The following is a 117317-nucleotide window of genomic DNA, read 5'->3' as shown; positions in this document are numbered from 1 at the left end:
TGGGGTTAAATGGTTGTTTTGTAGTTAGATTCACCTTGTTTGTGATTGGTTAAATGTAAAAGGGGTGGAGTTGGGGTGTGATGAGGCTAGAGGGCAGATTTAATTAGCTGTGGGGCTTTCATGCGCTGCTGCAGCTCCAGCTATTCAATTACTGCCACTACCCTGTGAGGTAAGTTCCAGAGGGTGCACTTACAGTAATGTGTATTTTTTCTTTCTACTCCCGAGGATTGGTCTGGGGTTCATCATTGGTGGGTAATACAATAGCTCCGGGCACTTAACCTGAAAACTTTGAGTTTACACGCATTAGCTGCGGGCTTAAACGTCCTAGCGGCAAATGACATATGAACACAACCTTATACATATAACAATAAACCTTATCTAAATAAAAACACAGACACAGATGTGGCGTTAAAAACTGGTCAGCCTTTTTATTTAAATATCAATTATAATAACTGTACTATGGTGGTGACCGATAAAAACAGCAGCAATGTCTACTAAATCAGATGGCTACAAAAACTTGTTGGGCCAAATGCCCCTTCAGAGCAAGTATATAGGTCAGACACATTCCTCCCATACCATCAAAGCCCAGTTAGCTAACCAAAGCCACTGATCCCAATAGGGACAATCAGCCAAAAGGGATATCAAAGGAAGTGACCTATTGAGCAACTCATTGACCCCCTCAGATACAGTTTTTTACGCCAAAAAAGAAAATGACAACATAAACAATGGAAACATTGGGAGGCAAAACGCTGAAAGAGGCAGCTCCCTGTGTGAAAACAACCTATGTAAGCTAAACTCCTCCCCTAAACCCACCTATACTCCTACCATTGGCTATCAACGCATACACATTAACCCCTCAACTACAGGCAGCTCTATGTTCATCAGTCCTCTAGCCTAGGGGATTAAGGTCCATCCTGCACACATAAGTGCCCTCCATTTTCATAATGCCCATGGAAATTGGCAAGTAACTGAATAGCTCTAAGCATTAAACCAAGGAGCTGCAGCCATGTGGTCAGGGCAGGGTGGTGCGACCAGCGCCATGGCACAGGGCACCGCCGGATGGGGGGCGCTGTTTGGGCCTGTAAGTTTTCCTTTTTATTATCATTCTCACTTGTAGCTTCCTCTTCTTTTATCCCCAGCATCTCCTGGCCTCCCCTATCTCTTCCCTGGCCCTTCCCCATGAGGCCATGGCTCTTTTTCAGGTACACTATCTTATGTCCCTATTTAAAAAAATGGGGGGGGGGGGCAGCTTGTGTTTTGGCTGCATTGACCATCTTGCTATAGTTCTTAAAGGGCTCTTCCCGGGCAATACACAGATTAGGCTAATTTCTACCTTATTGGAGTCAGAGGCACTATCTGCTTTGTGTCATTGGGAGAGGAGTTGGATACCTTGAGCTGGGATGTAACATCTATAGTCAGGGTTAGGCAATAGGAGGATGGTTAGGGTTATTTTACTTACCAACAGGTGTCGGTATCCTAACTAGCTCGGATGCCGGCGTCGGGATTCTGACCACTAAGATCTCGAGCACCGGCATCCTGTACCCAACCACTTCAGCTTAATATGATGGATTGGCAGAAGGCCTCGCATCTAGGCCTGGGGTTGTTGATTTGGCAGATGGTGATACTGTGGGTACGTCTGTTCTTTCTTCTTTAATTAAAATTAACATAAGATGTAAATAAATCTGACCCTTTTTCCCCAATTATTTTTGCCTCTGTGTCGTTATTTTAGATAAGTTTATCTGTTGGGTTTACGGTCTGGTAAGAGTGGGCCGACTTCAGCCGATATGAAGTATATAGATGTAACCAGCTGCATATATAATATCTCCTGCTTAGATGTATTCATCTTGCTTGTATTGCCGTTGCTGTATAATATTTCAAGATTTTATTTTCATAACACTTTTTTGTTTTTACATATTTGATTTATTTTATGATATTTTTGTTATTTTTTATGTACCCATTTGCACACCTTCTATTGACCCCTCATCACAAATTTACATACCTAATAACCCAAATTGTGTACCAACCTTCTATCACATCTGTTCCTTTCCATACCCAAAGGTATTTCTGTAGGCCCTGGTATCCATATCTGTTTGAAGGCAGCCAGTGAGAGCTGTGAGAGCATTTATCAATAACCCCCTCCTGACCAAGAAACAGACATTTAGCTTTATATAATAGATTTGGTAATCTGAAAACTAGTGACATGAAATAACCTTCCGTATCTAACACTTTGCCACACTGGAGAATCCAGAAAACTCTTTGGTGAAACAAAGCACCATAAACACTATAATACATAACAGAGCAGAGGAGACCAAGTTGTGCCGAAGTTTGTTAATTTTTATTTTTGTTAACATTATTATTATTTTTTTTTGTATGCTGAAGAGTATATGTCATTATTGTCCTACTGAGTAGCTTAAATAAAAAACAAAATGTGTTTTTGTTGCGGAAGAGTCAGTCAGCAGGGAGAAGGCCACAGTAACCGCATCCATCATTCTGCGTGATGACGACGTCGGCGTCTGTAGTCTGCTACAATGTAAAATCAGAGCGAATTAGAGTCTTACTTGTATTATCCTATCTAACATTTGAAGAACTTAATCATTTCTAAAGCCCTTAGCACTTATACAGGTTGGACAAGGGGGAGGGGCGGAGGAATTTATCAAGCAGCCATTTTGCCTAATCGCAGGTTTTCTGCACTTTAGTAAATTTGTTAAAGGCGAAACCACCAGAGAATAGCTGCAAAGCTCCATTTTCTTTTATTAACTGAGTAAATTTTTATTACAGAAAGCAGCAGTACAAGTTACATACAACTGCAATCCACATTGCAAAGCTCCATTTTCTTTTATTAACTGAGTAAATGTTTATTACAGAAAGCGGCAGTACAAGTTACATACAACTACAATCCACATTGCAAAGCTCCATTTTCTTTTATTAACTGAGTAAATGTTTATTACAGAAAGCGGCAGTACAAGTTACATACAACTACAATCCACATTGCAAAGCTCCATGTTCTTTTTTTAACCGAGTAAATGTTTATTACAGAAAGCGGCAGTACATGTTATATAACTACAATCCACATTGCAAAGCTCCATTTTCTTTTTTTACTGAGTAAATGTTTATTACAGAAAGCGGCAGTACATGTTATATAACTACAATCCACATTGCAAAGCTCCATTTTCTTTTTTTACTGAGTAAATGTTTATTACAGAAAGCGGCAGTACATGTTATATAACTACAATCCACATTGCAAAGCTCCATGTTCTTTTTTTACTGAGTAAATGTTTATTACAGAAAGAGGCAGTACATGTTATATAACTACAATCCAAATTGGAAAGCTCCATTTTCCATCCCGACATGCTCCAAGGAGTATATTTACTAAGGAGCATTTTTCTCTGAGTGACCGATTGTCAGCAGTTATGGCCGCAGGATTTATAACAGCAGTAATATTAAATGCAAGACACGTCTGGTTTAGTATTTATTATTATTGCCATTTTACATCTGCTTAATAATATACTTCCAAATGTTCATCCCAAATTTTTACATGTTAAATATAAAAATGTTGGTTATTATAAGTGTTGGTTTATCAAACCCTAGGAAAACTCGCCAGAAAAAAATACTAGAACAATAAAAGGTGGTTGTGACAGAGGGGCCCCGCCCCGCACACCCTGCACCCATATTATTTAAAACTCACCTGCCCATGTTCCCGCGTTGGGTGTCGGCTCTGCACAGAACACCGGAAAATGTCCGCCGTGGCCATTTTTCCGGCGTTCTGTGCATGCGCAGTAGACTCTGGGCACACTCTAGTGCCCAGAGTTTACTGCTTCTGCGGTGGCCGGCCAGACGCATCAGTCGGCTGCTGGCGTCCGGGGAGAGAAGAGGGGGCCTTGCACGGGGAATGCACACAGGCCCCCTCCACTCTTAAAACGCCCCTGGATAGATAGATAGATGTACAGTATATAAATGAAATATACATGTACACATGGGTGTAATTATCATAGGTGCAAGGGGTGCAGCTACTATGGGGCCAAGAGCTGAGGGAGGCCCATCTACCATGTCAAAGTTACAGGTGTTATATAGTGTGGCGTATTTTACCTAGGGTCTGTGATGCTGCAGCCCCCCCTAGTAAAATCCTCCTCTTCAGTGTAGTCAGTGCAGTCCGTGACTGCACTGGCTACACTGTGACTGGAGGTGGCTTCCCGTTGGAAGCCTCACCTGCCAGTTATGCACAGGACAGGCAGCCCCAGGAGGAGGTGTCTCCTCCCCCTGGGACTGCCATTCCGGGCTGCGGTTAGCAGAGAGCGGTTTCCATTACCTACAGGGCTTCTCGGGGCTGCAAACAATGCAGTCCCCAGAAGCCGGTGCTAAGCGCATGCGCCACCGCTGCCCATGTGCTGGTCCCGGCACCTGCCAGATTCATTCCGCAGGCGTCGGGACCCGACCGGCCACGGCCAGAGTAGCAGCACTGCAGCAGCGGCAGCCCCCTGAGGTAAGAGGGCAGGAGCCACTGCTGGTTATATACATATTGCACCATTGGGTGATCATAGGGGCCCGTACAAACTTTTGCTATGGGGCCTTCAAATACATAACGGATTACAAACAACAAGGGTACACGGGTACATTTGGCCCACAGAGACAGAGGTAACTTAACATTTAACTAGCGATCTACCGGGTAGTAGAAACAACATTTATACTGGGACGCCAGTATTATACAGACTATTAATAGCGGCATACTAATTGACCGGATTGTCAGACCTGCTCGATGAATCAAAAAGCAACATTTCTGCTACTTGCTTTTAAATATGACACACTAACAATCACAGCGCAGACTTGCTACTAATTATAAAGACCTTTATGTGATATGTGACTTAGTGAGCCTAAGAACTGGTTATTGCAACAGTCTCTAAATCTTTTTATACCTTACATATGTTTTCCTGCAATTGAATTCAAATTATCTCATGAGATTATTGCTGTCATTTATGTGAATTTTAAATTGCGATCTATGTATGTGTATTTATTTATTTTTGTATTTGTATAAAACCCATGTGGTGTAATTGAAACCAGCCTCCTGTTTGCATAATAGAGAGCAGACGTCTTTATATTATTACTGAATCATTGTAATATAGAACAATTGATACCAGCGCAGTGATTATTGTTTTTATTGTACTTTCTAGAGATATTAGATCTCCTGGGTCCTAACTAGACCCTAAATTACTTGCATTGCAGCAGGTATTAATTAAGATATTTTATATGTATTATCAGGGCCTGATTCAGAGCCGCTCATAAGCGGCCGCTCATTCGCTATGAGTGATGTTCGCACAACTGCGCATGCGTATGGGTCGTAATGCGTATGCACAAACCAATCATTACGGTCGGAAATCGTGCGCTCGCAAAACAGCGAAACAGCGAGGGGTTGCTAATTTGATTGACAGAATGTACTGTTTGTGGGTGGTAACAGGGGAAGGTGCTTGAAAACGGGGGAGTGGAGATCCGAACGCAGGCGTGCCTAACGGTCAAAAGGGCGTTTAATGGGAGTGCATAATTAGTAAAGGAGCGTCATCGACCACGTCACTTGGTTGTCTTTTAGCCTGAACTGCTCGCAGTGATAGCGGCAGGAAAATCCTACCACAAGCACTGCGAGCAGTTCAGATGCCTTTCGATGTACCCAATTGATCAAATAAATACCGGAGATGACGTGTGATGCGAATGGCAAAGGGGCGTCTTTACAAAATAGCAAGCGCATTTTTCGTTCGCTCGCTCAGACATAGAGGCGTCAACAAACCGCAATGAGCGAGCGCTCAATTTAAATAGCCGGTTTTTGGAACGACCGTCCGCAAATAGCGTCCGGCTCTGAATCATGCCCCCAGTCCCTTGAAACTGGGTGCCCACCACAATAAGGAAATGGCAGCAGTGTGTAAGGCGGCACTCTCAGGACTCCATCAATAGCAGTCAGTGATGCAATTACTTACTGGACGCACTGTACAGTCACCGTTTCAGTTTAATAAAACCTTTGTCAGGATACAATTACATAAAAAGCAGCTTTCCTATATAGTGACATACACCCAGTGTGAAGCCTCCACATCTCTCGCCGTGTAGTATCTAGATGCCCTTCTCAGAGTGGACCCTGACGTCATCAGTTACTGTCCAACATCATTCTCTACCATCCATGTGGGCAAAGAGGGGGACTATAAACCTGTGGCGAGGTAAACGAGCCAACCATGACCAAAGTGTGGCGAGCCCACGAGGGGACAAATTTCTTCGTTTGGTGGCCTTTATGGGCATGCAACCACACTTCTGCCTTCATCACAAGTCACATCCAGGTCTTTACAATGAAGGGGAAATAAGCTCAACCATGCCAGCCGTCGGGTCCCGGTGACATCACAGAGTGTGTGAGGAGTGCCTCTGGCTCTATCCAGGACACCCAGCGTTGGCCTGTATATAGTGTAATAGAAAAACAATCACCCAGTGCTATAACTGTAAATAGCCACAAGGTGGCAGTATATGCACAAATAATACTAACCAGTGCTTACAATGCCATGGTACTAGGAAGTGCAAAACCGGACGACAAATCCAATGAAGAGACAGATGTAGCAAATCAATAATAATGAATTATATTATAATAATCATGAAAAAAATACATGTTAAAACACATAAAAGGAGGAAAATAGAGCAATATACACAGTATTGAGCGCAGAAAACAATCCTATATGTATTCTGCATTAGCCAAAAAAGAACAATAAGCTAAATGGTCACAACCCAGACATGACCCATTAGTAACCAAACTGCTAAATAAGATAAATATATGGATAGATGTTAAAGGAAAAAAGGGGAATAAGTTCACATAGTTCCGAGGAAACGGCCCAAATTGTTCATCTCGTTGTGGGGCCCATTCACTTTTGCAATGCGATCAGAGCACGCCAGTAACGCCCCTGATCGCATTGCAAAGAGCGATCCTATCGGCTGGATGTATCATCTGGGACATGCAGGAATATGGGCTCCGAAGGGATCCCGTCTCCGCGATGTCTCCGGAGAACTGGCTGCCAGTGCAGGGGGAGGTGCGCATGCGCAGTCCCAGGGACTGCACATGCACATCCGCCATAGCCGGGGAGGGTTCGTTGGATCCCTCCGCCGGCTAATAGTGCGTGGTGTAGCCCATAGGCTACAGCGGCTAACGTCATCTTCAGATAGCATTAGCATGTTGGGGCCAATATCTGGAATGCATCGCATTCCGGATATTGGTAAATTTGGCAGCATCGCATCCCCCATAGATGCTGTAGAAGATTGAATATTTGGATATGATCGCTTACAATTATTATCTGACGATTTAGTCGTCTATGGTCTGATGACGAATTACTTGGACGCTATTCTCTGTGTCAGCGCAATTCCGATACGCACAAATATATGTTTATATTGCTTCAAGGTTTAGTGTGGAAAACAGGTTTGGTGTGTATGTCTGTGGATGTTTGCATATGTTTTGGGAGACTCCGCATGCTGATACAGTATGCCTGTAACAAACAATTAAAAATGTGACACAGTCTAAATGCAAGGTTGGGGATCATTGTCAGAGGCCTGCAAATCGTTAACAATTGTATGCCTTTTTGTTCGGTACTGTTTTGGTTCAAAGGAACTGGCATTTAGACTTTGAATAGGCAGAGGAAAACCTTTGAATTAGCTATCAGACGAGAATTTGGTTCAGGCAATGTCTAAATATTAAAATGTCAGAAATGGATAATATATATATATATATATATTAATCCATCACAAATACACTGAATGACATAACACACACACATAGACTTACATGCATACACATATGCACACACCTTTGAAGTGCGCACGAACCCACACATATGCACAACCCAAACTAGCAAAACTAAACAATATTCTCACACAACTACACATGCAATAACTTATATAGAGGTTCCTTCACATTAAACGTGATAGTAGAGGTTTTATTAGCGAATAATTAAGTTGTGAAATTTATGTATATGATATTTAAGGTATAGAACTAGTAGACATGTCATGTTTGGTACCATTCTAAAACCCCTGTTTATTTGCAGATCTTCGGTTCTGTTGGCAAGGAGATCGCAGCAGGCGTTCGCAAGATATGAATTATAGGTTAGAATGTATCTCTGTATGTAGTGTTTTTTATTAGTTCTTCGGAGGGAAACCTACACAAAGAAGCAGTTGGAAGCTGATCCATAGCTCTGATGACACCATATGAACTAACCAATGAACAGAATGACAAGGGGCAAGAACCACTGGAATCATGCCAGCTCGTCTCTATTGTTGTATATGTGATCTGTTGGTACATAGGCTGGGGCTCTGTGAACTGTAAGGGAGTAATTTTCCCTTACTAGATTACTGCAGGCTTCAGGATTGATGGTTGAGTACTGGATTCCAGAGCACTAGCGTATATATCGGTTTGTACCTTTGTATTTACTTGCTTTTTGCGCTAATTGTGTTAGATCTAAGCGTGTGACTCTCTTTTTATTGCAATATAACTTTTTGTGTGTTGAAACCACAATTGGATTGCAAAGCAATTATTTCTTACTTGTAGCGCTAAATAGCGACATTTTGGGTATATAAATTAAGAGGTATTCATAATACCTATGGGGGAGGCGGCTGCCAGTGGTAATGGAGGCATCTCAGCAGGCATCGGACATACCTGCTGCGGTCTCTCCTTCATACATATGGGGAATACTTAATATTTGAGATAAACCCCCAAAAACGGGAGTTTTTGGGGATTTTACCTTAAATACACTGGGCCCCTAAGACCGTAAGGTGCAATGCAGTTCAGCCTGTAGATGCAGCAGGACTCTAGCTTCAACAATTGATTCGCTCTCTTGCCCCCTCCCCCCCCTCTTAATGTTTTTGGGGACATGATCAAATACCTTATATCGAATAGTTTCTACAGGATGCTTGAACAATCTAATGTGCCGGGCTACAGGCTGTTCCTGGTCCTTGCCTACAAGTCCCAATCTAATGGCTGATCGGAGGAGGGCCATTCTCTCTTTGAATTGCCTTGTAGTTTTTCCTATATATAGGAGGCCACAAGGACAGCGGATACAATAAACGACAAATGTGCTGCTGCAGGTGAGAATATGTTGTATAGATATTTGTTTGCCTGAATACGAGTGCACCAATTAGCTGCCAGACTCCATGTAGCTACAAGTGGTGCAACCCGTACATGTGTAACAGCCAGGATCTCTAGTGAGGAATGTTCCCATACTGGGTGGCTGTAAAGAAGAAATATCATTACGGACCAACATGTCCTTCACATTTCTCTCTCTGGAGACACTGGGCATAATCTCCAAATTCTGCATTGATGATAAATCCGGATCTGTCGTGATAGTCGGCCACAGTCCCTCGCTTTGCAGACATGGTGTGAGCTGGTTGGATGGGACTGTTGGACAAAGGCAATCCTATTGGACTAGAGTTCTTGGTTTTACAAGAAACAACCAGTAACTGTTCCCTCGGTAGAGATAAAACCCTTTTGTTTGGCACTCGCCAAATCCTTACAGTTATAGCCCCGACTTTCAAATTGAATAATAGTTTAATTGATTATAGGAACTGTATTGTTGATGTTATCAGAGATTGTATGAGCTCTTAGGAATTGGGAGTATAGTAACGCCTTGATGATTGATCTGGGATACTGCCTCCTAGCATTAAGAACCGTATTACGCTCCGTTGGTTTCTTATAAATGTTGGTGTGTAATTAATCTGTGTCACTTGGACATCCAGGCGGGATGTAGTCTGGAAGCCGACGGTCTAAATGCCGACCGCCGGCTTCCAGACTACTTAATCCCGACGAGGGCTGAATGACAGGCGTCTAAATCTAGACGCCTGTCATTTACTGACGCTGGGAGACCGGCATCCCGATCAATGTATCTCCTGTGTAGGGCTGGAGAACACTCGTACAGCGCAGTCTCCCTCCGGCAAAAGCACATGCAGCGGGGATACCGATTACAACAGACTGGTCTGCCGCTCACCGTGGATGCAACCCACAGGGGGTCTAGAAATTCTAGCAAGGAGTCTGGACACTCCGGTTAACCCTTGGTTGTTGCACTGCCACCAGGGTGTAGGACAGTGAATGGATGAATCCCGGCTGGAAAAGATCTCCACTTAATCTGTTGAAAGTTTTCACAGGAACAAATGCAGTTCTCAGAGCTCTCCTTAGCACAGGTGTCAGAGCTCTCCCTTAACGCGTTTCTCCCCTCTCACAGGGGTTTTATCAAAAGACTGAGATGACAGTGTAGTGTTCATAGGCAAGATGTTACAGGCTGGTACACAGAACCTTCCAAACAGTAACACAGTTCTTTAGAGGACTCACAGGTCCAGGATCCCTAACACTAGTCACTCCCGGGCCTATAACCTGGGTGACTAATTCACCATCAGGATCATCATCCCTGTACACAAACACCATATTTAAAGCTAGCTAACAGGTGCTACTAATCAGCCTAGCTGCAGTTCATCTCTGACCTTAAAGAAAACCTGGACTGGATCGATGTTCAACTGCTGTTCCACATGTAAACTAGTGAAATCCTGTTGTCCCTGCCACACTCCTTCCCCCTTAGCTTCAACCACCTTGGTGAAGCTAAGAATTTCCAAGTGAGCCACTTGCCTCGCCTACATCTATTGGTACCATCCACCTGGAAAGACAACCCTCCACCACACTCCAGAGCTCCCCTTTTTCGCCCTCTTCCTCCTCCTCTAGCTTCACCACAGGGTTGTGAGGAAGATCGGGACCCACAAACCTTTGGATATAGCATAGGCATTTAGGTGTTGTTTCCTAGGGTGATGCCGCACATCAAATTTAAATGGTTGTAAAGCCAAAAATCAATGGGTCACACGAGAATTCACTTCCTTGTTCGTGTGCATCCATTGTAAAGGTGCATGGTCTGTGACTAGCCGAAATTCTCGCCCCAACATATAGTATTTCAGCAGATGCACAGCCCACTTAATCGCCAAGCACTCCTGTTCCACAGTTGAGTACTTGCGTTCTCTGGGCAGTAACTTCCGGATAAAATACTGTATGGGTTTCTCCGGAATGGGTTCGATTTGCGTCAGCGGCAGCCCGACAGGAGCAGAGTGCGACACAACGGAAGCCCGACAGCGCTGGAAATCCCGATCGTGGATAGGTAAGTATCCACTAACCTAACCTAACACCCCTAACCCTCCTTAGGGGTGCCTAACCCTAATTTCCCCCCCAAGTGCCTAACCCTAATCCCCCCTCTAAGTGCCTAACCCTAACCACCCCCTTCCCCGCTACCTAAACCTAAGTCCCCCGGGGGGGGTGCCTAACCCTAAGTCCCCCCGGGGGTGCCTAACCCTAACCCTCCCTCCCCCTAGCCTAACCCTAACCCTCCCTGGGGGGTGCCTAACCCTAAGTCCCCCCCGGGAGCCCTAAAACTACCCCCCCCCCGGCTGTCCGCTCGCGGCGCCCGGCATCACTACGAGCGTGATGCCGGGTGCCGGTCTCCCGGTGTCGGGGAAATGCGGGCGTCTACATCTAGACGCCCAGCATTTCACCCTTGCCGGGATAAGACAGTCGGGAAGCCGGTTGCCGGTATATAGGCAGTCGGCTTCCCGATTACTTCCCGTTTCTCCTCCCCATCTACCTCCTGGGAATGGATGACTCCTAAGCCTGTCCCAGTGGCATCAGTCTGCAACACAAACTGCTTCTTAAAGTCAGGATCTTGCAAAACAGGCTCTACACACAAAGCTCTTCTTAAATCTTGCCAGGCAGCCTCTGCTGGTCTAGACCACATTATCTGATCTGGAGATTGTTTCTTAAGGCACTCAGTCAGTGTAACTGCCCTAGTGGCAAAATCACGTATGAATCTGTGGTAATAACCCACCAGACCAAGGAATGTTCTGAGTTGTGATTTAGGTTTAGGCCATGTGAGGACTGCTTCCACCTTACTGGGCTGAGGTTTAACCAGCCCTCTGCCTATGATATATCCCAAGTATTTTGCCTACACCATTCCAATGGCACACTTCTCAGGGTTTGCGGTAAATGCATGTGCCCGTAAAGACTGTAACACTGCCTCTACCCTTGGAAGGCGTGACTCCCAGTCAGAGCTAAAGATGGCAATGTTGTCTAAATATGCAGCTGCATACACCCTGTGGGGCCGAAGTAACTTATTCATAGCCCTCTGGAAAGTTGCTGGGGCTCCACGCAAACCAAAAGGCAGCATTTGGTACTGGAACAAGCCATCTGGGGTAGAAAAGGCTGTTTTTGCTTTAGCAGCTTCAGTCAAAGGAATCTGCCAATACCGTTTTGTCAAATCGAGAGTGGTGAGATACTGGCTTTTTGCTAGATACTCCACCAGCTTGTCAACCCGGGGAATAGGGTAGGAGTCAAAGTGAGAAACTTTTTTAACTTGCGAAAGTCATTATAGAATCCCCCGAAGGCTTAGGCACTAAGACAATGGGGTTATTCCATTCACTGTTTGACTCCTCTATGACCCCCAAGTGCAGCATCTCCCCCACCTCTCGTTTTACCGCTGCCCGTTTGCCTCAGGTATGCAATAGGGTCTCTGCTTTATCATCACCCCGAGAGGATTAACAATTTCATGCTGTATGATTTGGGTCTTTTCCGGAATAGCAGAGAAAACATCTTGGTTTCGTGATACTAAGCTCACCACTTCCTGTTTTTGGCTAAGACTGAGGGTGACCTCAATGGGTACCTGACAGTCTGGGGGTCCTTCTTGCCACTAAAGAGGGCTGACTGGCACTTTCTTTTCAAAGTTTTAATAGATTGATATGGTAAATTTGTGCCTCCTGTCATACCCTGTAGTTTACAGTTCTCACCGCCACTATGATTTCATAATAACCTCACCATTGAGCATACAATTTGCTCTCAGTAGTAGGCACAAGAACCAGTACCTTGTCTCCCAGTTTGAAAGACTGGTCAACTGTGGTAATGTCATAATTTATTTTCTGACGCTGTTGAGCTCTGTCCATATGTTCGTTCCGCAGTGGTGGCGCAATCTGCCTTAACCGGCCATATAATTGGGACACAAACTGAACGATATCAGGATCCTGGCATGGCTGTTACTCACACCCTTCTTTTAGCACATCTAAAATCCCTCTAGGTTGCCTCCCATAGAGGAGTTCGAAGGGACTGAACCCTGTGGAGGATTGGGGCACCTCACGAACTGCAAACATCATATAAGGCAGGAGTAGATCCCAATCTCGCTTTTCTTGTGACACCATCCTCTTTATCATCTGTTTAAGGGTCTGGATAAAGCGTTCCACTAGGCCATCCATTTGCGGGTGATAAACTGAGGTGGTAATCCTATCTACCCTTAACAGTCGGCACAAATCTTTCATCAATTTAGATTATAAAGGTGCACCTTGATCTGTCAGAACTTCTTTTGGTATTCCCAGATGGGTATATAGCATCAATAACTCCCGAGCAATAGTTCTAGATTTCCTGTTACGTAGCGGGACGGCCTCCGGGTACCTTGTGGCATAATCTACCACCACTAATATGTATTGATGCCCACAAGCAGATTTTTCCACCGGCTTTATCAGATCCATAACAATTCTCTCAAATGGTACAAAAATGACAGGGAGGGGAACCAAGGGTTAGAAACACTATTTTTATTGTAAAACATTGGAATAATAAATCTGTTTACGTGTTGAAATATCACACCATGTTTTGTATAATATTTTTGTTTTACATATAAACTGGATCATCATCGGTTGAGACCAATTGGCATACAATGAAATTACAAAGCATTTCAGCTGGGAAGTATTTATTCTTTCTCTGTCTTTTTATACAACTGTATGACACCAGCGCACTTGAATTGTCAAATATTACATATTACCATAGGGCCCACTGTTGCACCACACGATCTAGTACATGCACAGCATGGTCCAAAGCCACCATCTCTACTAAACGCTGAGCAGAGTTTTTATCCGTCTGCAACCATGCCTTAGTCAGCCTGGCTAATTTGGCCAGCTGGACCCTTGGAGGTTCAGACGAGTTCAGCTGCCATTCCTATGCTTTGCTGGGGCCAGTCACTCCAAAAACTATGGCCTTTTTCAAGTGAGGATAGGAGTTTGCCTCAGTCACGTTTAAATCAACATATGCCCTCTGAGGTTCCCCTGTGAGACAGGGAGCAAGTCTGGCAGCCCACTCCTCCTCAGGCCATGTTAAACATGCAGCAGTATGCTCAAAGGTGCATAGAAATGCTTCAAAGTCATCAGATGGGGCAAGCTTCTATAACACCTCTCACTCATACCCACCTTTCCTCATTTCAGTTAACCCTGCAACCAGTTCAGCAAACACTTTCATAATTTCCTCCATATTACTCTGTTTTTCCCTGTGGACAAATATAGCAGGCTTAATTAACTCTTGCAAGCCAGATTCCCAGCAATCTATATCAGCTGGCTTCCCTTAAAACGTCACTACATTCCCTGGGCTCCCAGCCCCATGCACAGGAATTAAGCCGTTTTATATTTTGCACAATTTGCATATATACATGGACAGATTATCACTGTGACCAACTGTCATTTTATGGCTGGCCTGCCACACTCACCCACCCAGCTGCTAGTAATGTGATTCAGACTCACTAAGCCACTGCGCAGCAGGTAGCGTCCTGCAATGCGTCTCACTGCCGCTGTTGATTCGGTCACCGTATCCTGGCTCTTGCTGCATAGTAGTATACAGCATGGACCCTGTTCGGGCACCAAATTAAATCACATAGACTGGGTAAAATCCAAAAGACGTTTATTTTCTCAACACAGGCAGGTATTCAGGACAGTCCAGTGTTCATAGGCAAGATGTTACAGGCTGGTACACAGAGCCTTCAAAACAGCAATACAGTACTTTAGTGGGCTCACAGGTCCAGGATCCTAACATTAGTCACCCCGGGGCCTATAACCTGGGCGACTCCCTCCACCTGGGCGACTCCCTCCATCTCCTCTGCTTTTTTCCTCTTGTGAGCAGTGATGCTATCATCAGCTGGTCAAAATTGTGTGAACAGGCCCGGCGACAGGGGGTCTAAGGAGACACCTGTACTGGGCCCCGAGGTCCAGAGGGACCCCTAAGTCCACAAGGGCACATAACGGGGCTGTGGGCTCGCTAATCCAGTCAGGGAAGATACAAGTGAGATTGAGCATAAACAGAAAATTGGCAGGTGCCGCCAAACAGTGACCCCTGCCCTCCGGTGCCCTGTGCCGTGGCACATGTCACACCACCCTAGTTACAGCCCTGTGCTATTGTGACAGATTGACCCGATTGCGGAGGGCAGTTCACCTAAAACAGTCATATTGCTGCACGATAACGCCAGGCCAGACTCAGCCAACTGCATGCGTGAGTTGTTACGACACTACCATTGGGAGGTACTAGACCATCCTCCCTATAGTCCTGACCTGGCACCGAGTGATTTCTATCTCTTTGGTCCATTGAAGCAGCACCTGGGTGGAAGGCGATACACAACCGGTAGTGAAGTTCACCAAGCCATCATGTCCTGGCTTCAGGTGCTTGACACTGATTTCTTCTATGCTGGGCTAAATGCCTTGATGTCTAAGCATTTGGCCCAAAGGTACAAGTATGGGGACTATGTGGAAAAATAATCTGTACCAAGGTCATACTATTGATTATACATATATGTACGAGTTGAATAAATGTACGCAATGAGAGGTCGTTACCTTATTTATTGAATCAGCCTCATTATCAGGGGAAAATAGATTGGAGATAACAGGGGTAAGAAACTGTCATTCATGAGTGTTTTATTGATACTGCAGCTAGTGTTGTTTTGTGTGTGTATATAAGTGCAGTATTTGGGGTGTCTCTCTGTAGAGGGGGAGCAGTAACTTATTAGACCTGATGTTACTCCTTTGCCAATCAAGTGCTGCCTGGCTTAGTAGTGTAATTATTATATGATCAGAGTGGTTAATGCAGTTATAGGCAACGTGATACTCTTCATTCATATCAGTAGTAACGTATCAGCAGGCATTTAAGTGTAACAAGCTATAACAAATTTGACAATCCAGGAAGGAGCTTGGGCTGCAGGTGAAGGTTTAGAAAGCCATCAGTTGCCTGTCACTGATTTAATGGAATGTAATTGCCAAAAATTCGGAGACATCCTGAGAATTTCTAAGCAACACGGGGCAGGTCACCATCGGCTTGTCTTGTATTACCTAAGCACCACAGAACTACACTGGAACTCTAATTAGTCAGGGGAAGTATGTATGAAAAGTCCTTTGTAGGTTAATGCAGTGGTTCCCAAACTGTGGATCCTGGTGTGCTGCAAGGCACTTGCAAGGGTACCACAGTTATACCTCTTTTCCACCAAAAACCCAGGTCCGACTGGGGTTTTTGGACATGGTTCCAACCCTGGTCAGACCCAGATCAGACGCATTTACACTGCACCTTCGATCTGGGTTACTCCCAGGTCAGCCCTGTTCACACTGAACTCAGGTCTGCCCTGCTAAACCTGTGAGGTCATAAAAAGTGGGAGGTGAATGCCCCACAACCACCAATCAGCTCATTTTAGGCATGACCCAGGTCAGATAACCCGGGTTGCACCGTTTACACTGCACCATTACCCGGGTCCATCCTGGGTCCAACCCTGGTAGCTAACTGGGTTGGATTGCTGGGTCACTTGACCTGGGTTATTTTTCAGGGACCCTTTTACACTGAGCTGCGACCTGGGTAGACTCAGCAAAAACCCAGGTTCTTGCTCTGGTGTAAAAGGGGTATAAGTTGTCCAGTCCCAAATCAAATCATTATGGTCAATGTCATAGGCAATACCAGAGCTAATGGCTGCCAATCATAAAATACATGGACAAACAGAAGTGTAACCGTGTCCAACACCACAACACTGACCCTAAGGATGCCAGGTACAGTAAGCACAACTTCATTAACTTAGTACTTTTCCTGAGTTTCTCAATAAGAAACTTTTGGCCTAGGAGTGCTATGAAAAAACCCAACAAATGCTGATACCCTATGGCGCCGTGATTCAAGGAAGTTTGGGAACCACTGGGTTAGTGTATATATTGTTATACAAAATATAAAATAAAACTAAACTGCAAATCAACAAAATGATGGTAAATGGGCTATTATTTGGTTGCTTATAAAAATGCTAGTTTTATGTGTCCTTTGATAACACGGCAGTTATCTATGCTGCCATATGGAGCTGGTGTCTAATGTTTGAACTTGACCAGGGTGATATCTGTGTGGATTTTGTATGTTCTTCCCATATCCATCTGGGTTATTCTCTCATGGTCCTAAAACATAATGGTCAGTTACTAGGCTTCTAAATAATTTGGCACATGTGTGTTTGTGTCTAATAGGGAAATTAGATTATAAACTCCACTGGGGCAGGCTGATGTGAACAGACATTTTCAATGTCCAATGCTACTAATATGATTATAAATAATAAATATATATTTAATTATTTTTTAAAATAAAATGTAATTTGCTATAAAGCAGATTTTCAAAGCAGGAGAAAGTCCCGATCTCCGTTCTCATTAGGCCTGCTTCCCTTTATTCTTGTGACAGATATAAGATTTGTGCCCTATGCTAGACATCTCATTTTGAGCAAAGGACAATTTATGTTCCATTTAGTCTGTGGGTGTAGAGAGACCCACAACCGCTCCATCTGCTCGCCTAAAGGTCCCGTAAAGCCTGTAGCCCGCAGGGTACCCGTCAGACAAAAGCTCACTCTCCACTGCACACCCATCAATTATAAGAGGGGTCTTTACACAGCCATTAGCTGGAGAACACCACAGATGTGGCCTTCATGCATATTTAGAGCGCAATCCATGGAGAGATTGAGATCATGTTATGTCGAGCCTCTCACACATATCACACACGTGTGCGTGCTACATTAAGATGTAAGTGAGGAGGCCAGCGTCTTGACAAGGGAATTTGAAATTCAGAGGGGTCAAGTCAGTTTGACAAAAGCAGACACAAGGCTGATGTGGAGAACAATGTGATGGGTAATGATTAATGGCGGGGTCCGATAATTATTGCACATTTTATTTCTGTGTACCGTATAGGGGGCGGCAGGTAGACAGCCGGGCATCATTACACAAGTAGACATACAATGTCTATAGATGGTGCACTGAGGTAAATAAGGTACAATTTAACTTTCATTAGTAAATTTAAATATATGATTGTTATATCAAACTATTTAAGAACATAAAATCTATGGAATTGTGCACATAAATCAATGAATCTTCTGTTCCTTAACTGTTATGCGGTTTGATATTATGATCATAGATATTTTTTAATTTACTAATGAACGTTATATTTTACCTTATATTCCTCAGTGCAACTATAGATATTAAGGGGTCTATGTACTAAGCCTTGGAAAGAGATAAAGTACCAATCAGTTCCTAACTGTCTCTTTACAGGCTGTGTTTGAAACATGAGTTAGGAGCTGATTGGTTTGTACTTTATTGCTCTCCAAAACTTAGTACAGTAGACCCCAATTTGTCCTCTTGTAGAGTTCTACTGTTATGTTGTCTATGGTAGCACCCCCCTTATATACAGTAGGTCTGAGTACGTAGATTCACATCCATACTCATTCTACCTATTACTGAAACCAATCATATAGCCGATGCGATAGATGTCTCCTCTATCAATAAGAAATATCCATGACACATAATGCAGTGTTTCAAATTAGCAAATGTGATGGCGGAATACAGCGTTGTAGAAAAGCTTATACTATAAATAGTAGAACAGATAGGACTATAATTTTCCATCCATATTATATATTTATTTGTAAAGCATTAAACATTTTCCATTCTGCTGTACAATTGGGAAGATTCAAAGTAGTGGCACTTAGCACACAAACTTACATGACAAATACGTATAAAAAGGCAAAGTGCACCTTACCCATGGGAGCTTACAGTCTAACAATGAATGAAGTCGTGTGAGATAGGGGAGGTTGGTGCAGGGGTAATGAAGTAATGTTGATGTGAAATAATCAGTGAGAGAGAATAGACAGGTCTTTAGGGAACATTTGAAGGATACAAATGAGGAGAGAGTCTTATAGATCAGGAGTCAGGACAAAGAGGTTAGTGCGTGGCTGGGGGGGGGGGGGAGTCTTGGGGGTGCTAGTGGGGGGCAGTAATGAGAGGAGAGAGCAGGGGAGGAATTGTTGGAACGCAGTCCTTTATAGAAGTGTACAGATTAGTGATGTAAGGAGAAGTGACCTGATAGAGGGCTAAGGGCCTGATTCAGAGCCGGACGCTATTTGCGGACGCTCGTTCTTAAAAAGGGGCCGGATAGTTAAATTGAGCGCTCGCTCTTTGCGGTGTGTTGACGCCTCTATGTCTGAGCGAACGTCCGAAAAATGCGCTCGCTATTTTGTAAAGACGCCCCTTTGCCGTTCGCATCACACGTCATCTCCGGTATTTATTAGATTAATCGGGAACATCGAAAGGCATCTGAACTGATCGCAGTGCTTGTGGTAGGTTTTTCTTACCGCTATCACTGCGAGCAGTTCAGGCTAAAAGACAACCAAGTGACGTGGTCGATGACGCTCCTTTACTAATTATGCCCTCCCATTAAACGCCGTTTTGACCGTTAGGCACGCCTGCGTTCAGATCTCCACTCCCCCGTTTTCAAGCACCTTCCCGTTACCACCCACAAACGGTACATTCTGTCAATCAAATTAGCAGCCCCTCGCTGTTTTACAGGTGCACAATTTCAGACCGCAATGACTAGTTTGCGCATTGCGAACCATACGCATGCGCAGTTGTGCGAACATCGCCCAGAGCGAACGAGTGGCTCTGAATCAGATCCTATGTCCCAATGTCCCAGATCAAAACAGATTTAGGAATTTTTGCCACCCCCCTCCACTCCCTTCAATTTAACACAAAGCTATATTACAAAGTTTAAGGTCAACAAAAGAAGAATAAAAGTAAACACACACATACTTCTGACCGATCATCGCTGATTGGTTGTGGCAATACACTATGCATCCAGATTCTCCGATAATTGCAGAATGTATGCTCTGCTGTCAGATACAACCATCGACTTGGCTTTTTGTTGGTAAACTTTATAGACAAAATTTACATGAGTTTTCCACCTTACCATAAATCACATATTTGTGAATGACTGGTCTATTGCTACCTCATGGAAATTGTCTCCTACCTCTGCTTTTATTTTTTCCTCCCAGTTGTGCCATATTTTCTTTTATGATTGACTTGAAAGTACTATGGGGCATTCTAAAAGTCTCTCTGAATTCTTGTTATATCCTGGTGCATTTCTTTGATCTTCACGATGAAGCTCTTGTTTAGAAATGCACTAGCCATCCGTAGATCCTCCTATGGACAGTAGTATTTAGTTTCCAATAAATTGAAAATATTAATTATAAAGAAGTGGTATCCAATCAAAAAAGCACATTATATACATGACGGCTTATTTTTTTTAAAGTTATAATGAATAGTTTCCCCTTTTTTTGTTTTTCTAATCTGCTTGTATGTTTGAGATGTTATAGTGGGTGTATAATAAACTGGCGACAGAGTGCATAGTATCTTATGTTCAGTAGACACTAGCAGTTGATGAATACTAATACAACTAGCACCACTAAAATCTAATATCTGAATATGTCATTTTCACAGTAATAAAAGCATGACAGTCTAAATAAGAAGAAAGTCAGACGCCAATCTGGTGTCCAGAAAAACACTAATGCTGAGTACAGAGTACACACTGGGCGCGTCAGAGGGTTTGTACCCCCAATATGTCTCCGAATCTGCAGCTACATCAGTGCATCTGCTGGTGAGTACGGGGCGGGCGGCCGACCGCCCGTACACTTGCTGCCAGTGGCTGACAGCCCAACTGGGAGGGCAAATGCTGCAAGAACATGTGGAATGCTACAAGAAATAGGAACACTACAATAAATAAAGGAAGAATGTTATTTTCTAGTTGAAGAATTTATTGATATAGTGCACACATATTCTGCAGCGACTATTTATCCAGTCACATCAGTCTGTGCCCACAGTGGAGCTTACTCTAAATTTTCTGACACATACACACACTCATATACAGTTGGGTTATTTATTCTTCCTCCACTAGGGGGCACAGGGATGACACTAGGTATAGCGTGGAGAGGAGAGTCTGAGCACCAAATATTTAATTGAAAATACCCACAAGCCCAGGCACCCTCCCTTCTAGAGCCTGCCCCCAGCCCCTGGGCCTCAGTTAGTATTTGGTGCCAGGCAGGAACTGGGCACCATTTTCAGGGGGGCTGTTAGATGGTCTCCCCATATTTTATTTACTTTATATTAGGGTTTTTACATAGACGCCCCAGCGGCGGTAGACTTAGCACTGGCAACTGGGTCAGTGACTTCAGCCGCATATCTGGAGCCGCAAGCCACAGCGCAGCGGGGAAAGCAGGCAAGACGACTCCCTGCATGGGAGGTGCAGGTTTGCGGCTGTCATGCCCGGAGCAGGAGACTTCCGGCTGTGGTGGGGGCTCCTGGTCTGCCCACGCTCACCAGGTTCCCTGACGGTGATACCAGACAAGGGAGGCTGGCGTTTCCCCACTCCTCCCCCACCCCTGCTGTTTAAGCTGGTTTGTTGAGCTTATTTAGTCCACATTTTTCTGCATCAAGTGGTCTGTGTGTAGTTGTATTTTGCTTGTGCGTCTGTACCCACTGTTACTGGTCACTGAGAAAGATCCCTTGCAGGGGCGAGTACAGCTTATATATACATATATATGTATTTCTGACACTGCCTATGTGCACATGTAAGAAGTGTCAATGTCATTTCTCAACAGGATTCGGAGCATGACGGCCTGTGTGTCTGTTGGATTCTAATCAAGAACCGGCTTGGGCGTCACGACTGACCAAAATAATGTCATTGTTTGTAGACCGCTTGACAGTCCCAGTACCACCTGTCGCTGTGCCAGGGACAGGTGGTACTGGGGACTGTCAGAATCCAATTAACTCACCAGTTAGTTTTTTGGACTGTGGGAAGAAACTGGAGCAGCCGAAGGAAACCCCCGTAAACACGGCAAGAACATACGAACTCCACTGTTAGGACCTAGGTTTTTATAGAACTCAATACCTCAGTGCTGTGAGGTGGTCATAACAACCAGTATACCATCCGTACCCTGTGTGAATCACTAATGTCAGAGACTCCCAAGCCAAACCATACTCCCACAGGACACCTACACAGTAATGAGCTTGTGACATGACTGCCATGTGCAGCCAACTGGCCCTTTGCAGGCCAGGAAGTAAGACACTGCAGGTATTGAGGTCTCCAATTTTACAGTAGGTCTATGCGAGGATTACAGTTCTGATTCTAAAGTATTACCGTAAAGAATCATTTCCATTGACAGTCTTGGTTATCCCCTTAATCCTGTCATAACACTTTAGATCAGCAAATGAAACAAGGGGACATTCTGACCTTACCTCCACTATGGTGCTCAGTAAATAGGTTACATTGAAAGGCGGTTTTTATTTTTATCTGCATAAGGAAAGTAGCCAGGCTGCACGCTGGTTCCCAATATGGTACACTGCGCAGACTGCAGGTAAAAGGTGCATTGTGTGTGATGTACGGGAAAACTGCAGCGTATGGAGGCACATACAAGTACAAGTCTGTTACGTTATACATACACTTTAAGGATATAACAAACACATGGGGACAAGTTGGAATAGCAGGTAATGTAGTCGCAATTCCGGACATCTACAACGATCACAAGCCCTATGTGACTGCCTGTATTCTAAGTCGTACACGTCTATGAGATAGCCAGAGAGCTGGGGGGAGGTGCTAAGAGAGCAGCCGTTGTTACTAGTAACAGCACTTACACCTAACCCCTGCTAGGTGCAGAAGATACAACTAAAGATGCACACTGCATACATATGACTGAAAATAGGGGGTCACACCATGCCCCATTGCTACACCTTCAGATACCTGTGAGAACTGCGATGTATAAGACTCAGAAGTGCTTGTAGCGGCTAAGATGAGTGTCAGCTGTGAGGCATGTGCAGTTAGCTAAATGTTAGGAGATATGGACTATTATACAGTATTAGGGCCTGATTCAGAGCCGGTCGCTATTTGCGCTCGCCCGTCCAGAAAATAGGGGTGGCTATTCAAATGAACCGTTCGCTGTTTGCGGTCTGTTCACGCCTCTAGGTCTGAACGTGCGAACAAAACTTGCGGTCGTTTTTTGGGAAACTACGCCCCCTGGCCACTCGCATCCTACGTCATGTCCGCTATTTATTAGATTAATCGAGTACATCGACCAGGGTATGAACTGCTCGCTATTCTTGTGGTTGGTTTTTGCTACCACAATTTTGCGAGCAGTTCTGGCTAAAAAAATAACCCAGTGACGTGGTCAATGACGCTGCTGTATTAATTATGCACACCCATAAAACGCCCGTTTTGACCTTTAAGAACGCCTGCGTTCTGAATTCCACTCCCCGTTTTCAAGCACCTTCCCCTGTTACCACCCACATACGCCTCCTCATGTCACTCAAATTATCAGGCATTCGCTATTTTGCGATCACATGAATTTCGGCCGCACTGACTGGTTCGCGCATGCGTAAAACGATCCGTACGCATGCGCAGATGAGCGAACATCGGTCAGAACGAACAAGCGGCCGCTTACGAGTGGCTCTGAATCAGGCACTTAGTTTGTAGTCGAACACAACAAAAGGCTGGTCAACGGTGTAGAAGATTTTCAACAATAGATTTAATGTGTGGGTCACTACGAGAACAAAAGGGAGGGCCAACATATAGTGTCATTACTGGGACAACAGTACACGGTCAGAACAGCTTTATTATGGCGTCACATAGATTATACCAGCGCACAGTACTTTAGAAATACGCAAACTGTTCTTCCATGAGAAATCCATTTATGGTTGCGAAAATTGCTAAATAAGGAGACACCGCAGAATCTTTCACCCATCATTGCTCCTAGCTAATGATTTATTACCCTCTGACTTCCACACCGACACTGCCTTACTGTCGCCCTCATCAAAGTGATCTACTCCTCTTTAGTCAGGCAATTTTATACATAGCCCTAAGGACGGTGGGCTGTTCGCTTCCTAACACATTCAGGAATCACCTCTACAGGTGTCCACGCTCATCTTTGCCGCCAATGCAACAAACGTGCGCACACATTGCGGCATGTGATTTGCCACTCATGCCACAGTACGCTAGTTCACGCCAGCATTCGCACCATGCCAGCCGATGGATTGTGGGAGCAAACAAAACAAACGCGTGGGTCGAGGCATAGTGCCATGGCGGCAGAGATAAGCGTGGACAAATCTGTATGTGTACGATTCTAATTTCCATATACTTTGTATTCCTCATGTATTCACAGGTTACCTTTATCTCAGTAGTTTCCTGTATATTAGCATCAGATTCATGAGGAACCTTCATACAGTATTATCCAGTCCAAGTATCTACAACTCACCCTTTACCTTGTAAACTGGTCATAATCTTGTACACATACTAGTCTAACGCAACAATGACATTGGTATTCACATAGTTTTGCAATAAATTAATGTCCATTTGAAATAAATTTTACAGACATACAAAAAAAACAAAACACAAAAAACAACTTAATTCTACTAAAGGGATTTTAATTTATTTAGAAAAAAAATATATTTCAGGATTTCACAGTTGGCGAGTTCAGCCCATGGTAAAACGTACAGACAGGAATGCTTGAAACTTGGATCTCTAGAAGAACAGGGATAACCGTACTGTCCAAAATGGTGGACACAAAAAAAAAAAATTTAAAAAATTCTTCATAAAAATCAGGAGTGCCATGAAGTTAGGAAACCGCCAGTAACGGCATCATTCGGGTACATGTAACCCACTTGATGAAATGCCTTAGGGAAAATGTTGACGTTTGCAGACAACCCCCGCTATCTAATGTGGTCCCCCCTATACCTTTAAGTACAAGGGTGGAATAGACAAATTAGAAGTGGACAATAGCAGTCTAAACAAACAGATGCACAAAAGAGGGGTAACCTGCTCATTTACTGAAGGATCATGTACGCATCTATTAGTGTTTTCAACCATATAGTCAGGCAAGTTGTCAGTATACATGACCAGACAGAATACAAAGTAATTAAAAATACAATTGTGAATCTTCTTTTTCCTCGCAACAAAACTTTAACAAATTCAGAAAGCTTCTAGATCTCAAAGTGGAACGGTTACCACACGATAAAAATCCCGTGCATTTCAAACACTGGGAGTGGAAAAAACAAAAAGTGAAAGGGAATAGTAAGAGGACAGTTATAGGTAGGTTTATAGTATTGAATGAGAGCGTGTCAACGATTGGAACAACGATTAACATGTAGGTTTGTGATGCTATAAGAAGCTTTTTTCGTAAAGGACACTAAACGCAAGACCCCAGATAATGTTAAAGATGATGGGGTGAAATTCTGTAACAGATGACAGGTTATGTCACATGGGGAAAAAAGTGCAGACAGCCATTTTGTAAAATTGAAGCAATATCTGCAGAGACTTCTGATGAACAATTATCTATACACCAGTAACGTCCATCCAGAACCCAGGCTGCCCTATTACTTAACTAGTAAATCAGACACATCCCTGCTTCCAAGTTAATGAATTTGTCTTACAAAATGGCAACGTCCACTATGTACACTTTCATTGCGTATGCTTCATTTATTCATAATTGAACAGTCTGCACTTTCATTCAGGTCCTGAGTCAAAGAACAGGGCTTGGATACCCATTATTCATTAGAGACTATAACACTAAACATTGGATTTTGGTATATGAAAACTATTTTACACAAGTTTTGGTGGCTACTCCAAGCAATATAGTTAGCAATTTATTATTTATAAAACATAAAAAACACCTATTTATATTCTGAAATAACTAGTAACCAAATTTGTAGCTTTTCAGTGAATGTAAGGGCGATGGGTGAGAACTATGGCTGACTGGTGGGTAAGGTGACGGTGGAGGGGCAAGAAGCCAGATTTCTCCGCTGTTGCTGTACTGGTACTCTGAAGAAAGCTATTTTGTCAGCAACATGCTTCATAGACGGGCCTCATGATAATTACTAATAAAATGGGAGCCATAGTTTCATAGAGAAACAGATAAGCATCTCCATGTTATCGGCTTGGTTACCCTGTAAACTGATTTATAACTCAATTTCTCGACTTGCACACCAGTATACCGATCAAGCGAGAACAATCTGTGTTCCCATGTTCAGTGCTACAGGATCAGATTACAAAAAAACGGAATAAAAATTATTGCTGAGGTGCCAAGAGTCATACGGATTTCCTGTCAGGTGTCTATCAGTGTGCTTTGCTGTGGAGAAAGGTAGTCACAAAGTCAACAGGGTGTGTGAAATATTAATGAAGATGGTAGTCCCACTTCAGAAATTTATATTTTTCTTTTTTTTGTTGTAAAAGACAAAATTTCAAGAGGTCATTGTCCAAAAATACTGAGGTAGAATTTTTCTTTGCATGGTCCCAAAAGCATCTTTTGAGCAATGTGGCCAAAGTGCCATTTTGTGCTCTGCTGGGGGGCCATTTTGTGCCCAAAGAGGAAGAGTGGGTTCATCATAGAACCTTAGATCACTGGTGTGACTTATTACTTCATAAACACACAAGTGATGATAAACACCTGTAAATACAAACAGTGAGTTCTGATAGCACTTAATTGGTCCTTATAATACACAATATTTCCCAAGGAACACTGCTCTCCTTACAGTAAAGTATATGGGTAATAGAAGCCATCTTGGATTTCTGTTACCTATATGACGCTGTGCCTACAACATGCGGTTTACATGATCTCCTCCGTGACTTCTAATATCCATATCCTTTACAGTAGGGAGTGTATTAATATACATATATATTTTACACACACCTGTTAACATTGAGCCTACAATCAAGTCATAATATGATAGGACAATGTAGCATATTCCAGAACAGTTAGTAAAATGCTCATAGCAAATGCCCAATGTTTGGTTCCCATCATAAGGGCATGTAAGAACATTCATTATTTACAGCAAAATTCAGAAGTGTTGTATTATCAGAAATTTTATACAAAAAAAAAAATTTTTTTATGTCCATTAATATATACTTCTTTATAAATAAAGGAGGAGGAAAGGGAGTTCCTTTAGCACAGTGCATGCTCACTTCTGCCCTTGGGGGGAAGTAGTAGCGAGGAAGGTCCATTATGCACTGTTGAATCCTTGGAAAAATGAGCATTTGTTGGGTGTAGGCAAAGTCATATTGAGTGAGGTACGAATGGATGCCCTCACCCATGGTCATCTACTCCAGTTCTTCAAGAGGTTGCAAACAAGACATATTGGGGGACAAAATAAAAGTAGGGCATTTGGTCCATGCAGAAGCCATTTTGTGTGGCTCTCACAGCAGCTTATCCAAATGGACACCTCACTTGGTTGTTTATTTAGATAGCTGGGGTTTAATGCCACATGCAGCTCCAAGGCTTCCTTACCCCCATGCTAGGAGATCTTACAGTTACTTCTTGAGCAGTTCTGAGGGGGGCTCTGAGGTGGGCGAATGGATTTTGATCGTTTTAGGCTATTTCCTTTGCTTCCCCCACCCCCTCCTGTAGCCCCACCACTACCGCCAGCCACAGAGTAGGAACGTCCATGCATCATCACAGCATTCATTCCATTGGCCATGGAGAAGGATTTGAGGTGGCTTTTGATAGCCACTGGTAGGGGAAGCTTGTCGATGAGGTGCACAGGTGTGCAGGACACAATAGCGCGGCAACACAAATCTTGCAAGCTGAATACTGTGGGGCGGAAAAAAAAAAAGTCAAACATTTCAGTACACCTCATCATCCCACACAAATCCTTCCAGAAATACTCTGGTATTTTATATCCTACTGTGTTAAACAATGTAAACGTTCCCCTATTCAATCAGACTTATTTCGTTCCCACCAGATCACCACCACTTTCACTGAAGGCACTTACCTCTGTTTGGCCTCCAGATCTTCTCCATCCCATGCCTCATAAGGACAATGCGAGACAGTTCGGTGAAGGACTCAGTCACATTAAAGTTACAGAGTGGGCTGACCTCAAAAAAAGTCATTCCGTTCTTCTCTGCGTAGGCCCGGGCTTGCTCTGTGGGCACTTGCCTTTTGAAAGCCAGATGCAACCTATTCCCCACCAGTATACGTGGAACCCCGGGGGCATGCTGAGAAGATAAGAAATGGCTGTAACATGCACTAATATGAAATTGAAAAACACCTTACAGCTTAAAATACAGCTCACTTCTTCAGAAGGGCTGCAAATAAATACACACCAACTTTCTCTGACCTTGTAGGAATTTAAGATATTTGATCATATAAATTCCATTCAAGTATTATATAAATACACAGCATCATTATTGGTATTACAGTTGAGGAAAAAATCTTTACTATTGTTCTAGCCATGCATTATGCCTATATGCTTCACTGCTATTGCGACTGATCAGTCCCCCAAGGGCTGTCTGAGAAAGATCTATAAATACTGGAACAACAGGTTAAACTTCTTCCTGTTGATATTTAGGCACATCGTAACCCAGACCTATCAGTCGTGGAGTATACCTCATCTATCTCTTTGATCCATCGGTCTATTCCATCAAAGGACCATCGGTTGGTGATGTCGTAAACTAAGAGGATTCCCTGCAATAGAAAACGGCATTTGTCACGTTAGGCCAGGGGAATACATTCATCTTACTGTGTAGTCTCAGCGGCCACTCCTGGATACATCTTGCTGCACCTGCCACAGGAGAATTGTGCCATCTGTGCCTCAGCGTAGGAGGGCACCTGCCACAGAATGCACTGCGTTGTAAAGATTCAGGGCGGCAGACAGCTTATTGGTATAGCTACCTTGCTCGGCCTCCTACCATAACTGCTCCTTATCACAAACCATCACTACTCCTTATCACAAACCATCACTGCTCCTTATCACAAACACGATATCTCAGCTCCAGCCATGCTCAGACGTATTCATTTCGTAAAAATTCTCACATGCACAACGCATTCTCCATTGGTGACAGGCTATACTGCTATAAATTCCTTGCTAGCTATATTGGACATAGAACTGAAAAACTAAACATCGCTTATACTTGTACAATGCAGACAAGATGGGTGTACGGCAAACAAGAAAAAAAATTATATATTATATATAATTTTTTATTTTATTTTATTTTTTTTTTTAAATATAAATGTGAGTCCTTATTGTAATTACTGGTAAGTCTACCAATGCAACACTAAAAAAAATAAAATGATCGCACAATGCCCACCTACGTATATAACAAAACTGTCTTTTTAGCCATGTACTAAACCAGCAACAGTGGAGGAGGAGGTGTTTCTAGCTAGCACGTGACTGCAGTGCGCTTGTTAGTGTGTGAGCATCCCTAAAGGCTTCACCACTAAATATCAGCATTTCCATGTGAACTATTATTCGTTATAAGTCACAGGCTGCCCAATGGAAACCAACAGCTAGAGGGTTAAGCTCCTTACCTGTGCTCCTCTGGAGTAAGAGCGGAAGATGGTGCAGAACCTGCCTTGGCCGGACGTGTCCCTGCCAACAAAACCATAAACAGATTAGGGTCAAGTACTTTGGCCATTCCCTGGTATGTTGGCGCTTCAGGTTTCCAGACTTACCACAGCTCGAGCTTGACGCGCCGGCCGTCCAGGAGGATGGTAGTGGTTTTGTAGTCAATACCTGGATGTGAAAGAATAGATTAGATTTGTGGCACAAGACAGCGTGATATAACCTAGGCAGACTGTGCATACAGTATACAATAAATTCATATTTATAAAAATAAGATGCCCACCGCACTTATAACGTAATTTGTGTTGATTGGATATATATTCATAACAGCTCTAATGACAATAACCGGACTTAAGCTGGGTATACACTAAGAAATGTGTACCCAACCTGATGTAGCAGGACCCAGCGGGGGTGCCAGCATCAACAAGTCCATACACACTTAGCGATGCCCATGCTGCATTCAGCATCATGGCCCCTGCTGGCGAGGTTGCCCGTCGGACCTGCATGCAGCTCTGACGGACGATGTCACTGACTAGTAGCAAAACTCTGGCAGTGCATACTGGGACGTGTAGTTCCACTGCAGCTGAAGGGCCCAAGTTTGACACTACCGGTCTAGTGTGTACCCAACTTTAGACACTTTTCTGACAATTAAACCTTTGTTAAATCAGATGCGATGGGGGAAAATAAAAATTGTTTAGTAAACCTAAGTAAAAACTCAAAATACTACTCCCAGTGACTGCATTCAAGCAGGGTGTATGATTAGAACAACATGTCCTAGCACAACCCATGGCATCAGAGCAAGTGTCACATTGGTGCAAATGTCCATTTAGAGAAAATGATGTCTTTTTATCACCGTGTTTCCAAACAGTTCTAACAGTGTGAGGCAGAGTATGGATCCGATCCAATAAACACAGAACATAATGTTCATCTCCCACAGCTGTCCTGTCCGTATCACCCACAGGATATTCATTATATTTAAATTATTGATAGATGGAATCTTGATGTAGGCAAACACTTTTCTGCTATTAATAAATGCCAAGCTACCCTGCCGCGCAACCGGCTTCCTCACATTATTGCTGCCATCAATTATTTAGAGTACAAAGAGTTCAGAGTGCTCTTTGGCGAGGGTACAAGATAACCTAAAGAGACACACACACACACACACACACAGCTAGATGAGGCTTTTCTCACTATCTATGTACCACGGCTTCATTATTTGACGAACAAATTAAATATATTCACAGATATCTGTAACGTGCGGAAACTGAAGGGTGGAAGCCCAGAGTAAGGGCAGATGTAAGACAATTCACTTTCAGATAGACAAGCGTACCACTCAAGGCAACATGAGATTATTCAGGGGCCTGCCATTGGTTTTTTTCTTCATGACATCAGTGTGAGGTCACGCATGAAATACAACACACTATTGGGCATATTCCATTGCTAGTGATGTGCCACCAGGAATCACCACGTACCCGACTGGGCACAATACGGTAGTTGCTCCTTTTCCTGTGCACCTTTAGGGAGTGTGCCTGTTTCGAAGGCACTCCGCGCCCATTATTAGTAATTAATTCAACCCCTAGACAAGTCCATAGAAATAGGTGATGGATTTAAAGGTTTTGTTTAAGATTAAAGAACAGTCATTATACTGAGTCTGTATTGTAATATAGCTAATCACAGAAAGCCCTGGGCATACTATATAACTATCAGCCTTGCGACAGGACATTAAGATACATGCAGTATCTTTCAAACTGCAGTGTATTATGGGTGACATTAGATCAGTCTTTCTCCATCCTCAGGGTTACCCGATTCTGCTGTACTCCAGATAACAAGGGTTCTTGACCTTTTGCACCTTTAAGAACAGGAAAATGACTGACTCTACTTTGCAATATATAGGTTCCTATGGAATAAATATATGGTCTCTTAATTACTCCTATCTGCATATTCAAAATAGTATGATTAGGAAGAACATAATTAACATAGAACTTAGCTGCCCATTAAAATAGCAAAAAGTTGTATTAGGACATATCTGTATTAAATTTGTTTTTCAAATGCTAGACACTAAAATATCCTCAACTCTGCATAACCCCAAGTCCCCCCTGGGAGCCCCTGACCTATCCCTCCCCGCAGCTGTCTGCGCCCGGGCAACATCCCCACTTCCAAGAACCCGCACTTTAGTAAATACACCCCCCCAGTCTCTCACACAATTATCCACCTTTGCAATATCACGAGGAGAAGACCCTTTCTCAACATGAGGACACCAAAACTCTAATTCATGTACCAGTCATTTTCAACCTGGACTTCTGCAACCTCCTCCTTTCTGGCTTTCCTTTCAACCTATTCTTAACGTCACCGCCTGTCTTATTTACTCTCCCACTGCCAACTACTTCACAGAAGAACCCATCCACCTCAGAAGGTGGTCTCCTCCGCACTGTAGCAGGGTTCTGTGCCACAAACATATAAACTCCTCAGTCACCTCGCTCAGGTCAGTAGTTATTTCTGTTGACACTGCCTCCTGCACTCTCCGCTCATACACGGACCACCTTACTCACCTCCTCTCACTCCCACATCCACGATGTCTCCCCTGTATTGTCCCACTACTCTGGTACCAACTCCCCCGCCCAATCAGTCTCTGCGACAGCTTCCACAACTTCAAAACAGGGCCATTAAGACTCATATCTACATGAAAGCCCATCAGCCCTTCGCATAACATAATAGCCCACGACTGTGACCTCCTACCTACTCTTTCCCAGTTCACACTACTGGTTTCGCCCCTTACCTTTAGGCTGTAAGCCCGCAGGGACAGGGCCCTCTTTACTCCTAACACTATGCCATGTCTGATCACAGAACCAGTGAATGCCAATTTACTTTCTACCCCTCCACTCAAGTTATTATGTGCTGTTAATAGCCATAATGAGTCGCTCCAACCTTCCCCCATTCTCTCCACTCTGCATTTGGTTGTATGGTTTTGTTAATGGTTATCCTACATATTGATGTACAATTGTATTGCTAATCCCTGTACGGAGCTGCAGAGACCTTTTGGCACCATAGAATAAAAAACAATAATGTTAGTAGGAAGAGACCCCCAAATTATTCACTTGATGAGAAAAAATAAATATTTAGTTCCCTTTCAACAAGTGGTGCTAGATATTTTAATTATCAGTTATTTATATAGCGCACACATATCCTGCAGCGCTTTACAGAGAATATTTGTCCATTCACATCAGTCCCTGCCCCCGTGGAGATTACACAGTCTATATTTCCTATTGCATGTACACAAACATACACACCAGGGTTAATTTTTGTTTGGGAGTGTGGGAGGAAACCAGAGCACCGGAGGAAACCCACGCAAGCACAGGGAGAATATACAAACTCCACACAGTTCGGGGCGTAGTGAGAACTGAACCCACGACCTCAGTGCCGTTATGCACTAATGCTAAACATGATATCGTCTGTGCTGCCCAATAGATTTGCAGAAAGAAAAACAAAAACAATGGATTTTGGTGCCTGATCAAACAAGATAAGAACTGCTATTATCAACCTACCGCTGTGCATGCTGGGTAATGCGCTACTTCCCAAGGGATAGGATTCTATATAAATCCTGCCTTCGAGACCATTGCTGCTTGGATAATCAGTACTATTTATTGGTCATAAACCTCTCTTTGTAATACAAATTACAAGCTATTTCTGGCGGCTGTGCACAGCTACAGTGTAATCTGAAAATATTTTTCTGGAGCAATTTGTGTGGTTATTACATGAAAAACACAAAGTAGGAAAATATTACAAAACATGGTAAACCTTAATCTACAATAAAAAGCAACAAAATGAAAACCACTTCCCAAAATCAAAAGATGATCAGGTACTTGTGCACCCCCTTTATACGGTCAGCCTAAAACACTGGCTAAACCTGGCATATAAACTTTAATGTGCAGAATACACCAGGCAGTGAGTGTATGTTGCATTACAAAAGCATGATGAATGAAACGCCTATAGATGGTAGTACCACCATCTAGAACAAATCCAAAACATCTACGAACACCGGTTATTTTTCTTCTACTGAGCTCCGAAATATAAATAAGAACATTTATTTATTTTTTTTAAATCACATAAGATAGAGAGACTACATTTTTGTACAGTATGTATGTAGACTGTCCAGGTCTTGAACAGATTGCAAAGATCAATCTGCATTAATCAAACAGCTGTGAATGTGTGTTCCCTGCACACACAACCACCAGGATAGGACTGAATAATGCATCTACACCACTCTGCAGTTTGAAGAGTTTCCCAGAAGCCATTAGGGGGAAGAGCTGGCATTTGCAATGAAGCAAATGGCTTTCCCTGCAGGACAGTGTGCGCTGTAACACAATCTTACAGAAATAGCACACAGATTAAAGTATATTACCACAGCACCAGTGTAGACAAATCATATTCATATAAATTTTTATGTCATGCCCAGTTCTTAAAGTCAGATACAGTTTCAGAGTGCACAAACCATGATTAATAGTAATGCTCTGGTTTAATCCAACTTTTAATTTTTTTTTTTTTATAACTAGCAATTAATGTATATTTACACGTGTGCACGGCCGGCTGCTGTTGGCACCTACATGCCATAGGGTGTGATCTGGGCTAACATATAAATGCTACAATGCTTCATGACTGCATTGGAAAAACCTGGTCTGACTTGTGTCTCCTGGGGAATCTCATGTGATTCTGGGAAAACACAGAGGGTGGAGAGGAATGTCATTATTAGGGAGGACAATGGACCTCAGGAAAGTATGTACACAGAAAGTTATCAGAGACTTTAAAAACAGAATAATATTCTAAAAAAGGAGAACAGCTGCCACCATGACATGTAGGTAAGAGTAAGCTTCTAAAGGGTACGCACCGATCACATACAGCACAGGCAGATATTGCTTGGCCTGATCCAACGGACACAAGAGCACAGCCTGTTTACTAGGAACTAGAGATATCAGAGGCATGAAACAATATGTGCCTCATACCTCAGTCATGCGCTAATTGAAAGATTGAACATTGTTCGATTCAAAATGGCTTCCCCACGGTACGTAGCTTCCAAGTACCCTCTAACCAAATGATAACTACAGCAGGGCTCGACAAATCCCGGGGGCCAGGTCGCCATGGCTACCAGATTTTGCTGCCTGGCTACTAGATTTTGCAGTGAGGGAGGAAGCAGATCCTCAACAGCTCCGGCGGGGATTCGTGCCTATAGTATTGTGGTGGTCATATCATGCACAGGAGTGCATGTGCTGAGTGTGGCCTGCGGTGACTGCTGTGCCTGCGTCCGTCCCGGCCTGCACTGACGACTCCTCTCCATCCTGGCCTGCAGTGATCCCTGCTGTCTGTCCCAGTCTCCGCTGATCCTTCCGTACATTCTGGCTGTCTACTGTCTCCTATCTCTGGCTGCATAGAGCTCTCCGGTAGTAGGGTCTATGGTGTGACCACGAGGGGAGGGGGGGGGGGGGTTGTTGTACTTTCTGGCACCATTATCAAATGTGGTCCGTTATTACTGGAGGGTGGGGGGTGGAGCAGGGGAGCTGTGCAGAGCAGTGAGGGGGTCTCCATTTTACTGTATCCATTCAACTGTGCCCATTTTGTGGACATGGGGGGGGGGGGGGGGGGGGTCACGAGGCGAGTGGTCTGGCTCCTGCACCTTCATCCTGTCTCCTAGATTTTAGAAACATTTGTCAAGCCCTGAACTACAGTGTACATGTTTGTGACACACACACACACATACAGGCTGTGCTGCTTTATTCTATTCTCCTCATTTATTTCCTTTCAAAGTTTATTTGTGCAGTTTTACTTCTCCACTACCAGTCCCACTCTTGTAATATATACACTGCCAAATGACTGGAAACAAATAAAACCTGTGAGTCACCATCTTTTACTACACACACAAAAAGTTTCCATTACTAAACAGATATTGTTGCGTCAATTGATCTGTTGATTATTACACCGCAAGAAAACAAACTGTGACCACATCCAATGGGAACAATGGACCAACTTATTGTCACAACCATAACGGAACAAGTAATTAGGTTGTTATCCAAAATAATCAATGTGGGACTTTAGGAAACCACAGCTTCTTTACATAAACACTGCCCATGCTATTCATGGGATTATATATTCACACACACACACACGGCATGCACTGGATATAGAATATTATATATAAATTTTTTTATAATAAGTGTTCAAGTCCAAAGACAATCAGAGACCTTGTGAAAACACAGTTACAGGGAAGCTACAGAGGACTGCACCAAGCCTATAGGCGACAAAAGATTAATCCTATTAGGGTCCCCAGATAGACGGGTCTGCACATTCAATCATCAGTAAATCACATTACACTTGACTGCGTTACATATTCCCTAGAAAACGAATGTGACCATTGTGACGGGTACACAACAAGATGAGTTAAAACATTAAACTACTATAAGAAATTGCAGCATATTATGTTAGCCGGACATGAGCAGAGATCTGTGACCAAAGACTCCTAAAAGTAAGACTGATGACTAAATAAGACACAAACCATAGCAGCCCAAGGAGAAGTGGTTCTGCGCACTACAAATACAAGCATAACAAATCATAGATAGAATTCCAGCACAGAAGTAACAATTACTTGCAGGCAGGGAATGTATGGGAGCAGCTGAGGTGGAGGCCGGGTGGATAAACTGGTTTGATCTGAGTTAAAATGGGTCCCTTACACTGCTTGTATAAAAGGTCTAAAAAATAACCTAACCATTCTATGACATGTTTGAGTACTATTAGTCCATATTTACATAGCACCATTACATAACACAGCACTTCAAGCTCTGCCACTGTATGGCAATTGTGACTACTACCTGCAGCTGCAGAGAGAGAACACAGGACCTCATACCGAGAGACAAGGAGAGCGCCACTCCTGTGCCCAGAGTAACACCCTTGCCCTGCTGCTCCCACTCCCTGGCCTGCCCAGTGCTGTGATCAGGAAGGACATCTCCAGGTCGGAATCAGTACCCCGACGCCAGCAGGCCGATGGGTGAAAAACCCGACAGCGCAGGTAAGTATACTATCCCCACCCCTCACACCCCCCCACCACCACCAACCCTCCCTTAGGGGTGCCTAACCTCCCCCCAAGTGCCTAACCTTTCCTGGGGTGGGGGGGGGGCCTAACCCCAAGTCCCCCCAGGGGGCCTAAAACCTCACCCCCGGCAGAGAACGGTCGGTTCGGCGTCGGGAATAACATAGGTGTCAGTATTTCGACGCCTATGTTAGATCCCTTCCCGTGGTAACGTTGTCGGTATTAAGACCGGCGGCTCCCATAACTACATCCCCTCCAGGTTTTACCAGGAGGAATTACACTGTAAGAAAGTCTGGTAAATGAAAATCTAAAGATATGCTGAGAAATGTTCAAAGTTCTTATTTAAGTAAGGGTATTTAATTCATAGCCCCTGGGAGGTGGTGTGGACATTTTCCCTTGAGTTAAGAAATATCTCCAACTTCTAAACAGAAAAATCAACTATTTTTTGTCTCTACACTAGGGTGTGTATATATTATCCATAGGGTAATCACTATTGTGGTTTTAGATTAATTTACAGAACCTACGACATGGTTTAAGCGTTGAAAAAGTAAATATTAATTTATTTTACGGTATTCAGGTTTATTGGGGGTAATCAGTGCTACATATTTGCTTTTTTAGCTGCAGTGGAGGTGCGCAGATATAAATTTGTCAGTTAAGATGCATATATTATCTGCAGCTCTTATATATGCTTAAGGATAATTGTATAGTCTAAATTGTGGCCTTAATAAAACATTAATGGACAAAGCCCAGTCATGCAGACACAGCTCCTAAAAAAGAATGACTGCTACAAGCTAACGAGAAGAGAACCTCAAGCGCTAATGCCAGGCCATTGATGTGGGCAACTAGTTAAAGATTTTAAACCACAGACTTAAAAACTGACAAGAGGCAACATATTAACCATCAGTATAAAAGCGGTAGTGAATAAACGTGAACAGGATTAATACCTGCTCCAGTAATCAGATAACGTACAACTGTGTACTGCAGGACCTGTTAGCAAACTAACATGGAGATGGGCTGTTTCTGCATGCCAGTATACAGATAAGGGGTATAGGGATGCATAAACATGCTTTGCTCAGTAGATTCATGGCTTTTGGTTTCTCAGCATCGGCAATAAATTACAGGTTTGTATGACACCAAGACTGCAAGCCCCAATCCAACATGCCTGCACAGTGGATGCTCACCGTTACTATAGGAATAAGGAGATTCTGATGCACCGTCCTGCAAACTCTCCAGGATTTCCCCCTTTCCAACATCACTGTCTCCCACCAGCAGGAATTTCAGGAGGTAGTCGTAGCTCTTCACAGGGCTGCCTTGTGTGCCCATCCTCCCTCAGGCGGCCACCGGCATGTCAAGACCCTCCGAGTGCCCCTTTGCCAGGCGCTGCCAACGAGAGGTGTCCAACCAATCTTTCTAGAGTCCGCAGATGGCTTTGGTGCACTCCTCTATTGCCTCATTTAGATAACCTTCTGAAACTGGGTATGGAGAGAATTCTGCAAAATAAAACAATATACACTTTTAACCAAACAGAACAAGTGCAAGTCTTAAATCCTGGATAATATAGAACCGCCCCAACATACTGCAATATACCCTGCATATTTACAATCCATCCGTACAATCATTAACAGCACCTTGATACATACATCACGTTCTTGCAACTCCTGTCATCTGCATTTATGTTAATGTAACAGCTACGTGTATATATTTATCGAAGGGGATGTAAGCTATTGGAACCTGGTATAATTATTCCCTTGTTCTTCCATACCATCCTCTGTCCTAGAGCATAAAGGGCTATTCTTCCCACTGGTTAACATAGTGCTGAAGGGAGAGGTAATAGTATGGTCCCTCCAATGGTGGGATAGGAGGACAGCAGCCTGCTAGTCAGCCACTCCTTGGCAGGGGGGCGGATTACAGAGCTATTTGCATGAAGAGCAAAACACAGGCAGATGGCTCTGCTTCTTAACTCTTGCACTGCTGGAAAGCCTGTTCTGCCCTGCACAAAGCCGTTTGCAGCAAGCCTCCCAGGTGATGATTGAGTTAAACACTTTGTAGTGAAAGGGGGAGAAGAATAAAAAAAAATAAGCACATTATGCTTTCACTATATAATAACCCAGAGCACATTCAAAACCCACAAGATTAGAGTCAATCAATATACGCTCTGATGTAATTTTGTCCTCATTCATTTTGTATTGCCTTTTCCAATTGTGTCACATCTATCCACATTAATCATTTGTTTATAAACTAATTCCTGCACCCACTACTCACATACCTCTCCTTTATATATCACTTTTGGAGCTGCGCTCATACATTAGCAGCACTGTTCTTTACATGTATTTTTGAACATTTAACAACTTTAATCCACACTGACTCTATATCTCACTGTCTCTACATCACACAGCCTCCACATTACACTGTCTCTATATCACACTGACTCTATATCTCACAGCCTCCACTCCAGTTTACATCTCAATTATTACCTTGTCCACAGCATGAACACCCTTACTTCACACAACCCCCATATTCTATGTCCACATAATCCTCTACTTTATCCGTCCCTCTCTTCCCCCTCCTGTTTCCTCCACTTGCTGTTCTTCCTTTTTTTCTCTCATCAGTCTGCTTCCAACCCTCTGCTTCTTTCCCCCACTTCTCCTATACCTCCACTCTCAACCACCTCCCTCCATGGTCTTGTTACCCCACTACTAAGCCCCATTCCCTCCTCGTTCTGTCTGTCACCTCCAGGGCTGCCAAGAGAAATTCTGGGCCCGGGTACTGCAACATCCTGTGGGACCACATCATGTATGGCTGCACCCTTTTGTGAGTGGGTCTAGCATGTGAGATGCACCCACTCACAGGAGCATGGCATAGCACCCAGCAGCTGGAACTAAAGTAGTCACTACTGTATTAGGATGGCGGGACAGTCCCATAATAGCTGCATTTCTTGTCAGGCTGTATATAGATGCTAAAATGTAACACACAAATTAAAGTGCTTCTACTTTACTTTGTACATCTCTCATGTAAATAACACAAACAATCTATTTTCTATCATAGAGATAGATGTATGAAGGACTTAATTTTTACATAACATCAGGTCGACTTATACACACACATTCCGCAGCACATATCCTAACCCACTGCTCCATGCTCCTTCTTCACTATCTACCCCTCTGTGTCGCCCCTGTCTGTCTGCCCTTCCCCTTTAGAATGTAAGCTCTCACGAGCAGGGCCCTCATCCTCACGTGCTTCTCCTCCCCCTACTTATAGTATAATTTACTCCTAACTCCCTACAATGGCACCTACCACCTGGTTGCTCATGTCCTGCTGCTTGTGTTTTGCAGCTGAGTTTATAACCTTGTCCTTGTCCTGCATTGTTTTGTATTACTATTAACTGTTTTTCTTGTGTGCTCATTTATGTACTGTGTAAGGCGCTGCGGAACCTTTGTGGCGCCATATAAATAAAGGATAATAATAATAATAATAATGTTTTGTAATGAGGTCTTCCCATGCCTCCTGCTGGTAAGACGGGAGGGGGCACATTACCCACCTGCCTTACAGGGCCAAGACAAAGCAGGAATATAAATAAGGGGGAACCACACTCACAAAGCAGCAAATCAAACCAAGCAACACTTCTTATATTATCCATCATCATCATCATCGAGCTACAGATATATTTATCATCGCACATTGACACATTTCAGAAGAGCTGCTTTTAATTAATCCATAGCCCTGGCTGTCCTATTGCTTTTAAAGAGATTTTTTTTTTTTTTTGACAGACAGCAAAAATCAGTATAGATCAAGCCATGTACACGCCTTTACACACACACACACACACCCATATAATTGTTATCCGTACAACATATGGAGCGTGCTGGAAAGCAGGGAGGTACACTATACAATCCAGCACAAAGCACTCAGAACCGGTCCCTGAGACATTACCACACTCACGTTTCTTGTGCACGAGAGGCCGATCACTTCGGCATTATAGACTCATTAGGCTACAAAACACCCCGACAACTATATCAGACCACCCCCAGCACATCTCTTCAATGCATGGTCAATTAGACACAAGCAGGCGAGCGGTTACCTTACTGGCTTAGGACACCATACATTCTATACTACTTATAAAAATGTTTCCGTAAGACTGTGGGTTTTTCCCCGTCCCACTTAAACTCACATAAATTATTCAGTAAAGCATATGGGTAGACCTAGAACAGATTTTAATTTTTTCTGCATCGGTGAACAGCTCTGCGATTTAGCATATGGCCCTGTTGTGAAGTAGCCAATGGGGCTGAAAATAGGCTTCAAACAATAGTTTTTGGATCCAGCCTGAGCTTGTTCTATTCGACGGGCAGCCCCACACACCATCAGTGTCTGATCAAGGAGGTTATTTCAGTATCTTGTCCCTATCGTTTCCGTACAAGAGATTGTACAAACAGCATGCAAATCTACAATACGGTTTATTGTATCTACTACCTGCAGACAGTAGAGAGAATATATATATATATATATATATATATATATATATATATATATATATATATATATATATATATATATATATATATATATATAATTTTCAAAGTGCATCCACCGCATATAGGCATCAGGTGATGAGTGTGAATAACAGTGAGCGCATTGTACATCCGATGCAGACTATAATTGGTAATTTTACTAAAGCTTTTAGATGCAGAGATGTTGCCCATAGCAACCAGATTTTAGCTATTATCTTATATTCTAGAGATAAAAGTTAAGTAGAATCTGATTGGAGATGTTGCCCATAGCAACCACTTTTAAAAACTCTCACTTTAGTAAATATACTCCCTAAAAGTCTATTTTATCACTTTCACCAAATTGGCCACATTGAACACAGCATGCAGCGAAAAAAAAACATTGTTCTTCACATTAAAAAAAAGTCCATCCTGATTTGACCAGAACATGAATTCTGCTTGGCCAATGGACCCTACAGCACAAGCTTGAGATTATCAGACAGCATGGGAGTGTGGATGAAGCAGGAAAGTTATCTGTCCCACAATGGCCATATCTATGTAAACAGACTAAACTAGTGTTTATTCAGCATCAGTCATTACTGCAGTATCTGCAAAAGCCTGTTGTTAACATACCCCCTTCCTAGCCAGATTCCTGCATCTCATCTAATAAGTCAGTTAGGGGGTTACGAAGGGTGAGGGCTGACTTCTGACTATCAAATTGGGAATGGGTTAAGCAGATCGGTAATCAAGGTGACCAGCTCAAAAGGTGCCAGTTGTAACTGAGGAAATGGCGCAACCCTGAAAAACACACACAAATGCACATCCATGCAATAGTTTTATTGGAACCGACTTATTTAAAGGGACTTGGCCTCTGTCATTATATGTGGATGTTTTGTTCAGCCTCTTATTTATCATGTGTACTGTGGATGGTCCAACGTGTAATCACTAAGTACATTCATGCGAGGTTTGAGCCGCAGAGCAGAAGTCTATTAGAGCGCGCTGTATAAACGTCCTGAAGAACCGCGATCAGATCAGGGAAAATACCCCCCCATAGCAGACAGGAAAAGAGCCCGTGTATAGGAATCATCCTCAGAACTGCACCCACCTAGACTTACCCAACACTGCGAATGGGAGAATCAACTGCAGAGATCAATTTTATATTGTATACAAAATACTACAAGGTGCACAGGGATGGGATGGTAACCAGAAAGACGTGGGTTTGGTACAACAAGGAAAATAAACAAATCAACTGATCAGCGGGCAGGCGTAATTCTCCACAATATATAATAATGCAGCCAGAGACAGTATAGCAACCAACAGTCTGACAGTGGAAGTAATCTAACCACTGATTGGGGGAGGGTGTATATATATATATATATATATATATATATATATATATACACACACACACACACACTAACTTCTGTCTGGCTGTGAGGACTGTACCTGATTTAAAGAGGAAAATGGCAGCTTTCATGCTGACAGGAAACAAAGTGACGAGAGTCAGAATAAACATCTATAACACCTGAGCAGGACCTGTGTAACCTGACTGCGGTAAGCAGCCCCTGTACCTGTCACAGAGGCCGATGCTCTCCTGCTGTGGAACTACTAGCCTCAGCGTGCCCAGACGCCAGGTCAGGTGGGGCTTGTAGTGCCACAGCAGCAGGTCAGGCTGCAGGGGGCAGGAAGCTTAGGAATGCCTGATGCTGTGTAAGGTACAGGGGAGAGAACTCACCTACCCAGCGCCCTCAGAGAGAGGCCGGACCCTGGGGAACAAGGACTACGCGATCTCAGGGCTGCGGCCTTATTGCTCACTCACAGACGTGAACCGACACCGACGCCCGGCTACAACCACGCGGGGAGTCTCAGCCACCGCAGCTGCTGGCGAAGCACCGGGAACACTCTCAGGCCCCGGCAAGGGATCAAACTAGCTTCAGCTCGTCCAATCTCTCCTCTCCTCCGGCCCACTGCGCATGCTCCTGCCGCTCTGTCCTGCCCACTGCGCATGCTCTCACGGACTCCACCGCCGTCAGCAGAAGGAGCGCCGGCCTATCAGCGACAATCAAACGCCAGCAAGGCGCCTTTAACGCTGGAGCCAGGCAGCGAGATGGAAACGCCCCCTCTGGCATCTCGCGCCACGCCCACATTGTCGCAGCTGCAAGTTGGTTGTCGGCCACGCCCCGTAGGCACCATTCGCTGCGTTCCCGCCTACAGTGACCGGAATGGAATCCTTCCTTCCTTGCTGCTGCTGCTGATGTGCGACGCATGCGCAGTGTGCACCACCTCACTACTCCTGTGCTCTGATGATGGTAGGAATGACGTTGGACAGTAACTGATGACGTCAGGGTACATGTAGGGAAGGGGATGTGCTGTAACCCTCTGATAATAGATGAGGTGACAGTGTCACAGCAGCCTCACGTTAGGCAGAAGGCGGCGTAGTTGGTACTGTCCCATGCTGCTGGGGTTTTCTCACTTACAAAAGTGATGCTCTAACTCAGTGGTTCCCAAACTCGGTCCTCAAGACCCCACACGGTTCACTTTTTCCAGGTCACCCAGCAGGTTTACAGGTGTAATCATTATTCACTGACACATTTTAAAAGATCCACAGGTGGAGCTAATTATTTCACCTGTGATTCTCTGAGGAGACCTGGAAAACATGCACTGTTGGGGGGTCCTGAGGACCGATTTTGAGAACCTGTGCTCTAACTAGCCTCATGCTGAGGGGCGATCATGTTTTGGCTGGTAGAGCAGGCATCTGTGTGGTTAGTCTGGGGTGGTGGGCCAGGCACCAAGGTGTTTCATTGTTTTGGGACCACAAGAGAGGTGGTTACCAATAGAGAGTATTGTATTCTCACAGTGGACTCCAAAAACAGATTATAGTGCCCCCTCGCCCTGTGTGGATATAGGGATGGAAGATCTGTAGTGTCTAGACAGACAGTCAATAGGGCGACACCAGATGGTCAACATGCAAATGACATGGACTTAGGTCGACAGGATCAAAAGTTTTGGGATGCCGGCGGTCAGAATCTCGACACCGGCATCCCGTCAGGGCTAGGATACCGACACCTGTCGGTAGGTATCCTAAGGTGGTGCCTGAACCTAACCTCTCCCTCCCTGCACCATAAACCTAACCCTCTGCCTCGTGCCTAACACTAACATAACCCCGCTACTTACCTTCAGGATTCTGGTGGTTGGGATGACAGCGCCGGAATCCCCACTGCCGGGATATTGACCACATCCCAATCAAAAGGTCAACATGGTCAGTAGGTTAATACGTTGTTTTTTTTTTAATGATTTTTAGGGTTAGGCACTTGGAGAGTTAGGCACTAGGGGGAGGATTAGGGTTAAAATGAAAAATAAAACACACATTGACCTTTTCTGTGTTGACAATTTGACCCTGTTGACCTTAGTCTATGTTGGCCATTTAACAGTCAACCATTTGGTATCGATCTATTGACTGTCGATCTAAATACTGTAGATCTTTCAGTCCTTACCCAGTGGTCACAAAACAACTATTAATGTCTTGCTGACAGACTTGTGCAAAACTTCGGACTGCATCGTGTGCGTCGCAGTGAACCATAACATTTATTGCTGTAATCTGGGGGGGTCATAATAATGTGATTCTCTAAGTTACCCCTCAACACCAACTGCATCTCCCCTCTTAAGCAGGTAGACTAATACCTCTTTTATACCAAAGGTCCGAGTCTCCCCGGGGTGAAGATCTAGATGACTGAGGTAGTCCGCTTCCCAGTTGTCGACTCCCGGAATGAAGACTGCGGAGATGGCCTCGACGTGTCTTTCGGCCCACAGAAGAATGCGGCTGACATCTCTCATTGCCTGATGACAGCAAGTTCCTCCTTGTCGATTTATGTATGCCACGGCCGTGGCGTTGTCGGATTGTATCCGAACCAGACGGCCTTGTAGTAGAGGAGCAGCCTGTATCAAGGCCCTGTAGACTGCCCGCAGTTCGAGACCGTTGATCGGTAAGAGGGATTCCTGCCACGACCACAGCTCCTCATCCACGGAGGCTGGCGTCCGTGGTGACCAGGGTCCAATTCCAAATTCCGAAGTGTCAACCCGCGATCAGATGGTTCATCCAGAGCCACCAGAGTAGGGATATGCGGGTCTGGGGAGACAGACGCACTAGCCGATGCATCTGTAGATGTGAACCCGACCATTGAGACACAAGATCTAATTGAAAAGTTCTGGTGTGAAATCTGCCAAATTGAATGGCCTCGAAAGAGGCCACCATCTTCCCTAGGAGGCGAGTGCAAAAATGCACCGACACTTGTCTGGGTCTGAGCACCAAACTAACCAGCTCCTGAATGGCTATGGCCTTGTCCATAGGCAGAAAGATCCGAAGTAGGGTTGTGTCCAGAATCATACCCAGGAATTGACGTTTCTGCGACGGCAGCAACTGAGACTTCTGGAATTTGACAATCCAGCCGTGTTGTATGAGTATCTGATGTCTGAGATATACATGGCGCAGTAGGACTTCTGCCGACTGAGCCTTGTTAAGCAAGTATTCCAGGTACGGGACAATCGTTACTCCTTGAGAGCGCAGATGAGCCACCATTACGGCCATCACCTTGGTGAGTACTCTGGGAGCAGACGTGAGACTGAATGGCAGGGCTTCAAATTGGTAATGAGTCTCCCCAATGGCAAATCTGAGGAAAGCCTGGTGAGGCTCCCAAATCGGAACATGCAGATAGGCGCCCTTGATGTCTAATGACACCAAAAACTCTCCGGCTTCTAGTCCCGCAATCACAGAATGCAGCGACTCCATCTTGAACCTGTGAAAGGAGAGATACTGATTCAAGGACTTGAAATTTAGAATGGGTCTGACTGACCCATCCGGCTTCAGAACCACAAAAAGGTTTGAGTAAATCTCCTTGTTTTCTTTGTGCCAACGGCACTGGAACCAGAACTTCGGCTAGCAGAAGTTTGTCGATCGCTTGACGCAAAAGTAGTTGTTCCTGTTGTGAAAAATCGCAGGGAGTGAAGGCAAACTCGATCTTGTATCCCTGAGATACCAGATTTTGAACCCACTTGTCGGAACAAGTCTGCCTCCAAGCCGCCGAGAAGTGCTGGAGACGAGCACCCACCTTGCAATCCCTGAGGTGAGATAGCAGCCTGTCATGCCACAAGCTTATCTGCTGGCTTGGGATCCGGACGGCGAGCACTGGCCATCTGACGTCCTCTGGCACGATCTTCTCGATCTGCTGAAGATGAACCTCGAGGTCGACCTTGAATTCTCCTTGGAGCTCGAAAGGAGTGAAAAGAAGGCCCTTTAAACTAGCGACGTAGAGGAGGTGCTGATGTAGGTAGAAAAGTACTCTTACCTCCAGTGGCCAGCGAGATCCATTTGCCAATTCTGGACCAAATAAAATATCACCTGTGAAGGGAAGACCTTCAACCGCTTTTTTTAGACTCAGCGTCTGCCTGCCAAGCACGAAGCCAAAGTGCTCAACGAGCAGCGACGGCCGAGGTAGAGATTCTAGCTACTACCTGGCCGATATCTCTGCAGGCGTCTCCCAAGTATACTGCTGACTCTTGAATATGCTCCGCCAAGGTAATCAGATCTGTCCGCGGAATGTTCGACTTTAAACCTACACCAACTGTTCCGCCCACTTCTCCACTGCCTTGTTGACCCAAGAACCACAAAAAAAAAATGGCAGCTGCTCAATCAATCTGATAGTACTTTTCAGGTGCATGAAAGGGAGGGGTCATACCAAGTAGAAAAGAGAGGGGGGTTTTAACCCCCTATTGTTCCTCAGCACACTGAATCATACTAGCAACAACATATGAACACTATATGGTAATAGAAATGCATACAACCAATATCTCTGATTTCTTTTACCATATAGTGTTCATATGTTGTTGCTAGTATGATTCAGTGTGCTGAGGAACAATAGGGGGTTAAAACCCCCCTCTCTTTTCTACTTGACCCAAGAACCAACCAGAAGTGCGCCTGCAGCAATGTAAATGGATTATAACGTAGTTTCAAATTTCCGCTCTGAGCTATCCTTCAATGTAGTAGCTCCTGGGACTGAAAGTGTGGTCTTCTTCGAAAGACGAGACACTGAAGAATCCTCAGATGGCGGTGTCTCCCATCACCTTCTATTTTCTGTAGGAAAAGGATAAAGGGAGAAAAAACACCTAGGGATCTGGACCTTACGGTCTGGATTCTGCCAGGCCACTGCCATCTGTTCATCTAACTTACCGGAAACCCGAAAGGTAACCGAAGACTTCTGTTTCTCAGCAAACAAGGAATCAATTATTCTAGTGTCTCCGGGTCAGAAATATGAAGTACCTCCCTCACAGCCAGGATAAGCGCTTCGATACCCTGCGTTGCTTCCGGTTCCTGCGAAGCAGCCTCTATATAAGATTTGTCTAGCATCTCCCCTTCCTCCTGAGAAGAGTAATTTGCTTCAGAATCCTCATCCGACTGGAGAACAGTTGGAAGTGTCCTCTTTTTGGACTGCTGACTTACTGCGGCCTCAGGAGACTTAAGACGCAGAACCCATAACCAGGGTAAGTCTATTCACGGAGCGGGTTAGTTCGTGAGCCCACGCAGGTTCTGTATTAAGAAAGGAAGGGTGAGAAGTATCAGGACTATCTCTGGCAGCCTCCCGTTCCCTATGTGAAGTGGCTAATTCTGATGCAAGCTGTGCCATGACCCCAGCCAAGTTATCTATTAAGGAGGGCGTGACGGTTTGTGCTGTGTTCGTACTATCCGCCTCACAAGCCCCGCACAGGGACGACCCATCAATTTGAGCACTGGTCAATTTCTTTCTGCACCTAGTGCAGGCATACAGTTTCTGTGAAGCAGACTTGTCTGTGCCCTTGGAAGACATTCTTAAAGACAAGACACACACACACACACCAAGAAGATGGCGCCGCTCCTTGTGAGCAGAGCACGCCAATACCGCTGGGCAGTATGCAGGAGGAGGCGGCGCATGGCTCCCTGGGTATAGAGCCATGTCGTCAGTAAGCTCCGCCCCTATCCGGTATGCCGCTTAAGCGTCCGTGCAGTGAAACACCGACATGGTTAGACTGACAGCCGCGCTGAAGCGGCTAATTCTCCCTGCGCATGTAACTAACCAGCCCCGCCGCCACTACAGAGGTGGCTCATTCACCCTGCGTTGGAGCATGTAACTATCAAGCCCCGGCCCCGTTACAGACAGCCGCGCTGAAGCGGCGTCTAAGTGCCCCTGTCAATGCCGTCGCCGGAGCTTGTAATACAAGCCCCAGCGCGGTCTGTTAGATCACACAGGGGCACCTATAGTGACAATCAGGAGAGGTGTGTGTACTTACACGTGCTGTTGTGGCCAGAGTGCTGGGCAGCGAGGGGAGAGTGCGGGGACCCCGACACAAGCCGGTTTCAGCTGTGGCAGGCTCCGCTGAGTCTGTGGACTGAATTATTAAAGCCCCCTCCATAAGGGTGACCAGACACTGGCTGCTGTAGCCGTGGCAGTACCCACCCTGGCGGCTCCCACGGTGCAGACAGACTGTCACAGCAGCAGTCTGCCTGTCCTCAGTGTTAATCATATATAAATAAAAGATAACTATAGGGCTGGAGACAGCCCCATGTGCATCGGCTCTTCTCGGGCACATTCTAGAAACTGGGGCTGATGGGGCATAGAGGGAGAGGAGCCAGTCACACTTTTAGATTTTTAAAGTGCCAGGCTCTACTCTACCACCGTCTATACCCCACTGTCATGAGGCTCCAGTGTCCCCTGGTGGATGAAGGAGAAAGTGGTATTAGTGTCTGCACCTGTCATTTCCCTTCATGGAGCTGCTCGTCCAAACACACTGGCTCCTATGACAGAGTCTGTGTCGATAGCTACACGTGGTATTGCAATCCGGCATGTAGTACATTGTGATCAGAAGGGAACTGCTATAGGCCTGTTAGTATAGTGTCATCTGCTACAACTGGGTTAGAAGGCCCCAGTTGTAAATTAACCAGCCACTTGGCCCCGGCTCCTGACCACCTACATGTGTGTTCCGATTGGGTATGGACCTTGTTCAGTGGCAAGCCCAAGTGTGGCTCCCATCAATGCTCAGATGTTTGGAGTCCTTGTTCGAGGTCAGTGCTAGAAGCAGACAGTGGTTTGGGGGGATGGCTCAACACAATAAATACAAATAGGGGGAGTTTACAGAAAAAATCCTCCCGCATAATGTGCAGTAACTTGTAATGAATAGACGATAAGAATTAATTTGGCCATTGAAATGGCAAGCATGACACAGAGTAAACCATTCCCTATTAACTCATACTAGATTGTGTAGCTCTCTGTCCATTGCAATAGAGATGAAGAGTTATTTTTAAAGTGTAATGATATGCTTAGAATACACTTAAATAGGGCAAGCAACACCCAAAAAGCTGCAAGATAATCCAAATGCCTGCAGGTGCATATACATGGTTATAGAAAGGCTTTTATTCCTGCACACTTGTCTATGTTAATAACTAAAATTAGGGCATTGTGGAATCATCCCAACGTTAAAGGTCAGGACCTTTTGTGCTGCTGGCAGTATTGTTGCAGTATACGCTTTGGCAGTAACTTTAATTAGAGATCGGATTAATGTGCCCCGAGATCATTTTACTATTTATATATGGAGGAACAACCCATCATTATATTGCACAGAAATTAGTGTTTCCATAGGCCTTGTACTTAAAAACAAAAACATTATAGGTCAGGGCTCGACAAATTTTAGTAAAATCTAGGAGCCATCTTAAAAGTTTAGGTGCCAGACCATCGTCCATTACCAAAATATATGAAAGCTTGTATAGACCACCACACGTCCTTTCAGTGCCCCTCAACCTAGTAGTAAGCCCCCTATAATAGTGCCCCCTATAATAGTGCCCCCAGTAGTAAGCCCCCTGTAATAGTGCCGCGCGCACACAAAAAAAAACAATACTTACCTAAGCCCCGATCCTGCGTCCGCTGCTCTTCGGAACTATGGGAGAGACGTAATGACGTCTCTCCCATAGTGCTCGTGGGGGGAGCCAGACGCCAGAGCACAGAGGTGAGCTCTGGCTGCTGCTGCGGGGAGTCTGGCGCCCGCTGGTAAAATTTCAGCGGGCGCCCGGCAAATGGAGCTTCCCGAGTTGGAAAACTCGGTTGCCAGGAGTAAAATCTTAGTCGCCATGGCGACCGGGATTTGTCGGTGCCGTGGAGCCCTTACAGGGTGCTATTGGTTGGTAGTTCAGGACCAAATCTAGTTATTTATGGTCAATGTCATAGACAGTGCTGGCAGCTGTCAATCATAAAATGTGTACAAACCCTGTCCACCACCACATAACTAACCATAAAGCTGCATACACACGGTAGGATCTGTACCACCAACGACTTGAAAGATATCTTTCATCCTGCCACATCTCTGAACAGGCAAAGTTGACAATATCGTGCAAGTTAGCCTGCATGTACGGATGATCATAGATATAGTTATCGTTCATGCGGGAACGTGCATCGTTGGTCGTTCACTGCATAAAAATGAACGATATCGTTAACAGATATCGTACCATGTGTACGCACCTTAAGGATGACATACAAGCACAATTTACTTAATTTATAATTTTTTTCTGAATTTCTATGCAATTTTTGGCCTAGGGGTGCAGAGAATGCTGATACTCTAGGGCGCCGTGATTTAAGAAAGTTTGTGAATCACTGGGTTGCACAATAAACTGACATTATACTTGCTTTACAAAAGTTCACATACATTTTGCAATGTGTATATTGGTGAGGACACATTGTTCTCTTAGAAGTAGGCCAAGTATTGATATTAATCTATTGTCTATTTTTTTTTGGTTAAGTTTATACCGGGGTCAAACAACAGGAGAAAGCATCTACCAATGTATTGTACACATGTAACTTCTTGTCGTTACCCCTTATCTTCAGTGCTTGCCCATTCCATGCAATTTTGTCTTGTCAGTTACAAAACAAAACCAAATAAAATTTATGAATTTATAAATATGACACTTTCACAATTTTTAACACTATAAAGGGGATTTATTTTATACCAATTACAAAGCTTTTTTTTTTTTGTAACTGACACAATGGGGCATATTCAATTCTATGCAAGGTTTAGCGAGGAAAAAGCCTTGCGCCCCTGGTGCCCAATTTTGGATTACCGCGGGTACACCTGCTCCAGATACCCGCAGTATCCAATACAAAAAAAAAAGTGGTCGCGGGGTTCAGAGCTGAAAACCCTGCGCCGCATTAAATTTAAAAAAAAAATCTGCACATACCTGCCCGGGGGTCTCCGCGGCTCCCCTCTATCTTCTCACTGGAGAGGGGGCTGCTGGGAGATGTAGTTATTCCAGCGCTCATACGGGGGGGGGGGCACTGATCTTGGGGGGGGGGGGGGGTACACACACACCTGGGGTCACACACACACACACACTATAAACTCACCGCTGCTGCAGGTGACCGGGTCCAGAAACTGGATACAGAGGAATGGGTATGAAATACCGCCGGCCGCATGGAGCAGAGTGCGACGCAGCGGAAGGCCGACAGCGCTGGAAATCCCGATTGTGGATAGGCAAGTATCCACTAACCTAACCCTAACTCTCCTTAGGGGTGCCTAACCTTAACTTCCCCCCCAAGTGCCTAACCCTAATCCCCCCTCTAAGTGCCTAACCCTAACCACCCCCTTCCCCGCTACCTAAACCTAAGTCCCCCGGGGGGGTGCCTAACCCTAAGTCCCCCCCGGGGGTGCCTAACCCTCCCTCCCCCTAGCCTAACCCTCCCGGGGGGGTGCCTAACCCTAAGTCCCCCCTAGGAGCCCTAAACCTAACCCTCCCCCCCCCCCCGCGGCTGTCCGCTCGCGACGCCCGGCATCACTACGATCGTGATGCTGGGCGCCGGTCTCCCGGCGTCAGGGAAATGCGGGCGTCTAGATGTAGACGCCCGGCATTTCACCCTTGCCGGGATAAGACAGTCGGGAAGCCGGCTGCCGGTATATAGGCATTCGGCTTCCCGATTGCTTCCCGATACAGAAGACAGCACTTCGGAAGGAGAGAATTACTGACTAATTAAGCAAATTGGAAACTTCCAATTGCTTAGTCATTAGGACGGGGTGCCGCTGGGGTCCCATAGCATTTACCAACCTTTTTTCCTACAATTGGGGATTTTAGGAAAAATTGGTCGTGCTCTGGAGGTACTTAAAAGAATACCTCCCGGCGCACAAAAAGTCAAAAACCCCGCTCCTGAATGAATAGCAAAAAATCCCCACACCTGCAGGTGGGGGATTTTTGCGATCCTCGCACCCAATTGAATATGCCCCAATGTGTTCATGGACTGAGCCTGTATTTAACTGGCAAAACATTATGTAAAGATTTGACAGTGAGTTACTCTTAATAAAATGCACTTACCAATACAGGGTCCTGTTGCCCATCATTCTGATGTGTAGCCGGCCTAAAACCCAAATACCATGTCATGCATGTGGTTTCTTCCCGATTCCAGTGTCCCCTAGGAGGGCGGCAGAACTCGGAGCTTGTTTTCCTCTGATACTTAAATATATCATAAAACATGCTGTACATAGCCTTACTTTCCTCAGTGTCATGTATATTCATGCCAATTACAGATGAAACTCTTCATATTTCTCTCATACATAGGCCTATAAAGAACATGGTGCACAGTGTAAGGTGGCAGATGATGTGTGTGGTATAAAAGATACAGTTAAAAGGCCGACAATGTCTAGATAGACACCAGATTTTACACAGACAATAGGTCAACAGGGACAACCGGTTGACGGATACCAATAGTCGACATGATCGACGCAAGTTTTTCTTTTTTTCTAACCCCAATTCTCCCCTTAGTTCCTAACCCTCCCTCCTAATGCCTAACCACCGGGGTAGGTGCCTGACCCTAACCTTCTAGTGCTCAACCATAAAAATTGGGGTAAGTGCACAACCCTCCAGTAAGTGCCTGACCCTAACCGTCCCTTCTAGTGCCTAACCATAACCATTGAGGTAAGTGCCTAACCCTCCAGTAGGTGCCTAATCCTAATAAAAATGTAGAAAAATAAAAATGTGTTGACCTTTTGTGCCTGTCAAACATCTGGTGTCTCTCTAGACACTGTCGACCTTTTAACTGTCTATCTATAGTCAGGATACCGCAGAAAATGGCCAAACAACTACACCTCACGATCCCATTCAATTTGGTGATACTCATGTCTCTAAATTTGAAACAGACCCAACTACCAGCATATGGAAGTTTAACCTGCACAAAACACATGTAAGATAACATGCTTCGGGTTACCCTAAAATGAAATATTTTGATTATGTTTATCACAGAGTAGAGTATATCCCAACCGGCTCATCTAATACACATCAAAGACGCTCCCCACCTTCAGATCACTTTAAAGCTGCCCACACGCATAGCGATTTTTTACCCGATCTGGCCGATTCCGACACATCGGAACGACAGATCGTGTAAAAAATGCCCAAATTGTGAGTCCCCCGCAGGTCGCACCATCAGATCTGCCGTGCTGTACGGCAGATCTGACAATCTAGGACACAAAGCACTATAAAAAAGTCTGGCTGCAGGAGATCGGATGAAGATTGGACAGCAGATCGTGTGCTGAGCTGCCGGGGAGAGTTTCAGGGGAAATCGGACACATCGTCGGATCGTAAGTATATCGGTGTGTCTGGGCACCTTAAGTTATTGGCTTGTGCATGCCCTCGCGTAGCTTCTACTAATATGTTGTTGTTCTTCCTTCGTTCGTTCGTTCAACACAATGCTGCCTTCTGTGCACAATCGCACCCAGGGCAAAGTCTGCACTGGAGACGTTTCATGTCATGGGACAATGCAATATGGTGACACTTCTTATAGCTGCACAAGTGCTTAATCAAATTTGACTCACCTGCTCTCCCCGCCCCGATGCCCCAGGCAGCCATTTTTCCCCAGGGCTCCTGGACTTCCTGTAATATAGAGCTAGCAAGAACTTTAAATTTGTCCCTTTCAAATGGTGGAGGGGGACCAATCAGAAGCCACAATATTAGTTACAGCTGCTGCTGATTGGCCCTTATTTTCACCCCATAAAGTAGCACTGTTTGCTCCAGAAGGAGAAGACGTAGGTGGGAGAAATTTAGCAATTAGGTGGTAATACAGATTTACTAACTTCTTACAACTTATCCTGTCTTCTGTTGAGCCTGTAATACAAAATGCAATGATTGCATTGCTTCATTCTTAAAACCACACTGATATAAGGGCAAAGACAAATGGGTACAGTGCAGCCTTTCCTGCATCCATTTAATTATTTTCTATAGTAAGAACCCAAAACAAAAAAACAAAAGTAAAAAAAAAAAAAAGCAGGTTGACATCCCTCCATTACCGTCATGGCAAATTCTAAGTATAAAGAGAATTCACAAAAAGATTTGCCTCGTTGTAACATTGTTGTCACAAAAAAAAAAATCAGCTGGGGTTTGTCAGCATGTACTGAAGGGAGTCCTGCCTGCTGTGATGTGTCTGTGTCCCGAGTTGTCAGCTTGAAATCATCCAAAACTTCTCAAGGCCGTGCAGGGGAACCGATAGAGGAGGTGGTGGTGTCTACTGGTCTCCCTGGCACTTACAGGGTTAAAAAAAAAAAAACAAGGGTAGGATTTTCCGCTTTATTTACTTTGATATATATGGCTGACGCAGTGGCAGGCGTGATCCCACAACTTGCAAAAAAGTTAAAAATGTAAACTATATCGGAAAGGTCACCTCTGGCTCCTACAGAATAAGCATTCTCTGCCCCATGGGATGCTTCGCAATGGTAAAAGTTCCACCCCTGTAATTTCCCATGGAGCAGTGGGTAAAGTGGGTTGCAGGGTTGATTTATCGGTGTCCGGGATGTGGGATGAGAAAAGGCGATGGGCTGTGGGTTGATTTCCCTCACTGTCTCGTGTCCTGTGCCAGAGGTGAACGTAACTTCAAAAATACTGCCATTTCCCTAACACTGTGTCCTTAATGGCATCCACGTACTGTGCCGGCACCCAGTATACCCAGTAGTAAGATGCTTCAGTAGGACCCAGCTGAAGTGCCTGCCAACACAACAAGAGACACATCAGAGGTGAGCAAAACGGCTACCGAACAAAAATGAAAAGTATTTTTATTATAGTACTATAAACTTTGCCTTTACTGCATACAAAACATAATATAATGACAATTCCTAACGTATTGTAATTTTTCTCTCTAAAGACAACCTGTGAAGTTTGAGAACATTTGCTTTATATATTGTTGCCCCATGCACTACATAGGAGTAAATGCAAAGCTTAGGGGGTGATTCAATTAGCCACAAGGTGCAGAGGGAACTGCTCGGGCTAATACATTTCCAGAGAGGGAGATCTCGCTGGTTTTAAGTTACACCCCACAGAGGAGCAAACAAATATCGAACAAGGCTTCTGTACGGTAATGGCCGGAACTTTGCGATAAATTGATTTGGCCCATAAGCGTTGCCCAGGAGACAGCATTTGCAAAGAGCCTCTACACCAATCACCTGACGTGCTTCCCCGTAGTTCCACCCACAGCATCTACGCTACGGCAGAGCAAGGGACCCCCGCATAGCCCTGCCAGAGAATCACACAGCAGCCCTGCCTATATCTTTTGCTCCTCTACTGCACGGTCCTTGGAGCCAGTAACTAACAGTGAAATATACCTTTGATTACATTTTATTTACAAACTACAACAATATCACTGTAATAATTAAATGCATTGTTATTTTCTATTAAACATTTGGTTTTTTTCATTTTCTTTAAATGATCTTCAATGGTTCGGTTATTAGCCAGATTTTTTTTTTTCTACAATTTTCGGAGCTCTTCAGGAGGTTTCATTTTACTTAAGTAGCTCACACCCCAGTTAAGGTTGGCGATCACTGGCGTAGTGCTTCACATTGGAGGGAATTCCCGACACAAAGAACGTAACAAGACATGCTACAAAGGTAATGACGGCCCTGCCCAAACAAGAGCTTACAACCTAGAAGGTGTGGGGCACACTTCACCCATAAGGTGGCAGAATAGCAATTATTGTAGCTGTTAGTGGCTATCAGGGACTTCGAAACACTTATGTCTTAATATAAAAAAAAATTTTTTTTACAGCAAGAGGCTACACAGCCCCTGCAGGCACCGTGGTAGTTTCTGGCTCCAGGAAGGTAAATAATTGCAACAAACAATCTTATTTCCTGGCATTAGCTAGTTGGTGAATGCAGGTACTGCCCTAGCTCCTAATGCCAACCAATTGATGATCACAGGTACAGCACTATTTCCTGGCACTTGGTGATTGCAGGCACAGTTATAAAGCTATGTAGCTGTTGCCACAAATGATTGGTAATTGCAATATTCATAACATATTTAGGTTCCCCCATCCATTACAAAAGTAGCATCAGCCGAGCAGTCCCCTGCACTAATGCAGAGGGATCTGGGTACTGGATTTTTATCATGCCATCTGCAGAATATATCTGGTGCACTGAGCCACTATCCAAAGCCCCATTACTGTGCAAATAGGCTGAACAAAACCTCTCATTTGACAGGGGAACAAGCAAACCTAATCTAAAATGAAATACTCATTTCTTTGGTAATATAACCAATATGCTTAAAAGTGTCTAAAAGACAACCTGAGCACATTTAAGCTGAAAGATTTAAAAACTATTTAGATCTCTTTTATTACGTCTGACGTAGAGAATTAAGTGTAGCAGTAATCTCTCACATTGGTCATGTTTTTGGCAAAACATCTAGATCCGAGTTTGAGTTTTTTGAGTCTAAAAACATGTGAGTTTGCATGTTCTCGCATTCTATTACATTAGCTCAAGATGCTCATTTGAAAATATTGGCTAATTTGCCCCAAGCACTATGTCAGATAATAATCTGATCTTTCGTGTCCTCATCAGCAATCCCTGTAAAGGAGGTGTGAATATGACCACTACAGGCCTACGTGAGCCGTCATTTCCTTATAAGGCCCAAAGGGGTCTCTGAAGGAACCAGAGCTCATCCAATTTGGCCATCCATGTGCATGGACAATTTGGAAAGAGCAGCAGGATTTGGCCAATGTAGGCCCGGAGTGAAACGGGTTATTCCTCTATAGATCACAAAAATCAGAGGGGAAAAGCAGAGGAATATTCAGATTGGTCTGTAAAGGCTCTTTCACACCTGCCGGTTTTCACTGGCCGGCAAAAATCTGGGCGTTTTTTTGCCGAGTGTGAAATTTAGTGGTGGATGGAAGCGGGTAGGTCCTTTCACACGGCACGGTCGCCGTGTTACAGCCGGGAATATCCACTGAGAAGGACGGCTGTCCCTGCAAGCCAGTGGAGTATAGGAAACAATGATTCCTTACACACATACCGGCCGGTTTGTACAGCAGCTTCTGCGCATGCCCAGAAAATAAACAATAAAAGTAGAAACAGCTTAAAGCCGCAGCATGTGAAAGGCACTGAACGCCTGAAAAAAACGTCCAGCTTCTGCCTTGCTTGTTACCCGGCCGGGCAAAACCGGCAGGTGTGAAATAGGCCTAACACTGCATTGCAGCAAATGAGCTATTCAGAGGAGGAACAAAAATATTGCAATAAATACAGACTTTCTTTTATAAATATAGCCTACTGAAAAGGTTGCAATAGTGCACATAATTCCTTTTATTAGATTTTCCAGGCCGACGAACATTACAAAAAAAAGAAAGAAAAGATTTAAACTTGAGAAAGTAGGACACTTGGATATGCGGAGATAAGTTCTATTGCACTTACAAGTGCGTACTTAATTCATGTAACAAAATAAATAATAATTCAATATTTTGCATTACTATTGGAGAAAGTTACAAACTTCCATTTTGCATGGAAACAACTCTCATTATAGGACAGTAAAAGGTTTGCTTGACAATATATATAATCTTTACCATCATATGATAATCGTCATGTTCTTCAATTGGCTCGGAGATTACATTTTTAATAGAACCCATGGGAATTTTTTCTGTCCTTTCTGCAAGAAAAAAAGACAAATAGATTATAAATTAGGATACACTGTACTGTATAACAGATTAGCTGAGTAACATTCACCACCCTACTAGTGCTAATCAATGTTATTGGAGCAGGTCTTTATTCTCATCATTTATTCCATGCATATTGTGGAGGCAGCCATTTTGTGGACTGATCCAATATTCATGAGGAAGAAGCCTATCAATTCATTAGGAATTTGTGCTCTAGTGACGAGACAGCTCCATAGTGAGAAGATAGGTTGTAATCCCATAAACGTCGCTTCAGCCTACGAAATGGCTGCCTTCACTGCATATGTCAGTGATGCTTGGACGCAGCAGCACAGAAGCCGGCAGGAGGGCCTCTATTTACACAAGACGCCTCCTGCAGCATTAGCATGCGTTAGTACTGCTGTTACATCCAAAGACGCTGCAGCAATGCTGACAGACTACAACTCTGACTCAGGCCTATAGTCCAAAGCAGCATACACATACAATGTGGGTGGCATGAATGGCACAGTGGTTAGCATTGGTATGAGGAGTTTGTACATCGTGCTCTTGTTTCCTCCTCTGGTCCAAAAAAACAGAATTGTCTGTTACCTGGCTTTGGACTAAATATTAATCCTTGTATATGTCTGTGTGGAACCAGAGGAAGACACACATTGGCAGACAGTCTGAAAGCTGACTGGTCTAGTGATGGCCAGACTTCTTCCATTTTGAAAATAGCTTGATTTGTAAAACCCTAGAATGGGATTACGCAAAGATAAATAACCCACCCTCCCTAGGGCTGTCAAGCAAAGGATAACAGACATTACTCTGTGAGAGAACCAGGGCTATTTCAGTACCCTTAAAGAGAGGACTTTTGTCCACTAGTAAGAACCCCTCTATGGCGTTGAAACAAACAAACAACAAAAAAAAACGGCAAGGTCATCCACTGGGAAGGTGTCAAGTTGGATTAATTTAAGACCTGTGTGGGCCCAGAACATGAAGGCTGGGTGGCCGCAACAAATATAACCATAGAGATGGCTCATGACACTGGAGTACTGGGCACTACTTGTGGTGGCAGTAACTAGGTCCCCTCTCGGACTCCATCTCATGGCGGGAGAAGCCAGTAGATGGGGGGGTGCCGTGCAACATGCTCCAAGCAACTCCAGCTAAGGGATACCAATGAAAGTGAAGAAAAATTGTATTAACATTGACTATTAAAAGTAGCCATAAACAAGAGCCTAGCTCTGTACTGTAAAACTGGAAGTCACTGACGAGCAATCGGGGTATAGAAAGAGAGGAGTTTGAGATTTTGCCAGTAAACTTAAAAGTCCCCAAACTGCCTCTTCTCTCTATACCCAGTGTTACAGTGTCCCCTGTGTATGAATGTAAAAGAAAAAAAAGGAATCTACATAGATAATATAGGACACAGCCCACATGCTCAACATAGTCAGTAGGGAGTCTTTTTATTCAGAGCAGTGACAAGGCCATCGTACAAAACCCTGTGTCCACCATATACAGATCTGTGCTGAGAATCATTGCCTCATGCCCATCAAACACCACCTTATACCAAGCATAACTGCCTCAGGCCGACTGGTAACATACAGATACGGTGTCTAGCCCCTAAGGGTCATATCCCAAGCCCACCATACAATGCTTTAAGTTCAGCAAATCAGCCTAATGTCCAGCTTAGCCCCACGTCCACCACGGGAAGCAGTCAGAATGTCAACACTCACAAGGTCGACAAGCTGAAGTGGACCAGTGTGATGTTGATCCTGGAATGCCGACATGTTACAAATGCGATGTGCAGCATTGTTACGGTGGCTTACCATCATGTTTAAAGTTGTAAAGCCGACACGGTTATAATTCTTTACATTGCATCAGTAACATGTTGGCATACTGGGTTCAACGTCACATTGCCCCTACATCTTATTGTCGACCATCGTCCATGATACATACCGATCCCATCCACAACACATAGCCCTGAGCCCAGAATAATATTCTCATGATCAACAGTTCCACACCCATCACACGCAGCTCAGTGTCCACCATAAGCAACACTACAGACCCAGCACCGCACATAACTATGCCCACTAAACAACGACCAGTGGCAATTACATGCCCGACAGTACTACTGAAGTGAAATCCCTGGGCATCAGGTGGCATGGCGGGACACATGGCTGACCGGCGTGACAGTGCTGATATACGCCAGTTTTTCTAGCTTGAAAATGAAGATGAAATTTACTAATCCACGTCTAGAGGCACCAAGGACACTCAGGAAAGGATCTAATTTTAGCTTTATACAGCTCACTATGTACACGATCAGCCCTATGAAGTTGAAATGTCTGTGTTAACCTCTGGGCAAGACTTCTTTATTTAATTGCCCCTCCCTGATATTACCCATATTGTGTCCCCATTTTATCTTACCAGGATGTAGTGACTCCATACCAGTCCGATGAAGTAGATCTATATACAGACTCCAATGTATCCTGTGCGTCATTAATGTCACTGACAGGAGGGGATTCACAGAACATACTAGCTGTGTATCCCTGTGACTGTAAAGCATGATAATACAGGGGGATCCTGGTACAGTGATGGGCTGTACGGTCAGAGAGACCGGTTCAGGCAACAGTATACGATGACTTCTTTGTATGTAGGCAACATGTACTCTATAGTGTTAGTGATGCCTTTATCCCATCCGATTGCCAGTCGCTCCCATAGTACAGTAACAGTCGGGCCTCTCATTACTCACCTTTTGTACCAATCCATAGTTGGTCTTGCTCCAGTTTGAATGTCAATCGGACTTTGCCCCCAGACTTATTGTACATGCCGGATATAGGGGTAGTTGGGAGTCTCTCCTGTAACACATCGATTGTAGCACTGAGTAAGAACAATATGTCAGGAGAACGCTATCCCCACTATTGACAGCCATGAACTAATGGTTCATTTACCCACAGTAACAACCCTGGCAGCTTGTACTTATTATACTAATGCAAATTCACCCACATGCAATTGTTTTATTTCCACATTCTATTCCATATTACTTAATGGAAAGGTCTAATGTGGTACATGATATATATCTATTTTACATATTTGAGCTGTTGCCTGAGCTGTATGAACCCCACTGACTAGGTGGTTGGCTTCCATAATATATTTACTTATTGGATCGCTGGTATTTCTATCATTTATTTCAGGGATGGGGAACCTCAGGTCCGGGGGGCCTTATAAGACCCCCAGAATCATTTGGTCTGGCCCTCGGAGCTTTTTTCTGCTAGCCCTATCTGGATAGCAGGGTATCTATAATGTCACCCTGCAGCCAGAATCTATGCAGCAGTGCCGCCTGGAGCATCCTTAGGACACTTCAGACAGTCACACCGCTGCCTTTACAGCTCCCCGGAGCATCCTCAGCATGCTCCAGGCATTGCTGTAATCACTGGGGATTGTGGCCCCGCCCCATGTGACATCACACAGAGGGGGCGTGGCCTGCACCGGGTCTGCGAATAATTATATATTTATCAAAATGGCCCTCAGCAGAAGAAAGGTTCCCCACCCTTGATTTATTTAGCAGACGACTATTAGAAATTAAGTGAAAGTGGCATTAACTCTCTTATCCTATTCTAACTAAGGGGGAGATGTACTAAGCCTTGGAAAGAGATAAAGTACCAGCCAATCAGCTTCTAACTACCACTTTACAGGCTGTTCTTGAAAAATAGAAAATGTAAAAGGATATTGCGCACTGGATTCAGAAATGATCGTTAGAGGTGAGCTGCACTTTTTGGGACGGGTGTCTGCCCTCCTATGTTAAATACAAATACCTGATCTATGGTCATAGATCAACAAATTGCACTCAGAACCTATAACCAGAAAGTGTGTGTTAGTTGTAGGTATGTGGAATATTGATAATTTCGGAACTAGATTTATTGTTATAAGACTTTATTGGGGTAGAGGTAGAAGCTAATAAACTAAAAGGATAATAGTTCATTTGACTGAATGTTGACAGTCAATTTACGAGATATATGCCGTATAAATGGCAGTGTTCAGTCTCTGAAGAAAAAAGGGGGGTTGATTAAAACAAGAAAAAAACAAAATCAATCCATAATTGATGTGGTGAAGCAATGGTGCTTCAGTGGTGATGCAGACCATAAAGTTCACATTCGGTTGTGTGATTAAATTGAATGTTGGTGCGGCGTCCCGGGTTAGGCTCTGCGGCCATACATAGGTTTGGATACACACCTCCACACACTCGGACTAGGGTCCGTACTACTTACCCCGGGAAGACCCAATTAATAACAGCCAGCCGTGGATTATCCATCAGCAGCCCTATTTATTTATTTATTTACAAGTGCGGGACCTCTACCCCAATAAAGTCTTATAACAATAAATCTAGTTCCGAAATTATCAATATTCCACATACCTACAACTAACACACACTATCCGGTTATAGGTTCTGAGCGCAATTTGTTGATCTATGACCATAGATCAGGTATTTGTGTTCTTGAAAAATGACAGCTAGGAGCAAATTGGTTGGTACTTTCTCTCTCTCCAAGGCTTAGTACATCTACCCCCCATTATTTTAAACCATTTAAGCCAATGAGATCATTTAGATTTTGTAGAACAATCCAATCCAAAAATAGACTCAAGTGCATTATTAACAAATAATTGCTCAGGGAGATTCTTTAGGAAAAATCAATTATATTGACTGATTTTCAGCAACGTCACAGTTTATTATGTTACAGCATCTTGTCTAGCCCCCTCCCCCATCCCCATTAATTTCCCCCAATTGGACTCAAAGAACAAAGGGCAACATTTTAAATGAAACTGCAGTGGCAGCCTGTACACCTAAATATCTCCCAACACTCAAACATGAACAATTGGGATAAAACAACTCCCTTTCTCCTAACCCCCTCCCAACTTTGAGATAATGCTCCGCCATTTTGTGCAAAGCCACCCATTTTAAGGTTCGCAATTTGGGACAGCTGGGAAATATACAGCTAATTAATTAAGCTAAATCCATATGTATGAACGTGCAGCTAAATCGATTCAAAAGGGGAACTAGTGATACCACAAACATCCAAAACTGATCACTCACATTTTAATAATTATTGGCTGAACCCACAAAATGGCTGCCTCCAGTATGGCAACAGTGTTCTAGATTGCCTGATGGTATGTGGCTATAATGTCGACAAGAACATTGCAGACTACCATGTTCGCCACATTAAAAGGCTAATATAGCATTTTAACGCTGTCGACAGTATAATATGCTGGTTTCCCAGAATATATCACGTTATATTGCAAACAGCATTAAAATGCTTTAATTAGCATTTTAATGGGGTCGACATCGTGGTGCTAGGATTAAGGTGCCCATAAAAAGTCTGTCTACGACATGACGTACCCAAACCCTCCTGATAAGCTGCAGCTGAAAGATGCTCTTACCTGCACACCTTTCAGAGACGGCATTACATCTTCCGGCTTGCCCTTGTCCAGGACCTTTCTGTGTTGCTTAAAATACAAAACATGAATAAGTTACGGATATGTTCAGCAGAACAGGAAGTCAAGGGTGCAAAGAAAAATTGCTTCCCACTTTAAGCAGACGCCAGGAAACACTGACAAAGGGCCCAATTCAGAGATGTACACTAATGCAATCGCAGCTGCAATCCCGCACGCAGCTGCTGTGCAAAAATATGCAAATGTCGCAGACAAAGGAAAATGCACTGAGACGCCCATCGGGGCCATCGCAAATCCAAGCAACTGCATAAACACACGCAGCCGCCATCGCAGAGCATTACATAATTGGCCATCTGAGAAGCCCTATGGTCCGGCAGTATGGCACCTGAACTGAGACGTCGGAACCACTTTACCTGCTTACGGGATAGCAATTGTACTCTAAAACATGCCTCGGAAATGGTCGCGACGTGCTTGCATTTTTGCCTCCACTCCCCGTAACCGCACCCAAAGTCCCTGAATGTCATATCACTGCAAAGAAATCCTCAGTGCGAGCGACATCGCTAAGCTGCACACGTGCAGTCCACGATAATCGCACAACTGCGTAAATATCGGCATTGCGGAATTACCTGACTCAGGCCCAAAGTTCTATGGTGAACCAGGCACATCTATGCCAGTTACAGTCCACAAATACACAGCCGTCCATCAAGTTCACTACGAACATTACTTATTATTATGTTCAAGGATCCAACGGGTCCACGTAAGAATAAAGGAATCCTAACTCTAAAATCACAAACTAAGCCCATCCTAAAGCTAGGTACACATTAGACGACTCGCAAATGATGGAAAGTCGCCAACGATTTCCCTTGAACTCCCGGGAAATGATCTAGTGCATACACACTGAGCAATGTAACAAATGACCAAACGATATATCTTGCATCGTTTGGTGGTTAGATCGTTACCTATATAATGTAACCCATATCGCCTGGTTGTTCGGTATTGCATACACACTGCACGATCTGAGGGGAATCGTTAACGAGATTGACAGATCTTCCTGCATGTACAAAAGATCTGAAGATGCGACGACCAACGCCGCAGGTGCATGCATAGTGCGTACACACTGGATGATTTGAATGATTTGTCGTTCCGATGCGTCGGAATCGGCCAAATCATTCAAAATATCGTCTATTGTGTAGGGGCCTTAGGGCCTGATTCAGAGCCGCTCATAAGCGGCCACTCGTTCGTTCCGAGCGATGTTTGCTCAACTGCGCATGCGTACGGATCGTAATACGCATGCGCGAACCAGTCAGTGCGGCCGAAAATCGTTTGTTCGCTAAATAGCGAATGCCTGCTATTTTGAGCGACAGGAGGAGGCGTATGTGGGTGGTAACAGGGGAAGGTGCTTGAAAACAGGGACTGGAGATCCGAACGCAGGCGTGCTTAAAGGTCAAAACGGGCGTTTTAAGGGTGTGCATAATTAATACAGCAGTGTCATTGACCACGTCACTGGGTTATTTTATAGTCAGAACTGCTCGCAAGATTGCGGTAGGAAAAACCAACCACAAGAATAGCGAGCAGTTCATACGCTGGTCGATGTACTCGATTAATTTAATAAATAGCAGACATGACGTAGGGTGCGAGCGGCCAGGGGGCGTCGTTTTCCAAAAAACGACCGCATGTTTTGTTCGCACATTCAGACCTAGAGGCGTGAACTGACCGCAAAGAGCGAACGGTTCATTTGAATAGCCAGCCCCTTTTTCCTGAACGAGCGAGCGCAAATAGCGTCCGGCTCTGAATCAGGCCCTTAGAGCGTTATACCCAAATCCTTACTTAAAAATAGGTAGTATTTCCACGTAAAATATTTAGTATATTTGTAAGACAATGTATTACACATCCCTTTTTTTACGTTTCATTATAGAATTATTACATATTGGTCAGAGCTGTCAAATGAGATGGCATGTGGCCTCTGTCTTGTGTTCTGATTGGTCAGGGCTGTCAAATGAGATGGCACGTGGCCTCTTTTTTGTGTGTTGATTGGTTAGGGCTGTCAAATGAGATGGCACGTGGCCTCTTTTTTGTGTTTTGATTGGTTAGGGCTGTCAAATGAGATGGCACGTGGCCTCTTTTTTGTGTTTTGATTGGTTAGGGCTGTCAAATGAGATGGCACGTGGCCTATTTCGTGTGTTCTGGCGATTTACCTTCTGCCTGCACAGCGGCTCTTTCTTGGTTTCTTCCTCCTTCACCTCTTGTTGGACGGTCTCTTTGGGGGTAGTAACAGCCAATACGTCATTGATGGTGGACCCTACCACCATAACCTTTGCCCCATTCGTGACCTTGATATCCCGAAGAGTTTTGTCCTCGGGGAGAAGCCCCTTAAACATAACTTTCTGCATAGCTGGTGGAAGACCTGAAAGAGAGAGAGAGGGGCAGACGGCTGAAATATGTACTGGGAGAAGAATAGGAACATGTGCATTTAATTACGCCTTAAACTCCATGATGTCCCCCCGTGTGTACCTGCCCTATTTGTGCATGTGTACAGTTACTGTGTTATGAAAGAAGGTGTCCCGTTGTTTTGTTCCACTTGATGAAATGTATTATAGATTGTAAGCTTGCGAGCAGGACCTTATTAACTCTGTTACTAGCCAGGGGCTTTACATATAGCCAAATGTAAAGTGCAACCGAATATCATGGCTCTATATAAAGAAATGTTAATTATGTATGTGCACATGAAAAGATGAAAGAACATAAAGCAGGAGTGTAACAGGGAGACTGCATCGCAGGACTCCTCTGACGTTAGTGTAATGTTCTAATTGGCTTCCCTGCTCACATATATTATACGGATTGGGTACGGGATGCCGGCGCTCAGGATCCCACCACAGGAATCCCGACTGGGTGAGAATGCCGACACTTGTCCGGAATTCAATTCAGAACAAGTATTTTTAAGCTCCCGGGATGAGAACCTGGAGCTATTCAATGGCCAGCGCTGTAATTCCACAACTAGCGGATCTCTGCTTGCAACTTCCTGAGCTGCAAGAAGAAATCGGAGCTAGCTAGTGCCTTGGACAAGCATGGCGTGCGGTAACAGCATCATGCCACGGCACTTAAGTCAAAAAATGCAGTTTGCCATCATTGAGGCAACATTTATGCAATCCTATACAGGGATCTTACATTCGTGCACAATATGTAAGTATCATAATAAAGGGTTGGGTACGGGGTCCTGGCGGTCAGGAAGGTGACGGTCAGAATACAGACAGTCAGAATACAGACAGAATAGTGTTTTAACCCTTACTCTAGCTCTCCCACTAATCCACCAATCCCGCAGCCTAACCCTAACTCTCCCCTCCTTATAGCCTTACCCTCCCCCTAGCGCCTAACCCAAATACTGTCGGGATTCTGGAGCCGGGATGCCAACTACATCCCATAATAAAGGAAGTGACACGATCTTGTCAAACTGAGTAGGGGGCTAGGAGACTTTTTATAGCCCTTATACAATGAGGTAGGGGTAGAATAGCTCTCTTTGCACATGTACATTAAGACAGAGCTCAACAAATCCCGGTCACCATGGCGACTAAGATTTTAGTCCTGGCCACCGAGTTTTCCAAGCCCCCCCCGCCGCTGCAGGGAGCCTCCATTTGCAGGAAGCCCGCTGAAATCTTACCAGCAGGCGCCCAACTCCCTGCAGCGGCGTCCGGATCCCCCCACGGGCACTATGGGAGAGACGTCATGACGTCTCTCCTATAGTAACGAGGAGCAGGAGACGCCAGAGCTCACTCCTAAGCTCCGGATCCCCCCACGGGCGCTATGGGAGAGACGTCATGATGTCTCTCCCATAGTTCCAAAGAGCGGCGGACGGCAGCGGACGCAGGATCCGGGTTTAGTTAAGTATTTTTTTTTTGTGTGCGCTCGGCACTATTACAGGGGGCTTACTACTGGGGGCACTATTACAGGGGGCACTATTACAGAGGGCTTACTACTGGGGGCACTATTACAGGGGGCTTACTACTGGGGGCACTATTACAAGGGGCTTACTACTGGTGGCACTATTACAGGGGGCTTACTACTGGGGGCACTATTACAGAGGGCTTACTACTGGGGGCACTATTACAGGGGGCTTACTACTGGGGGCACTATTACAGGGGGCTTACTACTGGGGGCACTATTACAGGGGGCTTACTACTGGGGGCACTATTACAGGGGGCTTACTACTGGGGGCACTATTACAGGGGGCTTACTACTGGGGGCACTATTACAGGGGCGGGTATGGGCGTGTTGCAGAATCTGATGACCATTAAAGAGGCATGTGTGGTGATTTGATGGCATGTGGGGAGGTTGAGGGGCACTGAAAGGGCATGTGTGGTGGTCTATACAAGTTTTCACATATTTTGGTAATGGACAATGGTCTGGATCCTAAACTTTTAAGATTCCTCCTAGATTTTACAGAAATTTGTCAAGTCCTGCATTAAGAGATCTGGTGCTACATGTATCTACGTCCAACAAACCTGAAAATGATTATTAGATTCAGGTAAAACTATATCTAATCATTTTAATATCAGCAGAGAGCTGACCTGGACCTTCCATACATACACTGGCACACAGGGAAATCCTGGTCCTGATTGTGGTGGTATGGGGACTGTTGGGGGCAAAGCAAAACAAAGAGCAAGTAACTTTGTACCTGGACAATACCATGCTGCACTGCAGGTGGCGCAAATGGAACATGTGCAGAGAGTATTAGATTTGGTAGGAGTGTCCAAACTGAAATCTAGGTTGCAGTGTAAAAATAAAGCTGTCCAGCATTTGTGGGCTACATGCAAAATCAGCCGGTATTTACCCTGAATGCAAAAGCAATAAATGTTTTTGCACCCCTTGCATTGCTGCCTGGTTTGTCCAGGTGCAAAGTTACTTGCTCTACTTTGCTTTACTCTCAATAGAATCAGGCCCACAGTCACGCCACTGAATCTGGAGCGCTTTGTACATACACACTCAGCACAATGCTTTTGATTTGAACAATTAGGCAACTAGAGCGGCAGGAACGGAGTCACTCTGGTGCTCTGAGAGCTCAGGTGCATTAATCCTGGTGAGAACGGGGTCAGGCGGCCACCACTGAGATGTGACGTAAATAGCGCCATCAGTTATAAAGCCACCATCCGGTATGTAAATCTACCAGCCAGCAAGTTACAGGATAGAGCTCTATTAACACATCCATTGATTCCTAGATGAAACAAATGGTCTATTTAGAGTTTGGAAAGATTTCTCTGACTCCTTAAAAGATCCAACATAACTGACAGGACGCCTTTGTCTGGCTCCTTAATACTACATTTGTTTATCCATCAAATAGAAGTTTATATTGTGTAGGGCTCCTGTGTTTAGGACATAAGAAATGGTTGTGTGCTTTTGCAATTGTATTCCTGTGTAAGGGCCGGGATTAGAGTAGAGTAGGGTTAACACATTTCTTTTTACCAGTCACACGGGACCTTATTATATCTCCACCTAGTGTCAGCGCTACTAGACCCAATGGAAAATGGGTATATCAGTGTCTATAAGCGCTAATGGCAGGAGATGCAGGATTCAAGTCACACCTCCCTCTCACTGCCATGCTCAGCCCCTTTGTTTCTGCATTAGCTAAACATATTCAGTCTTGTGTACAGCAACCAGGGGGCAAAAGGAATAGGACCTGGTTCCCACTCTAGCCTCCCGAGTGGTCATCACCTTGTCTCTGTGGATAGTGGCATGCCTCCTGGACCTAGATGCAGCCTTTGATACAGAGGACAACCCCTTCCCTCCTTCAGTCACCGTGACTCTATCCTTACTTGGTTGTCCCCTTACCTCCTTTATAGCCTCCTCCTCATCTGCCCCCCACCCCCCTCTCCCCCTGTCAGTGTACTCTTGTTCTTGGCTCCCTCTACACCACCTCTCTTGGAGGTCTCATCAGTTTCTTCGGCCTCCAGTACCACCTATATACCAATGACACCCACTTTTGTCTCTCCTTTCCTCACCTCTATCCCCTCTTGTATCTCTGTCTTACTGCCATCTCCTCCTGGCTGTCCCAGAGCTTTCCCAAACTCTGAATTTCTAGAATCAAACTTATATTGTTTTCTCCCATCCAGGACTCAGTCATCTCCTCCTCTCACTACCTGATGACAGCACAACACTCACCTGTCCCTCAAGTCTGCTGCCTGGGTGTCTCACTCTCAATCCTGCTGCTCCCACCTTTACAACATTTCTAAAACCAGACCTTTCCTTACCTTGGACACCACCAAAACCCTCATTCATGCACTGGTTATTTCCCACCTAGATTACTACAATCTCCTCCTCTCTGGCCTTCCTCTCACTTGTCTCTCCCCACTTCAATCTATCATAAAAGCTGCTGCCCATCTCACTCACCTGTCTCGCTGCTCAGTGGTGGCCTCCGCCCTCTGTAAATTGCTGCACTGGTTCCACATCCATCACAGATTCAGTTTAAACTCCTCACACTCACTTATAATCCCTCAGCCACGCCACTCCCTCATTCCCCCCTTTATGTCTGTCCACACTCCCCCCTGCCCCCATCGCTCCTTTACAGACCGCTGCCTCTCCTCTGCTCTGATCACCTCCGCTAACTCCCGCTTCCAAGATTTCACCTGTGCTGCCCTATTGTTCTGGAACCCAATCTCTCACTTAATTAGAATTTCAGACAGCTTCTGCTCCTTCAAACCAGCCATCAAGACTCACGTCTTCATACAACACTATCAGCCACCAGAACTCTCTACTCAGTACCTCTGCTGCCCACCTACTCTCCCTCTCTTTTGTTGTTTGTAAGCCCTCGTCTCTCCTCCTATCCCATAAGTTCTCTCGTCTCCGTTCTTCACACCGGTGACTCTGATCCTGTCTGCCCCTTAAGTGGGCATTGATTGCTGTTTGTTCTCTAATCCACCACCACTGCTAGCTTCTACAAGTCTTAATGAGTCTCTCTATCCTACCCTCTTCTAAACTTATCCCCACCCCCATAATTTTGTTACCTCTGTGACAGTGCTACAGACACCTTGTGGAACCTACAAATAATAGTATACTCTAATACTATAGATATTATCTGTCCAGTAAGCTGCCTAACCTATTGCCACAGTGAATATATTTAAATAATTGACCTGTGACACTTCTAACTGGTCATCGGTCTGGGGTACAGCAGATGCCAGAGATGGCACAGCTGACTTGCTGTCTGAGCGTCTTGTCCTCTATTGGCAGCCTAACCTGTTGCCATAGCGAATATATTTAAATAATTGACCTGTGACACTTCTCATTGGTCATCAGTCTGGGGCACAGCAGATGTCAGAGATGGCACAGCAGATGTCAGAGATGGCACAGCAGATGTCAGAGATGGCACAGGTGACTTGCTGTCTGAGCGTCTTGTCCTCTATTGGCAGACAGAGGTGGATTGTAGATTTATCTGTGTGGGCTGTAGGAACTAATACACTCTCTCCTTCCAATTGCAGGGGATAGCCAAGCCTTTCACTCCAATTAGTGTAATAAGAAAAAACTAAGAAATATCAATGCGTGTCAGGGCAAAAGCCTTGTGCCCACCTCGCATGCATGGCGCTAGAAAAAGAACTGAGAAAGGGCAGCGGAACAGGAGGAATCGGTTATCTTTACCGCTCAAAACATAACCTGTGTCTCCCCTACTGCTGAAGGGTAAATATAACCTTAACATGCTGCTGGACGAATTGGATTCTGACAAACTGACCTGTATGTATGTATGTGCGTGTTTGTGTGTGTGCGTGTGCGTTTATGCGTGTCTGTGTAGTAGAGAGTTTAAACTTCAGTGGGGCAGGGACTGATGTTAATCATTAAATATACCCTGTACAGCGTTACACGATATGTAGGGGCTATATAGATGAAAGGTTAATAATCATAATGGTAGCATGCATATAAGATTTAGGTACAAGATAAATCCATAATGCAGACAGGCCTTTGCATGTTTCATGTCGCCATAGTTTTCGTGCCTTCACTGGCGATGTTCATGTACTTCTATCAAGTGTGTGGAAAAAGTCATGTTCCCCGATTCTGGAGCCCCCATCCCAGGAGGTGCGAGTACCTGTGAGTGAATGAATCTTCTGTTTAAGGCTTGCTCCTGTGCTATCCAATGGAAGCTTCACGTCATACTTGTTCTTATTCCAAATAATCTTAAACTCTACAAGCTCTTTCTCTGACTCAGCGTCCCCTCCGTTGCTCACAGCACCATCGGCCTCAGGGTCTGTGGAGCCGCTGTCCTGGGGGGCCTGAGAATTCTCGTCTCCGTCCTCTGCACAGCTGAGCTTTTCTGTCTGTCCATCCGCCTCCATCCCCAGCTCTTCCACTTCTATAGGGAAAGGGACATGAGCCGGTTAGGTCAGCCGCGCACAAAACAGATCTTTCCACACCAGCTGGATAATTGTGTCAGCAGAATCTAGGTGACGACCTCTTATCTCTCCCACCATGAAGCTGACACTAGGATCAGACACGTGTGTTGGTACAAATCTTGCTGAATGGAGGAATCTCTATATTAAGATCACCTTGTCTAACTATAGCAGTAAAATGAGCCGATTTATTGGGGTACACTCCTTCCCCAAGGATACACTACCTGTAAATCTCCAGCTGTTTTGAAACTGCAAGTCCCAGCATACTCTGCCAACAATCTGGAAAATCATGCTGGGCGTTGCAGTTTCACAACAAAGGCCACGGGCTGTCCTTACCCGGCTTACACTCAGTGGAGACTTCAATTTGGTGGATCAAACTAATATTAAAATGATTGCATTCAATGGGAACTAGTGACATAACTGAGGCATGAGGCACAACATGCCACCCCCAAAACACGACATGACTACTGGATACATTTAGAATAATTCTACTGTAGTGCAATGACGTAGCTAATGTCACATGGGATGCAGGGGAGCAGTTGCCATGGTCACACAGCATTATAGGGGAGGCATTATCAAATGACATGACACACAGTGACTTATAAGTAGCATGGTTCAAAATGCACACATGCTGTAACACAGATCAATCATGTTATTAAATAAATCCCTATTACTATATTCATGTACTCAAACCTAAGGGCAATACAATGGCGTGTCACCTGAGCCATATGGCACAGCCGGGGGTTACCCACCAAGTCAGCTGTCACAGGTTAATAATATAAGGGAAATTTATGAGAGACATTTGGCACACAATGAGTAATACTATGAACAGTAGAGTTATGTAAAAACATTAGGGAAATTAAGCTAAACATTAATTGCAACAAGTAAAAAGAAGATGGCACATTAAGGGCAACTATAGGACGCAAATGGCAAAAAATGTGATAGGAAATATGATGTAAAGGGGTCCAATTATGAGGGAATCTATGCTGTACACATGCCACACAGAGGGAAGCTACACGGGGCACACAGCATACAGAGGAAAGCTACGCACACCACATGGCACACAGAGGGAAGTTGCAATGGACACATGGCACACAGATGGCACAAGGAAAAGCTATGTTTCCTAGATGGCAAACAGGGAAACCAAAATATTACTGAAGGCACAACAATGAATCACAGATAGTACACTGGTGGCAGGATTGTTTAGAAGATTGCATGTGGGGAGAGCTCTAGTCCACAGATGGCACAAAGGGGGGATGGAGGTTAGCAATGGGGGAATCGTCGCTCCACAGATGGCACACAATGGATGGAGGTTAGCAATGGAGGAATCGTCGCTCCACAGATGGTACTCAAGAGATGAAGCCATGCTTCTCATATGGTACACAGGGGCAGCTAAGTTCCACATTTGGCACACAGGGGGGTAGCCATATTCCACAGATGGCACACAGGGGGGTAGCTATGTTCTACAGATGGCACACAAGGGGGTAGCTATGTTCCACAGATGGCACACAGGGAGAGGGCTGCTTTGTTTTAGCGATGGGACAGCTATGTTCCACAGATGACACACAGGGGTCAGATAGCATACTAGGCACAGCTAAGTTGTACTGATGGCACACACAGGGAAGCTATATTTTGCAGACGCACACACAGGGCAGCTATGTTCTGCAGATGGCACATACGGGCAGCTAAGTTCCACAAGGGACACAGAATGGGGCTACTATGTTCACAGGTGGCACCCAGGGGACAGCTATGTTCCACAGATGACACATAGGAGTCAGATAGCATACAAGGTGCAGCTATGTTGCACATATGGCACACACTGGGAAGCTATATTCTGCAGATGGCACACACGGGCAGATATGTTCCACAGGGGTCACAGCATGGGGCAACTATGTTCACATGTGGCAGTTATGCTCCACAGATGGCACACAGGGGGCAGTTATGTTCCACAGATGGCACACAGGGGGCAGCTATGTTCCACAGATGGCACACAGGGGGCAGCTATGTTCCACAGGTGGCACACAGGGGGCAGTTATGCGCCACAGATGGCAGTTATGCTCCACAGATGGCAAGCAGTAGCGTGTTACAAAGTAAATCATGTGATGGGGGTGGCAGGCAGCAGGGTATATAAAGGGAATGGTGAGCAGGCAGTTACTATGTGAGAGGGTCATCAGAGGAGGAACTAGCTGTGGCAGCTGGCAAAATAAGCTGAGTGAGTGGCCGGCGTATAGCAACAAGCGGCCGGTGATCTGAAGACGGGTCACAGATGTTATCACATAGCCCTGCCCTCTGGGGGACCCGGTACCCACCGTCCTGGGACGCCATGATGATTGTGTACAAGTCTCCAGCGCGGGGGCTGCCGGGACAACTCACAATTAGCCGTTTTGGACCCAGTCGGCTACTGTAGCCCTGGCAAGAACCGGAAGAATCAAACACCATAGAGGCATACAAAGCTGGGCAAGAAGGGCCTCCATCTGCCCACCGGAAACCGAGTTGACGGGCTTTCCGGAAATATGTTTGTCATGTCTCCATTTACCTCTATGTATTGAAAAGTAATGTGTTCTTCAACTAACTACACCATTGTACCGACAATGTACCCCTTTGTACTCTTATAGTGTTTGTGTATTCTTTCACCCCCTACCCACTGACCACCAATGCCTTGGGTTAATGATCTTACACTTAGCAATGTATTCAATGTATACGCATCAGGCGGCTGCCATTTTGCCGGAGAACAAAGTGTCTGAAAACCAATGGATTAGGCGCCAACAAAATGTCTCCTGTGATGGGGACCCGGACTGAGTAATGTGACCGACTGCTCAGGCCTCGGAACACGGGTTGAGGCGGCTGTAACTCCAGAGTGGGGGAGATGAGGCCGCTGTTTTTCCGGACTCTGCGCCTTTGGCTACCCCCGGGAAGGAGATGGTGTTCTGCGGGGGCTCAGATGGAAGTCCGGGTGCGGTTTGCTCCCAGCCCCACAGGTAGTGTTTTGCAGGACTTTGGACAGATAGGGCATGCTGGTCCTTGTATTTCTGCAGGCAGACAAATCTTGTTTTAAGAATTATTAGGAATAAGGCACACTTTTATGATTTTATTTTTTATTTAATTTTCTATATGGAAATATTTTTAATTTAAGGAATATTTTTGTATTGAGCTTTATTGCAACAGGGGTCGGTGGTTTAGATGCAATGTATATTTATTTTTGCCGTTTCTCTAGTGATGACCATTCAGTTGCCCCCTTAGGCTTTCTCCACCTGGGCGGCCTACGCACGGCGCTCTACAACTATCTTTTTGCCAAGAAACATGGAGGTACTTTTATTCTGCGCCTCGAAGATACCGACAGAAGCCGCCTGGTTCCTGGAGCCGCCGACGGTATAGAAGACATGTTGGAGTGGGCAGGTAGGTTTTCACTGTTTGCCGTTTATAATCCTATCCATGCGGTCTGCTGCTAAGCGAGCAATGAGGCCAGTGTCGTCCTGGGGCAGGAAGGGCCCACCAGGGAATGCAGTGGTAGGGGCCCAAGCTTAGGAGGTGTGGCCAGCCGTCAGGGGTGGTATGGCCAGCCACAACAGAGGGGCTTGGACCTCCATTAGAGAGCAAATGCAAAGAACAGGGCCCATTTAAAAAGAGGGGACAGGGGTCTGTCAGGACCACCCTCTTAGATTGTCAGGAGGGCTAATCTTGGCGTAGTTTCCCTAAAAACAAACCAGGCACCCAAGTTTATCCATGATCCTGCTCCACCCCTAGAGGAGGGGTGGGGCCCTCAGACAGTGGGGGCTACCAGGGATTTCCCCTGTACCCCTGTTGGCCAGTCCAACTCTGAATGAGGCAGACATTGTTTGTGTAGTAATGTAATTATCTTCTCAGGGATACCACCGGATGAGAGCCCCAGGCGTGGTGGGCCGTACGGACCCTATGAACAGTCAAAGCGTCTGGATCTGTATCATGAAGCTGTACAGACCCTGCTGGAGAGTGGAGCTGCCTACCGCTGCTTTTGTACCCCCCATAGACTAGAACTGCTGAAGAAAGAAGCTTTAAGAAGTAGGCAGACTCCTCGGTATGAGACTTCCCCTGGAGCAGCTGTTTCCATGCTCGCTGTGTTGGACGTGTATAACTTCAAAGCAACCATATACTGAAATATTCTGTTTGTGCATATATTAAATTGTATTTTGTAGCTCTCACATATGCTGATAACTCATCATAAGGTGCGAATCACTGAACTGAGGGCCTGATTCAGAGATGGACTCTATTCACATTGCTGCTGCGGTTATGGATGCAGCAGCGATGTCAAAATGTGCTAATGCAGCAGGAGGTGTCTGAGGATAAAAGATGCCTCCTGACAGCATCACAGATCCAAGTGCTGCATCCGAAGACTCGGCATCGGGTCACTGGTCGCGATGGCTGCAGCATCAGCCATCTGAGAAAGCCAAAGGCTACTCAGAATGGGCATTTTACCTGCGTAGCCCAGGATATCTGCGTCTTCTGGCCCTGGCTCCTGCACTTCCAAAAAACTGGGAGTCTTGAGTTGGCCGCAGTGGAAGACCTGCACATGCGCCAATCTAACATCGGAGATATACGATGTGGCGCACATCTCTAAACGAGGCCCTAAATAACCTGTGTACACCTATTAAAAACAAAATGAAAACAAGCCATGTACATAGCAGCCCCCATTTGAAATTTTTTGCAAAATTCACAATAGTGTCACATCAACTAGTACAGTATTACTTCTTATTTAGTTCCATAGTGGGAACGTTACTTTTAACACCACTGCAGTTAAAATTAATCTTAACTGGGATTAATTCATTACTTGCAGATCAGTCTTAAGAATGTCAACTAAATAACCTCATGCTAGATTAACTTACTGTAAATTTGTAATTATTGTGTCAGAATTCACAAAAGCAGTCGGTGGGGGCGATTCAAATGTTTTTTAGGTCGTGATAAGTAATGATCCCCCAGTTTGCTATTCAGTTGTTCTGGGCACTCGTTAATTATCGCCCTTATTCGCTGCCTATGAGACGAGGTTTAGCCATGTAAAACGGCTAAACCTGTCTAAAATTCTGGTTAGGGCGCGCTAACTGCAGAAATGCCGTCGGCTATTGCGCCCTGACAGGGCAACAATTGAATTGCTCTGTCGGGCGTCTTAAAAAAAAAAAAAATAGCCACCGGCAGAACTTTTGAATCGCCCCCAGTGTGTGAACGTAGCACGAAACACAACAGTTAAACACGTGACGTATTTTGTGAATTGTGAAATGTGTTTTATTGCTTCTGATCAGTTTCCTTTTTGTTTTCACTGAAGCTACGACAACCGTTGCAGACATCTGACCACAAATCAAGTGCAGGAAAAGCTGTCGCAGAACTTGCCATTTGTGGTCCGGTTCCAGTTGCCCAGTGGTACCCACGACTTCAAGGACCTGGTCTATGGCTGGACACGTCATGATGTGGCAAGCGTGGAAGGAGACCCGGTGATTCTCAAAGGAGACGGCTTTCCCACTTATCACTTGGCCAATGTGGTGGATGATAATAAAATGGCAGTGACTCACGTGATGAGAGGAGAAGAGTGGTTGGTCTCCACCACCAAGCACCTACTGCTTTACCGTGCTCTGGGCTGGCAACCTCCATTCTATGCCCACCTTCCGCTCCTGCTCAACAAAGATGGCAGCAAATTGTCCAAGCGACAGGGGGATATATTTATCCAACACTACGCCCAGAACGGATACCTGGCGGAGACCCTGCTTGACATTATTACAAACTGCGGATCAGGATTCACCGGTAACGGCGGAGAGCAAGAGGTGTCCATTTCAGAAGAACAGGGAGATAGAACCATGCTTTGCAGAGGGTGAATAAGAGAATTATATGAAAGTGATATATGTGCTAGATAGAATAGAGCCAGTTTCATAGGGGTGGTCCTCTGCATGCATGCCAAGAATAGGGATTAATCGGCACTGTGGGCATATACTTTATATATTTGCTCAATGCAGAGTCACAAGAAAATAATAATAACATAATAACGCAGCATCCATTGTGGCACAAGGTGCAACATCAAGGCCTATAAATTTGCAGTTCAAGATAATGGCGATTGCACTGGCTAATGGGAGGAGATGGACTGATTGGAGGTGTTATTTGTTGAGTGCAGATTTGTTGCACATGTACTAAAAGCAGCACATTATTAATTCAAGATGTAATTGTGGATAAAATGAAAACTATATTCGGCATAAAACTGGAATGTTTAAATGGGCATTGGAAAGCTGCATCCGATGGCTGGCAACCATCGTATTCCCAGTATTCGATGGGGGAAAAAAAAGTGTTTCCATCGAATCGGAATCATCGATGGTTGCTAACCACCGGTTTCTGATGTGCATACCTAGTGTGGGGTCCTTAATAGGTTGGAGGTTATTATTCTTAAATTCTAAATTGTGTTGAGGAAGGCAAAATAAACCTCCAAGTATGACAAATACATTAATTGGGGAATATTGATTTCAAAACAACCTAAAAGGTGCGGTGCCATTTTAAGTAATTTTCTTTGATAGATTTTTCCAGAGTGACGTTTAAATTGAACTGAAAGATCTTTCAATGTAAAATTCCCACTATTTTCCTTTTAGGTGCAGAATATGTTTTTACATGGGATGGATAGGTGCTATCTCTGAAAGAAGTCGTGGCCATATTAGGAATAGCAGATTCTTCTGTGGCTAGTAAAAAAAACCCCTTAAATATATGTTCTCCTCACCTGCTCTGTCTTGTCCTCATGCAGGGAACCAGATGGGCCGTACTTTGCGTCAGCTAATCCAGCAGTACGACCTGGGAAGCACCAGCACACACTCTGCTCTTCTCGATCTGGATAAACTTCCAGAGTTCAACCGGTAAAAGTGGTTTTATTAACATTCCAAGTAACGTTTTCTGTTTTAAAATTTTGTATTTGAGAGAGATGCGGGCTGTGGGTCATGTTCTACCCCTGGGAAGGGAGGTCTCTAGAGATAACCAGACCTGGCTCAGTGTAAAGCCAGTTACACACTAGATGATATGTCGTCCGATCCGGCGGATTGGACGACATATCGTCCACATTGGCCAGTGTGTACCTGCTATATCGCTGACGATGCCTTGCTTCTGATGGGCCATATTGTCAGCAGGTGTGTGTGCACTTGCCGTTGCGTACGAGATCGTGCTGGGTACACATCGTTTAGTGTGTACCCAGCATAACAGGGAGGAGAGAGGTCGAGCGGGGACTCTGATAGTGGAAAAAGATCACTTTTGTCCTTGTGCTTTGGTGGAAGGCGGTGAATTCACACATTGGGCCTGATTCTGAGTCTGAGGAAGCAATGGTTTCCGCCTGCGCATGCGTCTCTATTTTATTCCTACAGAGTCATGGTGCAGATTTAGGCTCTCGGTATCAGAAGTGTATTTGGATATATATGGGGCAGTGACTGGCATGTAACGGGAGTGGCTGATCGGAGAAGTTGCATCTTATGAGAGTGCTAGTGGTTGCGTACAGAGACGCAGACTCGCTCACATTGAAGGCCATACTCAGACGCATAATCCGCACCTGCGTAGGACAGTTGCCAGTTTCGGGGGTGCGGACTAAAGATACACCAAGCTGTATTCCAGCATCTGAAGACACCTAAAGTGGGCATCTGTCCTTGCACATTTGGACGCATGGATGTACACCAGGTAAAGGCTTTGTAGCGGCATTAGCATAAAACCATGGGCGTAACCGCGGCAAAAGACAGACGCCATGGTGTCTGACTCAAGATAAAGCCCAGTTAGTGCAGCCTATCCTAATTAGTCTTTACTTTGTTTTAAAGATCGCAAGGTCATTTTATTTGAGATGGGATGAACTTCTTCATACACAGAAAGAAAAGCCTTTCATACAATTGGCCAAACACCCTACTGTCTTCATCTAACCTTTGTCTGTCACTCCTGCTCCTTCCCTTAGGATTCACCTGGCCCGATGGATTGATAACGCAGACACCCGACTACAGTTGGTCACACAGCTGAAGACTCTGCTGCAGGAGAAGTACAAAGACCTGATGTTTGATACAGAGTATATTGAGAGGATACTGTTGCTGAGAATGGTGAGTGGAATTTCTTCCAACAAAGAGGAACATTTAATTAGCTGCGACGGCCGTCAGAACAGCTTCCGGCGTGCAGGCAGAAATCGTCCACTGTAATGGGCTGAGATGCGCACAGTGGGAGCTCATGGCTAAGCGAAACGGCCCTACTTAGTCATCCATGTGTGTGACTTTGGTAAACGTCCCACAGTCCTTTCCCACCATGCTTGATAGTCATAATGCAGCATGGCATCACACAGGCGCTATGTGATGGCTATTCTATACAGCACTTACACAGTAAAACCTGGAATTTTGCTAAAAAAAAAATGTGTTCAGAGAAAACAAAATAAGAGCACTGCTACTGAGCCGCTGAGCATAGGAAATCTAATTTTATTTTCACAATTATTAATTAAAAGCATCACGTAAAAGCCGGGTTATTGGTATAAAACTAAAGTCCCCCGTATATCAGAGATTGATTGCAGCAATCGTGCAATTTGCAATCGATTGAAAAAGGGAAAGAGGCCCTGATTCAGAGCCGGGCGCTCTGACAGAGCGCTCGCTCTGAATCAGGTCTGTCCTTCTTGATTTTTAGACCACCCACAGCTATACGAGCGGCCAGGAAGATGGTCGCGATGGTCAAGACCATCGCGACCATCGGGCTTGCGACGAGACCCTTGTGGTAGGGTCTTGTTGCCGCAAGCCCTAGAGTGCTTTCGGCTCAAACAGAGCCGAAATCACTCCCACTGACATCACTTGTGATGTCAGTGGGGCCGGCCCCAGACGGTAGGCATTTCCATGGGAGCGCCTCCGTCTGGGCAGCCACGCCCCCGGCCCGCCCACCAAAGGGGGCGTGCTGTCACTCAACATCAACAGCACGCCCCCTTTGGTACGAGACCCATAGCGACGATTTGCCCGTCGCTATCCGGGTCTCGCGCATGCGCACGATGGAGCTGGCTCCGTCGTGCGCATGCGCACTGGGCCAACATCGACCCGCTTGCTCAGCGCTCGCGAGCGGGTGTGAATCAGGCCCAGATTTTTATACACAATCGATTGCAAATTGCACGATTGGTGCAATCAATCTCTGATGTATGGGGGCCTTTACAAGCATGAGTTAATCGGCATCAATTCTGTGGCCACAGACAATAAATACAATATAACATTGATGCATGTGTAAGTTATTAATAATAATCTGCTATTTTTCTATATATAACTTTTACATTTTGAGTTTTTTGGTGCTAATCTCGCTGTGATCTCTGACTAGTTACTATGTGGCCAACACACCCCAACTAATCACAAAGGAGCAGATTTAGAGATGGACACACAAGCCCCTGCAGCAGCGTCTATTGGCGGTCGCCCATCTGTGACCGCTACAAAGTCCTCCCGTTATGTACATCCCTGCGTCCCAATGTGCAAGGATTGAGACGCCCACTTGCAGCGTCCGGAGACGCAGTAATACCGATTGGTGCGTCCTTAGATGCCACCATTGGTCGTTCCATCGAAGCTAGCAGCAGACCTATGGCAGTTGCAGTTTCTCTGTGAGCCGTTGGCATCAGAAGGGGGGTGCGGGCGTCACCCGCCGAGGGGTGATGCCAAGGTACAGGCTCCCCCTCAGTGACAGGAGCCGGGTGCTGCACTGTAGCATTAAGTGCAGCACTTGGCTCCTGTCACATTGAGGGAGCCGGTACTCCGCACCTCCGGCACCCCCCACCACCCCAGTGATGATACCCACAGCACGGGCCGGGGTTCGTGCCGCGACGCCAAGCCCCATTAACGAGGCCTTTCTCCTGTCCGAGAGGCCCTCATCCCCTTTTCAGCAACCCTCCCTGCATCGGGTGTCACAGCGGGAAGGGACACCATTGTGTGTGGCTATGGCCTCCTGTGGCTGTTCATCTGTGAGCACAGCCACTTTCACTGACACGCCCACAACACTCTCATGCCACGCCCACTAAACTGAGCATTTTTGCAGCGAGTACTAGTAGCCACCTCCCAGTTACGCCCTGAACTTTTCCACAACATTTCTGATCCCGTCCATCTTGATCGCAGCAGCGCCTTTCTGCGTACACTCCAGCGTTTGCAAATACGCGCTATAGCGAGTATTTTACCTGATATCGGGCACTGGGGACTCACTTTTTTAAACTAGCCGTGTCCCCGGGGACGCGCTGTGCTGTGGCCAATCCCTGCGTGTGGGTAGGCAGCCTTGGGCTACCGTTATTTACCCCTCCCTAGACCACCATGGTTGTCGGGCACTAGGCCCCCGTCATAAATTCAGGCAATAGGCCTGTAGGTATATAGGCGGGTACAAGGCCCGGGCTACATAGGGGGCATTAGGCCCAATTGAAGCTATCTGGCCCCCCCCCCCCCCCCCCCCCAATAGGTGTGTGACCTGGGCATTAGGCCCAGGTCACTAAAGGGCAAATAGGTGGGTCCCCTGTAGTTGACCCACCAATTTGCCCTTTAGTGACCTGGGCCTAATGCCCAGGTCACTCCTATACCTCCACTGCATAGGGGTCTGAGGCATAGGGGAACTACTACTGGGGGCACTGCATAGAGGAACTACTACTGGGGGCACTGCATAGAGGAACTACTACTGGGGGCACTGCATAGAGGAACTACTACTGGGGGCACTGCATAGGGGAACTACTACTGGGGGCACTGCATAGGGGAACTACTACTGGGGGCACTGCATAGGGGAACTACTACTGGGGGCACTGCATAGGGGAACTACTACTGGGGGCACTGCATAGGGGAACTACTACTGGGGGCACTGCATAGGGGAACTACTACTGGGGGCACTGCATAGGGGAACTACTACTGGGGGCACTGCATAGGGGAGCTACTACTGGGGGCACTGCATAGGGGAGCTACTACTGGGGGCACTGCATAGGGGAGCTACTACTGGGGGCACTGCATAGGGGAACTACTACTGGGGGCACTGCATAGGGGAACTACTACTGGGGGCACTGCATAGGGGAACTACTACTGGGGGCACTGCATAGGGGAATTACTACTGGGGGCACTGCATAGGGGAACTACTACTGGGGGCACTGCATAGGGGAACTACTACTGGGGGCACTGCATAGGGGTCTGAGAGGCATATGGGGGACTCCTGGGGGCACTGCATAGGGGAACTACTACTGGGGGCACTGCATAGGGGAACTACTACTGGGGGCACTGCATAGGGGAACTACTACTGGGGGCACTGCATAGGGGAACTACTACTGGGGGCACTGCATAGGGGAACTACTACTGGGGGCACTGCATAGGGGAACTACTACTGGGGGCACTGCATAGGGGAACTACTACTGGGGGCACTGCATAGGGGAACTACTACTGGGGGCACTGCATAGGGGGGCTACTACTGGGGGCACTGCATAGGGGGGCTACTACTGGGGGCACTGCATAGGGGGATTAAAGGGCATTAATGTGCGGCATCATTTGCAAGGGGTATTACTGCATGGCATAATGTGTAAAGGCTGAGCATTGCTGTGTGGCATAATGTGTAAAGACCGGGCATTGCTGTGTGGCATAATGTGTAAAGACCGGGCATTGCTGTGTGGCATAATGTGTAAAGACCGGGCATTGCTGTGTGGCATAATGTGTAAAGACCGGGCATTGCTGTGTGGCATAATGTGTAAAGACCGGGCATTGCTGTGTGGCATAATGTGTAAAGACCGGGCATTAATGTGCGGCATAATGTGTAAAGACCGGGCATTTATCCTTTGATAAATATGGTTATTACCTAAAGCGTTATTCATAGGCTAACCATACTATCGCTTTAAAACGGGACACATGAATTAATTACAAAGGTTCTGTGACTGGCTGACTTCATGCCTGGATTTCACCTGGTTTTAATGAGCCACAGAACCTGTGTAATCCATGAGTGTCCCAGTTTAAAGTGATGATATGGTAAGCCTATTTATTCACTATGGGTTTTGTGAACAGACAAGTCATATTACCTGAAAGATCGTGGAGGCATTAAAACATGCATTTAACCACTTAACTGACAAAAAAAATTTCCAAAAACCGCTCTGAAATTGTCGGGTTTTTTTATGATATAATAAGGTCAAGAATATCTTTTTAAAACTATTTCAACTCAATTTTTTTTTTTTAAACACCATATACCATCAAAATAAATTTTTTTTATGGTATATGGTGTTTAAAAAAAACTGTAGTTCTGGTCATTGACAGCTGTACCATCGACGGCCGGTTGTTTCTATCGATGGCTGAACCAATCGATTGTTTGACATCGGTTGGGGGGGCTTCACACACACTAACTATATATATATATATATATATATATATACATACTGTATATACACAGTATATGTATATATCCATGTATATAGATCACACGTGTGTATGTGTGTGTGTATATATATATATATATATATATATATATATACACACACACATTATACACACATATAGGGGTTTGCCGTTTGTACGTGGGGTGGGGCTTGCAAAAATGGGGGGAGAGGAGGGGTTGGCTCTTTGGCCAGCGGCTGCTCCCTCTACTGTTTGCAGCTGCTGGGGAGCTGCTAACAGCGCATTGGGACAGGGAGGGGCAGTGAAAGCGCTACCTTCTATTTGCCTGGCCGCTGCTCTGTCTAGTTTGCAGCCGCCGGGCTACTGCTATCGGGGGTGGCGAGAGAGAGGAGGACAGCGCTGATAGCGCTGTCCTTCTCTGCCCGGCGGCTGCTCTGCTCTGCCATCAGTCGCCGGGCTGCTGCTAGCTCCGGAGGAGGGAGAGAAGGACAGCGCTATCAGTGCTGCCTTCTCTGCCCTGTCAGCAGCCGCCGGGCTGCCGTCGGGAGTGGGTGTGCCGGCGCTGGGCTGTCCAATCACTCCCATGGGGAGGGACAGTGTGCAGAGGGACCAGGAGGTCCCTCTGTGATTGGTGGCTGCTGGAAACTTATTTTCCAGCAGCCGCCCACAGAGCTTTCCTGACTGGTCGTATCAGATACGACCATGTCAAGGAAAGCCCAGTCTGGTGGTCGTATCTGATACGACCATGCCAGGCAAGTGGTTAAGGGGCTTGTGGGGATATCTGATGCTGCTGGGGGTATCAGATGGGCATTTTAGGGGGATGTGGGGAGGTCTGAGAGGCATATGGGGAGCTCTAAAGCATAAATTATGATGGTACCCAGAAATGGTCAGGTAGGACCCCATTTTTCTACTTCAGGGTCCATAGGGTATCCACAGGATACCTTGGGGGTATAGGTGATGACGTCAGGCATTGGGCACCATAGAGTTAAGTTTTCAGCCTCCCAGAATGCACTAGGGTCCCCCTCCTATACCCCGCCCCCGAGCCAAAGCATCTGTTTCGTTGGTGCCCGGCTTGGAGTCGGAGCACCTGTTTAGAGGGGGGCTAAGAATTAGCCCCTGAAGTTTTCTTCAAGGCAGCCGTGGCTGCACATCTGGGAGTACAGCATGGACAGTCAGTGCTGACGTCCATGCTGTCTTCCCTACACCCCCGCCAGTACCAGAACACCGGTACTGATCCGGGGATGCTGGTAAGCATCTGGGGTCACAGCTAGCAGTGACCCCAGATGTTTTGAACCATGGCCGGATTCAAGGGGGGCAGCAGGTAAGCAGCAGGGTCCCGCGGTGGGTCCCCGCTGAACACATGGTCCAGAGTCCCCAGGCAGGGGGCTCCCTGGGGACTGGCTGCAGCGTGGAGCCAGGTAACAACCTGCGCTTCCACTACCCCCCTGGAACAGCGGACCGCTGCTGAGCGATAGCGCTGCGGCGTCTTAGGGGTTAATTGCATGCCAGAGGAGCGCGCCTTCCCTGTATACAGCTGGCTCCTCCCCCGCTGCACACAGCCCTCTCTGCACTGCCGATTGGCCCTGTGGCAGCGCTCCTCCCCCAGGCCGGCCTCCTCTCTGCTTCTCGATGTCCATCTTTATGGAAGCATGGTGAACGCTGGGGGAAGCTGCTGATCGGTGGCATCGTGGTCTGGGTCCCCCGGCATACCTCTCCTCCGTTGGAACAGGTCTGTGTATGCAGCGCTGTGTCCTACCAGACTCTGTGTCTGCGTAGTTGAGGATCAGCGCTGATAGTGCAGGGATTGATTTCTTCTGCATTGTATGTGACTTCTGCTAGCGTCTGCTGCCTGTACTTTCACTTTCTACTGTAAGCCATTTCACTGTCCCTGCTCTTCTTCTGCTAAAGCCCTTGCGGTGCAGTGATTGCAGGGCGGTTCTCCCACTATACTAACGAGTATCAGTGAGAGGGGTCACATACTTGCCATCATGTCTGAGTGTGATTTTCCTCTCCAGTTTATGTGTACTACGTGTAAGGTACCAATAGCGGAGGGGGAGGGTAACGCGGAGGGGCTATGTCGGCAGTGTTTTTTTATTAGCGCGACCAATTACTGTCATGGCTCCGGTACAGGAACCGCCCTGGGCTTGTTTCGCCAAAGCGCTTACAACCCTAGTGGGCCAGTTAGCTCCGCAACCTGCGTTCTCTCAGATGGGATTGTCCCAGCAGTCAGTGGTGTCGTCACCCATGCAGGGGTTCCCGAGACAACTGATGGTACCCCACAGTCTCCCTAGTTCCCCTCCTCAGGTCTCTCAGGAGCCTGCGTGGGTTAATTTGCTGACAAGCTCTGTACAGCATTTGTCGGACGTGTTACAAGGGGAGTCTGTGTTGCGGCCTCACTAGCGGCCGGTGGCGTCTCTGTCTGCTCCTTATGAGGATGACGACGGGATGTACGATGATGGGGAGATTCTGGATCTTTCTGCCCAAGAACCTCCCCGTACTAAAGAGTCGGACGCTAAGTCTAAGGTTTATATTCCTGGCCTTATTCGGGCAGTCCGCACAGCTTTAGGTATTGAGGATGATGATCCTCCGGTGTCAAAGTTCAAATATGCCTTTTTCAAGGATATTAAGGGTGACGCCACAGTGTTTCCTCTTTCGGGTCAGTTAGTAGACCATTTAGAGGAGGTGTGGAAACATCCTGGCAAACGGTATCAGCCTCAGAGACGTTTAGCGGTGGCTTATCCGTTTGCGGACAATTATTTCTCTAAGTGGGAATCCCCTCCTCAGGTGGATTCTCATGTGACACGCCTAGTCCGAAGTGCCACATTGCCCATGCCCTCCATGTCCTCCTTCAAGGATGCTACGGACCGTCCTTTGCTGGGGGGGCATCCAGACCGGCTATGGCCGTATGTTGGGTAGCCAGAGCTATGGAGCGCTGGGCCGATAGTTTGGAGGCGTCTTTGGATTCCGACTGTTCGGCTGAACAGTCCGAGTTGATAGGCAATCTCCGGGATTCGGCCACTTACATCACTGAAGCGGCCTTGGATATTAGTACCCTCGCTTCTCGCATTCCTCGGCAGCTGTGGCTGCTCGTCGCACCTTATGGTTGCGATCCTGGAAGGCGGACGCTGATTCCAAAAAGGTATTGGAAGCTTTGCCATTTAATGGAGAAGTCCTCTTTGGTCCGGATCTGGACAAAATTGCGGCCACGCTGGCGGCAGCCAAGTCTGCATGTCTCCCGTCTGCTGCGGTCCCTCCCAGTTCGGGTACGTCGGCCTTTCGGCCTTATAGGGCCCAGGGTAGGCCTAAGGCACAATCCTTTCCCAGACAGGCTGGGCCCAAGAAATCGGCCAAGCCCAGGAAACAGGCTTGGAGTACCAGACGTCCGGCCCATAAGTCTGATGACAAGCCTGTGGCCTGACGGTTCGGGCCTCCCTTTGGGGGATCCCAAAGTGGGAGGCCGCCTGCTGCAGTTCGCCCAGTATTGGTCGGCAACTACGACAGACACTTGGGTTCACGAGGTGGTTTCTCACGGGTACGTCCTCTCCTTTCGGCACAGGCCCCCATCCCGATTCTTCACCACGGGTCTTCCCTTAGACCAGACCAAGGCCATGGAACTGCAGAAGGTTTTGCACACTATGCTCCAGGCTGGAGTTATAGTGCCTGTTCCATTCTCCCAGAGGGGACAGGGTTTCTATTCAAATCTATTTTTGGTGCAGAAACCCAGTGGGTCGTACCGTCCGATTCTCAACCTCAAGGCCCTCAACAAGTCCTTGCGGGTGCCCCGGTTTCGGATGGAGACCCTACGGTCCATTATTCTGGCGCTGGAACCTGGGGATTGCATGGTGTCATTGGACATACAGGACGCTTACCTGCATGTCCCTATTCTTTTGCATCACCAACAGTTCCTCAGGTTTGCAATCCGCAACGATCACTTTCAGTTCCGGGCCTGGCGACAGCACCACGTGTGTTCACCAAGGTTATGGCGGTTATGGTGGCGTCCCTGCGGCTGCAGGGCGTCCGCTTGTTGCCGTACCTAGACAACCTTTTGTTGGTAGCAGGGTCTCCAGAGCTCCTCCTACGCCACTTGGATCTGACGATTGCAGTACTGCAACGGCACGGCTGGTTAATAAACTGGCAAAAGTCCACCCTGATCCCGTCTCAGAGGATTCTGCACCTCGGAGCCTTATTGGATTACAGTCAGCAAAGGATCTTTGTGATGGGGGAAAATATCTCTGCCTTACAGTTGAGGGTGCGCAGTTGTCTGCAGAGTCGCCGTGTGTCTCTGCACTCGGCGATGAGGTTACTGGGCTCCATGGTGTCAGTATTCGACATGGTGGAATATGCCCAGCTTCACTCCAGACTTCTACAGCAATCGATCCTGTCCAAATGGAATGGACTGCCTCAGAGTCTAAAATCCCAGACGATGCTGCTCACTCCGGAGGTTCGCCTGTCCCTTGCCTGGTGGTTGCAGACGACCCATATCAACAAGGGTCGTCCGTTTTGGGTGGAAAACTGGGTCCTATTGACAACGGACGCCAGCCTGCGGGGCTGGGGAGCGGTCACGGGTCCACACTTGTTCCAGGGAAGATGGACTCAGGCGGAAATGGAGCTTCCAATAAACATCTTGGAGCTCCGCGCCGTTTTCAATGCTCTCCAGCAGGCACAGCGGGTTCTCCAAGGTCACCCCATGCAGGTCCAGTCGGACAACACCACCGCCGTGGCCTGCATAAATCGTCAAGGAGGAACCCGAAGTCGGGCGGCACTCGTAGAGGTGTCCCGCATTCTGGTCTGGGCGGAGCACAATCTCCCGGCCATATCAGCAGTATTCATCCCGGGAGTTCTCAGCTGGGAGGCAGACTTTCTCAGTCACCAGGACGTTCATCCGGGAGAGTGGTCCCTACACCAGGACGTCTTTCAACTTCTGGTGGACAGGTGGGGTCTTCCAGAGATCGACCTCATGGCGTCACGGCACAACAACAAGTTGCCGGTGTACGGGTCTCGCACAAGAGACGAAAAGGCGTCTCTGGTGGATACTCTGTCCGTCCAGTGGACGTTCCGGTTTGCTTATCTATTTCCTCCGTTTTCCCTTCTTCCTCGGGTAATCCGGAAATTCAAACAGGAAGGAGGAACACTCCTGTTGATAGCTCCCGCGTGGCCCAGGAGGCACTGGTTCTCAGACCTTCAGGGTCTGTCCGTGGACAGTCCTCTGCGGTTGCCGCTACGACCGGACCTACTGTCTCAGGGTCCTTGTCTTCACCCAGACCTGACTCGGCTGTCTTTGACTGCGTGGCTGTTGAGACGGCCATGTTAAGGTCCAGGGGGTTTTCCAGCTCTGTAGTACGGACTATGCTAAGAGCTTGGAAGCCTTCTTCTGCAAGAATATACCATCGTGTGTGGCATACGTTCTTCCAATGGTGTCGGCCAAGAGGTTATGCACCTCGGGAGTTCTGTCTGTCTAGAGTGTTGGCTTTTTTACAGGCGGGACTAGACCATGGGCTTCGCCTTGCTTCTCCAGGTGTCTGCCCTGTCCGTCTGGTTCCATCGTAGGATTGCTACAATCACTGATGTGCACACCTTTATGCAAGATGTTCTCCGAATTCAGCCGCCATTTGTTCCACCGGTGGCGCCTTAGGATTTAGCTGTAGTCATGAGGGCTCTCCAGGGACCGCCGTTTGAACCACTGGGCAGTGGTCCTTAAATGGCTGACAGCTAAAACAATTTTCCTTCTGGCCATCGCTTCAGCCAGACGTGTTTCTGACTTAGGGGCTCTATCCTGTAGACCCCCTTTTCTGATTTTTCATGGGAACAGGGCAGTGCTGCGCACTTGTCCTGAATTTCTTCCCAAAGTTGTTTCACGTTTCCATATCAACGAGGAAATCGTTGTGCCAGCTTTTAACTCACCCGACCTGTCAGTGGGTGAGGCCACTTTGGACGTTGTGCGGGCCTTAAGGATTTATGTTGACCGCACTTCCTTGTTTCGGAAGTCGGACGCCTTGTTTGTCCTCTATGGCTTCCGTAAAAAGGGTTGGCCTGCTTCAAAGCAAACTTTGGCAGGTTGGATTTGGATGGCAATTTCAGAGGCTTCTCTTCATGAGGGCCTTCCGGTTCCATCCTCTGTGAGGGCTCATTCCACTAGGTCTGTGGGTCCTTCGTGGGCAGTTCGACGTGGTGCCTCTGCAGTCCAGATCTGCAAGGCTGCCACGTGGTCCTCTGTCCATACCTTTGTGAGGTATTACGCGTTTGACACCTTTGCCTCTCAGGATTCTTCCTTTGGGCGGCGGATTCTCCTTTCAGCACAGGAGCGTCCCCACCCTTGAAGGATACTGCTTTGGGACATCCCCAAGGTATCCTGTGGATACCCTATGGACCCTGAAGTAGAAAATATGAGATATGGTAAGAACTTACCTTTGTTATCTCTATTTCTACGAAGTCCATAGGGTTCCACAGGACTCCCGCCCTGTCGCACCTGTGCTGCAGATGGGCTTTACTCTGGTCACCGGTTTTTCCGTCTCCCTCTGGTAATAATGTGATTCTTGTGTGTGTCCAGATCTTTTTTCTCTCTCTTCCTTCTCCTCCTCTGGCCTATGGCTTGGTACGTAACTGAGATGCCTTGGCTCGGGGGCAGGGTATAGGAGGGGGACCCTAGTGCATCCTGGGAGGCTGAAAACTTAACTCTATGGTTCCCAATGCCTGACGTCATCACCTATACCCCCAAGGTATCCTGTGGAACCCTATGGACTTCGTAGAAATAGAGATAACAAAGGTAAGTTCTTACCATATCTCATATTTTTTAAAGTCATTTTGCCACTCACCGCGATCACTGCACTCTGTGTAACGTATGCAACGTACCGGTTTTTAGGGATTTTCTTGCGTGCAGTTGCGTGAAAATTGCTTAACTACATAAACATCGGCACTGAGCCCCCGCCCCTATATCAGGCCTTATATGTTACTCTTAGCTCTTTCTTTATTTGTGTGATGCATTTTTCTCAGTCCCCAGAGTGATATTTATGTTGTATGTAGTATTTCTTTTACTTTTTTTTTTTCTAATTCATGTTTTCATTAAACAAACTTCCCTGTTCTTTTCTACAGGGACACTTGTGTATGCTCTCAGGCCTGCTGTCTCCCAATTATTCTTATTTGTGGGTTCGGCCCTCGGTGCAGAGAGATCATCTGCAACTTCTGTCTAGTGAGGCCAGTGAGATTGGGAGCCTTGCTGTGCGGTACGTATTATTCTTAGTACAGTGCAGTTTATAGTATGGCGTGGTGCAAACACCAAAGGGGCACCTTACTTAGCCAGGCTGATCTGGATAACCCCTGCCGACGTGTGACGGCTATGTATGAAGTAGGGATGTGCAGGCTCGGTTTTACTCGGATTTACTCGGTTCTTATCGCCACTTTACCGCAAATTCGGATTTATTATATTGGCTGTCCAAAACACATGATAGGCGATAGCCAATAAAATGCCGTTTAAAGATCCGAGTTAAACCGAACCCGCTCACCCCTAGTATGAAGAGAAGGAATTCTACGTGTATGTACAGTATACAGCCAGTAACTTTATGTGGGTGTTGTATATAACGGATCTCCTAAGCGCTATTGCTGAGCAGTAAACATTACTGTTCCTTACTACGATTAGTAGAAAAATTGTGACTATTTCATCCCAGTCTGGCCCTTTACACAACACCCAGACTTACCTCCTGCCCTTGCAGCAGTCTCTGTAGGCATAGGATGAGGCATCATAAATCTGCGGCTGGTCCTTCACCACCTGAATTATTAAAGCTTTGCACCGTTATGGTGCTCGGTCATCGTCTCTCAATCAGCGCTCAATGGTAGTGACACCGGAAGATGTTCTATCAAGGGGTGAAACGCGTCCTGAATGATGTTTTACCAGGTGCTAAATGAGCATTCCCATAGACCTTGATTTGTTTTCACAGCTGGGAATATAGGAGAGGCCTGAGATATGATTGCTTGTTATCCTCTTGTGTGTCCCTAGGCTTCTGCAGGATAGCCACAATGACGTGAACCTGGAAATGTTAAACACAGAGCTGAGGAGCCATCTGCAGCAGCTGAAAGCCACAAAATTCAGCACTTCCATGAAAGTTCTCCGCTTGGCACTCAGTGGCCTCGAGGTACAACCGGCAATTGCTGACTGTTACAGAAGCACAGAATGGACATTGCTCCAGGGTTGCTTTGTCCCTAACACTCAGTAAAATCCACGTAGAAATCATGCAGAGCTTTTCTGTTTGTAGAAAGGTGCCTAACTGGCCGCATAGTGCATTCATAGGTACAGCCCCTATGTCCGTTTTGGGAAATACCCATAAAAATATATTCCACTGAACGGTAGCGCTGATGTGCGCAGTTAGCGGTGTCTCTAGAGCATTTTGTTGTGGCTGAAAATATAGATATATAAATAAAAACGAATGAGAACACAGATCTCCAAGGCGCCTCCTAGTGGCAGACAATGTGTATCACACCGAATGTATTATAAATGTGAAAGTTATTGGGCCTGTACCTAAAGTATAAATCAATATTGACTTATCTTAAAATAAATATTCCAAATAAGTCATTCGTGATATCTACCAAAGAGAATGTCTTTGTCTTTATCATTATATGCTCTGAAGAATAGGGGAAAAAAAGCAAAACAATGTAATCCTGTATGATGTATACTAGTAAGCGTTCTTACATTGGAAATGAATATACAATTTTCAAATCAAGAAGTTTCTTACCAGATTGAAAGCATGAAGACATCAGCCCATAAGTGCAGGCAGAAGGATCCCGAACTTTTGGTCTGGGGCCGATGGCATTCACAGTTGTTTTCATCGCATTTGGTGTTTGCTATGTGCTGTGTGCACCAGGGGGCGCCCTTGTTACCTTCGCTTTTCAGTTCATATGGATCTGTGTAGTCCTAATCCAGTTTAGCTGCAGTTTTACATACTTTAGACTCATTTAAGAAGATTTGTCAGGATATTGAGACTGGACAGTGGCTTCCACGCATCTTTGGACAATTGGTGTGGATATTTTATTTCGGTGGATTGAAATACATAGCACCAGTTTATTTCCTCTTTGGTCTCATTTGGGGAACACAGCAACACTGGGTGTAGAGGGAGCCTGAGGTGTAGGCACTAAAACTATTAGAATTTAGCGCCCCCCCACCCCGAGTGTGGTATAAAAGTCGACAGTCTATAGATCAACACCAGATGATCAGGCATGCAATAGGTCAGCAGGGACAAAAGGTTGACAGGGTTAAAAGGTCGACCGGTTCAAATGGTCGACACATTTTTTTATTCTTAGCCCTAATTCTAACCTCACCCTAGTACCTTATCCCAGCCCTCCCCCGTTGCCTAAACCTAACCCTCACCCTAGTGCCTAGCCCTAACTGTCCCCTCCAACAGCCTAACCCTCACCCCTAAAAGAGTTGAAAAACCATGAAAAAAAAGTGTTTAGACAATGTGTGTCGACCATTTTAACAAATTCGACCTTTTGTACTTGACAATCTTTTGCCCCTGTCAGTCTATTGCATGTCGACCATCTGGTGACGACATACCGACTGTCGACCTTTACTTTGTCTATCGTCTATGTTAATATCATCTTGTTGGATGTTAAATATGAGGGTTTTTCATTTCTCTTTCTTTAGACTGGCCCCAGTGTGGCAGAGATGATGCTGTCGTTGGGACCTCGGGAGTCGATTGCGCGGTTACAGAATGCTCTCTCTAGGTGAAGACTAAATCTATACTGTGACTAAGTATCAATACCTTCATCCTGTAAATAAATATCTGGAATCTCTGCTATCACACAGTCTGGTCTGCTGGTGTCTACTAATCGCTGCCAGATCTCCTTCATACAAGACTTTAGACCACTTTATATATTGTACTTCACTATTTGCATTCCAGTTGAAGACAAATTTGAGGAAGTTATTGAACCGAAGCTGAATGCATTTCTTGATTGGGATTGCTATCATGCGCCTTATTATTTCTATTTCACCTATAGTATTTTTAATGTGCAATTCCTTCTTGTGTTTTCTGTTGCTATAAATAAAGATTTAAAAAAAAAAAAAGTCATGCCAAACTGCCAGGTATTTTTTGTTTCTACTTCAGGGTCCACAGGGGGTCCACAGGGTTGACCTTGGGGTATAGGTTGGGAACCAAATCCGGGCACCAAGCAGTTAAAGCTTTTAGCTCCCAGAATGCACTTGGGTCCACTCTCCCTATAACCAAACCCCTCCCTCAGTTTTAAGTTGGTGCCCGGCCGGAGTCGTGTCACCGTTAGCGCAGGGGGAGCTGATTAGCAGCCCCTAAGCTTCTTTTATTTTCTTAGGGACAGTTTTTTTTCCAACTTTGGACTCTTCAGAGCGGCAGCGTCAGACTGTCCATAGGACGTCTAAGCTGCCGCTCCATCACCCCGCTGGCGCTGAGACGCCAGTACAGATCTGGGGATCTCAGCGGCACCCCAGAGTCTGTACTAGCCCAGGACTGCTGCCGGATCCACGGGGAGCAGGTAAGGTCGCGGATCACCGCTTGCGGTGATCCGCGCATTTCAAATGCAGTCCTGTGCCTCCGGTCTCTGGGGACAGACCGGAGGCAGTGGCGGTGGGACCCCCATACCCCGTGTGTCCACTAGACCACCAGGGACTTAACGATCGGCGCAGGGAGCCGGCGTCCAGGGGGTTAATAGCCGGCCAGGGGAACAAGCCTTCCCTGTTACAGTGGCTCCTCCCCTCAGCTCAGCGCGCCTTTCAGTGTCAAAGGTCTGGCGTCGCTTCCTCCGCGGGCCACGCTTCTTCTGAGGTCTCCAGCGGCCATTTCTCTGTGGTGCAGCAGAAATCTCCGGAGATGGCAGTGAGTCCAGTCCCCCTGCGTACCTCACCATCAGGTCAGTGTACACAGAGCTGTAGCCTTCCTAGACACTGAGTCTGGGTAAGTTGAATGCAGTGACATAGTGCAGTATATTATATGAAATGTTTATGTATATATCTGCATGGTATGTGACTTATGCTAGTGCTGACTGTCTGTTCTTTATTCTCACCTGTCAGTGTATATCTATCCCTTCTCTTTATCTGCCCTAATACAGCTGTACTTAGGGTGGTTCTGAGACCTCACATTTATATACTTGTTATTATTTGTGAGGTTTGTCACATACTGTTGCGTGCAGCACGTTGCCATATTTTAGATGTAACTGTGTGTTGCATACGCGGAAAATGGGTCCCTGCAGCTAATTTTTGGCATCAGTCAGGACCAGTATAGCGCTGCTTGATATTTCCGACGAGATTGGTCAGATATGTCTGACCAGGAGAGAGAGCGTTATACTGCACCCATTTTTACTATCCTGCAAGTCATGTGCTGCAGGCGTTAGTGCGGAGGATTTGACTCATAAAGGGTTCTGTATGTGGCGTCATCTGGTGCCGGCCTCTTTCACGACCCCTTGGGAGGTTTGTTTTCTCGGGATCCTCTCAATTGCGGATCGCCGGGCGGGCCCCATTGTTGTACCTCACTTGGGGTTACTTCACCATACTGCCCTTTTCATCTCAGGGTATCTCGCAGTTTCTTGCACTCTTCCCCTGTGACAGACTACCCTCCCTGCAGGGGTTTTTCGCAGTATATGAATTCCCCCTGGTGCCACAATAGTCTGTCATTCCCCTTGCAGGGATTACCACAGGATGTAATTTTCTACGAAACGCAAATTGGCATGGTTGACGCCCTGTGGTTACTTCCCAGTTGGCTCTGCCGTGTACTGGATACTGTTTTGGGCTCGTTCCCTCTTACACGGGGGGAAGCCTATTTCAGGTATTATTATCCCTGCTTTAGGGCTGGTAGCAGGTCCATTCTGGTTAGTGAATATTGACCTGCACCTGTATCGTACACCCTCAGTCTTACATGCCTTCGGGTTCCCTGTTGCTGACTAGCGGGTGGATCGCATGGCGGGACTCTGGCTGTTGCCAGATACGAGGTATTACAACAGTGTTTGGCCTCCTGTCCCAAATTCCCTGAGGGTCATCACGAGCCCCTCCTGGGGTGGATGGGCGTGTTACTCGTCTGATTACAGACGTTACTATGCCTCCCATTCCTGCGTGGTCGGATTCTTCGGATCCGTATGTGGTAACTCTGCCTGAAATCAGTATACTCGCTTTCAGGGGTTGTTACCCATCCTACCATGGCTATAGCATGGTTGGTTAATACTATTGCATACAGAGCTGATGCATTTGTAATGTTTTTTTTCCCCTCCAACACGTCTGGTGTTCAAATGTATTTGGTCGCTCACGTGATATATGCAGTTGTCCTAGGTGGAAATGCCTATATTGGATACCAGTCTCCTAACTTTCAGAGTTCTGGCTGCGACTGTATCCTCCGTAATACCCTATGGCTGCGCTCTGGGAATGCAGAGGTGCAGATAACATCTATAGGGTAGATCTTGTTTGGTCCTGACCTTGACAAGATTGTAGTAACATTGGCAGTATTACTAACGACAAGTTTACCGCCTTCAGCTATGCCCACTACAAGGCCTCAGACTAAGTCTGTTAAGTCTTTTTGTCCTCTGGGTCAGCCTAAAGGTCTGTTTCTTCGTAGACTGTCAGCCTCTACAAGGGCCGACATATCCAGTACCGAGCAGGCCTGGACTGCCATCCGATCCTGCTTCTGTACCTACGGATATATCTTCAGCCTGACGAGACAGGCCTACCACTGGGAGATACCGATTTTCTCAGTTCGCCCGGTACTAGTGTCAAGTTGCCGCGGCTACGTGGGTAGGAGGGTACGTCCTCTCTTTGCTCAGGTGGCCTATTTACATGCGCGGGCCCTTATTCAGACCGGATGACCGTGGCTTCTTCAGGGTGCAGACGTTTAATCAACGTGGATAAAGTCCTCCCTGCATCCCTCTCTGGGTATTCTTCATCTAGGAGCCCTGCTGGATTCTCAGAATCTGAGAATTCTTCTGGCATAAGACGGAATCTCCACTCTTCCATTATGAATACATGGATGTCTACGCAGTCGACATATGTCTTTACACTCTGGGATGCATGGTCAAATATTCAGTGTCTGCCTTTGGAAGGGTGGAATGGGCTCAGTTCCATTCCAGGCCTTTCCATAATTGGCTTATCTCCAGATGGAACAAGTTTTTTTTCTGTCGGATCACTGTTCAAACGATGATGCTCTCTCCGGAGGCAAGTCGGTCCCTTTCCGGGTGGCTATGGCCATCTCGTCCAGGGTATTCTTTGCTATGGACAGTGTCTGGTTCGCATCTATTTCAGTGCAGTTGGGCGTCTGTCGATTCCATCCTGTCAATTAACTTGTTGGAACTTTAGCCTGTCTTGGGCCTTCACTCTGGCATAACTCTTGTTTCCCGGTGAACCTGAAAAGGTTCAGTCCGACAGGGTCAGGACAGTGGCTTCCTTTTTAGCAACACTGTTCGTTGGGTGGCAATGACAGGTATGTCACACATTCAGACATAGTCCGAGGGTCTCCTCCCGACCGTCTCGGCAGCGTTCGTTTCAGGAGTTCTCCATTGGGAAGCGGGAGTTCTCAGCTGTCACGACATGCATCCCGGGGACTAGTGTCTTCCCCAAGAGAGGTTTCATCTCCTGGGGAGCAGGAGGGGCCCCCCTGAGGTAACCCTCATGGCATTCTGACTTTGTCACACTATGGTGTTACAGTCCAGCACTGGGGATTCTGAAGCAACCTTCAGTGACTCTTTGTCGGTGAAGTGGTCCTTCTACTTTGTGTACCTGTGTTCTCAGGTCTCCCTTCTTCCTCGAGGTCTTTGGAAGTGTTTTCAATCGGGATGTAGATGCTTTCCTGCTGGTGGCTCCTGATTGCCCCAGATGTCAGGGGTACTTGGAATTTCGGAGTCTCTCCATCGATACTCCATTCCTGATGTTTCACTGCCAGGACCTGTTGTCTCAGGGTCCTTGGTTTTGCCTTGGACCTGGGTCGTTTGTCTTTGACTGCATCCCTACAGTGGTCTTACGGCTTCCCTGGCTTTGTCATCGTTGGAATGATTAGAGCACATAGATCAGCTTTTGCTGGGACCTACCACAAACTGTGGCAGCCATAATTCTTATCCTCCGGTGTCCAGGATTTCCAGATATTCTGGCATTCCTTCCGGCTGGCTTGGGTTTCACCCTCGGCCTGGCCTTCCTGACAGTGCGGATCTCTACACTGTCAGTAGGGTTAAGATATGGAATTGATCCACTCTGGTATCCAGTTTATCCTTTGGAGTGTTTTCTGGATTATGCCTCTTGTCCTCCCTAGGGACTCCTTGGGAGTTAGTAGTGGTTCTTTGTTCCTTTCGGGGACAGTCAATGGAGCCGCTGGTTGTGATAGCCATTACATGGTCTATTGCTTAGGCTCTCTCTTTCTCTCAGGGTGTTTATATCAACCAGGAGTGTGTCTGAATTGGGAGCGTTCTCATTTGGTTCCCTCTTCTGGAGGGAATCATGTCGGGGTGTGAGTTGCTCTCGCCCTGTTTTCTTCTTAAAGTGGTTTTTAGGTTCCATATTATTCTGGAACTTATGGTACGGCCATTCAGTCACCAGTCCTCTCAGCTGGTGTGGCCTCGTTTGACTGTGGTCCGGCCTCTTGGGATTTATGTGATCCGTTCATGTTCCTTACAGAAATCGGACCCCTTATTGGTGGTCTGCGATTTCTGGTTTCCACAGGAAAGGATGGCCGGCCTATAACCAAATGTTGGCTGGATGGCCTCGTATGTCTTCCTCAGGGGCCTACCCATGGGTAGGCCTTTCTGTTGAGGCTTGTTTTTTCTCGGGCCATGTAACCCTCGTGGACGGCCCGCTGTGGCACCTCGGCTGTTTTGCCTTACTAGGTGACCACGTGGTCTTCTGTCCACACCTTTTTAAGGTTCTAGGCATTGGTTTCCTTTGCCTCTCAGGATGCTTCCTTTTTGGCGATGGATTCTCCTCTCAGCACAGGAGCGTCCCCACCCTTGGTTGAACTGCTTTGGGACATCCCCAAGGTCAACCCTGTGGACCCCCTATGGACCCTGAAGTAGAAAACAAGAGATATGGTAAGAACTTACCTTTTGTTATCTCTGTTTCTACGAAGTCCATAAGGTCCACAGGGCGCCCGCCCTGACGCACCTGGCTTCATATGGGCTGTGTGGCTGGTCACCGGTTTTCAGTCTCCCATTTCTGTGAGTATGGTTATTGAGTGCTCCAGTTTTCTCTCTCTTTTTCTCTCCTCCCCCCTTTGGCTACTTACAAACTGAGGTGCCTCTGGCTTGGGGGTGGGGTTATAGGGAGAGTGGACCCAAGTGCATCCTGGAAGCTAAAAGCTTTAACTGCGTGGTGCCCGGATTTGATTCCCAACCTATACCCCAAGGTCAACCCTGTGGACCCTATGGACTTCGTAGAAACAGAGATAACAAAGGTAAGTTCTTATCATATCTCTTGTTTTTAAAAGAATGAAATATTGGCCGAGGCTGAGAGCTGAATATTATTGGCTAATTACTATTTTGTGACCTGGGAGTACAATCCTCCCTTTCCTGTGTCACTAGATCAGTGAACAAAACCCCTGCGTATGTTGGATGAGATTTTTTTTTTTATTTAATCTAAACAGATTTAATATGGTAAACCATTACTCAATCTGCATCTCTTCATACCCAATTTAAGCCCAGCTACCTGCCATAGAGTAACGGCATTAGTGGCATTGTTTTATTATTCTGGTCGGTCATTCCCTGCAAAAGGTTCTTAACAGTAAATTCTCAGCAATTTACATATTAATTCCATAGACCAGTGCAACTATAGCCACATAAAAGTATGTGTTATACAGGTGACATTTAGGTGCTTGTTCATACCAATATTTTGTTGACGGACCTTGCCATCTTAAGCACTGTGCATGCTCCCATTTCGAATGTGTGCAACTATGGGCTGTTCCAAGTTGAGCGCATCTCAGTTGCAGCTTCACTTGTGTCTGAATGGGTGCAGCGGGGCATTGGCATGTATGCTGTGGTGTAGGCGGAATTGCTGGTTATTATTTTTATTATTTATTTATATAGCGCTACAAGTTTTCTGCAGCGCCTTACATAGTATATAAACAAATAGGTGGCCAGTGACTTACAGTACAATACAATGCAGGACATGAATAATATACAGTTCATTGCTACATTTGCGACCATAACACCCACATAAGCAACCAAGTGTTAGGTGCCCTGGTGGGGAGTAAGAAGTAGATGAAAGTGAAGTAGGGAGAAGCACAAGAGGGGAGAGGGCCCTGCTCAGGGCCGGATTATAAGGGGGGTGACAGGGGTGGTCGTCCTGGGGCCCCCACACACTGTTCCCAACTGCATCCTCTTAATGAACATTATTATTTATTTATTTTTTTTACTGAGCAGCCTGCCGCAAGGACTCCGGGCCAGTTCCCGCTAGGCTGGTGCCTTTAGTGGACGGCGGCGCTCAGCCCTTCACTCAATGACCCCCCCCCTCCCCGGACTTCCGCTGCTGCGATCGGAACTTTAAGCTCCGATCGGGCAGCTTGCACAGAAAAACAAAAAAATGGCCGACGGGGGAGCTGCCGCAGCAGCTCCTTCCGTAAGCCTTTTCAGAGCCCGGAGCCATCAGTGCCACTGACTGCTCCGCCTCCAGCTCCTCCGCGGCCCGTCTTCAAGCTCCACCGACTTCATCAGCAGATGCAGAGCACAGCAAGGCTGCCAGTGTCCATCGGTGAGCTCTGTGAGCCCCCTCCCCCCCCCCCCCCTATACTCAGCTACCTCATACATTATGAGATATATATATATGATATGTATTACTATATATATATATATATATTTCATTATATATATATATAGATATATGTTTAATTATATATATTTACTCTATATACACACATATATGTGTGTATATATATATATATATATGTATGTACGTGTGTGTACATGTGTATATATGATATATATCAGTACCAATTGGCGGCACTCATTGTCTTCATAGAAAATATATCCTTGATAACAGACGGAAACCCGAAATGTCGGAAATAAAATTTAAACTTTTCTATGAAGACGTTGAGTGCCACCAGTTGGTATTGCTCCTAGGAGGGCACCAGTGCATGAGACATCTCATCAGGAGCGAGTGCCAGGAATTTGGAAGATGTGTGTGTGTGTGTGTGTGTGTGTGTGTGTTATATATACACACAGCATGGAATGGCACTCCAATACAGCGGGCAACAGCCAAGGTGAACTGCATAAGAAAAGGTATATCTGGAAGCAAGCGGCACTCAAACGGACTTTTCACACAATAATACTCAGGAGCTAGATAATGCCTTCAACGTATCAGAGTTTCATCCTCAGGAAATTGTGATATTTTCTTCCTGAGGTCGGATTAAACTCCGAAACGTTGAAGGCATTGTCTAGCTCCTGAGTGTTATTGTGTGAAAAGTCCGTTTGAGTGCCGCTTGCTTCCATATAGAGATAGATAGATATATATATATATACATATACACATACACAGTCAGGTGCATAAATATTGGGACATTGACAGAATTTTCATATTTTGGCCTCTATTCATCACTACAATGGCTTTGAAATGAAACAAACAAGATGTGCTTTAACTGTAGACTTTTAGATTTAATTTGAGGGTAATTACATCCAAATCAGGTGAACAGTGTAGGAATTACAACGGTTTCTATATGTGCATCCTACTTTTTAAGGAGCCAAAAGTAATGGGACAAACTAAACAATCCTAAATCTAACTTTCACTTTTTAATACTTTGTTGCAAATCCTTTGCAGGCAATTACAGCCTGAAGTCTGGAACGCATAGACATCACCAGACGCTGGGTTTCATCCCTGGTGATGCTCTGCCAGGCCTCTACTGCAAATGTCTTCAGTTCCTGTTTGTTCTTGGGGCATTTTCCCTTCAGTTTTGTCTTCATCAAGTCAAATGCATGCTCAATCGGATTCAGGTCAGGGGATTGACTTGGCCATTGCATAACATTCCACTTTTTAGCCTTAAAAAATTCTTTGGTTGCTTTTGCAGTATGCTTCGGGTCATTGTCCATCTGCACTGTGAAGTGCCGTCCAATGAGTTCTGAAGCATTTGACTGAATATGAGCATATAATATTGCCCAAAACACTTCAGAATTCATTCTGCTGCTTTTGTCAGCAGTCACATAATCAATAAATACAAGGGAACCAGTTCCATTGGCAGCCATACATGTCCACGCCATGATACACTACCACCACCATGCTTCACTGATGATGTGGTATGTTGTGGATCATGAGAAGTTCCTTTCCTTCTCCATATTCTTCTCTTCCCATCACTCTGGTACAAGTTGATCTTTGTCTCATCTGTCCATAGGATGTTGTTCCAGAACTGCAATGGCTTTTTTAGATGTTGTTTGGCAAACTCTAATCTGGTCTTCCTGTTTTTGTGGCTCACCAATGGTTTACATCTTGTGGTGAACCCTCTATATTCACTCTTGTGAAGTCTTCTCTTGATTGTTGACTTTGACACATGTTCTTGATTTGGCCAACTGTTGTGAATGGGTTTTTCTTCACCAGGGAAATAATTCTTCTGTCATCCACCACAGTTGTTTTCCGTGGTCTTCCGGGTCTTTTGGTGTTGCGGAGCTCTCCGGTGCATTCTTTATTTTTAAGAATGTTCCAAACAGTTGATTTGGCCACACCTAATGTTTTTGCTATCTCTCTGATGGGTTTGTTTTGATTTTTCAGCCTAATGATGGCTTGCTTCACTGATAGTGACAGCTCTTTGGATCTCATATTGAGAGTCGACAGCAACTGATTCCAAATGCAAATGTCACACCTAGAATCAACTCCAGACCTTTTACCTGCTTAATTGATAATGAAATAATGAGGGAATAGCCCACACCTGTCCATGAAATAGCTTTGAGTTGATAGTCCCATTACTTTTTGGCCCCTTAAAAAGTGGGAGGCACATATAGAAACCGTTGTAATTCCTACACCGTTCACCTGATTTGGATGTAATTACCCTCAAATTAAATCTGAAAGTCTGCAGTTAAAGCACATCTTGTCTGTTTCATTTCAAAGCCATTGTAGTGGTGAATAGAGGCCAAAATATGAAAATTCTGTCAATGTCCCAATATTTATGCACCTGACTGTATCTATATATATATATATATATATATATATATATATTTTTTTTTTTTTATTCTCAACTTCTATTGATAGGGGCCCCCACAGACCTTAATCCGGCCCTGGCCCTGCTCTTAAGAACTTACATTCTAAAAGGGAGGGGCAGACAAACAGTTGTGACATAGATGGGGTAGACAGGGAGGAAGGAACATGTAGCAGTAAGTTAGGATGAAAGCTGGAAGGCTTTAATGAAGTAGTGAGTCTTGAGAGCCCTGATTGTAGAGAGGTGGAGAGTCTCATGGGGAGAGTGAGAGCGTTCCAAAGGTGAGGAGCAGCAAAGGCAAAATCTTGGAGGTGGGAGGAAATAATCAGTTGGCATGAGTGGCGGTGTGCATTAGTTGAACGAAGAGGGCGGGCAGTAGAGTGAAGGGAGATTAGATCAGAGATGTAAATCAGAGAAGATTGGGTGAGGGCTATGTAATCAAGCGTGAGAACCTTGAATTGGGTTCTGAAAGGGAAGGGGAGCCAGTGGAGGGCTTGTAGAAGAGGGGGGGCAGATGTATAGCATTTGGAGAAGAAGATGAGCTGAGCAGCAGCATTGAGGACCGACTTGAGAGGAGAGAGATGGGAATTGGGGAGGTCAGATAGGAGGAGGTTACAGTAGTCCAATCTGGAGATGACCAGTGAGTGTATGAGGGTTTTAGTAGTATCCTGGGTGAGTGAGGGTCTGATCTTGTAAATATTTTTGAGATGGAAACGACAGGACTGTGAGAGGTACTGGATATGTGGTTTGAAGGATCGGTCAGAGAGGTAGGAGGACAGCCAGGAGAGGGCAGTGTCATGTAGACCAAGGGAGTGAAGGATTTGCAGCAGGAGAAAATGGTCCACAATGTCAAAAGCAGCAGAAAGGTCAAGGAGAATGAGCAGGGAGTAGTGGCCCTTGGATTTAGCAGCAAGGAGGTAATTGCTGACTTTTGTGAGGGCACTTTCAGTGGAGTGGAGAGAACTGAAGCCAGACTGAAAAGGGTCAAGGAGGGAGTGGGAGGAAAGAAATGTGTTGAGGCAGTTGTAAACCATATGCTCAAGGAGTTTGGAAGCAAAAAGGAGGAGAGAGATGGGTCAGTAGTTAGAGAGAATGTGAGGATCAAGGGTAGGTTTTTTAAGAATGGGGAGACAAGGGCATGCTTGAATGCAGATGGGACAGTGCCTGATGAGAGGGAGAGGTTAAGGAGGTGGGCAAGATGGGAGCAGGCAGAAGGAGAGAGGGAACGGAGGAAGCAGGAGGGGTTAGGGTGAAAGGGGGGACTGGATGAGGGCCATGACTTCCTCTCCTGATGCTGGGGAGAAGGATGTCAGAGTCGGTAAAATGTTTGGGGAGAGGTGATCTGGGAAAGGAGGAGGTGGAGAGCTGGGGGCTGGTTGGATATGATGTCCTGATGTATGGAATCCATTTTAGATGTAAAGTAAATGCCGATTAGTGCGTACACAGAGATCTGTCTAATTCTAGACCGATCTCTTGCATCTATTATAGAGCTGGTGTAAGTGTGTGTTGATCATGACTGCTATTTGAGCAAGCGGATGGATATGGATGAATGTGATCATTTAGTTGCATGCGCGCAGTGGTAGAGTGATTGCGCTCAACTACCCTGAAACTTTGAATCAGCCCTTTAATAAATGTTGGTGGCTGGTAATATAGTAGCTACACACACCCCTTCCCTACAGAGAGCTACACTGGTTATTCAGTTATTCTCCAAAACTCTTTATATGTACTAACTCGCATAATCAATCTGCAGCCACATATGCAAATCGACCTGAAAATCCACTGACACTTCAGAACTACCCCATTTAAAAAAGTCAACTTTTCATTTACCCCCTCAAAAAAATACTGCACGGTTTATTAATCATTTGTATATAAAATTACTCCTGAAGGTGGCAACATAATAAACTTTATGGAGCATATTTCTTATAATGTGCGGTCTGCCCTGAAAATGAAGATTCCTTATCCTGAAAAATGTAACCTATAGCTAACTATCGGGGCCAAGCTTTGTACATTTCATGTTGTATCTGCTTTTGCAAAAGCTAAATGAAGGGAACAAAGCACCACCCATTTACTTTCAGTGGATTTTTTGTGGGTGTTATTCGAAAAATTTTATGGGGATATCCCACAAAATACTTTTGATCGATATGCCCCAATGAGTTACTTTTGTGTTAGTGTTTTTTATTACAGTGGTTGAAGTTTGCCTTGGAATATGCAGGTTATTTTGCATCAGGGAGGTGTGAGAGGCGTATTCATTCTATAAAATGATAGGTAGAATCTGATTGGCTGCTATGGACCACTCCACTTGTGCCCTATTTAGAAAGATTGATACGTCTCCCCATATTATTTCTCTCTCCTATTTGTCTCCAAGCTGTCTGCTTTTCCCCTTTACAGCTGCTCACTAATTCAGTGCCAGTTCCACCTACATCTATGCATATTCGACAAACATCCCGCCTGCCTGCTGCTAGATCAGTAAGGGTCCTATGCTGTGCTTACTGGTGCCATCATCCCAAAGGAATCCAAATACAAGCAGCAGGTTCCATTTCTAACACAGGTGACGAGTGACCAGAGATAGGAAGTGATGATAAAAAGAGAACCCTACAGCACCAGGCACCATAGCTAGCGACCCAGCCAATGACAGGTCCAAAATACTAGTTATATTATATAGGGACAACGTTTCTCCCAAAAGTTTCTAGGTAGGGTTTGTGCAGATCTTAGGGCGTATCAAATGTAAAGGCGTGTGCAGATGTTGACCGGCACATAGATACATATATGCCTGTCAAAGCCACATCATTTGTAAGTGCCAGAAGGCTGGTTCAAATACAGTGCATCCAGAAAGTATTCACAGCGCTTCACTTTTTCCACATTTTGTTATGTTACAGCCTTATTCCAAAATGGAATAAATTCATTTTTGTCCTCAAAATTCTACACACAATACCCCATAATGACAATGTGTAAAAAGTTTATTTTTTTAGATTTTTGAAAAATAAAAAAAAAACACATGTACATAAGTATTCACAACCTTTGCTCAATACTTTGTTGATGCACCATTGGCAGCAATTACAGCCTCAAGTCTTTTTGAATATGATGCCACAAGCTTGGCATACCTATCTTTGGGCAGTTTCGCCCATTCCTCTTTGCAGTACCTCTCAAGCTCCATCAGGTTAGATGGGAAGCGTCGGGGCACAGCCATTTTCAGATCTCTGCAGAGATGTTCAATCGGATTCAAGTATGGGCTCTGGCTGGGCCACTCAAGGACATTCACAGAGTTGTCCTGAAGCCACTCCTTTGATATCTTGGCTGTGTGCTTAGGGTCGTTGTCCTGCTGAAGGATGAACCGTCGCCCCAGTCTGAAGTCAAGAGCGCTCTGGAGCAGGTTTTCATCCAGGATGTCTCTGTACATTGCTGCATTAATCTTTCCATCTATCCTGACTAGTCTCCCAGTTCCTGCCGCTGAAAAACATCCCCACAGCATGATGCTGCCACCACCATGCTTCAATGTAGGGATGGTATTGGTCTGGTGATGAGCGGTGTCTGGTTCCTCTAAACATAACACCTGGTATTGAAGCCAAAGAATTCAATATTTTGTTTCTCATGGTCTGAGAGTCCTTCAGTTGCATTTTGGCAAACTCCAGGCAGGCTGCCATGTGCTTTTTACTAAGGAGTGGCTTCCGTCTGGCCACTCTACCATTCAGGCCTGATTGGTGGATTGCTGCAAAGATGGTTGTCCTTCTGGTTCTTGGTCACCTCCCTGACTAGGGCCCTTCTCCCACGATCGCTCAGTTTAGACGGCCGGCCAACTCTAGGAAGAGTCCTGGTGGTTCCGAACTTCTTCCATTTACGGATGATGGAGGCCACTGTGCTCATTGGGACCTTCAAAGCAGCAGATATTTTTCTGTACCTTTCCCCAGATTTGTGCCTCGAGACAATCCTGTCTCGGAGGTCTACAGACAATTCCTTGGACTTCATGCTTGGTTTGTGCTCTGACATGCACTGTCAAGTGTGGGACCTTATATAGACAGGTGTATGCCTTTCAAAATCATGTCCAAACAACTGAATTTACCACAGGTAGACTCCAATTAAACTGTAGGAACATCTCAAGGATGATCAGTGGAAACATGATGCACCTGAGCTCAATTATGAGCTTCATGGCAAAGGCTGTGAATACTTATGTACATGTGATTTCTTAGGTTTTTTTTTTATTATTATTAAATTTGCAAAAATTAAAAAAAAATACTTTTTACACATTGTCATTATGGGGTATTGTGTGTAGAATTTTGAGGTCAAAAATGAATTTATTCCATTTTGGAATAAGGCTGTAACATAACAAAATGTGGAAAAAGTGAAGCGCTGTGAATACTTTCCGGATGCACTGTAAATGCTTATGATGATGGCTAGCCCCTACCTATGTATCCCATGGTGATCCAATGACAGGCTGATCACATAGTGTACTGCTATACAGCTGCAGTGATTCCCGATCACTAGGCAACAGGCCAGGACGCGAGTTTGCAAGCGGCGGCTCATTGCTAATGAGCCACGGCATGCTAACTTGGAATAATTATATTTCCTGCTTGGTGAAGGAAGACCTCATACCTGGCCCAGGTGATGCATTTGGATGAACTCTGTAGACATTGTTCCAGAGCATAGATATCAATTGGGGACCCCTACAACACTAAGTGAAACATAGCATTTAACTTGCATGTGTATCCCAACAGTAGAGTACATAAAACTTTCTTGTGTGATGGTTTCTTCCATTTCTTTATTTTTTTCAATTTGGCGATCATAGTTCTTTTAGGTCTGGGAACAACTTAACAATATTTTTTAATTATATATATATATATATATATATATATATATTTATATTTTTATTTTTATTGGAGCAATGAATATTATAGCAACATATAACAAATATATTATCAAATTACAGATGACACATAGATGAAAGGTGTAACATACAATCCAAAATGTTATAATACAGAGTTATATAATGTCAATAATTCAACCAATATGCGTTACAATATAAATATTTAGGAACAAAAGAATCCAATAGATAAGGGTAACCTTATAGCACTGAAAAATATAGTGTGCAGCAAACAGATCAAATAACACCATCATCTTAATATAGAATAAAATGAACTAATAAAAACAATAAACGAAAGAAAACAAAAAAGGGATTGTGCTCGCTCGCTCTCACTCAACCCCATACCATTGGTTGAAAGATAAATAAGATTAGAGGACAATGGGTGGGTCACCCTCTTTCATATGTGACCTATACCAGACAGTATTGGACAATGAGCCGTGGAGTTGAGCTCTAACAGCACTAGGTAAAGTTGTAATGTAGCTCTCCTATACACAAAAAGACTGTTCCACTTTCTTGTCTCCCTCCAACATCACCCCCACCTATTCCATCCGGAAAAGATAAGAGTTTAGCTTTAAGTAGTAATTATATTATATTTTTTAATAATGTTCTTTTTAGATAAATAACTGATGAGGCATAGATCGGGAAGTCTAGGGAGAGGGGTTGAGTTTTGAGAGAGTGTTTGAAGTCATTGAGGTTGGAGGAGAGTCTGTTAGAGCTAGTGACAGCGTTCCATAGATTATGGGAGCGTGGGTAAGTCTTGGAAGCAGGAGTGGGAGACCGCGGTCACCGGCTGACCAGAGGAGGAGTGTGGAACATACATTAACCATGTCTTTGATGTGGAAGAGAAGTGTTTGGAGAACGGCCTCATAGTGTTTGGTAGTTATTCTTTCCTTATGCCCTTCTGGATTCTGCCCCTGATTCAGAGCCGGACGCTCTGACAGAGCGCTCGCTCTGAATCAGGGCCTTCCCTCCTACTTTTTGGAGCGGCCTCCTGGCCGCTCGCATAGCCGTGGGTGACCGCCCACAGCTATAGCGAGTGGCCAAAATGATGGTTGCGATGGTCAAGACTATCGCGACCATCGGGCTGGCGTCGAGACCCTGCGGTAGGGTCTCGCTGCCGCAAGCCCTGGAGTGCTTTTGGCTCTATCAGAGCCAAAAGCACTCCCACTGACATCACTAGTGATGTCAGTGGGGCCGGCCCCAGACGGTAGGCGTATGGGCAGCCACGCCCCTGGCACGCCCACCAAAGGGGTCGTGCTGTCAGTCACCATCGACAGCATGCCCCCTTTGGTGCAAGACCCATAACGATGGCTTGGCCATCGTTATTAGAGTCTCGCGCATGCGCATGATGGAGCCGCCTCCGTCGTGCGCATGCGCACTTGGGCAACATCGACCCGCTTGCGAGCGCTCGCGAGTGGGTCTGAATCAGGCCCTCTGGCCACACCCCCTCAATCAGCTAGCCATACCCCTTCAGATTTGCACCGCTGCCATTCAACAAGCCCCTACCAATTCCCTCTGTGGGCATTTATCATATGATGTCACCAGTGGGTGGTCATATTCAAAGAGCTCTGCTGGCAAACATAGCCTGAAAGATTGGTCAGTGTATATGCAGGTGTGTTCCCAGCTTTACTTACCCCTCCTGGGCCGGCCTTCTGTGTATGCGTAACGTGAGGTCATGCATACGCACGCCCACCAGTCTCACCGTGAGCAGGTGACAGAAGTATCCACTCTGATCCCTCTTTGCAACCCTAGTCATCCTTCCTATAGGAAGGAGTGGGGCTCTAGGCAGGGGTATTTTAAGGCCCCATAGCAAAAGTTTTTAAGGGCCCCTATGTAACTTTGACAAGGAAGATGGGCCCCCCTCAGCTCAGGGCCCCATAGCAGCTGCACCCCTTGCACCTATGGTAGTTGTGCCCATGGCTCTGGGAATCAATGCCATCTGTAGACGGGCGTTGGGTCCATTACAGAAAACATGTAGAAACTAGGGTTTCCGCATATGTAATGGACCAATTAGTGACGATGAATGGGACCCTATTAGAGTACACAAAAGCTAATATGTTTCACAGATGAGAGGGGGATCTAATACCAGCCCCCACTTAGAACGGGATGCAGTTATACCTACAGCCGGCATCCCGGCTGATGAAATACCGGCGCTGGAATGCCACTACCCGGCTAGAAGACCAGCGCCAGAATACCAATAGTAGTGGAGATGCCGTCGTAAGTATAGCGGGGCTGGTTAGATCTTAGCCACGGAGGGGAGGAGGGTTAAGTTTAGATGTCATGGTGGGGATAGTCTAGGGGAGGGAGAGGATAGGGCTAAGTACCCCCGGGGGTGGGTTAGGAACTACTGGGTTGGAGGGTTAGGGGGAGACGGGGGAGGTTACCATACTTAGCGGACCCTTGCTGGGATCCTGAGCATTGGGATACCGCTGTCAGTATATTGACAGCAGGCATCCCGACTGCCAGGATTTCATACCGATTCCCTTAGAACACCACAGGCAGGCAGACCCTACCTCTCAGAGGACCTGATTCAGCAATGAACGATTGTTGTGTACTGCGCATGCGTATGGATCGTAGTGCGCGAACCGGCCACTGCGATCGGGACTGTGATCGCAGCGGCTACGCAGACCCATCGCAGAGTGATTGACAGGAAGTGCCATTTGTGGGTGGTGACGGAAAGGGGTTGAGCGGCGAAACGCAGGGGCGTGCATAAATTAGCCACTGCGATCCCCTACGCAGCCAGAGGCCTGATAGCGTGCGTGGAAGTTAGCAATTTCTGAGTAAAGTCAGGGCTTGTGCCAGGGCCGGATTTACCGCTAGGCAACCTAGGCGGACGCCTAGGGCCCGGCGGGTCCCGTGGCCGGATCCCCCTGGAATCCGGCCCTGGAGAGAACACGCAACTGAGCTGATTCACGCTCACCCCATTCAGGCTGCTGAGCGGTATGCGGGGGCGCTGTGACGTGATGTCACATGATCATGCCTGCCAAGAGCTCTCACTTGCAGCAGCCGGTCCCGCAGCCGGGTGGCCTTGGCTGGTCTGCTGACAGCTGTGCTGCCCGGTCTGGAGAGAGCCCAGCCAATTCAACTATTTAGGATTTGTCCGGCAGCGCTGATCAGGTCAGAATATAATTCCCAGCGGAGTGTGATGCCAGTGATGTCGCTGTCACTATGTTCTGGGCCCGCTCTCTCCGCTGCTCGAACCTGCCTGTGATATGGGAGCCGGACCTGCCCCTTTTGGCTCAGGCTGCGCTCGGAGATGGGAGAAATGCAGGTAGGGAGCATTGCCTGCATAAAGAAAGATTGGGAGGGGAGAGGGGTCTGTGCTGTAAGGGGAAAGCGGCCTGAGCTGAGAGTGGAGAGGGGCTCTGCTGTGAGAGGAGGGGGGGATCTATGCTGAGAGGGGAGAGGGGGGTCTGTGCTGAGAGGGGTCAGTAATGTGAGAGGAGGGGGGAATCTGTGCTGTGAGAGGAAGGGGTCTCTGCCGAGAGGGGCTCTGTGCTGTGAGAGGAGAGGGGTCTGTGCTGAGAGGGGAGCGGGTGATCTGTGCTGAGAGGGGTCAGTAATGTGAGAGGAGGGTCTGTGCTGAGAGGGGTCAGTAATGTGAGAGGAGGGGGTCTGCTGAGAGGGGCTCTGTGCTGTGAGAGGAGAGGGGTCTGTGCTGAGAGGGGAGCGGGTGATCTGTGCTGAGAGGGGTCAGTAATGTGAGAGGAGGGGGTCTGTGCTGAGAGGGGTCAGTACTGTGAGAGGAGGGGGAGATCTGTGCTGTGAGAGGGGGGTCTGTGCTGAGGGGAAGCAATCGGGAAGCCGACTGCCTAAATACCGGCAGCCGGCTTCCCGACTGTCATATCCCGGCAAGGGTGAAATGCCGGGCGTCTAGATGTAAACGCCCGCATTTCCCTGACGCCGGGAGACCGGCGCCCGGCATCCCGATTGTAGTGATGCCGGGCGCCACGAGCGGAAAGCCGCTGGGGGGAGGGTTAGGTTTAGGGCTCCCGGGGGGGGACTTAGGGTTAGGCACCCCCCCGGGAGGATTAGGGTTAGGCTAGGGGGGGGAGGGTTAGGGTTAGGCACCCCCGGGGGGGACTTAGGGTTAGGCAGCGGGGAAGGGGGTGGTTAGGGTTAGGCACTTAGAGGGGGGATTAGGTTTAGGCACTTGGGGGGGAAGTTAGGGTTAGGCACCCCTAAGGAGGGTTAGGGTTAGGGGGGTTAGGTTAGTAGATACTTACCTATCCATGATCGGGATTTCCAGCGCTGTCGGGCTTCTGCTGCTTCTAACTCTGCTCTTGTCGGGCTGCTGTTGACGGGAATCGAACCGCAGGCCGTGCGGCCGGCGGTATTTCATACCCATTCCGTGCTGAGGGGTCAGTAATGTGAGAGGAGGGGGAGATCTGTGCTGTGAGAGGGGGGTCTGTGCTGAGAGGGGTCATTAATGTGAGAGGAGGGGGAGATCTGTGCTGTGAGAGAAGGGGGGATCTGTGCTGAGAGGGGAGAGGGGTATGTGCTGAGAGGGGTCAGTAATGTGAGAGGAGGGGGAGGTCTGTGCTGTGAGAGGAGGGGGGGATCTGTGCTGAGAGGGGAGAGGGGTATGTGCTGAGAGGGGTCAGTAATGTGAGAGGAGGGGGAGGTCTGTGCTGTGAGAGGAGGGGGTCTCTGCTGAGAGGGGCTCTGTGCTGTGAGAGGAGAGGGGTCTGTGCTGAGAGGGGTCAGTAATGTGAGAGGAGGGGGTCTGTGCTGAGAGGGGTCAGTACTGTGAGAGGAGGGGGAGATCTGTGCTGTGAGAGGGGGGTCTGTGCTGAGGAGAAGCAATCGGGAAGCCGACTGCCTAAATACCGGCAGCCGGCTTCCCGACTGTCATATCCCGGCAAGGGTGAAATGCCGGGCGTCTAGATGTATACGCCCGCATTTCCCCGACGCCAGGAGACCGGCGCCCGGCATCCCGATTGTAGTGATGCCGGGCGCCGCGAGCGGAAAGCCGCTGGGGGGAGGGTTCGGTTTAGGGCTCCCGGGGGGGACTTAGGGTTAGGCACCCGCCCTGGAGGATTAGGGTTAGGCTAGGGGGGGGGGGGTTGGGTTAGGCACCCCCGGTGGGGACTTAGGGTTAGGCAGCGGGGAAGGGGGTGGTTAGGATTAGGCACTTAGAGGGGGGCACTTGGGGGGGAAGTTAGGGTTAGGCACCCCTAAGGAGGGTTAGGGTTAGGGGGGTTAGGTTAGTAGATACTTACCTATCCACGATCGGGATTTCCAGCGCGTGCGGCCGGCGGTATTTCATACCCATTCCGTGCTGAGGGGTCAGTAATGTGAGAGGAGGGGGAGATCTGTGCTGTGAGAGGGGGGTCTGTGCTGAGAGGGGTCATTAATGTGAGAGGAGGGGGAGATCTGTGCTGTGAGAGGAGGGGGGATCTGTGCTGAGAGGGGAGAGGGGTCTGTGCTGAGAGGGGTCAATAATGTGAGAGGAGGGGGAGGTCTGTGCTGTAAGAGGAGGGGGGATCTGTACTGAGAGGGGTATGTGCTGAGAGGGGTCAGTAATGTGAGAGGAGGGGGAGGTCTGTGCTGTGAGAGGAGGGGGTCTCTGCTGAGAGGGGCTCTGCGCTGTGAGAGGAGAGGGGTCTGTGCTGAGAGGGGTCAGTAATGTGAGAGGAGGGGATCTGTGCTGAGAGGGGTCAGTAATGTGAGAGGAGGGGGGCTGTGCTGAGAGGGGTCAGTAATGTGAGAGGGGGATCTGTGCTGAGAGGGGTCAGTAATGTGAGAGGAGGGGGGAGATCTGTGCTGTGAGAGGGAGGGTCTGTGCTGAGAGGGGTCAGTAATGTGAGAGGAGGGGGAGATCTGTGCTGTGAGAGGAGGGGGTCTGTGCTGAGAGGGGTCAGTAATGTGAGAGGAGGGGGGGATCTGTGCTGTGAGAGGAGGGGGTCTGTGCTGAGAGGGGTCAGTAATGTGAGAGGAGGGGGGGATCTGTGCTGTGAGTGGAGGAGGTCTGTGCTGAGAGGGGTCAGTAATGTGAGAGGGGGTCTATGCTGAGAGGGGTCAGTAATGTGAGAGGAGGGGGAGATCTGTGCTGTGAGAAGAGGGGGTCTGTGCTGAGAAGGGTCAGTAATGTGAGAGGAGGGGGTCTGTGCTGAGAGGGGTCAGTAATGTGAGAGGAGGGGGTCTGTGCTGAGAGTGGTCAGTAATGTGAGAAAATAGGGGGGATCTGTGCTGTGAGAGGAGGGGGGTCTGTGTTGAGAGCGGAGACTCTCTTTCCTCAGTCATACGAGGAAAGAGGTTCTGTACTGTGAGGGGAGGGGGGGTGTCTGTGCTGAGAGCGGTCAGGGTTAGTCTGCTGGGGGGAACGTTAGGGTTAGGCTGCAATGGGGAGGGTTAGGTTTAGGCTGCGGGAAGGGAGTGTTAAGTTTAGGGGTAGGGTTAGGATACTTACTGACAGGTATCGATATCCTAACCTTGTCGGGATGCCAGCATCGGAATTCTAAGTGCCGGCATCCTGTACCCAATCCATACATACATACATACATACATACATACATACATACATACATACATAGCCGACTTTTCAAGGCTGCAGCGGACCTTTCCTTCAGGGTGCTGTACAGGCGTATGAATCAGAAGTTCAAATGTGGTTTATTTATTTAGGTAGATGTGTATTTGTTAACATGTTGACAGTTTTTGCCTTGTATAATTGAGTGGCTGTTTTTGGTAGATTTGGGATTCTTTCTTTTCAGTGTTACACGATATGTTAGTAGTATTTATAATATTTCAATGTATTTTTCTGCAATCTTTATCTAAAGCGCTTATGAGCCACAGATTGCAATATTGGTATGGACTGTTTGAGGGAGGGGGGCCCCAAAATTGGTCTTGCCTAGGGCCCCATGAGGTCTAAGGGCCTGATTCAGAGCGCTCGCTCTGAATCAGTGCCCGCCTATTGTATTTTTAGAGCGGCCTCCTGGCCGCTCGCATAGCTGTGGGTGACCGCCCACAGCAAATGCAAGCGGCCAGGATGATGGTCGTGATGGTCGACCATCGGACTTGCGACAAGGCCCTTGTGGTAGGGTCTCGTTGCCGCAAGTCCCAGTGGACTTCTTGCTCTTACAGAGCAAGTCGCTATCCGGGTCTCGCGCATGCGCATGACGGAGCCGCCTCCGTCATGCGCACTGGGCCAACATCGACCCGCTTGTGAGTGCTCAGAGCTCGCGAGCGGGTCTGAATCAGGCCCTAAATCCGGCTCTGGCTTGTGCAAGTGTGCGTGAGACTGCGATGGTACTCGATTGTACCAGTGGCGTAACTCCCGGAGACAATGGAGTCATTTGCCGCCGGGCGTCAGCCCTGAAGGGGGCACCTGGCTCCATTGTCCCTGGGCGCTGCATGGAGGAGGAGTGCCGCTTGATCGGCGCTCCACCTCCATTGGCGTAACTACGGAGGGTGCAAGGGGTGCGGTCGCACCCCGTGCACCCTCCATTTGCCGGGCGCCCGCTGAGTGTGTTACCAGCGAGCGCCCGGCTCCTATTCAAACCCCCGGCGGCAGCCAGAGGACGGAGCTCCCTCCGTCTTCCGGGTCCCGCAGGGCACTATGGGAGTGACGTCATAACGTCACTCCCATAGTGCCGAGGAGCGGACGCCGGGGACGGAGCTCAGGAGTGAGCTCCGTCTTCTGGGTCCCGCAGTGCACTATGGGAGGGACGTAATGACGTCACTCCCATAGTGCCTAGGAGCGGATGCCGGGGATGGACGGCAGCAGCACTGGAGCAGGGATAAAGGTAAGTGTTTGTTCGGTTTTTTTTTGTGTGTGCGCGCGGTGGGGGCCATCACTACTGGGGGTAACTACAGGGGCCTCACTACTGGGGGCAACTACAGGGTACTCACTACTGGGGGCATCTACAGGGGCCTCACTACTGGGGGCAACTACAGGGGTCTTACTACTGGGGGCAACTACAGGGGCCTCACTACTGGGGGCAACTACACGAGGCTGAAGTTGGCTTCTTATTCGGCCAGCTTCTTATTCATTTCTTATTCACTTCTTATTCATTTCTTATTCAAGCTCCAGCTTCTTATTCACTTCTTATTCATTTTCCAGCTTCTTATTCAGAAAATGTTACATTAAAACATTTAAATAAAGTTAGATCACTAAACTAACACTATGTAAACAAAGAATTATGTCCCCTACACAGTCTACAATTATTATTTTCCTGGCACAATAAGGATTTGGGCATGAAAAGGGCAGTAAAGCGGGCACAGGCACTATATTTTGTCATTTTGAATAAGAAGCTGTAGTTGTGCAGGGGTTACCTAGCTTCGGTCATCAAATGTTACACTTGAAACCCACAGAGGGTGGTCTGGTACATATGACCCACTTGTCATTTGCCTTGACCAACAAGGATTTTGGCATGAATAGGGCAGTAAACGGGCACAGGCACCACATTTTGTCATTTTGAATAAGAAGCTGTAGTTGTGCAGGGGTTAACTAGCTTCGGTCATCAAATGTTACACTTGAAACCCACAGAGGGTGATCTGGTACATATGACCCACTTGTCATTTGCCTTGACCAACAAGGATTTTGGCATGAATAGGGCAGTAAACGGGCACAGGCACCACATTTTGTCATTTTGAATAAGAAGCTGTAGTTGTGCAGGGGTTAACTAGCTTCGGTCATCAAATGTTACACTTGAAACCCACAGAGGGTGGTCTGGTACATATGACCCACTTGTCATTTGTCTTGACCAACAAGGATTTTGGCATGAATAGGGCAGTAAAGCGGGCACAGGCACCATATTTTGTCATTTTGAATAAGAAGCTGTAGTTGTGCAGGGGTTAACTAGCTTCGGTCATCAAATGTTACACTTGAAACCCACAGAGGGTGATCTGGTACATATGACCCACTTGTCATTTGCCTTGACCAACAAGGATTTTGGCATGAATAGGGCAGTAAACGGGCACAGGCACCATAATTTCTCATTTTGAATAAGAAGCTGTAGTTGTGCAGGGGTTAACTAGCTTCGGTCATCAAATGTTACACTTGAAACCCACAGAGGGTGGTCTGGTACATATGACCCACTTGTCATTTGTCTTGACCAACAAGGATTTTGGCATGAATAGGGCAGTAAAGCGGGCACAGGCACCATATTTTGTCATTTTGAATAAGAAGCTGTAGTTGTGCAGGGGTTAACTAGCTTCGGTCATCAAATGTTACACTTGAAACCCACAGAGGGTGGTCTGGTACATATGACCCACTTGTCATTTGCCTTGACCAACAAGGATTTTGGCATGAATAGGGCAGTAAACGGGCACAGGCACCACATTTTGTCATTTTGAATAAGAAGCTGTAGTTG

General features: G+C 46.2%; 3 protein-coding genes across 9 annotated transcripts; 1 reads left to right on the top strand and 2 right to left on the bottom strand.

The window, feature by feature from the left end:
• Positions 1 to 24537: 24537 nt before the first annotated feature.
• On the bottom strand, positions 24538 to 43085 carry LOC148526419 (ras-related protein Rab-40C). Of its 4 annotated transcripts, none has more exons than XM_088470350.1 (7): positions 42755 to 43085; positions 37720 to 38028; positions 29577 to 29637; positions 29433 to 29493; positions 28512 to 28589; positions 27898 to 28120; positions 24538 to 27716 (listed from the first exon to the last, which is right to left on the bottom strand). In XM_088470350.1, exons 2-7 carry the CDS (start codon positions 37859 to 37861, stop codon positions 27421 to 27423), a joined length of 861 nt encoding a protein of 286 aa, XP_088326476.1. In that variant the 5' UTR covers positions 37862 to 38028; positions 42755 to 43085; the 3' UTR covers positions 24538 to 27420. The 4 variants fall into 4 exon arrangements, with proteins under 4 accessions (XP_088326476.1, XP_088326477.1, XP_088326479.1 ...); XM_088470351.1 differs by having other exon boundaries at positions 42759 to 43085; XM_088470353.1 differs by having other exon boundaries at positions 42839 to 43085.
• An 11158-nt stretch (positions 43086 to 54243) lies between these two features.
• On the bottom strand, positions 54244 to 74225 carry UBFD1 (ubiquitin family domain containing 1). Of its 2 annotated transcripts, none has more exons than XM_088470348.1 (7): positions 74062 to 74225; positions 71452 to 71715; positions 65585 to 65793; positions 63378 to 63443; positions 60697 to 60802; positions 57885 to 57967; positions 54244 to 55048 (listed from the first exon to the last, which is right to left on the bottom strand). In XM_088470348.1, the coding sequence occupies exons 1-7, from the start codon at positions 74189 to 74191 to the stop codon at positions 54938 to 54940; spliced, it is 969 nt and encodes a 322-aa protein (XP_088326474.1). In that variant the 5' UTR covers positions 74192 to 74225; the 3' UTR covers positions 54244 to 54937. The 2 variants fall into 2 exon arrangements, with proteins under 2 accessions (XP_088326474.1, XP_088326475.1); XM_088470349.1 differs by lacking the exon at positions 74062 to 74225 and adding an exon at positions 73908 to 73990.
• Positions 74226 to 74471: 246 nt separating this feature from the next.
• On the top strand, positions 74472 to 94081 carry EARS2 (glutamyl-tRNA synthetase 2, mitochondrial). Of its 3 annotated transcripts, none has more exons than XM_088470346.1 (9): positions 74472 to 74730; positions 74993 to 75148; positions 75597 to 75806; positions 77046 to 77518; positions 78498 to 78606; positions 79677 to 79815; positions 91147 to 91277; positions 92048 to 92183; positions 93689 to 94081. In XM_088470346.1, exons 1-9 carry the CDS (start codon positions 74672 to 74674, stop codon positions 93770 to 93772), a joined length of 1497 nt encoding a protein of 498 aa, XP_088326472.1. In that variant the 5' UTR covers positions 74472 to 74671; the 3' UTR covers positions 93773 to 94081. The 3 variants fall into 3 exon arrangements, with proteins under 3 accessions (XP_088326472.1, XP_088326473.1, XP_088326471.1); XM_088470345.1 differs by having other exon boundaries at positions 74474 to 74730; positions 75617 to 75806; XM_088470347.1 differs by lacking the exon at positions 75597 to 75806 and having other exon boundaries at positions 74473 to 74730.
• The last annotated feature ends 23236 nt before the right edge of the window (positions 94082 to 117317 follow it).

Source organism: Taudactylus pleione, unplaced genomic scaffold (assembly GCF_031769625.1).
Source record: "Taudactylus pleione unplaced genomic scaffold, aTauple2 ptg000098l, whole genome shotgun sequence".
Classification (NCBI taxonomy): Eukaryota; Metazoa; Chordata; class Amphibia; order Anura; family Myobatrachidae; genus Taudactylus; species Taudactylus pleione.
Note: the sequence above shows the minus strand (reverse complement) of the source record. Positions and strands in the feature narration are given on the sequence as shown.

What these genes read in the sequence shown, in the direction of transcription:
- LOC148526419 (XM_088470350.1), bottom strand. Translation starts at nt 37,861, where the DNA reads ATGGGCACACAAGGCAGCCCTGTGAAGAGCTACGACTACCTCCTGAAA. An exon ending in TCCTTATTCCTATAGTAACG is followed by an intron (nt 29,638 to 37,719) that starts GTGAGCATCCAC and finishes TTTCACATCCAG; the next exon opens with GTATTGACTACAAAACCACT. An exon ending in GATCTGGAGGCCAAACAGAG is followed by an intron (nt 27,717 to 27,897) that starts GTAAGTGCCTTC and finishes TCCGCCCCACAG; the next exon opens with TATTCAGCTTGCAAGATTTG.
- UBFD1 (XM_088470348.1), bottom strand. Translation starts at nt 74,191, where the DNA reads ATGGTGTTTGATTCTTCCGGTTCTTGCCAGGGCTACAGTAGCCGACTG. An exon ending in AGCCGCTGTGCAGGCAGAAG is followed by an intron (nt 63,444 to 65,584) that starts GTAAATCGCCAG and finishes TTGTATTTTAAG; the next exon opens with CAACACAGAAAGGTCCTGGA. An exon ending in ATGACGATTATCATATGATG is followed by an intron (nt 55,049 to 57,884) that starts GTAAAGATTATA and finishes TTGTGTTGGCAG; the next exon opens with GCACTTCAGCTGGGTCCTAC.
- EARS2 (XM_088470345.1), top strand. Translation starts at nt 74,619, where the DNA reads ATGAGGCCGCTGTTTTTCCGGACTCTGCGCCTTTGGCTACCCCCGGGA. An exon ending in CTGCGGATCAGGATTCACCG is followed by an intron (nt 77,519 to 78,497) that starts GTAACGGCGGAG and finishes GTCCTCATGCAG; the next exon opens with GGAACCAGATGGGCCGTACT. An exon ending in GGATACTGTTGCTGAGAATG is followed by an intron (nt 79,816 to 91,146) that starts GTGAGTGGAATT and finishes TCTTTTCTACAG; the next exon opens with GGACACTTGTGTATGCTCTC.